The sequence below is a fragment of the Aptenodytes patagonicus genome, chromosome 5 (genome assembly GCF_965638725.1).
Source record: "Aptenodytes patagonicus chromosome 5, bAptPat1.pri.cur, whole genome shotgun sequence".
NCBI lineage: Eukaryota > Metazoa > Chordata > Aves > Sphenisciformes > Spheniscidae > Aptenodytes > Aptenodytes patagonicus.
Genome location: NC_134953.1, coordinates 67,175,811 through 67,291,760, shown reverse-complemented (window position 1 = coordinate 67,291,760; position 115,950 = coordinate 67,175,811). Strand labels below are relative to the sequence as shown.

Below are 115,950 nucleotides of genomic sequence, written 5' to 3'. Positions count from 1 at the left end.
TGCTACTTTAAGGAAATAGGATTTTGTGGGTCTTTTTTTGTAAATAAACAGGATTAGCAAAGATTTATTTTTTCTCTTCTAACAGTAATAAGGATTAGGTACCACTGGGGCCAAACGGACAGCAGTCATAAATGAATCAAAAGAAACTGTGAAATCTAATCTGTAATGCGTGATGGTGAAGGGCTCCAAGACCGAAGCAGTCAGCGGCTTCCCAGCTGTGCCACCCTGCTGCGGGACACGAGAGCTGTGCCTTGGGTGTGCTTACCACACAGAGGGGTTCAGGCTGAAGCGGGTGCTGTACAGCTGCAATGGAGGGTACTGCAGGGATGGCTGGGTGGGATGTGGGTCAGCCCTGTAGCCACAGCCCTTCGCTGCCAGGCACAGGCGTCAGTACTCGAGCGCTGTGGCAGCTCAGCAGCCAGACGGCCGGGGGTGGGAAGCATGTCAGTCGCCTGACTCGCATCAGTCTGGGCTCATGACTCAGTTTTCTTTCGGGTGATATTCATGCAAACATGCTGAAAGCAGTGGCAGTGCTGGGATCCTCGCTGCTGAACCTCTGCCTCCATCCAACGTGTTGAATGGCACCTGACCTCCAGAAAGGAAGAAGATTTTCCTCCCTGAAGTTAATATTTTTAAAGCACTTAATGTTTCCTCTCTCAATAAGTGGCTTTGGTGGAAGGGCAGTTGAGCTGTCTCTGGTGGTGATAAAATGGGATCACAACTCCAGCTGACAGCAACTTGGTATGATCATACTCAGTATCCCTCTCGTGGTTTGCAAAGGAATTAACTGGAAGGATATTTAACTAATTATTCTCCCAGATGAATATGGCCAAGCTATGCTGGTGTGTGTGGGTCTTCATCCTGCAGTCCTGGTCCCTTCAGAGCTTCACCTGAGAAGATCCAGGTGGCACTGCTGAATTTTGTTAAAGCTGTAGCTCTGCCCTTCTTATTGTGATTACAGATTTTCACCTCCGCTTTTCATTGCAGAATGGCTGAAGCTGTTAGATGAGGTCTGAGGTGTCCTTCCATCAGGAGACATTTTCTCATGTTATCTCTCCCTCATGCTGTTTTCTGCCTGCTACAAAGGTCACAAGCTCTCTTGGGGAGGACCTGATTGCTGCCTGCGAAGAGCTGGATACGAGGCCCCAGTTCCTGCAATGCATTTCTTAAAAGTTTCTGTGGGGAACTGGGGAGGGCCTGCGCTCCACAGCAAAAGGAAGGAGCCTCAAAAAAAAAAAAGGGGGGGGGGATGTAAAAGAAGGGAGATCCCACAAATCAGGGAGGTCACTGGAGAGCCACTGCGTCCACCAGGGTCTGGGTGGAATAGTGGTCCCACTGAGGTGTGGTGGTGGTTGACACCGAGGGAGCGCCGTGAGTTCATTCCATGGTGGTGACTGGAAGACAGGCTCTGTTTGATGATTTTTAAATTTTTTTGGGGCTGTTTTTTTGGCCTAATCCTGTAGAGTCCCTGAGGAAGATGTTTGACACCCTCCCCTCTCCTTGCTCGTACTGGCGGGACTCAGCATCCTGCAGAGATGGCAAGGGAAATCACACGATTGTTCCCCATGGTGATTATCCTGTGATCTCTCAGGGCTGTATAAATGGGAGCTGATTACAGCTAGAAAAGGAGTAAATTGTGTAATTAGAAAGGGGGAAGAGGGGAGAACTTAACCTCTGCCTGAAGGTGCCAGTTTGGAGAGAAGAGTGGAAAAGAGAGCGCCCAGCAGCCTCTGCGCTGAGACCCACAGCACAGGAAAGGGCCATCGCTGACCTTGTCCCTGGCTCCTCCTGTCGCCTCGGGCAAGCCCTTCAGTCTTCCCCTCTGGAGAAAGAAGGAAATATTTCTTTTTGCTCTATCTCTTAGCCAGTTTCTTTGGGAAGAAAGGGGATCTCCCCCGTGCACACCCATCTTGCCCCAGGCTCACAGCGTAGTTGGCTTGTGAGTAGGTTAGCCGTGCTCAGGCGTTAGCATCATCCCCAGTTTCGCTCTGGGACTTGTCACAAACGGTTAGAAGAGAAAAGCTGTTGCAGGATGGAGTCCTCAGCGGTTCTGTGTTGGGTGTAATAAGACTAAGATCTTTCTTGTTGCTCTTCATGGAGCAGGAAGGAGCGTTTTGCCTCCCCTTACCCTTCCTCTTACTATTGACCCAGCCTGGCCTGGGCCAGAAAATGTGTCTGTTCCCATCGCAGGCAAAAAGCACGCAGCAGAATTGCTCTCGAAGCCATAGTGAGGGAGACTATTAATATGAATATTATTCATGCCAGGAAAAATAGCCAATTACCTTCCTATAGAACCACTCTCTGCCCAGTGAGCCGGTAACTGCAACATTTAACATTCGTCACTGAGCTCTGAAAGCACTTCAGGAATAAAATACTGACAAATGAATTTGGACTTAAAAGAAAAAGACAGGAAAAAGTAAAGTTAAGGTACTAGATATTCAGGAGGTATAAATGGCTGCAGGGAATCTATGCCCGCTTACATCTCACGTCCTAAAGATGCAAGAATTTGGCTTTGTCTTATATCAACTCTATTTTATGGTCCACGTTTTAAAGGTGCATAAATGTATTAACATAGAAGTTTAGTAAACTGAATAGAAAAATAGTATGTAGCTTGAGGCGGGGATACTGCCAAAGAGGCTTCTTGTGTTTCTTGATGTTTAAGAAGGTCAGTGGTGCAACTGCAAATGACTGAAGTGTTTTTGCATTTAATTTATTTCCCAAGTTTACCAGTGAAACAACCAGCAAAGGGGAAATCCATCCTTCCCCTTCTCCTTTCCCTCCTTGGAGGAGGAAGGAAAGACAAAGTTCTTTTAAGAGCTGCAGTGCCTTGTATATTGAATTGTTTGCTTCGCTGGACTGCACTGCAGGCCACATTCACTCCCTGCAGGCCACATTCACTCCCTGCCTGTCCCCGGGTGCTCCACGGACAGCATCAGGAGATTTGATGAGTTTCTCAAGATCTATTAATGCTGTCAGCTGCTGAGGCCTCCGAGAACCCACTGGCTCCGGAGGACATGCTCCGAGTCCTGCAAGAGGCACATCTTGTATCACAGGCTGTGTGGGAATCTCATCTTGAGGGTGCCTTCCCTGCCCACCCATGGAGGAGTTAACTGCATGGATCAGGGGACTTGGCTTAGTTCATGGAGTTGTTTGGGGTTTCCCCTGTATAGCCAGAAGGAGAATTTAGCTGGGTGTCTCCAAAATGCTATGGTTTTACAATTTGTAAAACGTCTGTCCTTTAAATTGCTTGGTGAGCGCCAGTCCTCATTTATCACGTCAGCTGCGATCCATGGAACAGCCTTGCTCTTTCCTGAGGACTAGCCTGCCCTTCTTTTTCAAGGAAAACAAATCTATGCTCAAATTGCTGCTGCTCCGAGTTTGCTTTTCACCCTGAACCGACCCAAACGCCCTTTAGGATGTACCAAAGGGAGAGGACTGTCTTTTTGTTCTGTGAGTGCACAAACTGACGCTGGTCCATAATCAAGGCTTTAGGGTCAGCCATACTCTGAACCGGCAAGTATGTAAAGTGACATCAAATTGTGCAGAAGTGTCAGTCCATTTTGAAGCACGATCGTAAAAGGAAGGCACCTCCCTCTCCACAACCCTCTGTCCTCGGTGTGAGGGGTGACCCGCCCGCTTTTGTCACAACACCCAGTAATTACGTTCCTGCTAGCAGGAGGAGTCGCTACAGCCACGGGGCTCTGCCCTCAGACGCGGCGCCTAACTTGCTTCGTTTTAAAGCTCAAGCCCTCGTCCTCGCACCTTGGTGGGGAGACGGCACCTATCTTCCTGCCAGCGCCGGATCCCCGGTACCGCGAGAGCATGAGCAGGGTCAGAGGGCCCCTGCCCCGTTACCGGGGAGCTGCAGGGAGGTCCCTGCCTGCGGCCCGGCGGGGGGGCTCCAGCAGCCGGGGCGGGCGGCCCCGGTGTTGGCCCCGTCCCTCCTCTCCCCGCTGCTCTGTGCCCCGTGAGCAGGCCGCTGCCGGCCTGCCTGCCCGCCCGCCCGTCAGTCAGTCCGTCAGTCCGTCAGTCAGTCAGTCAGTCAGTCGGTCGGCCGGTCGGTCCGTGCCCCCTCTCCTCTCTCCTCCCTCAGCGGAGCCCCGAGCGGGTCGATGCGGCTCGGCCCTCGCTCGGCCGTGCCTGTTGCCTTGGCGGCGGGGCGGGACGGGGCCCGCCCACCACCTTTCCCGCCTCCGGCCCGCCGCGCGCGAATCGCTCCGCGCGCGGGACGTTACCGTTCCCTCTCCTCCCCTTCCCCGTGAGGCGATGGTGAGTGCGGGGTGGGCGGGGGGCGCCGCGCCGCGCCGCGCCGCGGGGCTGCGCGGTCCCCCCGCCCCCTCAGGTTGTATGGTGTGCCTTTCTTCCAGAGGAGGAGCCTGGCCCCCAGCCAGCTGGCCAAGAGGAAGGCGGGCGACGAGGAGGAGGAGGAGGAGGAGGACCGGCATCCCCCGACGGTGAGTGAGGGGCCCCGGGGCATGGCGGCCTCGGTACGGAGGGGAGAACGCCCGCGCCCCTCGGCGTCGAGGCTGGCCTCGCCTAGGCGGGCTTGGGGCGGGCGTCCCACCGGGTCGAGCCCGTCCCTCGCCGCGCTGGGGAGGGGGAACGGCTTGTGCGCCCCTGGCTGAAGAGACGTGCTGGGGCGGGGGGGCGGGAAGCGGAGCCTCTCCAGCCATGGGCAGAGGGATGTGGGGTGCGGTGGCCGGGGACCCGCTGCTGCCCAGGTCTGTCCCTGGTGCCTGATCGGGGTCTGTTATCGCCCCTGTCTTCTGGGGATTGCGGATCAGGCCCCAGGTTCACGCCGTTTTCGTCTGTTTGGGGAAAACTTGTCTCTGGGCATGTAGCTGGTAGAAGAACATCGTTGTGTATAGATGATGCTTTGTAGTTATGGAAAAAAACTATCACTGGGAGAGCTTCCAAGTGTTTTGTGAGAGGGCTGGTAACTATGAATAAGTAGATGTTTAAGACAAAACAGAATGTTATGATGCTATGCTCTATGTCATACAGGTCAAAGAGTCTCATCTAGTGCTTTCTATGTCAAATCCCTTTTTCTGTGCCAGCAGGTGGTTAAAACCATGCCTCAATCTGAAGAGAACTGTTAAAACAGGAAACAGATCAATGACTTATTTATCTTCATGCCTCACTAAGTGAAATTTAGATTTCGGTGTGAGGCCTTTCACCTGTGTAACAACAGATGCCGTGGGAACCTCTGGGGACTTTCATGTAGTTTGTTCTGTGCTATTGACTGTTCCTTTTTTTCCCTTCTGCTTTTTTCGGGGAGGAGGGAGCACAAATCTTAGTACAGACCAGCCTGCTCTTTTACAGATTGAAAGGTGGTAGCTATTTTTGTAATTAGGAGAATGTTTTAGCCCTAATGCAGGTTAAACTGTAGACCATGGTGACCTTGGTGGTGTTGCCGGCTCTGTCCTTTGGCAGTGGGGGTGAGTAATGATTGTGTCTGTTCGGAGATACTCAGCTGGCTGGGTGGATTGTCTGTGTGGTTAGGTGCTTACTGAGTGTGACAGCATTGCATCTATCTTCTGGTCTCACCAGCTGCCCCTGAGTTGTTTTTTCTTGATTCTGTTTTTCAGACTCGTAAGAGACAGAAGCCTGTCAGTGAGATGGAGAGCGGAGAATGTTACAGGTCGCCTTTCTGGAAACCCTTGGCTCAGCTGACCAATAGGCCTCACTGCCTGGATAGCAGTCAACATGTAAGTGGGTGTTACTGCTAGTACACCGTAGCAGGTGGATTGCGTATGCAGCTCATTCATCAAGGGAGTCCAAATGCTTCCATGGACCCATTTAATCAGAGGTGTTATGGAAGTGCCACACATACATAGAGTCTTTAGGATGCACCTCTTGCTAGCTGCAACCATTAAATGTTGAAGGGGGTGTGGTGGGGGTACTTTCTATAATGGAAATCCTGAATAAGAGAGTTTGGTGGGGTCTAGGTGAAGGACAGTGCCCAGGGACATGGGTAGCTTTCCATACAGGCGGCTCAAGTGCTGTCTGCTTGCCTGGTTCTCTCTGGACTTCCACTGCTGGAGACTGGGTGCTGGACTGGCTGGGTGCTTGCTGGTCCGGCATGGATGTTTCTACAACGGTAACCCAGCTCCTTTAGAGGAAATGAATTGCCTGACTGAGTTACCAAGGCAGGGGGAAGCAATAGCATTTAAAGAAGTGAATAATGCTAGTGGATTTGAGAAGATGGGAGTTATGAAAAATCAATTTCATGCATTAGAAAACCCAAAGGAAAACAGTTTTGAAAAGCAGAGTTGGCAGGGGGAATTGTGCTGGTTTGTTACTTTCTTCCTTTTGGATATTCTTGAAAACAGTTGGAGTTGAAGCTTGAATAGAGGGACTCTCAGCACTTGGCAAAATTGAGTTCTCAAAAAATGTCCTGGGTTTGCCTTCTTGAGCAATCTCTGATTTCAGACTTTTTAAGTGTGTTTTCTTTCTGAATTCCTAGGAGGCTTTTATCCGCAGCATTTTGTCCAAACCCTTCAAAGTCCCCATTCCAAATTATAAAGGTAAGATGAAGAGGTTTAAGGATCATCTGTGTTGGCTGACTCGGGTAAAACAGATGATGCTTGGGCCTGTCAAATATATCTGTGAGGATTATTATTTTTTGCACCGATGCCTATGTTCCAGAAATCCTGACTTAACTTTGGAAAAAAAAACCAAACCTGGCACATTAGCAAAGTCTTCATATTTCTTACTAGTGTTTAGTTTGGATAATCCTACATTTCAGAATTGGATTTTGTATTCTTACTGCTATGTATTTGATGTAGTGCCAGAAGATTTTACACCATATCACAAATACAAAAGCAAGATGAATTCCAAGCGATGAAGGTTTACCATCTAAATAATACCCTGATGATACTAACAGACAGAAGGCTGGAGGTGAAAAAGATAATATGTGCCAGCTTTCTTTCTACTTGGCTTGGTGTGTTGAGTCTCAAGGTGATCTTCAAAGCAAGGCAGTTTTGAAATTCAAAGCCTCAGCTGGTTTGAATCAGTGAAACACAAGATCTCAGAAACAAATGGGCCTGTTCTTGTCCCCTTCTTCCCCTTCACCCTCCAGCCGAAAAATTCAAATGGAGATCAATGTTTCGCTCAAACTTTAGTTATAAAAGTAGTCTGTAAGCAGACACTGACTATGAAATGACAAGCCCCAAAAGAGTTTGACAAAGTTAGCTTGTGGGAAAGCAGATTTGTCAGGAGGCTGAAACAACTGTAACTGGGGAAGCTGCTTTCTGTCGCTGTTATCTTCCTCTCTTAATTGGATGATGAGGCTGTTTCATGTGCTCTTTTCTTGGCGTGCCGTGCACGGTTGCCTCAGCTTGTGATACGCTCTCATTTCGCAAGGAGCTTTAGCAAGCAGCGGGCAAATTGACCCTGCTTGAATCTTTCCCAAGCAAAATCAATCCTGGGAGCAGAGTTGCCTACATTTTGATGGGAAAAGGGATTTCTATGCATGTTCTTTTTGTGTTCATCTCCATTCCAAAACTGTGACATCAAAATATAATACTAGAAAAAGGGACTCATGCTTGGTTTCTGCTTTTCACAGAAATTGGCTTCAAGGCCAAACATCTACTATTGCTCAGCAGAAAGAAAATAATACCCTAGAGTAGGTAATGGCAGTATGGCGCTAACTATGATACTGTAAAACTTCATCACTGTTAAAGATCAATTCCTGACCTTGCATTAAAGCTACAACTCTGGCTAAGTCTGGGTTAGGTGATCCAAAAAGAGGATTTGACCCAGTATATACTATGTGTGTGGGAATGTATTTACTGAGCTGCTGAGGCATACATTCTGGAACCCTGCTTGTCTTTCAAAGAACTAGAACAACAACCTTTGGGTACTAGGAGTAGCTGTGATGCCCAGAGATAGCTGAGGGAGACATTGTGCCTGTTTATGGTTGGATGCCAGTGGCACAGATCTGGGACGAAGCCGTCGGTCACCTTGCAAGAGAGCTTATACTGTTGTGTGTCAGCATATATGGCATCTGCTGCACCCAGTCGTACCCATTTTGGTGCACCCAATGTGGTGGGCAGTGCCATTGCTCCATCGTTGCCTCTGTTCCTTCATTCTATTCTTTCCTGCTGCAGAGCTACCCACTGTGTGCTGGCAGAGTGCTGCCAAACAACTGCCCTGCGTAGGTTTGCTGTTTGCACCAGTTGTGCCTGCATCTCCACTTCAGCACCCAATTAATTCACTGTTCCTAAACGTAATCAGTCTTCTGCAAGGCTCTGCTTTCTTTCAGGAAGAAGTTGTTCTTTGAGTTGTGCCTTTGTTTGCTTTCAGGGCCACTGGGCTTGCGCGCGCTGGGTATCAAACGGGCAGGGCTGAGGAGTCCTCTCCATGACCCTTTTGAGGAAGGAGCTCTGATTCTATACGAGCCCCCGCTGCTGAGTGCCCACGACCAGCTGAAAATAGACAAGTGAGTCATCACCTGGCACAAATGCTTCAGCTCTGACCTCCTTGTAGGTGTAGATTTGTGTGCTTTCTTCCCAAATGTGTCTGAACTGGGGTCTGAACATCAAGGGAAGTTTGGTTCCAAGTATTCTGCCTCTGAATTGGTTCAGATATGGTAACAATCAAAGAAGGAATGTACCCATGCCAGATTGTTTGTGTTCTTCCACAGGCTGTGTCATGCAGGGAATGAGGATGCACATGTGGAGAAGCTGCTTAGAAAAATCTTACGGCTTAGTTGTTAGTCAGGAAACAACAACATCTAGGGACAAGCAAAGGGAGATGACTGACAGTCAAACGTTAGGCTGCCTAATGGTTTTTATTTTTAAGTAGTTCCTTCTGTGCTGTTGTTATGACTTAAAAGGCCTGTCAGCTGGATCTTCATGGACAGAGGAAGGGGTTCCTCTCTCCAGTAATGCAGTTACAATATTGTTATTGAAACAAGGAAAATAATAATGACACTTAAACTGTGTCTCTGAACCACATTCTGCCCTTGTTCTAACCACAGCCCAAATACATGGTTTCACTGATGTTTTAGGTTGTAGATCAGGCCCCTGTGACTTCATTCTCAAAACTGAATTACTCCATTTCTCACTTTCTTGTTGGCAGTTGCTTCCCTCATGCCACTGGGGAGTCCTCAGTATAGCAGTGAGATTTTAAAAAAACTAAACATATGCTGTGCCGAGTTCATTAATCACACTGTCTTCTTCCTTGACTGCCTCCTGCAGGGACAAAGCACCTGTCCATGTTGTGGTGGATCCTGTCCTCAGCCGTGTTTTACGGCCCCATCAGAGAGAAGTAAGTTTTCCATCGGGACCTGAGGGTATGGCTGGAGGACTTGGTGCATTTCAAAAAGCTGTAGTTCCTCTGCTGCAATTGTAACCCACCAACTGTGAGGTCTACATAGACCTCGCAGACTAACAGTCTGTGACAGTCTAACAGACTCTAGCCTGTTGCAATTGCAAAGTGAAACACTTGTTTTAACCATCTTCTTAGAGGCCTGAATGCTGCAAATACTCTCTGTCCTGTGTTAAGCGAGAGGACATGCTGGGAGTATTACAACAGTCCTGTTTGCCCTTAAAAATGTGGAAATTTTCTGCTTTCTTGTGGGTAAGAAGTTTCTCTTCTCTTGCCTCTGGTCTAGCGGGTCAGAGCACTCCCAGCCTAAACATGATGCTGCCTAATGCACAGGTGTGTTCTCTGTGGGGTTGTAGGTCAGGTCAGCTGATAGTGGAAACTGGGGAGTTCCTGTGACCATCGTGCACTGGTTGCACAGGTCTAGGAAGGCGTGTTGGCTGACTTTTGTGTCACCAATGATACCTTAGGAAAAGACCAGATTCTGCAGGGAGATGGAATCTTGCAGAATCAGGGCTGAAAGTCCAGCCTTTACTTATCTTGAAGTCTGGAGATGTAGCTCTGCTGAGTGCAACGCGGTGTGGAAGGTGATGGGATATGGTTGCAATAAATTATGTTGCAGCCCAATCTTGAGTTGGCACGGCAGACTGTCCACCACTGTGTTTTGCTGGGCAGCAGAATTAATTGGATCCGCAGTCTGAGCCAGGAAACACTGAAGCTCTTCTTTCTGGTACCATGGTTCCCAACACAGTGTGGAGTAGATTCCTACTTCATTGCACTTTATTCAGAGGCTACCCTTTGTAGGTGTGAGCTGTCCATGACCTACATAGACTTGGAATTCGCCAGTGGAGAGTGCTGAAAAACATTTTGTATCATAAATATGGGCAACATCACAATATTGAAGCAGCGTGTACTAATCTCCAAATAGCTAATGTAGGTATCTGGACAGTTTGAAGTTCATCACAGATGCAGTATATTATCGTTTAAGCCTAGAGGCAGCACAGATGGAAGCTGTGATTGCTGATCTTGCAGGCTAAGCAGGTCAAGCTGGATGTGTCCCTGCATGGGAGATCTTCAGATGGCTCTGAGAGTGCTGTAGGCTGCTCCTAGCTTGTACTTTTATCTCAGAGTTGGTATTGAACCTGTGACCCAGTGTAATGCTCGTCTCTGGCTACATAGCTGGAGGCACTCTGTTTTTGGGTAAGATACTGCCTGCTGGTGCTTTTGTCAAGTAACGATAGTTATGTTAGTGCCCTAGGCACACTGTCTGTTTTTTGACAGCTAGATATCTCTGATAAAGCAGTCTCTGTTCTAGTCTGACTAATAAGTCTTTGCCTGCTAAGATTCCTGCGCTGCTTTATTCAGGTGATGCTCCCAGACTTGTACAGCTTCGCTCCGTCTTTGTCATGTCTTTTGCCCAGTTGCTGGGAGGTTATCCAACTGGATCCCCAGTCAAATGCACTCTTTTAGTCAGTAATGTATTTCATAATTGTTCAACTGGCTTAAATAAACTTCATTAACCTGTTGTTAAGGGCCTAAGAAAGAAAGAAAAGGACTTGGAGGACCTTCACTTGCACCTTCATCTTCCAGTCCTAAATAGTGGAGCACAGAGGGGTGAATCCGTCCAGGTGTGTTTAGGTTGTGTCCCTCACTCCCTGCTCTGTTGACACAATGCAGGGAGCTTGTACGTTCTCAGCACAATGACCTGGTTTTCTCTGATTCTCTCATCACATGATAGAGGAACATTTTGCAGAGGCTGTCTCTTTTTTTTCCCTTTTATCTGTCTTTGGTGATATGTCAGAGCCTAATGCAGGGCTGAGCTCTTCTCCCACCATATGACGTGGGCTATAACCTCAGCCCTGTGTCTTCTCTGAAACTAAATCTGCTTTTGACCTTGAGTCCCCAGGTGAGTCATTGCGCTTCTAGGCAGAAGCGATGAGGGCTGCTGAGGGTATTCTGGGAGTTAATCAGGCAGCAGAAACAATTCTGCTCACTCTGTGATTCTGTGTTTTTAAAACTACCTAATTGGGTGTTGTTAAGATGATTAACCTGTTTGCAGTGATTGATGCAGGTTAGCTGATGGCCTGGGCCTATCTACTGCAGCCAAGGGTAGAAATTTCTGGGAGTTTATCTCAGGAAGCTAGTTATAATTGTACAGTTAAAATGTAGTAAGATTTTGTGCATGTTATGAGGTACGTTTTGGCACCAGTAATGTTGTTCCAAACCAGATGTGCCTGCATTTTTCCTGAGTCTCGGGTGATTTCACTCTGTCTCATTAGAACACTGCATGTCCCCAGGGATGCGCTACACAGATTTGCTGTTTGTTGTAGGATCAGTCCTGTGCGTTGTGGTAATGAAGCTGTAATGAAGCTGTCATTCTGCTGGTGTCCCCATCCTGCTCTGAGAGAACAATTTTTTGGCAGGGAGTGAAATTCCTCTGGGACTGTGTGACAAGCCGGCGGATCCCTGGGAGTCATGGCTGTATCATGGCAGACGAAATGGGGCTGGGCAAAACCCTGCAGTGCATCACACTCATGTGGACGCTTCTCCGGCAAAGTCCAGACTGCAAGCCTGAAATTGAGAAAGCCATGGTGGTGTCTCCCTCCAGCCTGGTGAGAAACTGGTACAATGAAGTAGAGAAATGGCTGGGGGGAAGGATCCAGCCGTTGGCCATTGATGGAGGCTCCAAAGAAGAGATTGACCGTAAATTAGGTACAGAAATGTTTGCAAACGGTGCGGTTGGCTGGCTTAGGTCAAAATCTTGCATTGGAAGAAGCCTACAGCAGCTCATGTGAACATCTCTGAGCTGTCATTAGAGCTCAGGAGACTGATGAAAGTCTCTCCACTAACATATTTAGATCAGGCCTTTGCTTGTTTGGTAATAGTTGATCTTTTGGAATAATTCAAGTCCAGTCATGTGCTTAAGTTAGGGCAGTCCCAGTGCCTCTTCTTTGCTCCAGCCAGAAGCCAGGAAAGGAGTGGGCAGAGGTGGGAGGGGGATGGAAATGGGGACAGTTGTGGGCAAGGGAGCATGGGTATATGTGGGTGGAAGGGATGCTACAGAGTAAATGCAACAGACAGGTTTTCCTAGATTTTTAAGGCAAAAGTTTTGACTACAGAGCTTGAACCCTTTTCTATTAGTTTTCCTCATCCCTTTTTATTTCCTTTTCCCCCTTTCCCTCCACAGTTGGCTTTATGAACCAGCGTGGCCTGCGAGTGCCTTCACCCATCCTGATCATCTCCTACGAGACCTTCCGACTCCACGCCGAGGCATTACAGAAGGGCAGTGTTGGGCTGGTCATATGTGATGAGGTACAGGGGAACCTTTAAAGAGAATCTGTTCCTGATGTTTTCTTGACATCTGGGCAAAACTGGCTCAGCTTTCTTAAAAGCAGGGAGGGCAGCGGGAAACAAGGTTTAGCTGTGGACAGCATGCATTCTGGTGTTTGAGAGGCGCTGGGTAACCGGATCATCCATACTGGCTGAGCCTGAACAAGAGAGGGTGTTTTCAGGAGCTGAGATATGAAGAAAATCCAGGTGGTGGTAACTCTGGCCACTTCATAGGTCCCTGGCAGGGTGGGGGCATCTACTAGGGTCCTCTCGATGTGAAATATGTAGCAGAAAGGAGGTCCACAGCCTGCCTCTGACTCTGAAAGAGGCCTTAATCTGTTGGGATGGTAGTGCCCTGGCTCACTGATCTGGTTTTCAGTTGTTTGTGTCTGTCTTTGCTAAAGTGAGAAGTGCTTTCTGTTTGGCTTGGCCTCATGTTCTGCCCAGTAATTTTTAACTTGGCTCTGTTTTGAGCAAGAGGTTGGACTGGGGACTCCTGAGGTCTCTCCCAACGTAAATGATTCTGTGATTCAGCATGCTCTTGTGTGTAGGGTTGGCTGCTGTCAGCCATTTTATCTGGCCATCTTATTCAGTGCTTGTGCGGGAGTTTGAAGGGCACTCCCATGGCAGGACCCTCTTCCCCTCTCTGTAGCCTCCTGCTTGGGGCAGAGGTAGGTGAGCTGGGTGAGGAGTTACCTCATGTGTTTCTTCTTCAAGAAGAGACAGACCTGGCTTGACTCCCTGTTCGCTGACTGCTGGATCTAGGTTTGCCAAGCCTGTGTTGTCAAGCTCTGCTTTCACATGGCTGAAATGGAGTTGTTTTGTCATTTGTTGCTCCCTATTTGTGGTTATAGGTAGTGAGAGCCAGAGATGCTCTGAAGGACAAAACAAAACAAGTGTCCTGTGCCTCCTTGAAACGATCAAGCTGCGGGCCTCAGCCACGGTTCAGGTGTCTGCCACTGCCAGTTAGAGGGGATTTGTTAAATAGCGGTGCCACCCAGTGGTTTGGTTTTGTATTTGCTAGAACAGTGCTCAGGGGAGGTTAAAAAGAGCAAGCATCCTCACAAGTGTAACTCCCACACCTCTCAGTGCCCCTGGGATGGGGCCAGCAGCTAGGGATGCTGGGAATGCAGGTCCTTGGCCTTGTGTCTTCCGTATGTTCCAAATAAATACAGTGGTGTGGTCTGGCACTTGTAAAAAGCATCTCATCACTTATGCTTTGTCCTACAGCATAGCACTCAGATGCTAATTAAGTTGCTTTTCCCAGGCATGGGAAATGGGGCCTGTATTCAGATTACCCCTGTAAGAGGTGCAGAACCTCTTTTTATTAGTGTGCAAAGGCCTGGCAGTCCTGGATATAGGTGGTCTGAATGGCTTGTGATCTTGACCTTTAGTGATGCAATGGCACTGAACTCTGGACCAGTAGTTAGTTGGCAGCTGAAAATGTCCCCATCTTTGAACAGGAAACAGTTCTTATAGTTAGACCACGTGGTGGTGGTTATTTTCATGGTAGGCCCTCTTGCCTGGGTGTGACTCAGATGTACCTAGTCTTGGAAGCTTGTAATGTCATGTTTCCTCACGTAATGGCTTCAGGTTTCCCACCAGATTCTTGCTTTTGAAAGAAGTCTGTCACAGCAGTTGAATACACGTACAACACTTAGTCCACTACCAGGAATGGGAAAAGTGGTGAGATGCCTTGTGGGAGATACAGCATGTCAGTGTTGATGAGGATCTCCAAGCTGCTTCCCATCAGGGCCACTGGATTTATCAGCTTCATTCCTTTTTTCTTTTTTCAAAGGGCCATAGACTGAAGAACTCTGAAAACCAAACATACCAGGCTCTCAACAGCTTAAATACACCTCGACGAGTCCTTATCTCAGGCACCCCCATTCAGAATGACCTGCTTGAATATTTCAGCCTGGTGCACTTCGTCAATTCAGGCATCTTAGGTAAGACATGAATGTGTGAGACATGACAGAGGGGGGAAGTTGCTGGCAAGGCCTCCCCTAGCTACCAGTGCCAGTAAAAGCAGCAACCAAGACATTAGTGAGAGGAAAGGTCATGTACAGTTTGGAGACTTATTCTCCTTCAGTTTGTATCCAGAAAGTCTAGATCAGGATCCCCTATTGTGGAAGCCGTATATCACCAGAGTTCTGTTTCAAGAAGATTGTAATTTAAAGTACACCAGTCTAACAGGTGTTTTGGAAGGGGAATTAATTATTAAGGTAAAATGAATATATAAGCCTGAGTACTACATGGCTGATCTTGTGTAGCTATACTGGTCAGCCAAAATGTCCATGTAGGCTAGGAGTTTCTCTGACGATAAGTCCTTGGAGATACTGCAGGAGTTCCTGGGCAGGAAGAGCCAGCTCATAATGGTACTTCCCACAACACTCCCAGGCTATAGCAAATTCAGAAACCTAAGCCAGGAATGATGTCTTTGTAGGAGGGGCTCTGTGGAGAGGAGGGTTTGACACGGCATGCTCTCTGTGTTGAGTACAGAGGCAGCCTGGGAGACAGCTTTTCCCTGCTCTCTCTCTCTCATATCCATCTGGCACAGGAGGTTGAAGTGACTGGTGCAAGGTGGAATGGTGTACCTTGTGGCAGAGTTAGGCAACAAAGCCTGAATTCCTGGCGGTCTGCTGTCCCGCTTTCAGATAATCTGAGAGAAAGCTGAGTGTGGTGTCTAGCATTTGCAGTTAAGACTGCTCTTGTTTTTTAAGGCAAGGGAGGCCTGTGAATATGGGGTTAACTTCATCTGAGATAGAAAGAAAAGAGTCTGGAGGAGGGATACTGATTACTGTGAGTCTTCAGGATCAAATGCCTTCTACGATTGCTGGTAGCAGACTGAAATATTCTGCCTCTGGCTCCTATGCTCTACTTACGTCTGCGAGCTCTGTTATAATTTTAAAAGTAAAGTAGTCTTTACATCCTCTCCTGCATCACTGGGTTAGGAGCAGGTCTACTGCTTTCCAGTGTGGAGCGGCTTGTCTTTGTCAAGAGAGGTCATTTTTTCCGTCAAGGAATGAAAATAAACCAATCTGTAAATCATTTCCTTGTTGCTGTAACTTGTCACCCATGTTTCTCTCGGATTGTTTGGCATCCAGTCCAAGAGGCTTCTCATTAATTCTAGTGCACGCACAGCTCTAGTTAAACACCACTCATTAGATTCTTAGTCTTACAAGCAGCATTTGGGCTGTATCTTTTTCTGTTCAGCTGTTCTGCCCACAGGATTTCTCAAGGAAAGGATGGGAGGGGGTGGTAGATGTTCTACATCTGCTTTTTCCATGTGCTTCAATTTTGGGTAGTTATTACAGGGAGCTGATGTGATTTCCCCTGCCCCCTTGACCTGTACTTTAGGCAAGACTAGTCTCCCTGTACTTCCAGTTTGTTCTTTCTGAGATGAGGTTAATACTGTAACTACTGCCAGCAAAGCTGCATGCATGCAGTAGTCATTTTTCTCACTTTCAGCCTGTGACCAGTAATAAGCAACTGATTACAGATAACTTTGGAACAGGCACACGTAATGCCTGTGCTGTTGTTTGCAAGGACAAAATCTGGCAGTAAAAGTATAGCTGGAATGTGAGCAAAAACATACATGCCTGACTGGACTCACGTTTAACTAAAATTGTATGACCTTTGGCAGTGCATTGTTGGAGTACAAAATGATTTTCCGTTGTACAGATTTGCCTGCCTTGTTTGAATCTTTCCTGGCTAGAAAGGAAAACAAATCATACCGACGGGGCGAGAGTTTGTTTTACCTGATGGGCCCCATGCTTGTGGTATGATAACTGGGCTTGTGGGGTACTGATCAAAGGTTATTTGGTAGTAGTTGTCACCTTTTCACTTCTGTTTTGTACAGGGACTGCACAGGAATTTAAAAGACATTTTGAAATTCCCATCTTGAAAGGCAGAGATGCAGATGCAAGTGAAGCTGAGCGACACAAAGGAGAAGAGAGGCTTAAAGAGCTGATCAGCATTGTGAACAGGTGTGAACTTCATCCCTCTTCTCTTTGCAGAGCTTTTGCATAAACCCTTGCTGTGTGCTGGTGTCTCTCCAAATTACAGTTGTAGCTGTAATGAATTCTCTTGCCAGTTAGGTCTATTCAGCAAGTGATTGTGCAAGTATTTATTGCCTAAGAAATCTACATAGCATGTAGGTTTAGTCTGAAAAATAGCACATTGAAATGGCACAGTTAGCTGCAGTCACCCCCAAGCAAATGCACTCAGATACTGAATCATGATTTGACTCTTATGTTTCTGTTTTCTCCTGGGATCTGAACAGTCAGGTAGCATCCTTTTATTTGTGTTAACATAACTACAGTGTAGACTGGGTCAGACTTGGGATCCATCCAGCCCAGATGTATAGTGGCAGACAGAAGGAGTATAAGGAATGTCGCTCAGTTTTGCTGTTGATTGCGCAAGTCACAGAAGAGTCCAGCTCACACTTTCATAGGTGTGCTGGCTCTGTAGGGCTAATGGGATTAGACTATTAGGGTCAGAGATATGACTTTTGATCCCCAAGAAGCACCTCTGTGATGTAAAATGCTGTCTTATTTCTCTTTGGTTGATTTTTGGTATTTGTTTAAACTTGGTTTCTTTTCTATTCATGAATACAACCAGTTTATCCACATCTGCTGTCAATCACTTCCTTCTATAAGAACTCTTACTAGAGACTCTTTTGAATTCTCAGCATTGCTGGTGTCTTCATTTCTTTTTTTTTTTCAATCTGAACTTTTGCAACCATCACTAATACAATCCTGCAGTTCATAGTTATGGTAAATTGCATTTCACACTGAGTACAGCCTCTCTATAAAGACAGCCCTGACCTTGTCTCGGGTCAGCTTGCAGAAGCCTAGGGAAAGGAAAGGTTGGGAGGAGAAGAGCTTATTCCTTCTTGAAGTGCAGTTATTTCTTTTTATAGTTGATGGAAAATGGGTGTAAAAGTGTGTTCAGGAACGCTTGTGCCTGGCTGTGTTGAGGTCTGTGTCCTTTCCTTTATTGTGCAACAGTCGTGATACACAAATAGGGAAGATAAAGCACGTAAGTAGTAACAGATGAATCAGTTGAATTTTGTAGGAATTACAAATGAGACAGTGATGTGAAGATAATGTGGAATCATAGGTCTAAGGCTGGAAGAGGCCTGGGGGAGGCGTCTAATCCATCTTGCTGTCCCAAGGTAGAAGGTGTTAGACCTAAACTGTCCCTTACTTTTAACCCCCACCCAGCACTGAAAACCTTACAAATTCCCCAGGACACCTTTTCCAGGGCGTCACTGTCTTCGCAGTTAGAAAATGCTCTTAGTGTGTAATGTAAATCTTTAAGCCTGTTACTTTTCATCCTACTGCTTATGGGTTTGGAGACCAGATTATTCCTTTCTTTAACAGCCTTTGACAGATTTTGGGGCTGTCATGTATCCCTGCTGTCTTTCTTCTATAGGTTTCATAACATCATATTTTTTATTTTTCCTGGCAGAACTGGGTTTCTGCACCTCTTTCTTATTCTGGTTACTCAGTTCAGCAATTTTTCTAGTCCATCCCATCTTTTCTGAAGTGTGGTAGAACCACTCCATGGGGCATTTCTAGAGCCCCAAAGGCTATGCCCTTTGCTGAAATCTTGGGCCAGACAATGAACCCATCTTGGCTGAGGATGGCTTCTAAGTTATTACGTGGGAAGCTGCCTGCTTGTACTTTGGGTTATGTCCATGGTGTGTGGTGGTTAAATCCTGTCCTTGTTTGCTGTCCGTGCCACTGATGTGTTGTAGCTCAAGTTGAGAATGCCGTTGGTAGTCTGAGGAAGAGATGGAGTTTCTCTCGTAAGGGACTGGGCTCTGTTAGGTGGAATTATGCCTGATCCCTCCAAATCTTATGAACCAAATCCGGAAGCCTCACAAAGACAGTGGGTTATATTGGGCTCTGTAGCATGGGCTGATGGAGTCTCTCAGTGTGGCTTAGTGTGGATGGTGGGTGTCTGGCCTTTGCCTTGTGTTGGACTGTCACAGACTTTTGGAGATTAGATATCAAAGGGACTTTGTGTTGAGCTCGTGAGGAATAATACTGATAAAACAGAGTTTTGATGTCATCCAAGCATCTGATCTTCATTTCCCTCCCTGCAGGTGTTTAATCCGAAGAACTTCAGACATCCTCTCCAAATACCTGCCGGTGAAGATTGAGCAGGTGGTCTGCTGCAGGTACCAAAAAGCTTGTACTGTACCTAGGAAAAGGGAGGGGGAAAAGGGAGGAGCAACAGGAAGGACTAAAAAGTTGCAAAAATCCCTTCAACGCTTATGGTGACTGCTTCCCTCTAAAAAAGAGATTGTAGCCGTTGGCACTATGTTGTTTTTTCCTCCTGAAGCAGGGATTGACAACCCACAGCTGGTGGTTCTGCCAGCCAGCTGGTGTGCTCTGGGCAGCCGTGTACAGCAGAGCCCTGGGCCGTGCAGAGTATCTGCAAGCTTCTCTTCCAGCTCTGGGCTGAGATATCAATGCTCTACCATCACCCTTGGAGGCGGTTCTAGGCTGTCTGTGCTGTAGCTAAAAAATTGAGCACTGGAGCTAAAAGGAACATGCCGTGTGGATGGAGGAGGAAGGATGGGGTTGGTTTGGGGGCAGGCTGGGACTGCAGAGCTCTTGTTCTGTTTCAGACTGACACCTCTGCAGGCTGAGCTGTATAAGAACTTCCTGAAGCAAGCCAAGCCAGCGGAGGAGCTGAAGGAGGGCAAAATCAGTGTGTCATCTCTCTCTTCCATCACTTCCCTGAAGAAGCTCTGCAATCGTGAGTTGTTCCAGTCATGTAATGGGTTCGGTTTTTGCACTGTTGGTGGGGTTTTTTTTTGGTCTCCCTTGTGCACTCCACAGTCTGAGCTCTGTTTGTTCTCCAGACCCTGCTCTTATCCATGATAAGTGTGTGGAAGAGGAAGAAGGTTTTACGGGAGCCCTGGACTTGTTCCCTGCTGGGTACAGCACCAAATCTGTGGAGCCCCAGCTTTCAGGTACTGTGGAACTCCACAGTACAAATGTGCTGCCTAACACGGGCAACCATGAGACTGTATTTAGCATCTTATCAAGTGCCTCTCCAAGGTCTGGAATTTGGGAACTTCTGCTCTAGCTTTCTTCTTTCTTTTTTATCCAGGAAAGATGCTGGTTTTGGACTACATCCTTGCTGTTACAAAAAGCACCAGTAATGACAAGGTAGTTTTAGTGTCTAACTACACTCAGACACTGGACCTATTTGAAAAGCTCTGCAGGAACAGAAGGTTTGTCTTTGGGCTTCATTTGTTTAATTCTGCGAGACTGTACTTGCAGCCTACACTGTAAAAGAAACTGGCTATTTTTTAAGTTTCTGTCAGCAGGAACTTGTGATCTGTCTTTTACCTCAATGTTCCTGAATCGGAACTAATGTGACTTGTGCTTTGGCTACTAGGGTCACTCAGCAGAAAAGCTCTGGCCCTCTGCAAAAGCTCCTAAAGCCTAGGCCCTTGTTACAAGGCTGTTTGTGAATGATTTTTCTCTTTCGAGTAGGATGCTCTAAAGGTCACAGCAGTCTGTCTGATTGTGGTAAATGCTGTATATTCTAGGTATTTATATGTCCGGCTGGATGGCACCATGTCCATTAAAAAGAGAGCAAAGATTGTGGAGCGATTCAACAGCCCATCAGTAAGTAGAACCTGCCAGATGTAAGCAGCTCTCCTGCCAGTTCTGAATGCTGTGAGTAAAAGTATGGCTGCCTCTGTAGTTTAATCCAAGCCTGCCTTTTTCCACAGAGCCCTGAGTTTATCTTCATGTTAAGCAGCAAAGCAGGTGGCTGCGGTTTGAATTTGATCGGGGCTAACAGACTGGTTATGTTTGACCCAGACTGGAATCCAGCTAATGATGAGCAGGCCATGGCTCGTGTGTGGCGGGATGGCCAGAAGAAGACATGCTACATCTATCGACTGCTTTCAGTGAGTCTTATTCCTCTCACCTCCTCAACATGGAGTTCTTGGTGCCAGCCCAGACTGCAGCTGCCGTGATTGGGACCAGAAGGGGAAGAAGTCTTTTGTGTTGGTGACCAGAATTGATTGGAACTTAATTGCTTCCTACCCTTAGATGTGTTGCCGGGGAAAACCATGAAGGTTCAAGCTGGAGGGTCATTACTGCCGGCCTTGGTTTCTAATGGTGACTGGCTTCTGAGAAATAGAAACAACTGTGGCTTTCCAGATAAGATGCTCCTTTGAAGTCATTTAGGCATCTGACTTCTTTAATTTCGTGGGGTGTCTGATGCCGAAGTTGCTGTTTTTCAGTCTGGCTGCAGTCTGTTTTGGTTGGGTGTACATGTGCTTAATAAACAGCAAGTGTATTTCCAGAATTACAGCAGCTTTTGGAATGGGGCTGCCAGTTAGCAGGTAGAGTAGTGCTCTGTAAAGGAAAAGCACAAAGGAGACTAGTCTTTTCAGGCTGCTGAAACACTTTGTCCAGCAGTGCCAGTAGTGATTACTGCTCAGAAATGTCCCCTCTCTGCCCTTGTTCACCTTCACCTCTTATTACTTCAGACTGTGGGGGTTTTTTTTGGTTTGGGTTGGTTTTTTTGTTGTTTTGGGGTTTTTTTGTAAGCTTGTGTTCCTTGATCAATTATTATTTTACTTTGACAAAACAGATGTTCTTTGCCCATCTCTTCCTTATAGTGTTCCACTCTCTCTGACCTGGCTGCACCTGGAAGCAGGGAACTCCTTTGCTTTTAGAAATAGGAAACCGGTCTGCAAATCATGACTAATCACCCCCCTCCTTTGTATTACATTTGTTTGCAAAACAGTCATTTTGCTCTTAGATTTTTTGCCTTAAAAATGTAGCATACTGGGCTTTTTGCACATCTATTCTAGAAGTAGTCATCTCCCTCTAGACAGCGGGTGTGATTGATCTGTGTGTGGGTGAACCAGCAAATACTGCTGATGCTCGTGTCACCCAGGGCTAGCCCTTGTTGCTGTTTTTTGGGGGAGGTTGTGTTTGGTGTTGTGTGGTTTGTTTTTGTGTGGGTGTTGTTTTTGGTTTGGTTTTTTTTTTTTTTTTTTGTCAGGGAATGGCTGTAACTGCTCAGCTCCTTTCCCTTCCTTCCTGTCAGCACGAGCTGGTGCAGTGTGTGAGCTCCAGCCACAAATGGCAGCTCCACCTCTTCCTCTTCTGTATCTCCATTGGATCCGCTCCTGTAGCCACGGTGAACGGCAAAAGAAGCAGAGTTGGGTTAGATCAGCAACAAAATAGGACATGGTTGGAGTGCAGCTAGTAAAACTTGCCTGTCCTCTGTACTGGTCTGGCAAGGCACTAAATGGTCCTGACAGCTTACTGCTGTTTGATCTGTGACACTTTCCCAACATAGTGCTCCTTTAACACTAGTGTCCCAACTGTGCTTCATCTCTGACTCTCTCTCCTGTAGACAGGGACCATAGAGGAGAAGATATTCCAACGCCAGACCCACAAGAAGGCCCTCAGCAGCTGTGTGGTGGATGAAGAGCAGGATGTAGAAAGGCACTTCTCACTCGGGGAGCTGAAGGAGCTCTTCACATTGAATGAGAATACCACTAGTGACACCCATGACAAGTGAGTATACTGAATGACTAATGGATGGGGTCAGCAAAAAAAACCCTCCACAGTTTGGCCTACTGATTCAGGGGTTCCTCAGGCAGCAGGAAGAAGCTCAGAGAGAGGGGGCCTCAAGTGTCTCTGCTTCTGAAGCTGTTAACTACCTGGAGATGAGCACTTCCTTGTTGTCCTCCCTTTTTGTTGTCTTAGAAAAGCTGTGCTGGCTAGACAAGTGAGCAAACTATCTTGTTGCTGCCTGTGTTTGGAGGCTGTGAAATAATGCAGCTAATGAAAAGAGAGAAATTGGTCAGAGCTGTTCAAATTGGTGGATCCCAACTTGGTCCTTCCTTGCCGCTCTCCTGGTGGTTTGTGATCTTGAAATGCTGAGCTGCTTCCACTGCCAGGGCTGCTCCATCTGCTAAGAATTCACGAGGCCAACCCAAGTGCTGTTCTGGGGACTAAAAGAATCCTTTTCTCCATTGTCTGCCCTTCTCCCCCATCCCTGAGACCTGTGGTATTGTAGCCACCAGAAAGAGGACAGGGAGTGCAAGAAAATGCTTCACTGTGAAGGTTAAGACTCTTAGTTCAGGCAAGAAGTGAAGGGGATTAGTTTTAAGCTGACTCAAAGCTTAGCTCTATGTAGGTATCTTGTCTGCATGGCAACAAGCTTTGCTGGCAGGGCTGCTCCTGCTCTTTGTCTCCTTATGTGGCAGCTCAGTAGGGCATCTCCAAAACAGCCTGAGCACAACCTGGTGGCCATGGTGGGAGCCAGGCTGGAGCAGTTTGCAGCATGGTGTGCACTCTTGAACTTGGGAAGCCTGACGCAGTGCTAAGAATGTGTTAGCAGTAGGGGTGTTCACTCGAGATCTGCTCTAAGCAACATTCCTCACCTTTCAGGGGAAACTCCTGAACTTCCTCTGGGTCCTGCTGGACCATTCCCACATGGCTAAATGTGGAGGGGGAGTGCCTCCAGAAACACAACCCCAGGGTTTCCAAAATGCGAGTCACTTCTTATCTGTCGCACATGCCAGAAGGTGGTTGTGTGTTTAAATGAAACGTGGTAGTAATTAATCCTGTCTGAAAATCCAGTTGCCAGTGTTGCAGGTGAAGGGGAGTTAATCCAAATGTTACTGGGCTGCATTTTTTTTTTTTAAACAACCCACATGCTAAAGAAGTGGAGGAACCTTGCACTGACCTTGCGCTGGCTCTGTTCCAGGATCAAGTGTCGTCGCTGTGTGAACGGCCACCAGGTACGGCCCCCTCCTGAAGGGTCCGACTGTACCTCTGACCTCTCCCAGTGGAACCACTGTGCTGATAAGCGGGGGCTGCAGGACTCTGTGCTGAAGGCTGCATGGGATGCTGCTGTCACCTTCACTTTTCATCATCACTCCCATGAGGAGCAGCGAGGGATTCCCTAACAGGATACTGTCCCCTGTGGGGGCAAGGGCAGGCTGCTGTGGCAGTCCACCCCACTTTAATCTCTTTCAAGGAAAGGGGCAGTAGGTAGCAGTACCTGCTGGACTGTTGTGTGGCTGCGGAATAGCAGAACAGTGTAGTTTCCGAGAGGCTGGAAGGCCCTTGGCATTGTTCAGTCTACAGCAACAGCAAGGAGTCCATGTCTTTTTCTCTGCTGTTATATTGTGTGCCTGAAAAACAGCCCTTTGGGAACTGGGAGTCACTAGACCTTGTGCGCTTAATCAGGTTCAGCACTGGTCCTCATGCTGTTGGTGTCTGTGCCTTCTACTCAGCCAAGTTTTGTCTTCAGGTTTAAGTTAAGCGTGTAGTTTTATAGCACTTGATGTGCAGTCATGTTTTTTTCCTTGACAGCTAGGACTTACAGCTGCTGATCAGAAACTTGCAGGATCCATTTCTGTTGTGAAATGTGAACCTTGCTGATTACTCGGGAACAAGAGGTTTTGTACAAGAGAAAAAAATTTCAGCTTGTATGTTGAACGTCTGGCCTGAAAGATCATGCAGGCAGTAGGAAATCAGGCTCTATTAAGGTAATTCCATTTCTAAAACCACTTGCTTTGTTATGGGCAGGATCCCCTGATCTAGCAGAGTGTTTTAATTAGATCACATTACAAGCCAGTAATAAAATTCACACTTTGGTACATTATGGGTCTTAAGTTATATTTTTATTATAAAAACATTACAAAAGAACAAACTATTCAAAACCTCTGTAAAATGACTGCAGACATTGGAGAGGGGCAACACAATTGCAAATAAACAGCAGGCTACTTGGTACCTAAAGAAATTTTTTTTTTTTATAAAGTAAAATTTTCCAAATGTAAAAGGTCAAGACTGGGGGCTTTTTTAGCTTGTTTTCTACTCCCTATAAGTGGAGGGAGGAGTTCTTATTTCACAGATCACAGAATGGTTGAAGTTGGAAGGGACTTCAAGGTCATATTGTCCAGTGCCCCTCCTCAAAAGCAAGGTCGCCTAGAGCTGGTTGCCAAGGACCACAACCAGATGGCTTTGAGTCTCTCCAACGATGGAGATAGATAGTTATTGATGAGGCATTGGCTGAAACAACATGAAATTTGTAACAACACCCAGTGAAATAAATAACTGCTTGTCCAGAGATCTGCAGGAAGTCACAGAAGCTCATTTGGTATCTGTCCCGCTTACCATCTTCTCAGTTTGAATATTTTAAGAGTTAGATCACCTGGGAATACAGCTGTTGACCCACACGGTCTTGTGTGTCACTTCACTGTGGTACCCCTTCTTCAATGAATAGAAAAGTGACAAGAACAACTGTATACTGCTTGAACCAGGGGAAGAAAACCCCACCTGTGCTGTGAAATAAATCTTATTGGGCAGGGACTGAACGGCTTAGTTCCAGTTGATCTGTTTTCTCCTGCTCCTGCGTCCATCACATGACACTGATGTAGTCAGCAAAGGCCTGAGAGGAGTCCCACGAGTCGTTGACCACACTACACACAGCTTTGAGACGCCGAAGCGCTTCTTGAGCTGTTTCAGCATCCTGGTCCAGCCAATTTTGGAAGAGGCGGAGGTGCGTGAATTGAATCTGTCCCCCTCTCTGCTGGATGTGGCCTTCCAGCTTCTTTGTGAACTCCAGGAGCCCATCAGGTTTGATGCAATTTGAGCTTTCCAGGGAAAGGACAAAAAAAAAAAGTCATTAAGAGTCTAGGCTATAATTTGAGTAGTTTAAATTACTGTTCCTTCTAGTAACTGCCAGTGCAGATACTTGAGGACGTTTCAATGCAAAGTACAACTTTCTTCAGCAATACAAAGTGACATTAGTTTTGATGAAAACAGAACTGAAGCACAGTAATATGAAGGGCTGGAAGCTTTTTAAAACTAAGGTGGTAAACGCTAACAAGTTGAACTCATTATCCTGGCCTCCTTACTACTGACTTAAGTAGACCTAGCTGTGGCCTTAAAATGTTGCTGGACTCGAGCTGCTGGAGTGCCAGGAGCACTTCAGTCTCGTAGCAGCTGTCAACTGCCTGGACCAAGGGGCCTGGCCCAACTTACAGGTCCCAGTGCAAGCCTCAGCAGTAAGTGATCATTTATCTCTTCCTTCTAAGAAAAGCTGGAGAGCATGTGTCAGGTCCTGGTGTTTCTAGGAGATTAAAAGGTCATTTCCCCTGCATAAATGTATAAATAAATATGAAGTTGCATGCTGGACTTAATCTTGTGAGAGGCATAGTAACAATCAGGATTCAAGGCTGCTGAAGGAGTGGCCATGGTTAAATAAATTGTCAAGCCTGTGTGCTCTCAGCAACCTGAGCCATTAGGATGTAAAGAAGGGGGGGGAAAAATCAAAACAGTCATTAGTATCGCAGAAATGCCACCCTCCGTGTGCTTCGTGAAGGTTACTGCCTATCTTTATGGCCATTCAGGCTCAAGAAGAGAGCAGCAGTTCAGGTTGAAGACCGAAGATGATGAAAGGAATGCAGAGGCATTCACAGGATCTGACAGGGGCAATGACAGCATTCTCTCCCTATTCAGGGGCAGTGGGAACAGAGCTATTCATGCTGATGCCTAAGAATAAATGTATAGGGACGTTAGTTCTAACCTACAGCACAGGAAGGGCTTGCAGCAGCCTCCCAAAGGAGCAGCAAACCAAAGCTGCTCTTAAGATGGAGCTTGACTCATTTATAAAAGGGAGAGTGAGATGCCTCAGAGATGCTGGAGGTGCCCGAGGTTGTATGTGCCCCAAGCTTTTCTTGAGCACACATTCCCTTGAGGAAGAAACAAAACCATGCTCAGGCTTCTCCTGCTGTCTGAGCCCAGTTCAGCTCTGGCCCTCCCAAAACAAGAAATTCAGTGTGTTTAGAGCAGCAGAATACCTGACATCCAGCTGGCAAAGAGAAGAGGAGGAATCTTCAGAGAAAATGTCTGCAAGGGCAACCAGCCTGTGATTCCCTAAGAGCGGAGAAATGTGGGTGTTAGATGCAAACTGGGAACTGTCTTAAATATTTAAATGGCTACAGGGCTGGGATAACAGTAGTGCAGAAAGGAGGTTGTAAGCGTGTGCACGCAGCACAAAGGGCTCATCTCTGCACCCTCAGTTTGTCCCTCCTCAGTGGCCTAAAGTGAGTTCACCCCCCTGAGCACAGTGTTCAAGGCAATGGAAACACTTGTTGATTAGGGCAGTTTATTTCACTAGAAAAGTCCTGGGTTTGTTTGAGAAGTCAACATGCAGCTTTGTTTTTCAAATGGCCAAAAGCACAGGGTTAAACACAAACCTTAGAAATTAACTGTATTTCAGGGGATCCCAAGCTTTCCTGTTTCATTTCATTAGAAGAACAGAAAACAATGTTCTGGATTTCTCAAACATTTCTACTTGGCCTGTGATCCAAAAAGCCTATCATTTCTGTAAATTCAGTTCCACTTCTTTGACACAAACCTTTCCTTTACTTGTTCCCATCCCTCCAGTAGCTGCCGACAGCTTTTAAGGCACAAAAAGCCCAAACTTCGGCAAAACCTGTGCCTCTGAATGAGAGGCAGTGCATCTGCTGCTGGATCTGTTCCCGTTAGACTCTGAAGCAGGTCTGGAGTCCTGCTGATACTTGCTTTTGCTGCAGAGAAAAACAACTGTAATGCCCGCACAGCACCTGGGCTCTTGGTAACTGCTGAACGCAACTGAAATTCTGACTTTAAAAAGTGAACTCAGTGCTCCTTATTTTGTGAACTAAATCCATTCTGTTCGTGCATGTGTTAAGTTCAGCACTGAGGTCACCAGCTAGCAATGGTCCTAACTCCAACCCTGAAGTTACCTCCAAGAGAGCTGGTCTAATGTCAAGGCCCCATAGCAACATTCTCTGTACGCACCAAGGCGATTCCCAGGCAGTTTGAGGCTCTTCAAAGATGAATTTCTTTTCACTGTATTGATTATTTCTGACAAAAACTCAGTAGTAGAGCTTTCAAACAGCCGGCAGAAGGAAAACGTGATTTCTATGGAAGAATGGATTGACAGTACATGTTAGTACTCCCTGCACGCTTCCACAGTTACATCCTGCAGGCAGCTCCAGCCCCTAATCCGTATGCAGTAACAAAGCTTCCCCAGCAGTGGACTGCATACAACAGCACCACCGCTCTGTCACAGGAAGAAAGCAGAGATCACACCCGGGGAAGTGGCTTTGACAGCTGACCCACTGAAAGGCTGATGTGCTCTGCAGGTTAAAAATCTTTGTTTTATAGACAAGACTATGAACTCTTCTCTGCAGCATAGGCAAGCTTTGCAGCTGCTCCTCTCTCTGAAGAGAGCCAGACGCGTTCCCACTCTGCCAACAGCTACAGATCCGCTCCAGGGACAGTGACGTTTGGCTAAACCTTACACATCCGAAGATCACCTCTTAAACGTCAGCCCGCCAAAAGCAGCCACCTGCAGTGTCTTTCCAAGCAACAGCACCCTGGAGTTTGCTGTACCTTGCAGGACGGGATCCTGAAGCAAAAGCAGAACTTCTTTCTGGTGCTCAGCCAGGTTCACATCATGAAAGCTCAGTTTCTTCAAGTTTGGATTACACTCTAAAAGCAAAACAAGTTCTCAGGTAAAGTACTGTACGTCCTTGGGATAAAAAGACCCTGACTCAGCTACTAGCTAATGCCCAGAAACTGAGTTGGACTGTGGATAATTCATGCTGGATTGTGGGTAATTAAAAAGGAACCATCCTGCTGTGCAGGATCATTCACATGCTCAGCACAGAAAGTGGGATGGCTGACACCCATTTCCTTTTCTCAGGAGACTTCAAGGATGTCCACACTGAAGAAATGGACCCACCTAAGTGGGTCCACCTTCATGCTAAAGGATGGAAGATCACAGCAAGGAAGCTACTCCGTGTGTCACAGTGATACCTACAGGTTAGCAGAGTACCTTTGAGCACCTCCAAAAGGAGCCCAAGCTCCTGAGAACAGGGCAGCGTGGCGCTGTCAAGGGACAACTGCTGGAGGGACTTCGATGCTTTGAGCACTGGCAGCAGGAACGCGGTGTGCAGAGGTTCCCTGGGGAATCGGATCTCTAGCTGCTCCAGGCAGCTCTCTAAGGGAAGAAAAACAAACAACAATGAAAGAGCTTGGTCTGGAGGGCCCGTCTTCAACATAGCTAGGTCCTAGAGCGAGCAAGCAGTCCGCGTGCCTGACATGACCATTGTTTAGGTTGGTAGAAAGTGCCTATGCGACGCGCTCTGCCTCACAGAGCTCTATGGCAACTCAGACCTATGGTAGGGTAAATCACTTAAGGCTCATTTCAGGACTGCTGCCAGACCACAGGGCCACCAATTTCTGCTGCGTTCTGGCAGTGAAACAGTGCTTGAGAAAAGGTCACCCTTTATGCACAAACTAGTCAGCGTCTTCCCAGAGCACAGCTCTTCACTGACTCCACTCCATACTCGCTCAGGCTTTGCTTACTGCTTTTCTGGTCATTCAAGGGCTAATAAGGGTGATGAGAGACCTGTGAGCTGAGAACACGCTGCTATAGCTCCCAGACTATAATCCAGAGGCTTGGGCACGGCTTTGCCATCGCCTGTGGTATTGCGATGATCAAGAGATGCTTTCCCTCTGCTTAAGGGTCCACCTAAGGCTTAGAGCCTCACAGTCAATAGGATGGACAAAGCAGAAGCTCCCAACCAGTTTACCGATCTGGTGGGATACGCTCCCCGTGGGCTGTGTGGACAGTCACTGCTAGCAGGTTATGACTGGCCCTGTACAAAGCTGATGTTGCAGCAGGTTGGCATACAGTAATAAAATGCTTTGTCCGAGTCTCGGGCTCCACAGAGCACGTCACAGACTGGAAATGACAAACTGCAACGCCATCTAAATCAGAAAGGTGAGGCTGTAATTGCTTAATTACACACCACTGTAACAGTGTAGAGTTCAAATCTGCGTGCCCAGCTTTTACAGCTCTATCTCCCTGCCACATCCTGGTCATCACTCAGAATGATGATTCCTACCTGGGATTTCTACCTCACTGCAGCTTGGATTCCCCTCTGGCCTGTTCCCCTCCAGCTGGTTTTTGAGGTCGAAGCTGACTGAGAGTGTGTGGAGCTGGGGAAAGGCGCTCAGGATGCAGCGAACAAGCTCCATGCAAGGCATGTGGGAGAAGACGTCGCTCACGCGCACCACGCGGAGGTGGCAGTCCGAGTGGCGGGAGAGGGCCCGGAGCCCAGAGAGGATGCAGAAGATGTCGGCACCCAGGCCTGGAACAGCATTTGTACAGAAAGGTGTTAGCTGTGCCTGTACAGGCACCAACGCACACGCAGCTGCAGCTGCACCAACGGCCAAGCAACCTAAGTCAAAAGCTAAACTCACAGACTGCTTTGTCCACAAGTTCTTAAGCTAGACTGTGTATACGGGAGATGGAGATCTGGCTCTTCCCTTCACCCTCTCTGGATGGCATTTAAGCACACGGCCAAGGGCTGTTCTGGTGCAGAAGGGCCCCATTCTCTCCCTCAAAAAAGTCCTCACACTCATTAACCATCTCTACCGATGCCATTCTCAAGATCAGGTACCAATACTCTTACAACGCCCATTCCAGTAACAATAACATCAGGGTAAACCCGAGCAATAAGTCAGACCATTAGGCCAAGGCTGGAAGGAAGCAACCTGTTCACACCACTAACCGTTGTAAGACAGAACCAAGTTTTCTAAAGACACCCAGGAGCTCAGCAGGTTGCTCAGAGTCCGACATGTCTCCCCAGTCAAAGGAATGGAGAACAATTCCAGCGTGGACACGCTTCGGAAGCGGTGAGCAGCTTTCAGAGAAAAGATCCCAGCAGATCCTCCTCTTTTCTTACAGCCAGCATGGCCAGTGCATGGAGATCCTGGGGAGGAAGTAGACCAGTTCTCAGCGTTTTCTCCCTCTGTGGCGCTGTTTTTGTCGAGTAACCTTGAATTATCCTCTCTAGCAACAGTAAAAACAAAATCATACAGGTCTTCTGGGTCAGCATATGGTCCCCTGCTTCGTCTGAGGCAGCGACGTTTCTTCCCCACTGCAGATTTCAGCCGTCTGCGTGTCTTTCGAAGAACGGGGTGACAGGACAGCTGGTCTGAGATGCAACGAGGAGAAGATCCTCCCTGAATGCTGGTGTCGTCACAGGGCACTTCGCTGCTTGCCTCCTCACACACTTGGTTTTGCAGAGGAGGACTTCTCGGTCTGGAGAGGACAGAGTTCAGGCGAGCGTCAGCCTCGTATCCATTCACCTCCACATCAGCCTCCTTCGGGGCCCTGGGGGATTCCTTCTGGTTCTCATCATCGCTCCACTCCCTCTCATCGTAACGGCCCCTCTCTGCTCGCTCTTGTGCTGACTCCTGGCTTTGGGCTTTGTCCTCCTCTCTGCAAAGGCCACATGGGCTGCTGTGATACACGAGGGCATTTCCCGAGCGCCAAAACCCAGCGCTCATGCTCAAAATGAGAACAAGAAGAACCGTGTCGGGAACAGGCCAGGAATACATGGACACCTGGCTGACAGAGCCATGGTGAATCAGCCGGTGAAGAAGTAAAACCAGCGAACGCCTGATGGACTGGTCGGAGGAGAGGAGGTGCTGGAACTTCAGGATCCGCAGGGAGCCAGCCAGGTTTTCAAGCACTTTCTGGTTGTGCTCAGCAGTGAGCTCCACCGCGCCCTGCAGCATGTTGCAGAGGGTAAGCTGGGAAACGTGCGGGGAGCTGTGGAGCAGCGGCGAAAAGTGATGGTCGTTGAGACGCCAGTCAGAGGAAACATCCAGGACACCGTGAAGAACGTTTGAGAAGAACGTTTCAAGGAACTTCTTCCTCCAGCAGGTTATATTCTGCAGTTAAACAACAGGGCCGTATTAACAAAAAGTCAGCCACAGTTTTTCTTGTTCTTTTTAAGTTAAATTATTGCTATCAGCTAACCTGGTAAATGTGGTGTCCAAAAAAACCTACTGCTAGCACAACTGAGACTACCTTTCCAGTTCTCAACATCCTTCCTCAGTGTATTTGTTGAAAAACCGAGCTATTCCCACCGCGCTCTCTTCATCCTGCTTCTGGCCTAATTTAAACATACTCAGTGGTTTGAAGCCAAGCCATGCTTTTGCCTACTAAAAACCACATCGTCAGGAATTTTCTTCCCGAGCGTCTATTTATAGGCTGTGATAAAGTTGTCTGTTAACGATTCTTCTGCGATGCTGAATCAATGGAGCTGCTTCAGTTTTCCTATGTAAAACCATCCTTCCAAACTCACTGTCTTCTCTAAGTATTTTTCTAGTGCTTTCTAAGACATCAGCACATTTTTTTGCCAGCGTAAGTGTAAGCACGATATAAGATCTGTTTTTATCCTCTGTTTCCCTAAGAATTACATCTCTAAAGACAGGATTTATTCCTTTGGCAAACTCGCTGTTGTGAGATGAAGGGCATGGCTGTACACTGCAGTTCCTTTTATGAACCCTGTTTCCCAAAATGATTGTAATACCAGGTCATGCCTTGGTCCTGAGCTCTATGAATGCTTATAAACAAGCGCCATCAATCGCTCGGAGGTGGCCAGGAGCACCGGCAGGCTTCAAAACGAAACCTTGCGGAAGATGTCGGAAACGGGGTGCCTGCGTCATGCCCCTTCTCCCACCGGCAGCGTCCCCTCACCTCCGAGTTGGGCGGCCTGGTTTTCATCACATCGTCCCACAGCTTGCGCCAGATGGGCTGCGTCGAGAGGCCTGGGGGGAAAAAAATAACCAACCGGGCGCTTTCACCCCTTCTCCCCGTCTGAGTGCCCTGCCCCGGAGCTCGCAGGGGCGCTGGGCAGACAAGGGGCAGCGCTGGGGGGCACAGACCCAGACCCCTGCAGCAAAAGGACGGTGCTTTGCGGCGGGGGGAAGAGCACCGCCTTTTAAGGGACGCGAGTCAAAAATGGCAGGTTTTGTTGGTCCTCATAAGGAGCAAAGTTACAGCGGGGCCCCCACCACTGCGTGAACCCTGCCCGGGTATGGGACGGGGCTCAAGGCTTTGGGCGCAGGGGGTGTCCAAGCCCCGATGGCAGGGACTGTGCTCCGGGGGTGTCCCCCGCCCTCACAGAGGGGTTCACCCCTCCGGCCCGGGGCTCCCGTTTCCAGCCTGGAGGGGTTCGTCCCTCCAGCGCGGGTTCCTCTCTCCAGCTGGGGGTCCCTCCGGTGTGGGGCTCACCTCTCCAGGTCGGGGGGCATCCCCCCAGTGTGGTGGTGGTGGGGGTTTGTCCACCCCACCGGTTTTGGGGGGCTCGTCCCTCCCGCTCGGGGGTACCCCCAAGGGTTTGTCGCCGTCCCCGCCGGCGTCACCTGCTCTCCGCGCGGCGCCCTCGGCCCGCTCGAGGCGGAATACGGTGAGAAGCGGCAGGAGCCCCCGCAGGAGGTGCCCGGGCAGCGCTGCGGAGAGCCAGAGGGAGACGGCGGCTGGGTGCGGGCAGGCCGCAGGGCCCGCGCCCCGCCGCCCCGCGCCGCCCGCGCCTTACCCCAGACGTCCCGCTCCAGGGCCCCCATGCTGCGGCTCACCGCCGCCGCGCTCAGCGCGAACAGGCTGCGCGGCCCCTCCGCCGCCATCGCCCGGCTCAGCGCCGCCGCGCCGCCGCCATCTTGGAAAGGCACACCCCCACCCTCCCGCCCGCCGCCGCCGCCGCCGCCGCCGCCGCCGCCATCTTGGGAGGAGGAGGGAGCGGGCGGCCATGTTGGGGAGGTCGCGTCGAGTGGCGTCCCCTTCCCACGCGGGGCCGGACAGGCCGGCAGCGGCAGCCAGGCCGAGCCGGCTCCAAAGTTGCGATCCCCAGGAAGAAGGGCAAAAAGAAGGGCGGGAAAGGCGCGGTAGCCATCGTGAGGCAGTCACGGGTGCAGCCGCCGGCGGCTGCCATGTTTGGAAGGGAAGCGCCCAGGCCTGAAGCACCACCCTCTGGGGGGCGGTCCCCGCGCCCTGCGGGCGCGCTTCCGCTTCCGGGGCGGGCCGCGGCACTTCCGGCGGGTGACCCTGGCGAGTCCTTCTGGGCGGTGGGAGCGGAGCGATGGGGCTGCGCGACACCGTCGTTCACGCCGGGGAGCCCGAGGTGAGCGGGGCCGGGCCGGGCCGGGCCGGGCCGGGCCGGCGGGGCCGCGCCGAGGCGCCGCGGGCAGTCGGACGGTCGGTAACGGCCGTGCTTTCTTTTTTTTTTCCCCCCCAGGAGGAGGAGGAGGAGGAGGAGGAAGAGCTGGTGGTAAGACGCGGGGGGGCCTGGGCCTCCCCTGCCCGGGGAGCTGGCAGGCCTCGGCGGCGGCGGCGGCGGCGGGGGGGGAGAGAACCGTAGCCTCTGCGGCGACTCGTTGCTCCCAGGGGAAGAGGCCCGGTGCCTTTCAGCACTGACAGACGGACTCGTAGGGGCTCGGGCCCCCGCCGCCGCTTCGTGCTGCCATCCAGCGCTTAGCGGGGAGGCAGCTTGAATCCGGGCTTCGGCGTGGATACGTGGCTCCCTGTTAAAGCGAGGGCCTCGGGGGAAAACGGCGTTTCGGGGTCTCCCTGTTCTCACGGCAGCCCCGTGTCTGCAGGATCCTCTGACCACGGTCCGTGAGCACTGCGAGCAGACGGAGAAATGCGTGAAGGCGCGGGAGCGGCTGGAGCTGTGCGACGCGCGGGTGTCCTCCAGGTCCCAGACAGAAGAGCAATGCACAGAGGAGCTTTTTGACTTCCTGCATGCCAGGGACCACTGCGTAAGTGCAGCACCCGTGGGTGCAACGTCCCTGCTGGTGCTGGGAGCAGAGCTGCCTTTAGCCACGCTTCTGAGAGCGCAGGCGATTCAAGCGTGAGACGTGGTAGCTGTTCAGTCACAGTAAGCTCTGAAGAACTGTGAGCCTCGGTGCTTTTTCTTGTTAAATGTTTGGTTCCTCCTTGTTACAACAGTTCCAGCTGGGATTCGGTAGATTATTAAACAATTAAATGAGTCAAACACGTTGTTTCTGCCCTGCAAATGACACTTTGCTATTTCAGGGTTGTATTTGCCATTTTAAAGTTAAACCTTTTTAACCTGAGGTGAAACTCTGTAAGAAATCTCAGCTTGCTACTTTTGTTGAATGACTTGTTGCAAAACAATGAGAAGAGCAGAGGGCTGTGGGGCCGTGTGTGTTAGTGGCCCAGAAAACCAAGAGGTGGGTGGTAACACCCTGCTGATTTCCAGCCCTAAACTGTGAGTTACCGAATGCTTTGTCTCTTTCCAGGTTGCTCACAAACTCTTTAAGAACCTGAAGTGAAGGCAGGTGTGACTGTCCATCTGCTTCCACAGCCCGTGTCGGCAGTTCCTGGATTCACGGTACTGCTTCCCGCCCGTTCATTCCCATGCCAAGTACGAACGAAACGGCTTCCCGGCAGCGACCGAGCGTCAGCGTGTCACTGCGTCTGTTCTCGCGGAAGATGCGCAGCTACGCAAAAACCATGTTGATGTTCTGTAATTTTCCATAGTAAACTTTCAGAGTTCCCATGGAAATAGCCCCCGTTTATTTCCTAGTTCTTGTGCTTCTGACTTGTACTGGGTTAAAATGAAATTAGTGGGGGTCAGAGCCTGGTTTGGGGGGGGGAGACACTTCCTCACTTGTGGGAATGTCCTTTTTGGGCAGCCATGACGCGCAGCGGCCGGAGCGCGATCCCACAGGTAAGAAATTTATCTGTTGGAACCACAGAGGTGTTTCCAAGCACCGCAAGATCAATATTGTTCACACAGTAAGTTCTGACTAAGTTAAACTAAAAGGAGTGACCCTTTTTCTAGGAAAGGAAACCTCTAGGAGAGGTTTTCCCCTTTTTCTTTGGGGGAAAACTGTCAGTTGTCTGTCAGCTACTGTCACCTACTGCTGCCAGCGGCTGGAAGAGCCTCCCAGCCGCGGTTGGCTTCACCTTCTTGCCCAGAGAGACTGACCATATGGCTGCAGACAGGCACAGTGGTGGTTCCACTTGCCCAAACCCCGAGCAGAGCATGAACGGTCACCGGGGGGAGCTAAAGCCTTTCTGTGTGGGTCACCAGCCCCTTCTGCTGACCTGGAGGCTGTCCTGCGGAAGGGTCAAGTTCACGCTCTGCCTGTTTTTCTTCCGAGTAGGATGTTTAGTAGCAGGAAAACCGATGTTTCACAGGGCAGCAAATCCTTTCTCAGCTATTCTTCAAGGTGAAAAAAACCCCCACCTTTTAAATTTGGCCGTTCTTTATCAGCGTAGGGGTCTGTAATCCTTTTGCTGGTGGATTTCAAGTTTAATCCCTAGTGGACTGAAATGGAGCTTAATTAGGGTAAGTGTAGCACGTTAATATTGGGAGTTTTGGGGGGTTTGTAGCACAGGGTCTGGAAAGAAGGTGCAGGGCTGGGGGCGCGGTCCAGCCGCCTGTTTCTCCTGCCGCAAAGCCCCTTTTGGCGCTGGATCCTTTTCGGCAGCCGATGCCCAGACCCGGCTCCTCCCCGCCTTGCAGCGGCTCCTCAGCCCCCGCACCCGGGAACCCGCGCGGGGGTGATTCGCTCGGAGGGGGGCGGTGCGGGGCCCGGAGGGGGCCCGGCCGGCGGCGGAGCGGTCCCGGTTCCGGTTCCGGTCCCGCCCGGAAGGCGCCGCGGCGGAGCGGGGGCGATGGCGGCGCTGGGCGGCCGCGGGCGGACGGCGGCGGCGGCGGCGCTGCTGCGGCGGGGGCCGCCGCCGCCGGGGCTGGGACCGGGGCCGCGCCGGTACCGGTACAAGGAGAAGTGGGTGAGCGGGGCCGGAGCGGGTTCCCGCGCTGCCGCCGCCCGTCCCCGCCGCGGGGGCTGCCCTGCCCTCCCCTCCCGCACCCCCTTTCCCCCCTTGTACTGCGTTGTACCCCCGCTTTTCTCCCCGCTAGCCCTTCTGCGCCCCGTTGCACCCCCTTTCTCCCCCCACAGCCCATCTTACCTTCTTTCGATCGTTTCCCTGCTGCCCCCTGTCTTGTCTCCTCTTGCCTCCGCTGCACCCCTTCCTATCTCCCGTCTCCCCCATCCCGCCTTCCTTATGCCTCTTCTGTCCCTGTTCCACGCCTCGTTGCACCCTTTGCACCCCCTCTACCTCCCCATTTTACCCCGGTTACATTGCTATTGCACCCCTCTCATCTCCTCATTTCACCCCCTTGCACCTCTCGCTGCGCCCTATAGCACCCCCTCACCCATTGCACCCCCATTACACCACTCTGTACACAGCCGTTCCCCAACTTGCGTGCCCACCCCATGTCCCCAGCCCCATTCAGCCATTCCCGGTCCTGAACCCTCCCCAGGGGACCACCAGCCCATGGGTGTCGGAGGCGCAGTCACGTTCTGGGGCTGCAGAAAGGCCCCAGGGACTTTTGGCAGCACAGAACCCGGCACTGGATTCTCCTGGAAAAACGTTGAGGCTGGGGGGGGCACTGGGATGTCGAGATACTTTGTCTTTTGACATCTCCAATATTTTTTCCCCCAAGGCTGCCACGGCCCCCCGCATCCCACCCACGCGGCTGGCCCTGCACCACTTCGATGTGAACTACAGCCTGCAGCTGAAGGACCTGTGGCCCTCTGTCCGCGCCGGCCTGCTCTGCGAGCAGAAGTACGGTGCCCTCCTCAACAACTTCTCTCCTGTCGACCATGTTGCCTGGGAGCTGGAGCTGCAGAATGCCACTGATTTTGTTTCTGAAGCCCCCAAAAAGGCACAGCGATCGCAGCGGGGTGCAGCTGCGGAGGAAGTGGGTAGAGGGGAAAGCAGGTTCCAGGAGGGGTCTGGCGAGGGCAGGACAGTGATGCAGGCAGAGACGATGACGCAGAGAGAGATGTCACCACCGCTTCGTGCCTCCATCAGCTCCAACATCAAGTGTTACACCTTCCCCAGGGGTGACATCACGCGCTTTCGCCCTGCACGGTGAGACATCCCCTAGGACAGACCCCCGGCTGTCATTGCCAGCCTCGGGGGCTGCACGTGTGTGAGCAGCCGCCGCTTCTGTACGTCCCCATCCTCACTTCCAGCTGCTGTTTTCTTTTCCCCTTGCACCTTTGCTTTTTTTACGCAAACTGGTGATTTCCAGGCCGGACACGCTGGGGCTCCTCGACTATTATCTCATGGACGCAGCATCTCTCCTGCCCGTCCTGGCGCTCAATGTGCAGCCGGATGACTTTGTCCTCGACCTCTGTGCGGCTCCGGGTGGCAAGACTCTGGCTCTGCTGCAGACTGGGGTTTGTGGTAAGTGGAGGTGGGTGTCCCATGTCCCTGTGCTTAAAACAGGGCTGCACGAGTGTGCTGTCCCCATTAATGTCTGACCGTTAATCATTTCTGGTTATAAGAGTTGGGAATCGGTTGTCTTTTTGCAAGAGTGACATTCCCAGTGTGCCTGTTCTGTTCTCTCAGGGCATCTGGCAGCCAACGACGTCTCCATTTCCCGGACAAAGAGGCTGTACCAGATTCTCCATAGCTACGTTCCCAAAGAAATCAGGGAAACTGTGAGTGTCACGTCCTGCGACGGAAGGGACTGGGAGCAGCTGGAAGGTGGCACTTTCCATAAGGTAGGTGATTGGGAGCCGGTGAAGATAAACCCATCTAGTTCACTTTCCTCCTGTTTCAGAGGAAGACAGCAGCTTATCCTACAGTATAATTGTATAGTTTTCCATAATCTTAAATGCAGAGAAAGAGAGAAGACTAAGCCACATATGGAGTAATATTTCCTCCTGCTATACCCTTCCTGCAGGATCCGGTGCATATGGGCATTTGGAGTTGCACCTTTATTTACCTGTGTAATACCCCTTAAAATCCTGTTCTAATCCATCACCTGGAAGGGGTTAAATGTGAAGATCAGATAATTCTTGTTTCTCAGCCGTGTCCAGCCACGGCAGCTGGGTTTGTTACACCAGGAGGCGTCACTGCAGGAGCTCTGGCCGTGCATGGTTGCAGCCGTAGGCGCTGCAATAACGCCTACCAGGAAGACACACGGAGTAGAAACGTTAAATGAGGACACGTGTGAGAGCGTGATGTTATCCACCATTTCTGTGTCTATTTACACATTCCCAAAATGCAAAAGCAGCCAGACAAGTTACAGTTCAGTGTGGGTGCAGACCTGCGCTCGGGCAGGACCAGTTAGACAAGGTACTGAGGAGTAGAGGGGTTGGGCAAGGGCCAGGTTGCACTAGGAGACTCGCTGAGCTTGACCTGGGCCCAGGACTGATGCAGGACCTCTGCTGCTGCAGGTGCTGGTGGATGTGCCTTGCACGACAGATAGGCACTCTGTCATGGAGGACGACAACAACATCTTCCACAGAAGACGAACCAAGGAGCGTCAGATGTTGCCCATGCTGCAGCTGCAGCTGCTGATGTGAGTGAGCTCGATGCTGTGTTTTGACACTATTTGCATTACGGTAGCAGCTCTCCATGGCCAGCGCTGAAACCTCTTCTTACTTTATGTGTCCCTGACTGGGAAATGTGGAAACCATGTGTAGTTTTCTGGAATGGCAATAGCTGAACACATCAAATCACAGTAAGTGTAAGAAGCTGCAAATGTTCTCAGTCAGATCAAATGTCCTTCCTGTCCCCAGCAGTAGCTAAAGGAGGTAGGGAGGAGGTTCTAAGGAACAGGATGGGTATAGTGTTGTCCTGTGTGATGATCTCCCGGGTCCTGGCGGTCAGCCCTGGAGGATTCCCGAGTGTCCACATCTCCTGGCACATGGGAGGACATGGGGGCGCTTTGTCACCCCATTTCGCTGGGAAGGCTGGATGGGCTGACTGTGAGCTGGGGCAATAAGGAAACAGATTAGAGTCCCATGGCAGCGCTTGAACTGCGAGAGCCTCTTCCCCTGTATATGCTCTTATCCCATTCCCTTGGGGGTGAGTGCAGGATTATTCCTTCCAGCTGCTCTCCAGTAGCATCTCTCCATATTAAGTACTTTACCAGTCTAAGCATCTATTTGACCCATACTGCCCTGGTCTAAAACAGTCCTCAAGTTGCAGTGACACAGTGAGACTGCTGCACCTCTGGAGTTCAAGGAGATTTGTCTCTCACCTCCTACGAGTTACATGGTAGCTTCCCGATTTTGGTGGGTGGGAATGCTGGTGTCCCACACAGTCCTCTTCTTCCCGTGACGGTGTGTGTGTTCATCTTGCCTGCAGGGCTGGGATCCTCGCTACCAAGCCGGGAGGAGAGGTGGTGTATTCTACGTGCTCCCTCTCCCCGCTGCAGAATGAGTATGTGATCGAGAGAGCGGTAGAAATTGCAGAAACCCAGTTTAACATCAGTATCCACGTTGAGGACTTGAGCTACTTTCGGATGCTCTTCCAGGACACGTTTTCCTTCTTCTCGGGTTGCCGGCTGGGGGAGCTTGTTCTGCCTCACCTCACAGCCAACTTTGGACCTATGTATTTCTGCAAATTACGTCGGATGTAGAAGGGGCAACAGACTATGTCTGCCGGCTATCAGGAAATAGCCCAAAATTTCCAGGGAAAGCAAAACTGCTTTATATTTATTTTTCTTTTTAAAATGTCCCAAAGGAAGTCTGCTTTTTTAATGCAGACGTAGAGAATAAATGAGAAAGACCTGCTGTGGAGTCTCCTGAATATTTATCTGTTTGAGACTGAGGTGTTTAATCTAGGAAAGAGAGAGGTCTTATCAGAGGGAGTGATTTATCCATCCGTCTCGGAACGGGGTAAATAGCCCTATGTGGATGCTGCTCTCTCCCTCCTGTCTGACTGTTTTGATCCTACATGAGCAGGTTTGGGTTAACAAAAACCACCTGGGGATCTCAGCCTTTCTGTCCCAGATCTCACCATCTGCATAATCGAGTTGCATCTGTCTCTGCTTATCTCCTACCTTCAGAAAGAGCAGCCTGAGGTCCCGAAATAAGAGGTACTTAAGGATGCCCCTGCTGTGAGGTTAGAAATGTGCTTGGGATGCTCGAGATCTGGTGGTGGAAAGAGCTTCGTGCTGTGGAAAGGCCAGTGACTGTTGCCATCCCTCACGGACAGGAAAGCTGTGGTTGAGAGGGAAGGTGTGAATGCTCCCATGCTAGATGCCATTTAATGTCCAGTGGGAAGGTGTTTGTATGATTTTGAGTAATAACTGTGCATTCATATAATCATAGTCATCAGCGAAGGATTACTGGAGTTTATGATAAGAATTGCTTAATAGCGACATTTTTATTTTTGTGAGCAAAATACAGCGATGGGGAGGGTAGACATGGCTGTATTCCTTACAGGGCAGCCCATAGTTGTTACTCCAGTGCCAGCAAGAAAATACTATTGAGCTTTTGTAATCCTTTTCTCTCAGCATCGCCCTGCTTCTGCAAGAGGCAGCATAGATGAAAATGAGGGTGAACCCCCATCCATGTCCATCCTTCCAGGAAGGTGCAGTTCATAGGTTTATCATCATTTGAACCCAGCTTAAGCCAGTCCTGCCCTCTGCATGGCATCTTGGTTCCTTACAGGATCCGTGCTTATTGGCAAGGAGGGGGGTTGGGAAATGGCTTTTCCTTTCTCCTTCCCTCCTCACTGTAATCTCTGCACTGCCGATTGCAAAAGAGAAGTCATGCAGCGCTGTCCCTTTCGCCTCGCCTCTGGCCCTGTGGGTGTGGGACCGTGGAGGCTATGCCGCTCTCTTCTCACGACTGAGGGTCTCCACCTCCTTCATCAACCGGAGGCACAGCTCCTCCCGCCATGGCAAGGCTACGCACTGCACAGCCACGGGCAGCCCCACGGCTCCTGCCACAGCCTGCAGCGGGGGCACAAGTGGTGAGGGGTTACATGGGGGGCTCAGACCTCCAGCAGCTTTTGGAAACTTGGTTTAGGCACATGGCTCGTCCCAGAGAGCGGGGAGGTTGGAGGCTGAGCCCTGCCACACAAGCAGCGTTAGCATGTTGGGGCACATTCTCGTGATAGAAATGGTTGCCAAATCTTGGGCAGCGTGTTTAAGGCACCCCCACCCCCCAGCCAGCTCTGCTTTGAGCTGTCTTGCAGCCAGATCCCTTTTACTTCAGCATCCCCATTCCTGATCCATGCTCCGCTGACAGCCTGGGCCTGGTGAAGGCGTCACGGAGCAGGAGGAAAGTGCAGTGCAGTGCTGTGGGCTGTGGCTGTCACAAGGACCTACTCAAAGAAGCCTTGCCGCATGGCTCCTTTCTGGTTTCAGCCTATAATCCAGCCTGGGGGTGCTCTTCCAGTTCCCCCAAAGCTTAGTGACATGTTTTTTGGGGCTTGGGAGAAAGGGGATTTGCAAGGGGTATATAAAGAAGAGGTGATTTTTTTTTGCACTGTGCCTGTATTGATGGAGACATTTAGGAGCCCCTGATTTCAGTGAAACTATGACTTGAACATCCATCAGCAGTCTCTGCTCCACCACTTCCCATGTTGCATACCTGTTTCAGCGTCCGGTCCCAGGGGTCATCACACCATCCTTGGTAAAGCTTTAGGTCTTTCTCATCCGCTTCTGTCACCGTGCTGACAGGTACAACCCCAGCGGGGAAGTTCAAGACATTGTACAGCATCGTGGAGGAGATGGCAGCTAAGAGAAGCAGAAGAGAGAATGCAGGTAGTCACGGCCTCCTGTCTTCCTTCAAACTTACACATTACATGTTCACTGAAGCCCCTGAGAACCAGCCGCTGCTGGGAGGAGAGGTTGCACAGGGCTGGTCATCTGCAGGTCCAAGTTCTACTGCAAGAAACAACTGCCATCAGATCACTTCATCCATGTGTCTGTCTCCATCTGCTCAGATAGCTCTATGGTAATTATTTTTCCTTCCTAATGCCCATAAAATGCTTAGGTGGGCGGTGAAGCTCCATGGTAATGGACGTTTCTGTCCGGTGTCAACCACTGCGGCCCTCTGCCCTCCTGGGAAGGTCCCAGACTCACTTACTGAGGAGTTTCCCGGGGTATCCCGTGGTGAAGGCAGGCCCCAGGACAGGGCACAGCACAACGTCCAGCCGGAGTTCCCTCCACCGGGCAATGAACTCGGTGCGGTATGCCTTGGGGAGGAGAGGGGAGATGACATGGAGGCCGCATCCATGCCTGGAGCATCTTGGCTTCTCCAAGTTATGCACCAGGCTCTGGCATGGCCAAGGAGGCAGCAGCAGGCAGTGGTGCTCGAGGGAAGAGGCAGGGGAGCGCGTAAGTGTCTGTCTCCACAGCACCTGGCCAGACTGTGGCCAGGAATTGGAAAGGTCCCTCTTTAGCCATTCCCCACTCCCAGGACAGCCTTCATTGTGCTGGGACCATCAAATGTGGGCATTTGAGCATCAACCAATAAAGTCATGGCTGGGTTGACCCAAAAGCCCATCTACCCCATTCCTGTCTCTCTTTTGTGCCTTTCCCTCCATCTTGTCTCCTCCCCAGCACTCCCCTGCACAACCCCTTTCCTAACTGATGACCCTCCCGACCTGGCACTTGCCATAAAGCCTCAGCTTGTAGCATGATGCCAGAGAGAAAAGTCCTCAAAACATACCTCTATTTGATGGTGATGATTCCACATCTCCTTCACTGATCTGCAAGTGGAAATTGTAGCAACATTTTTAAGGTTTAAGAGGAGGAGGAATTGCTTAAACAATCCTCCAGGTTGATAAGCCCTGGTGATTTTAGTGATTACTTTAGACAAATTCTGAAAGATGTGTTGTTTTAAGTTTCCTTTGGCATTTGGCCAAGCAATTAAGCAACAAATGTCTGGAAGTGGTAGAGAGAAGGTTTCTCTTGTGAGCCTGGGTCTAGTACTGATCTCTGCCACAGGCTTCCTGTATGACCTTATCCATCCAAGTCCCTCAATCCTTTCAGGATAACACTAGGGGCAGTGCAAGACTGGGGAGATGTGTTCCTAAAGGCTGAAGCCATGTCCAGGGTGGAGGGACAGCCCCTGCAGAGAGCAGGTCAGAGCCTGTTGTGAATCCAGTCCCCCCACCATGGACACTTAGAGGAGCAGGTACCGTTCATTTTCATGGACATCCCTGGGGACGATGCCATCTTACCTCATTCCACCCAAGGCGCTCAGATAGTCAGCCAGGCGGGGAAACTGGAAAGGCAAGAGGTTCCTGTTAGGGACAAGACATGGGGGTGCAGTAACTTGTGCCATCCCGGGAAACCCCCGGTCCCGTCCTGCCTCCGTCCCTGGGGATGCTGCACTGAGGGTGAATGATGATGATTAAAAATGCTCCTCATGGTTCTGATTTAACTTTGCTTCCACCTTCTGGTTGTTGGTTCCCAATTTGTTTCTTACAGCCCAATATTTCCTGCTCACAGAGGAATGCACTGACTTGAACCAAGTTGCCTTTCATTATTTTTGTTAAATCAAACATTTTTTAGCTTGGTATCTCACAGAAACAAGACCTCTACAAGCACTTTGATTGCCTCCCACTCACTGCTACCTTTTTGATCCTGTCAGCTGAGAACAGCCCAACTGGACAGAGAGGCAGGAAAATGGAGGATGGAGGAGAGAAGCCCTACAAATGATGCTCACCTGGTGAAAGGGCTATAGTGAGGACCAGCCCTTATTAATCACCAGGAGTCCCCATGAAGATGTGATCTTTGGGAGGCCTCCAACACAGGGATAGAGCTTCGAACTTGAGTCCCCTGGTGCAGTAATCCCAACACAGGAACCTGTAGGAAACTGGGCACCACTAGGTCTAGCATTTGAAGAACCACTTGCTGTGGGCTCTGCATTAGTCTTTTACAGCTCTTGGCTAGTCCTTCTCTCATTTCCCTTTGCACTGGATAAATCCCAGCAAGGGTCTAGAAAAGACCTTCCAAAGTGATAGCATGTGCCTGGGCCTGAAATCCCAGTGTTTCTATTTAAAAAGAATAGAATGCCTCTCAGTACCATCACGCTTTCAAGCATCTCAAGCCCTTGCTGACACCACTCTGCTTTGAGCCTGAGGCCAGGGACTTACCAGAGGTTTAAGAATCAGAGCCAGCAGCTTCTTCCCCAGACTCGGGATCTTGCAGCAATTCACCTGTGACTTCAAGCTTGGATCTACAATATCTCCTGTGCTGAGAGATGACAAGAGGAGGGGATCATGCCAGAGAAGCTGTTTGCCCTTTCTCAGAAACCTGAGTATCTCCTGTTTGGGGTGGGAGAAGTGGTCTCGTTTTGCCTGTGTGTTGTGCTCATGGGCGTGGGGATGGAGGTGTTTTACAGCACTGCTGCCAGAAGGCTCCTACTTACAACACGTCCAACCAAGCACGGCCTCCATCAGCAAAAAAGGTCTTCAAAAACAGTTCAGTCATGACATAGTGGATCCGAGGTGGAGAAAAGGGCACCAGCTGCACCAAAACACAAGATTATGTGGCAGCCTAGGGATGTGAATAATTTCCAAGGTCTGACTGTGGATATACTTCAAAGGCAGAGCAGCATCTCCCTGGGCTCCACACACCAACGGAGGCCCCGGTTCAATGCTTTACAAGCCCAGGCACCTCCCCGTGGGTTTATTCCTCCCTAACGGCCCTTTGGCTCAGCTCTGAGATCTCTCCAGAGCTTTTTTCTCCTCCATCCTGCTCCAGGCAGTGACTGGCAGAGCCAGAAACTGCACCAGTTTCCCACCCGTCCCAGCAGAATTGACACCTGCTCAGACATGGACTCACTTTGCTATGAAGAGCACCACTAGCATGTTTCCACAGGGAGAGAAAGGTGTTTCCCATCCCATGTCTCACAGTCCTTTTCCCTCAGTGGTCCAGGAAGGACAGAAGTCTCCATGGACATTGGGAAGGAAGAGGAAAAACACCTCTCAGAGCCCTGCTGGGGAACAGCAGACCTAGAAAATGCCGGGGCAACCTTCCAGAGTCAAATGCAGCACTTTATGGATGCTATCGTCTGGTGTGGACCACAGCCACTAGATCGGAGATGGATTCGTTATACCCCTGGCCCCTTGGAGGTACAAGCTCGCTAATTGCTAGTGCTGTTTCCCCATGAGATGCACTGCTACCCCGGGTAGGCGTGTGCCTGCATTGTGTTACATGGCTGTAGTAACTTAATCCTGTACCTCTGGTAGGTCATTTATCCCACTACTGGGCTTGGGGGCTATGTCTGGTCTCTGAAGGGTGATTTCAGCAGCGAGGAGCAAAGCTGGGGACACCTTGGGGAGAAGAGCGTGGGGTGGTTGTGCTCACCTGGTGCCCGGCTGCCTGCAGAGCCCCCCTGGTTTCCCACACCACCCGCCGCATGCAAGGGGGCAGTGGGAAGTAGCCGTCTGTGTCGTAGTACCCGACCCGCAGGGGAGCAGAGCTGGAGTACACCTGGAGCAAAGAGCCACCAGTTAAGCGTTTCCAACCCTGCTGGGGGTAGGACCGCCCCCATGCTGAAGCCCACTGCAGAAGGGGATAAAAGCTCCAGATGTTAGGGAGTAACTAATTTTCTGGTGTGCTGCTTATACGTCTACCCTCGCCTTTTTCTCCAGCCTCCTCTTCATCCCTCCCTTCAAATAGAGCACAGCCACTCAAGACCAGTAGATTCAACCATTGCTACAAAGGATGGAGGTGGAAAAACTGAAATTCTTCTGCTGCAGAGAGAAAGGAAATGTCCTCAGTCAAGAGATTTGCTGCAGGAGTTTCCAATCCTGTCTCATCTTCCCCTAAAAATCTCCAGCTTTTTGTTCCGGGTGTTGCCTTCCTCCCCATGCTTTTCTGGTGTCTCTCAATCTGATAAAACACACGCCAACTGAGAAGGCAGAAAGGACAACTACTTATTAGCCTGTTTTTTTCTAATAATTATGAACTGTGCTCTCAAAAAGAGCTAACAAGTTACTGGAAACCAGTACTGTAAAGATAACTGGACCCTTAAAGAATGCATACATTGAGTGTGCAGCACCCTCAAAAGAACTGGGGCTTGCTGACTTAAGGACTCACCTCCTCATCGAAGGGGATGGGGGGCACGGTGGGGTCCAGCTGGAACATATCCTGGCAGAGCAGCGCCTTCATGCACAGGGCCAGGCTGTCCACGTCCCTCGCCATCGGCCCCAGCGTGCAAGGAACTGGAGTCGGACGAGAGCAAACGTGCACATTAAGCAAATGGGTGTGCCAAACACTGGTCCACCCCTCTGCACGGCCACGTTGGCTGCAAGGGATGGTCAGGCAATGAGGTGGGATGTTTCAGATGGACTCCGGACAGATCTTGGTTGTCTCCTCAGGCCTGGAGGAGGACATAAGACTGTTCACAGAGAAAAGCAATTAAAAATTCATGTACCTGCCAGGATCCCACTGACTGGGCTACTCACTCCGGACAGGCTGTGGGAAAAGAAAGAGAAGTATATTGTCATTTCAGTAATGGTGAGATAGTCCCAAAACGTTTGAATAGCATAGTGGGGTCTTCAGTTCAGGACCCGAACCAGAAAGAAATTATTAAAAGTATTTGATTTGAGTCATGTGAAACAGAAAATTTTAGTCAAAATGAAAAAAAAAAAAACCCTAAACCCCAACAAATCTTAGTTTTGGTTTAACCAAAAATGCTCCATTTTGGCATTATTTAACCATTTTAGCCCCCTTTTCCTTTTAACTCCAGGCCAGACTTACAATGAGACATGGCCATTTCCCCACAAAACTTAACAACGTTGCCTCTTGGGAGAGGTTTTGAGCAAAGCAAGCCAGCCTTAAGAAACTGTCCTCTCTTTTCTCGCCAAGTACTCACTGAGTACCTTGCCCCTTCTGCTGAGTTTGACAATTAGCAGGCTCCTTGCAGGGTGGGAAGGGCAGACCCCAGAACCTACCTGAGCCTTTCGGCCGTGGGTTTGAGCCCGCACAGCCCGCAGAAGCTGGATGGCAGGCGGATGCTGCCACCGATGTCTGAGCCGATGCCCAGGATGGAGCCTCCCCCTGCGATCAGAGCTCCCTCCCCTCCTGAGGAGCCCCCGGGGCTCTTCTGGTGGTTGAAGGGGTTCAAGGTCTGGCCGAAGATGGGATTGCTGCAGTCATAGCTGGGGAGAAGAAAACCAGCAAGCGGGCTGTCAGGAACAGCCTAATGCCTTAAGTTTGTAGGCTCTACCTTGCAGTGAGCTTATGTGGCATAGCCAACCCCATCCTTCCATCCTGTAAATCCGTCGGGACATGGCTTATTCCCATAAGCCTCCGCTCTCCCTCCCAAGCACAAGTGCACTTGATTTCTCTTATATCATGGTAGGCTTTTTTCCTCTTAATCTTATCTGAAAGCTATTTTCAGTTGAACTGAGATTGTTGGCAGGTGATGGAAGGGGGACTCGTCCAGGCAACACCTCAGGAGACAGGAAGGAGCCTGTCCCAGGACCTACAGGCTGGGTTTTAGCTTCAGAAGCACAAGCAGAGGAAAGATTTCTAATGATGTATGTTACTTGAAGAGGGATTGCGGCACGTTGGTCATTGCAAATGGGATGGCCCCCTGTCTCTTCAAAACCTTGACTAGGACGCTGTCTTCCTGCACCAGAGTGCCCAGGCGTTGCACAAGCCCACAGGTCGACAGATGCCCCTGCAGAGAGAAGTGACAACAGACACAATCAGCGCAGTTCCCCTGCAATTTTGGAAGGACGATCTGGTGTCCCCTTTGCGGGGGGGTGGGCGGGTGTGTACTAACCAACTCCCTTGCAAGCCCTTGCATGAAGGGCCAAGGACTCCCTCTCCTTTCATCCTTGGCAGAGGGCTGCCAAGCACTTACAGGGTTAAGGCTTCTCCTGAAGCTGTTCTTGCTCTTTTCCATGCTATTTCTCTCCTCTGACCCAGATGCAACTCCATAGGTGCACTAGCTCAGGATCAAACCCAGTGTCCTGCTGTCCAAGTGAAGCCACCAGTGGATGTTCAGGGAGGGAATATACATCCCAGGCAAACACAGTGTGATCCTTTTCCAATTAGTCTTGATGTTTGGGGCTTGCTTTGGGCTTAGAGCCCTCTTAACTGTGTTGGTAAGTCAACATGGAGGAGACTGCCTAACAAATTCAGCTCAGGAGTGTGTGGTCAGTCCTCATCAGGGCTTGTCTGTGAGGGGGTCCCTGGTGTGTCTCATGCACAGGCTCTTTGCTAAGGGGCTCAGTGGCCAGGCTACAGCACAACAGGGATTCGAGGTTAACGGTTCCTGCTACTAATGACTTTCTAGAAGCTGAGCCATGTTCTTATCCCTGATACTGCAAACCTCTGAGTAGAAGTCTGAGTTATGGCCCAAACGACCATGTAGCCTAGCCTGTGCTGTCTCATGTATCAGAGAAGAAATCATTTGGGTGTATAACTATTCACCCCTTGTTTTTTTGCTGATGAAGGCTTCTAACTGCCAGGGTTGCAGCTGCAATGAGATGTGGGGCCACAGGCTCAGACTCAGACAGGCTTCCTGTGGTGTAAGCAGGGAGGGATCGGGCCCCTTCCCCATTCTGTGTCCCACCACTTCACCACCCAGCCCAGCTCACGATGGGACGCTTCACGGGCACAAAGGGAAGCACCTTGTGGCCAATGTGATCCTTGATGCTGACAGGGATGCCATAAAGCAACCCTTTCTCCCTTTGCTGTTGTATTTCCTGGAGCTGCTCCTCACACTCTGGGATAAAATGTCGCAAGCAGTTTGTCTGCTGGGTCACTTCCAGGGCCTTTGCCGGACATGTGGAGGAATAGGTGTTAGTTAAGAACAGCATTGTTACACAGCTGCATTCAGTAGCTACCTGGATCTTCAAAACAAGGGCTAGTGGCTTGGCATGAATGGTAACCCCCTCCCCAGAGCATCCCAGCTCAAGCCATCTCAAAGGACTGTCCAGCGATGGGTCTGACCCAGGAGACAGAGAGACCCCTCCCTTTTCATATCTTTCTCCTGATATCTGCTATATTAAAGACTCGTCATAAGACTCCAACAAGTCTTCTCAGCCACCAGCCCACACACCATGGCATGGAGAACATAAGTGATTTGCCCATCACACTGTGGACAGGCACTCACCTTCTCTAAGTAGGTGTAGAGGACAGTCTTAGGGGACAGAGACCCTTCCTGCAGTCTCCCAGTGAGTTCCAGCAGGGGCAGGGACAGGATGGTGTCCTTCTGGACACTGGAGACCTGCAAGGGGAAGATGAAGGGGATGCCAGGACAGCAGCTCCAGTTACCCTTTGGCTCAGAGGGGATAAGTCTCAAGTTTTGCCAATGTTATCAACAGAGCTTGCTGGAAAGGCAGACCCTGCATGTGAGGGTTCAGACCTTGAGCTGCTGAGTATTTCATCATGAGTTTGGATGTCATGAACGTGGCGCAAACACAGGAGCTCAGCTGTCTCTGAAGGTGTAGAAGAGCTTCATCCATCCACTGCAGCAGAGGACAATGCAATGCCTCACATCAGAGCCTTCCTCCTGGCACTGGGGGGCTTACCCACTGACCAAGAGGTAATCTCAGCTGAGCAAACACCAGCCTGGGCAGAAGGTACCAAAGTCCTTGAACACAGGTCTCAGGCTGGCCCTTCATCCCTCAGAATGGGTACAGGCAGTGTGGGTCAGCCTGGTCTGAGGACAAACATCTAATAGCTGAAGTCCAGCAAACTGCAAAGAAATCAGTAGGGACTCACAGGTGGGTAAGGTCTATTCAGGTGAACTGGCAGTTCTCAATGCCACCAGCATTTTTTAAGGTTTTATATCACACTTATAGATATATGTATTTAAGAAAAAAGGTTGTAAAGATATGTACCACTTGTAGCTGGTATGCTTTATCTCCAGGTACGTTACCTGTGTAAACATGAGCTGATTTAACCAGTACCTACTCAGAAGCGAATGGAGCAGGAAGGAAAGGTGGTTAGAAATCAGTGTTGCAGTAGGAATTCAGGGCCACTGGTGCCTGCCTCATTCATCCCCATGTTGTGTCCCGGTTGCTCCCAGGGGATGCTGAATGCCCTGTGCTTCATTAGTGTTAAGTTAGGCCAAGCATCTTCTGGGCAGCCTGCTGGGCTGGGAGGTCTCACTTGCTGGGAACCCTAGTGAAAACTCTTTTGAAGACTCTCCAAGAGCCATCCAGAAGCCAGGTTTGAGAGACAAAGACATAGGGGTGTGGACAGATGTGTAAACTTAGAGTTAGGAAGAGGAAAAAGCTTTCTTGCTTCTACCCATAGAGGCAAGAGACATTTCTAGATCCCAAAAGAACTGGGTTTTGGATCAATGAAGGTCCAGTGCTTCACCACCTGTGTTGTCCAAAACCTCTTCCCAGTGAGTAATTCACATCTCCCTGGCTATAGACTCCCACAGCATCTCATCCAGCTTGAGGAGAGCAGTGATCTCCCTTCCTCCCAAGGCAGCCTTTCCTCTTGTTGAGGGCTACTGGCACATCTCCCCTGGGCTCCTCGTTATAAAAGCTACGGAGGCATGAACTGGAAGGAGGAGCTGAAGAACAACATCAGCAGACACACTGGTGGGACTCAGACCCCCCAGAAGGACAGGTTACCTGCTCCCTGAACTGCTGGACAGCCTTTGCCATTTTCTTCACACCCTCATCCCGGGTGCTCCGAGCCTCTTCCATTTTCTTCTGGATCTGCCTTTTGCCCAGCCATTTCCAGACCACCACAGCTGCCGCCGAGCCACAGAGCAGGGCGAGGGCAGCAGAAGGATCCACCTCCTTCTCTGGCAGGAGCTGTCTCAGCTGTTGCTGGACCATAACGTGGCTTTCTGGTCTCTGGGGATGGAGTGAGAAAGAAAAGCAAGGCAGGAGCAGGAGACCTTCCCTGCCTCCCCAGGCCTGTCCCTCCTCCCAGCACCACTGCCTCGGGTCAGCAAATAGTTTGTAAGTCCAAAGCTGACCTCTGCAAAGCTGCCTTCAGTGGAGCGTGCAGTGGAGAATGATTGACCAGGAAATGGAAAAGGTGAAGTTTGGCCAGTGAACCTTGGGGTGTCAGGTTTATAGGGGCTTTCTGGACTGCGGGAAGTTCTCCACTGGGGAGGAAGGGCTGTGGGATCTGCTGAACAAAAGAAGCAAGGAAATAGCTGCTCTCCTATTTCCTGTGTAGCCTGAGAGGACAATGGGAGAAGGGGAAAAAACAGCTTGAAATCACAAGACTTCCCTGCACAGGGACTGGGAATGGTATGACGAGAGGATGCACAGCTGTGGGGTACCCACTCGCTCACCAAATCCCTTAGCCTATGCTGCTCCCATGGTGGCCAGAGGCTGTTTCAGGAGGCCTGTGGGGTAGGGCTCAGCACTGCCATGATGTCTGCATGCACCAGAAGGAGAGGCTGTTCCACCCCATGACAGAGCTCGCTGATACTGCCTTAGGAGTGGAAAATCCCACAGGGTTGCAGGCCAGAAGCAAACTATTTCCAACAGACATTGGGACAGCTAGCGTCTGAGGTCTTTCCAGCACAGATGCCTCTCACTACAAGCACACAAGAACCATGCACTGAGCTGAAGGCAACAACCCAGCCAACATCAGCCCCAAAACAAATGCTATGGTCTGTCGGTGATCTTCTCTGCTGGTTTTGGATGGTGGGTCCTCCTACAGGTCCCACCTTGAAAAAGGTTTTTGGGCAGCTAGATTGCACATTACAAAATTTTGCAGGGTTACACTTGATGGCCAGAGGCCCAGAGCCTGATCCTGCTCCAACAGAATGTGGAACTGGATATGGAAAGGAAGGTGAAGAGCCTTCTCCCATTAGGGCTGGGTAGTCCTCTAATGCTTGATTTTTCATTCATTGTCATGTCCATTCTTAGCAGTTATAAGAGTTCACTGTTGTTTTCTGAAACAGTTTGTGTCAGCAGGGAATGTTCTTCTCTTTGTTCTTAACTGGGGAAATTTATGAAGGACTGAATAAAATTGGCTTTGGCGTCCTCTAAGAAACAGTCTGGAGCTGACAGCAGTTAGCTACGTGGTAACAAATTAAGCTGGCCTTTTACTGTGTTCCCTTTCAGTGGCACCCTTGCTCAGAGGATGCCTCCTCAGCTAAGGCACTGCTGGTTTTACGAGAGCAGCGGCACGGGGACAGGCCTGCAGCCCATCCAGCTCCTGCTCCTGCCCCATGGTGCCGGCTGCAGCAGGTGCCTCCGGAAGGCGCATGTGAACAGGGTCAGCACGCAGCAATACCCAGCCCTCTCCCAGCCTGCGGGAATCCGTGCAAGGGCTTCCCGAGGCAGAGGTGGGCTCTTTGCCTATGTGACAGCAACATAACCTCTATGATGGGCTGAGCAGATGTGGGAGGTTTTTTACCCTGTGCTGGGAAGTGTCAGGGCATTGGCTTCCCCCACCCGCTTGCGCACTAGGACCTGTGCTCCGATCCTGCCCTTTAGATGCTCGGCAAATGTTTAACGGAAACAGAGCCATCTGTGTCCGGACTGACTGCCCTTTGAAAAAGGGCAGATTGTATCAGCAGACGCAGCTGCATTTCCAGGTGGCCGGATGCTGCTGAGGAAGCCCCTTTCCCTATCAATGTGCGAGCATCTCCACCTCCTTCATGAACCGGAGGTATGGCTCCTCCTGCCACTGCAAGGCCACACACAGCATGGCCACGGGCAGCCCCCATGGCTCCTACCACAGCCTGCAGCAGGGACACAGGCAGTGGGGAGTGACTGGAGGGAGTGAAGGTTGAATCCGCCCTCAGGACTGGGATGGTTTCAAAATCCAAGCCTGTTTTGCACCCTCCAAGTAGATCTGCTGAGGCACTCCAAGAGCCATATGAAATTAAAATAGTCCCTGCCACAGAGGGGAGCAGCTGCACGGAGGTGGATGGGCTGGGTCACAGTGGGTGGCTTTATGTGGACCCACATCTAGGCAAAAGGGAGCAAGGGGTGCTTGAGAGAAAAGTCTGCTGAGAAAGAGACCACTGTCCCCAGGGGGAAACCGAGGCAGGAAAGCAAAGGGATGTCCCAAGTCAAATCTCAAGTCCATAGCAGAGGAGACAGACCTGCCTGACTCATGGGTCAGTGTTCACTCCTCCACATTGCACTGGTGCGCACTAAACAGCCAAGGCCAAGTGCAACAATTTTGCAATGTTTTTCTCACCTGAATTGATCCAGATCCAAGGTCAAACTTACCAGTGGAGTTAAGATGAAAGCCAAGACCCTTTTCACAAGAAGAGTCAGCCCGTAGCAGCTGGTCTGGGATTTCATTGTGGCATCCATGACATCTCCTTCATTTTGGACCACCACAGAAAACAGGCAGTCAGACCAACTCAGACAGCCCACTCCTGTCCCCAGCAAGAGCTGCACCATCTTTGCTTGCAAAAGCAAAACTGCTCTGACTTACTGCCATCACACTCCATCCAACACCTTCAGCTCTCAAGCAGGCTGGGTTTTGACAGAAATTTTCTATAACTAAACTGTCTTCCCTCTAAATTGGTAATAATTATTTTTAAGTCAGCTTTGACTCCATTTTGATTAAAATGACAAAGAATAAATCCTGACAATTGTATCTCATGTTCATGTTTTTGGAACCAAACACTCTGATGCACTTTTTCAAAACAATTTACAAAATGAGGTCTGTTAACTACACTGTTCTGAAAGAATTTTAAAGACATTTCACAAAATGCTGAAATCACAGTAAAATGGGCTGGTCCCCTCTGGAGAAGTTGTTCCAGTTGGCTCAGAGGGCTGAATAAATGTTTTCTGGGAACTTTCCAGTTTCTGACTCATTTCAGCCTGGAATACCTATTGGAAGCATGAGACTTTCCTCAATTCCAGTCCAACTCCACCAACACTCACAGAACATAACAGCTGCTAAGAAACTTGCCACTACTTAATCTGCACCTTTTCAACAACCAAGAACATCAGTTGAGAGGTGAGGGTTTGCTTCTATCAACCTTTTTTCGCGTTGCTCAGCCAGGACCCTGTTGGCTCTCCCTGAATAAACTGCAATAGGATGGGGAGAGAAACCTCCCATACCAACCCTCACACCTCTGACAGCAGGGGCTGCTTTCTCTCCTGACCGTCCCTACATCTTTCCCGCTTTTGTGGGTATTGCACTATCTTCCTTGGGCCTTTCCATAGCCAAGTGGGTTGTATGGATCCTACTTACAACTTCTCCAGCAAGGCAGAGACACCATCAGCAAAGATGCTGCAGAGAGCTGTTAGTTCTTCACCAGAAGTCCAGGAGCATTCCTATTTCTTCCATCATGCCTGGTGTCTTGCACACATCTGTCCCCACCGAGTGACAGCAGAGACTTCAGCACCCTGATGGTGAAGGACTGAGATGTTCCCAGCTGCTCCATGTCTGGGCACAAAGCTTACAGCAGAAGTTGGGCTTTTTACTGGTCTCACCATGGGCAAACAGGGCAGGAGGGAAGCCAGGTGATTTGAGTGCAAAGTAGAGAACAGTAAGGGGGGGGGGGGGGGGGGAGAAGAAAGAAAAAAAAAAAAAGAAAAGAGCAGATTGAGACCATGCTTGGAGAGATGAGGATTTGTGCAGCTAACAGCTGTTTCAGAGTGAAAGGTGTACCAAACCTAATTCCTGCATTTTTGTGTTTCAAGGGTGAGCCTTGCTATGTCAAGGTGTTTCATTTCACCTATTTTTTAAATATTTGCTTTTAGCTACTTCAACTACCTCCTCCCTTGAAACTTGTTTGAAATGAATGTCTGGGATCCTGGGGACATTCATGTCTCTAATGCCCTCTGCCACTTTCTGTTACACCAGAGAGCTCTGTTTGCTTCGGATACTGTAAGAGGCCGACTGAGCTGTCCTAACAACTCATGTTCTGCTGATATCAGTTCTTCTAGAGAGTTTTATTTGCTCCTGATGTTGTGACTATACAAAGTCTAACCTGCAAACTAAAGAAAAAACCCTGCAAAACAAAGTAAAACCAAATAAAAAAGCTGGATTGTCTGATGACTCAACCTTTCAACCTTGCTCAGTTACTTATCTGGCCACAGAATGAAATATGGGTTGAGGAGAGCAGATTAAAATTCTTATTAAAATCAGGAGGAAGAAGGAAAGATCAAACCAAAGACCGCAGCCAGGATATTGTGCTGGAGATGAGAGAAACTAGTAGAAACAAAGCCCTTTTGGCCCAAGCAGCATTTCTACCTAATTCTCTGAGAGAGACCAAAGCCTGGACTTTGGTCAGCACCAGGCAGCTGGACAAGCACTCTGCAAACACACAGTGCAGGTCTGCAAGGGCTGCACAGCCTGAGCCAACAGCTTACGGTGAAGGAGCCACGGAAGGGTTCGAAACACAGCGGCACTGTGCTGGTGGGTGTGGGAAGGAGCTGACATCACCTCTCCAGCCTGGAGGAGGTCTGGAGGGAGAACTCTCCTGCAAACCTAAAGTTATGCCCTACTAAATGCCTCTCCCTCCTTGAGTTTCGGTGCCTGAGTTCACCAAACTGCTCTCACCATCACCCTCTCCACCTCCCCCCCCCATTTATGCAGCAATGCCAACTGACATCATGGGCAACCTTCTTGAGAAGGACCCTGAATTTTACTCAGGAAGGTGCTTTGCTCTCTGCCAAGCTGAGGCACTTACCTGCTCTTTAAATTCCTGAACAGACCCCTACATCTGGTCCAAACCTGTATCTTGTTTCCCCCATGGCTCATCCATCTTCTTCTGCACATCTCTCCACCTCATCCACTTCAGTGTCAGGAGAGCTTTGGCTAAGCTGCAGACCAGGGCTGAGAGCACCCATGGACTCTGCTTCAGTATCTGCTGGATCATAGCGAGAACTTCCCTTTTGGTGCTGGGTCCTGGGAGTTAATGCTGCAGGATCCTGAGATCTAATGACTGGCTGGTGGCAGGAGAGGGGAGAGTGGGAGGAACAGTAAATCCCTTCCAGAGCCACCCACAAAGAGCAGCTAGAATGCAGAGTGCAAGTGTGCGTGGAGAAATTCCTTTTAGAAATAGGACCCTTTCACTTCATTCAGCCTTGCAAAGATATGGAGGGATACACGAGGAAAGGACAGTGTCCTTGCAAAACAAGGTCTGTGCATGTTCACATCTAGCCAGGAATGCTACCTGGGCAGGTTACCTGTTTAATGGTCAGGTCCCATCTTCCCTATGAGAGGACAGCTAAAAATCCTTTGCTCCTTGGCCTGAGATAGTCACGGTCATTTGACAGAATCCCATCAGGCTGGAGCTCTGTGGCTGGTGCCACCCAGCAGCAGTCCTGCAGAGGCAGGGCATCTTCTGGGAGCAGGGCTGTGCCATGGAGCTTCTCCCTGCTCTGTGCTGAACAGAGGATGGTGAGTCAGGCGGAGGAGCCAGGACTCACTGTGTGACTCAGACCTGCTTGTGACCATGCGAGGTTGCTGAATGACTGCGGCATCCCTGTGCGGCCCCAGGGAGGCAGATAAATAACCAGAGCGGTGTCACCCCTTGGCCCTGTGGCTCTCTCCTCCTGTGGGGGAAATACTGCCTCCAGCCCCTGTGCCTGGAGAGATATGCAGGCTTGGAGAAGGCATGGATCATCACTAACATTGATGCCTTGTTTCAAGGCACACTTGCTTATTCAAAGCATTTCGGTCTCCTCCATCACTCCCACCTTCCCTTCCAGCCTCTTCTTCCACCTTGAGAGTGAAGGACAGGTCAAGAAACAGTACACAATTGTCACAGTGAGGTTGGAAGCACCAAACAGTGCAAATGGTCTACACGTAGTCACAGAAATGCTTAAACTCAGTTTTCCCCTCAAGTGCTTATAGGCAATAAAAAATCCCCAACCTTCTTTTCCCATTGCTTAACTGGAAGAAACAATGAGGAACAGGAGTGAAGGCAGACCAGTTACCATTTCTCACAGCTTATGCCTAAACAAAGAAAATTAAGCTTTTCACTACCCACTGCACAATTAAACTGCAGAGCCCACTGTCACCAGATGGTGTGGAGATCAAGGGAGTAAATGAGTTCAGGAAGGGGCCCAAAAAGTTCATGAAGGAGAGCTTTCTTGGCAGCTATTAAAAATGATGGGTTGACTGCAAGTCTTTGCCAAAAAGTCTCTTAGCCAACCAATGGCACAGCCAGAGAGGGAATCCTGCACTTACCAGGTTATACTCTCCCACAAACATCTGCTCCTGCCTGCTGTTGGGAGTAAAATGTTGGGGTAAACAGCTCTTCGGTCTCATATCATGAAACAGGTGTTGTTACACTATAGTTGTTGGACTCCTTTGGTCCACCATTAACTCTCGTTCCTTTCTTTTGTTTTTTTTACTCAATTTAACTCTAACGAAGAAGGACAATTTGGACAGAGATGAGATTTTTGCTGACTATTTTTAAACAGCATTTATTGCCAGTTTATTGAAACGGTGGTTCAGAGTCTGCAGGTTGCTATCTACTTTGCTTTGTGCATCAGGTGGAAGGTGGCTGGAGTGAAGGGCAGGGAATGAAAAGACATCATAGTGAAGGTAGGTTCCCAGAAATCACACATTTCTCTTCGTGCCGTGGGCAAGTGTCTCCACCTCCTTCATGAAGCGAAGGCACAGCTCCTCCTGCCACGGCAGAGCCACGCATTGGACGGCCACTGGCAGCCCCATGGCTCCTTCCACAGCCTGCAAAAATTAAGCATGGTGCTGAGTCAGAGCACCAGAGCACCTGGGGAGGCACAAGTTGGAATGCTGTCTTTTGACATTGTAGGAAGAGAAGGCAAAGGAAGACATGCAAGGGGACAGTTGTCAGGCTGATGTGCACCAGCCTAGCTGCACCACATGCAGGGTAATAACATGATGTATGCAAACTGCATTAGTAAACAAGCTCCCACTCTCATCAGGAGATGTAGACAAGCCTTGGGACAATGTGCCAGAGGTGTCACCGTGCCAGTCACAACCTTCTGCTAAGACCTAAGCTCTTTCCCCACTGACCTCTTTCAGCCTTTTATCCCAAGGGTCTCCGTAGTGCCCTCGGTAATGCTTCAGCTCTTCTTCGTCAGCTCTTGTGACCGTGCTGACCGGCACCACCCCAGCAGGGAAGTTTAAGACATTGTATAAATTGGTATAGGAGGTCGCAGCTGGAAAAGATCACACAGAACATGCAAAATGGCAAAATTTAATGTGCTGGGCCAGCAATGACTTTTGGATGATAATTTGGGTTGCAGGAATTGTAGACTGGAGTTGCTGGACCTGAAGAGACCATGAAAATGTGCTGCTTTCAAAGGGACTTTTGATGGAGAGGTTTGAGGGCCACATGGCTGCTGAGAACAGAAAGACACCCATGCCTTCACCTGTCATTAGGTGGAGGTTAGATCTGCTCTGGAAGAGACAGATAGGAGTATTTGATCTGATTCAGGGTCTGCATCTATGTGTCCCATACCCCAGGGAGAAATCCCAGCTCTCTTTTCAAGATAATCCAGATGTCCAGCTCTGTAACACCATCTTGGGGATTTTGGATCCCAAAGGGCCATTGCTAGAGAGATGGAGGACCCTGACTGTTTGCTGGAAGCTATAAAAAAATTGCCTTTTTTGGCAAGTCACAAGCAACAAGCCTTTCTGCTGTTTGCAAAGTCTTGGGAAATGTAAGATGGCCACATCCAGAAGAGCCTGGCCTTGTACTAAGGTCTACCAGCCCTCTGACAACTATCCTTACAGCCACTCTTGGCTGCAAGAGTAGCTCTTGGGCTTTCTACAGGACAGACAATGCAGGGGAAACTCACCCATGAATGACTGGGACAGATGTGCCACTAATTGCTGCCCCATAATAATCCAAACACCTGCAGCTCCAATGAAGTGGGGGCATGAGAAGACCCGCCCAGAGGGGACCTCTCCTTTGCTTTCTTCCCCAGAGGGAAGACCAAGCACCGCACATGGTTTAGGGAATGTCCAAGAGACCAAAATATCTTGCTCTTGCTCCAGCTCTGCCCACAAACACCACCATGGATACATCCAGAGACACCTCAATGGAGATTACCAAATAGCTTCCCAGCGTAGCCATGATTAAAGGCTGGCCCCAGCACAGGACAAAGAATCACATCCAGCCTTAGCTTCCTCCATTTAGCAATGAATTCAGTGCGGTAAACCTAGAAGGAAAGACAGAGGAGATGACAAACAACGTCTGTTAGACAGCAGTGGCAGATCAATGCCTACAGTATAAGAAAAGGAGGAAAAAATCTTTCCTGGATACAACTGAAAAATCAAATGAAATCTGAGCTGTGCTTTGAAAGAGCCAATGGACTTTGTTCTTCCACCCTTAGGTTTCCTGTCAGAGTACCATGTGCTGCCCAGACCTAGACATTAATGCTAGGTGGGCATTTCAGAGTTGATTTATTCGAGTATTAACCCAATCCTTCCTATGAACAGTTTTGTCTTTGAATTTTATTGAATGGAGGTCAACAATCATAGAATCATAGAATCATAGAATAGTTTGGGTTGGAAGGGACCTCTAAACGTCATCTAGTCCAACCCCCCTGCCGTGGGCAGGGACATCTTCAACTAGATCAGGTTGCTCAGAGCCCTGTCCAACCTGACCTTGAATGTTGCCAGGGATGGGGCATCCACCACTTCTCTGGGCAACCTGTGCCAGTGTTTCACCACCCTCAGCGTAAAAAATGTCTTCCTTATATCTAGTCTAAATCTACCCCCCTTTAGTTTAAAGCCATTCCCCCTTGTCCTGTCGCAACAGGCCCTGCTAAAAAGTTTGCCGTCATCTTTTTTATAAGCCCCCTTTAAGCATTGATAGGCTGCAATAAGGTCTCCCCAAAGCCTTCTCTTCTCTAGGCTGAACAACCCCAACTCTCTCAGCCTTTCTTCACAGGAGAGGTGTTCCATCCCCCTGATCATTTTCGTGGCCCTCCTCTGGACTCGCTCCAAGAGGTCTGTGTCTTTCTTATGCCGAGGGCTCCAGAGCTGGACGCAGTACTCCAGGTGGGGTCTGACCGGAGCAGAGTAGAGGGGCAGAATCCCCTCCCTCGACCTGCTGGCCACGCTTCTTTTGATGCAGCCCAGGATACAATTGGCCTTCTGGGCTGTGAGCGCACATTGCTGGCTCATGTCCAGCTTTTCACCCACCAGTACCCCCAAGTCCTCCTCGGCAGGGCTGCTCTCAATCCCTTCATCCCCCAGCCTGTATTGATACCGGGGGTTGCCCCGACCCAGGTGCAGGACCTTGCGCTTGGCCTTGTTAAACCTCATGAGGTTCACACAGGCCCACTTCTCCAGCTTGTCCAGGTCCCTCTGGATGGCATCCTGTCCCTCTGGTGTGTCGACCACACCACTCAGCTTGGTGTCATCTGCAAACTTGCTGAGGGTGCACTCGATCCCACTGTCCATGTCATTGATGAAGATATTAAACAGTACCGGTCTCAATACGGACCCCTGCGGGATGCCATTCATCACCAGTCTCCATCTGGACATTGAGCCGTTGACCACTACCCTCTGGATGCAACCATCTAACCAATTCCTCACCCACCGGACAGTCCACCCATCAAATCTATACCTCTCCAGTTTAGAGAGAAGGATGTTGTGGGGGACTGTGTCAAAGGCCTTATAGAGGTCCAGATAGATGACATCTGTAGCCCTTCCCGTGTCCACTGATGTAGTCACTCCATCATAGAAGGCCACTAGGTTAGTCAGGCAGGACTTGCCCTTGGTGAAGCCGTGCTGCCTGTCTCAAATCACCTCCCTGTCCTACCTGTGCCTTAGCATAGCTTCCAGGAGGATCTGTTCCATGATCTTCCCAGGCACAGAGGTGAGACTGACTGGCCTGTAGTTCCCCGGGTCTTCCTTTTTTCCCTTTTTAAAAATGGGGGTTATGTTTCCCCTTTTCCAGTCAGTGGGAACTTCACCAGGCTGCCACGACTTCTCAAATACGATGGATAGTGGCTTAGCAACTTCATCCGCCAGTTCCTTCAGGACCCACAGACGGATCTCATCAGGTCCCATGGACTTGTGCACTTTCAGGTGCCTTAGATGATCTCGAACCTGATGTTCTCCCACAGTGGGTGGCTCTTCATTCTCCCAGTCCCTGCCTTTGCCTTCTGCTGCTTGGGCGGTGTGGCTCGAGCACTTGCCGGTGAAGACTGAGGCAAAAAAGTCATTGAGTACCTCCGCCTTCTCCATATCCCGGGTAACCAGGTCTCCCGTTTCGTTCCGGAGAGGGCCCACATTTTCCCTCATCTTCCTTTTATCTCCGACGTACCTATAGAATCTTTTCTTGTTGCCCTTGACGTCCCTGGCCAGATTTAATTCTATCGGGGCTTTAGCTTTCCTAACCTGATCCCTGGCTGCTCGGACAATGTCTCTGTATTCCTCCCAGACTGCCTGTCCTTGCTTCCACCCTCTGTAGGCTTCCTTTTTGTGTTTGAGTTTGTCCAGGAGCTCCTTGTTCATCCATGCAGGCCTCCTGGCGTTCTTGCCTGACTTCCTCTTTGTTGGGATGCATTGCTCCTGAGCTTGAAGGAGGTGATCCTTGAATATTGCCCAGCTTTCTTGGGCCCCTCTTCCCTTCAGGGCTTTATCCCATGGCACTCTACCAAGCAGATCCCTGAAGAGGCCAAAGTCTGCTCTCCTGAAGTCCAGGGTAGTGAGCTTGCTGTGCGCCCTCCTCGGTGCCCTAAGGATCTTGAACTCCACCATTTCGTGGTCACTGCAGCCCAGGCTGCCCTTGAGCTTCACATTCCCCACCAGCCCCTCCTTGTTGGTGAGAACAAGGTCCAGCATAGCACCTCTCCTCATTGGCTCCTCTACCACTTGGAGAAGGAAATTATCATCGATGCATTCCAGGAACCTCAGTTTGAAGAATTATGTCTAGCTGACTAAAAAGTGAAATTTCCTAAAAGCTTTGGTTATTTTGGTAGAAGAATCTAGAAGACCTGAATTTAAAATATTTTCACAAAACCTTCTTTCATTCTGCACCAGGATACAGGTAAGAAAAAGAAGTAGCAAGAGACAGCTAGGCAAGCCCGATGTCTTCACCCCACAATGCAGGAGGCACAGCTTCAGGCTTGTACTGTAGATCCAAGAGAGATCTAGATTTGTAGTCTGGTTTACCACAGCTTTGCTGAACATCAGGCAATGAATGAATCCATCCTCAAAGAGCTGTTCTACTTTGTCTTAGTAAATAGACATGGATGGACCACAGTATGACTACTTCTGCAGCCATATTCTGGTTACAGGGACACATTTGTCCCATGGTCCAGCCCCTGTTCTGCACAACTCTCACTCCAGGTTTTCTGCACAAGGGTCTTCCACATCTCTCGCAAAAGCCCCAGCTACGAGGCTATTTTTCTGTCTGACCTCAATTTCCATCTGCAGTCTGAGATCCTTCCTGCTGAAAGTTCAACAAATGAGATGGGTTTCCAGGAAATACAGTCAATGTAGCTAACGTGATTTTTTTTTCTGAGAGAAAAGCTGGTCGCTAGCCAAACGTTTTGAGTCAGCTCTTGTTTGCAGTAGATGCAAAAATGTGAATATGGTTTCATGAAGAAAAACAATTCAAAATACCTCTGAGGCCAACAAATCTTTTTAAGAGTTTTCTTTTTGGTTGGTTTTTTTTTTGCGGGGGGAGAAGAATCTGTTTTCACCTAAAAAAAAACCCCAAACCCATTTCCTTCCAAAGATTCCCATCAGCTCAGTGACCAGGCAGGTTTGTAGTTTTTAGCTCTGCCCTATGATCTGTCAGACCTGCTGCAAGTGAGCATGCGCGACCATTGAGTGACTGGCACTGATGGAGGCTGCATGGTGCAGGCTGGGGACATGTTTCTTCTCGGGGAGGATTGCGAGGGTGTCCCAGGGAACACAGATCCTGCCTTGTGGGAGGACACCAAAACAGCTCAGCTTCTTCAGCCTTGCAAAACACCAGCTGAACGGGGATACAATTGCTCTCTATAAATAGATCAAGGATGAGGGAGGCAGTGGAAAACACCAGAGAGGAGAGGTGCTATTTAAGCTCAAGGACAGGAATAAAATGAGAATAAACTGGAAATGAATAAACAGCACAGGAAATACGAAGGTTTCCAACCATCAGAGCAGGGAGGAGAGGAGCCGGCCAATAAAAACAAATGCAAGCATAAAACTCAACTGGTTTTAAAGAGGAATCTGATCAGTTTGTGGGCAGCACTGGACTCAGTTGTCCAGGAGAACGCTTCCTCTCCTTATCCCAAATGAGTTCATACGAAATCCACCTAAGCCAAAGAGTTCATAACTACAATTTTTGACTCCTAAGGTCTCTGCTTGATAGTTCAAGCATGGTCTTAGCTTGTGACAATAGCACCTAATGTCTGAAATGAAGGATTTGCACCAAGAGACAGAAAGAAGAAAAAATGAAGCCTCATCTTTAATGGCTGTTCTTATGCTATTTCTGCTTAGAAAATGCAGGGCAAAGGATAATCTTTCTTCCCTATCCTCCAGTAAGTAGAGGCCTCCATATGAACATCTATTGCCTTGAGATCTTATCACTCCTTGCAAAGCTTGACTTTCAAAGAAAAGCCTAGCTGCTTTATTTCCACATGATCCATTTACAACCCCGAATCCATCACAGAGCTCAAACCAATTGCTTAAAAACTTTAGGGATCTCTCACTATATTTAGTAAGGAAAAAGAAAAAAAATAATTAAAAAAATCACATTACCGCCACTGCTCCATGCTGATCCCAGAGGTTTTTGGCAGACCTGGAAAGTGGCAGAATTAATCAGCTTTGGGACTGTGGCAACAGAAAACAATTAACAAAATACACAGACAGCCCATTGTTACAGAAACCGCATGACCCCCTTCTGGGAACAAGCTATAGAATCACCCAGCTGATTCCACTGGGTTCACATGTGCGTACAGGTACATCAAAAGAGCTTATGTTAAAAGCATGCCACCATGTCTAGGTGCTCTGGCACCTAGACAAAGACCATGGCAGTCTTCTAAATTCACTTGCTCCCAGTTTCGTGTGTCTCTGTCTCTCTTGGAGGGGCAGGTACTTCACACCACACTGCACCCGCATGCAGAGACCTCTGCATTAACTTGGCACGTGATGCTCTAGGTACCAGAATCCACCTGATGGGGAAAGTAGCCCGTATCTCTCCATGCTGATCTCCATGGAGACATCCTAGCCCTGCCATGGTAAGGATCCTTGAGCTCTTAAAATAATCTCTGGCTGCATAGCCCTGGATAACACTGTGCTAAGCCCAGGTGGTGCTGAGGCAGCACATATTCATCCGGCTCAGCCTGTGCTGCACAGCCCCATGACAGGGCTTTGCACAGCAAGCTGGCATCTACCTGCATGAACTGGCAGACACATCCATGCGCAACCCCTTTCTCTAGAGCTACTTCAGTGCGTCTTACCCCACTCCACAGAGTGCGCTGAGATCCCGAGCAATTCGTGGGTACTTTTGGAGGGAAGAGAAAAACTTGGGATTAGTCAACAACAATGCAGCTGAAATAGCTGGCTACCATGCGATTGCATTTTGGGCACACTTCTTGTCCTAGCAGAAGTGGCTCTGAAGAACAGGTATGGTTTCCAGTGAAGTCATTTTACTCCCACATTAATTTATACATTTAATCACAACAACCCATGCCAATAAGGCTCTAGACCACACTGCTAGCCCTGGAGAGCATCTTCTGGATGTGGAGATGCTGTTTAGAGCCTTGCTATTGCTATCCATTCTTTTGGAGCCCATTGCTGGATGAGCTGTATGGCTCATGGGTTCCTGAGAACGGATCATATTTTGACCTCTCCATGCAAAACTCCCACAAAAGGCTGTCAGACCCACTTGATAAGTTCAGCCTGGGTTTAGGGACTAAGTGTATTTAAGTGTATTTCACTATGAAGCCCATCAGGCACTTAACATGAAGCAGCAAAGCACTCCCAGAGGGGAGCAGCCTAGCTCCCTGCACGCAGAAACTTCCGCACCCTGCAGATTTCCTGTAACACAGACAAGACACATCCACACACTTACTATGGGTTTCAAAATGATAGCCAAGATCCTTTTCACCAGAACAGGAAGCCTGTAAGTATTGAACTGGGATTTCAGGTTGGGATCCACAATGTCTCCTTTGCTGGAAGGGCAGAGAGTGAACAAGTCAGGACAAGCCGCCTGTGCTAGAGCTACAGCAACAGCAGCGCTGTTTCCACAGCAGGGTTTCTCTTAGAGGGGAGTTGCTAGGAGACAAAAATCTGCCTGTTTCAATCCAAAACACTGAACAAGAGATGCTCATGTGGGGTTTAGATGCTCAGGTGTAAATGCTCACTGCAAAAGTTGTAGAGAAATAAGTACTTTACTGCCTATGTTGTCAATGCCATAAAGGCTCTGGAGTGCTTTGCAGCGGTGGGGCCACATACAACCCTGGGCATGTTTCACCTTGAAGTAAGCAAGCGGCTGGGTGGGTGTTTGGCCAATAGCCAGGGCTAACCCACCACAACTCCATAGGAAGTTAATGTGTGATGTTTCCCATGTGCCATGGACTAATCACATACATAATACCAGTTGCCACAGCACTGCTGACACATGGTATCTTATTACCCTACTGTGTTTTCCATGCGTGTGAACTGCTCTTGTGAACTAGCTGCTGCTCATGCTAAATTCATCCTTCCAGAAATTGCTCCTCTGCTGCTCATTATTCAGTTTACACCCACAAGAATATAAACACTCTGGATGCAACCACTGGCTATACAGTGCCAAGTTTCATGGCCCACACTGAAATGGGGGTTTTACTCACAAGCAGTCCACCAGGTGAGCAGCACCATCTGAGAAAATCCCTCTGGTGAACAGCTCGTCTACCACGTAGTCAATCTTGGGTGGTGCAAAGGGAACAAGCTGCAAGAAAACCATTCCCATTCAAGAGGCAACAAAAAGGAATGATTCCTAGAGCCCTCTGTGAACCTCCCTGCCTCACTAGTGAAGTGAGTAGGAAGTGGTAGGAAGCTTAGGCCCTCCTTGCTGCTGTAGGACAGCAAGACCCCATTTTCAAAGGGACTTGGGTTAGCAGCATCTGCCCACTGTCCTTTCCCGTCTCCAAGGCATTAACACACATTGTGATCTGGTACAGGCTCCACTCCTCCACACATTAGAGAAGAAATTTTAAAGGCTTCAAAACAGCAAGTATTTTTAATTAATTTGCATCATTGGAACAGCTCCCATATAGAAATCCCCATTGGTGGAACCACAGAATAATTTAGGTTAGAAGAGGTCCCTGTGGGGTCAACTGCTCCAACCCCCTTCCAACTTACCCACCAAAAAACCTGTAAACTGCGTTTAACAGCTGAGGGATTGTGGAAACTGTTGTGAGTTTGATATTTATGGGAACACCAAACATGATGGAAAAGCCAGTGCTTTAAAAAAGGGGTGACTTGGAGATATCTGAAGGTGATTCTCTTGTCCACTAGGCCAGGAATATAAGCAAGATTGCTTTGGTTTGGGAAACAAACTGTTGCATTTGCCTTCCTCTTCATGATCCTTGCAGCAGGGAGGGATGGTCCCTGTTTTATGGGCAGCAAAAATGGAGATGGAAAGTGGCTTGTCCAAACTCTGTAAGGAGCAGGATAACAACTCCAGGCAACCACAGGCATGAAAACCCACCGTATGCCCTGCATCCTGGAGGAGCTTTCTTGTCTGCTGGATGGCCCGTTTCATGCTGGGCGAGGGCTGGAAATAGCCATCTCCTTCATAATACCCAATCCGAAGTGGCTTTGAACTGGTGTACACCTGTGAGAAGAGGAGCCATCACTTGCACACATGAGACATACAAGATTGGACCATTCCCAGGGCTCAGGGAGGCAGCAACTGAGGTCTCCTCGGTTGGAGGAATGATGGGAGCAATAGGGCTGGTGGAAAGCAGTGTTGTCCAGAACATAGGTCTGCAACCGTGGTCCTTGGTATGGTCTTTCTGACACCATCTCCTGCCATATGAACATGTCCCAGCTTTGAGATAGCAGGTGTGATAGCACCTGTACAGACCACATGCCTGGGATGCCTGGCTATGGACAGAGTTCAGGGGGCCTGTTCCTCTAGGGTAAATGACTGGTCTGTATTGTCTGGGTGTCAGGGACAACTGAAAGATCCTAGGATCCTAGGACCTGAGCCAGAAAGACACAATCAGATGGTAGAAGCAGAGAGCTAATGGCAAAGGGAAATGATTTCTTACATCAGTGACTGTTAAATCAGGCTCTCTAATTAAAGGTGTGAGGGGTGAATTCCTCTGATCAGTAGAAATCAGCACCTTTAGGGATTGGGCCAGAATGGAGCCAACAAGCTTGTTTTGGACATTGCTGGGAAGTGAAGGGGTCAGCATCTGGCAAGTCTCATCAGGGCAAGCCAGGAGGGGCCTGCCAACCCTGCTGCGTGGCTGCTTCTTGTGGTTGCTCATGCTGGGTGTCCTCTGATCAGGACACTTGCTTCCCTGGGTCCTTCACTATCTTGAGACATGAAACCGGATAGGAATCTCCCGAGATCTCACTTTGTTGCTAGGCAAATGGAGACATGGGATTGCCTCTGAGCCTCACCTCCTCATCAAAGGGGATGGGGGGCACGGTGGGGTCCAGCCGGAACATCTCCTCGCAGAGCAGTGCCTTCATGCAGAGGGCCAGGCTGTCCACATCTCTCGCCATCGGCCCCATCATCCCTGTCACTGCAAGCACAAAGGTCCTATTATTGTAGGCAGATGGGCTGGTGCTGTCTCATAGTTACTAGTAGGGGGCCAGCATAGAAGAGTTTCAGTCAGGCCAGGGAAGAGGAATGGGGAACGAGTGTAATGCGCAAGAAGGGAGCCAGGAGGTCCAGCAGGGACAATCCATAAGTCTCAGAGCAGAGGCAACCTACTGAGGCTGACCTTCTGGGCCAGGCTTCTGCAGACACAAGGCCCGCTCAAGAGGAGCGAGGACTGCAGCCTTCCTGCCAACAGCAATACTGCCTGGCAGCAGCTGAAGCCAGCAGATTCTCCTGGAAGCATCTCCAGCGAAATATCCCAGGCCTTTGGGATGCACATCTCACATTTCTCACTACTACGCATTGCATTGCCTGAATGGGTATTGCTTCAATTCTGCTCAGATTCAGCTAACACCTACCACCACCCAGAATAGAATAAACGATGCAAAAAGGTAATAGCGCAAGGCAGGCCCTGGTCTAATAGATCACTGGTTTTGACTGGCCTTGAGACACATAATTGAGCAAGCACATTTGCTGGCATTTCAGCAGTAGGAGGAGATGTAAGAAGCAAAGTTTTGACAGTAGTAACACGTCATCTGGATGGACTTACCTGATTTCATTCCTATGATAGGAGAAACCACACCCAGTTTGCTAGGAACATAACGGGAGAAGCGGATTAGCAGCAGCTGTTGCTGTAAGGCAGGTCACCATGCCAAGTTGCAGACTTCCCATTTGCCCCCAGTCAACATCTAGGAGGCCAAAAGGTCCTGCAAAGACTTGACACTTTCTAGGCTAGGAAGACTTCCATAGTCTGTAAGCTGCTAGGGGCTAGAGGCTGTTTTTATCATCTCCTTTCCCTGGTGCATCTAATTCCTCATCTGTGAACAAACCACCTCTGATAAATAGAAAACTCTCACAAGCAAAGCAAGGTCTGGAAAACATCTGAAAAGGAGATGACCCTGTCGTATTTGGTTTCAGCTTCCTGGCCAGGGCTATTAAAAATTGAACAAGTCTTTGCTGTGTTAACAGATGGACGTCATCATGTGTCATTAATAGAGCCCTTAGCCCTAGCTGACACAAGGAAACAGGCAGGTTAGGGTGCTAACTTAAACCTGGAGGAAACCACGGACACTATGGCGAAGTTTGATGTACTGTGGGGGACACTTTGCTGTCTCCACAGTGGGTGGAAGAAGAGGATAGATGTTGGGATGTACCTGATCCTGTTGCCTGTGGGTTTGAGCCCGCACAGCCCGCAGAAGCTGGATGGCAGGCGGATGCTGCCAGCTACATCTGACCCAATGCCCAGGATGGAGCCTCCCCCTGCGATCAGAGCTCCCTCCCCTCCCGAGGAGCCCCCAGGGCTCTTCTGGTGGTTGAGAGGGTTCAGCGTCTGGCCGAAGATGAGGTTGCTGCAGTCATAGCTGGGGAGAATAAGATCAGCGGGTGAGTGAGGTACTTCTGTCTCTGCAAACCATAAATACAGGGCACGGAGCATCTGTGCAGGGATGAGTGTGGAATTAATCCCAGTAGGTAGAATCAGCATGAAGTAGATTTGTTGGGACAGATGAATTTAAGAAGAAAGAGGCATCAAATAAAGAGAAATAATTTCAGATTGAAATGAGGAGGCAATTAACTCAACGTGCATGCGGGCCCACCCTCTCTCAGATAGCAAGGGTCACATGTCACAATGTTTTCATGAAGGTGAACATGCGATTACTTTATCATCGTCTGTGGGATGTTGGTTTTCACGAAGGGGATTGCCCCCTGGCTCTTTAGAACCTGGACGATGACGCTGTCTTCTTCCTTCACTTGGCCCAGAAACTTCACCATCCCTCCAGAGGAGACGTGGCCCTTGGGGATGGGAAGCAAAGCTCTTTAGGTACAAGGAAAGATGCTGTTTGGAGCTGTGACAATAACAGACATAAGTCCTGATGCCTCCTGTGACAAAGTTCCCACCTAACTTTTCTCACAGGCAGAACAGGACCTGACTACCCCAGGGACAACCAGATCAGAGGAGGTTAGAAATTTCTGCAGAAAACAAAATTTTCATCAGAAGAAAGGCACGTTTGCTGGTCCCACAATATTAGGTCCAGAACACCCTTGTCTGAGGGAACTCTTAGCCAGTCCTGATGAGGATGGGACATCCTGGCCTGTTCCCAGCCCCAGGCCAAGAGGTAGGCAAATGAGAAATGTACCTTGCAGTTAATGTGGTCCTTGATGCTGACGGGAATGCCATAGAGCAGCCCCTTCTCCTTCTGCTTCTTCAGTTTCTGGAGCTGATCCTCACAGCCATGAATGAAGTCTATCACGCAGTTCACCTCCCGAGTCACCTCCAAAGCCTCTCCAGAACAGAGAAGAGTAGCAAGACATATGAATGGATGGAAGGAAGGAAACAGTATTTAAATTGAGTTTTCAAGCTGAAAATTCAACCTCCTCAAACCTCCAGCATTCGTTATTCAGACCTTACCTATAAACTTTAGATGTTTCTTGCTGGGATAACTTTCTGCCCTAGATCTCTGTCCTACCTATTTGCCCATAAGCCACCCTTCAGACATCACAGTATTGGCAAACTGTAATCCCCAGCATTGCCGGTTCTCTCAGCAAATGAGCTGTTATTTTGATTTGAAAGCCCCCACTGCAGAAAAGCCCCACAGCATCTCTCCCATGCTGGAGGTATCACTCACTTTGCCCATGTAGGAGTAGAGGACACTTTCTGGGGACAGGGACCCCTCCTTTAGCTTTTCCACCAGCTCCACCATTGTCAGTGAGAGGACATGTGCAGTCTGGGTGCTTGGATTCTGCAAAGGGTAGGAAATTGGGTGCAGAGGGAAGGAAACGACAGAAAAGGCTGATGTTGAGGCTGCAAATACCAATTCTAACATCTGCCCGGCAATGACCTTGAATGGAGAATTTTAGGAGACGTTCCCTGTTGAAGTGCAGACCTCCCACGTAGCACCGCATGTGCTGGAGTGGGGAATTTGCTGAGTCTTAGTTCATAAAAACAGAACCAAAACAGGCAGAAAACTGCTTCTTGACTGGAGAGTTGCATGAACCTGTAAGAGAGGTTTGACCTGTCTCTGTTTACTCTCCTGCAGGCCTTCACCCCCCTTCTAACTCACAGACAATGTGTTGAATAGCAGTTCAACCAGCTAAAGTTTTACAAAATTTATCATTAACATGGGAAAAGAAGTGTGTGGGCTGCTTGCAACCTCGCCCCTAAGAAAAGAATAGCAGTACTTATTTATTATGGGTTTAAGACAAATCCCAAATCCAAGGACCTGACCTCCTAAAAGTCCAGGTGCTTCTTTACCTGGGCATGGGCAGGAGGAAATGGCTTTTGGTCATCCATGTGTGGATGTTGGAGGGATGTGAAGCCCTCCCTGTACTTTGAGGATGGTGGGGCAGACAGGTCCCTATGGAGAGGCAGGGGTAAGGAGGATGGGAGAGGAAAGGCTTGACAGTAGGGACGGATGAGGAGAAAAGGGCATAGGGAGGTCTGGGGTGGTGATCTGATTCAGAGGGTCCCAAACTCCAATCCATCTTTCATCCTCAGGATTCCCTCAACAGGTCTGTATTAAGAAATATTTCCTTTACGCTGTCTTTACGGGAGGTTTTTTTGTGACACTGGAGGGTGGTGACCCTCAAAAAATTGGTCATGATCCAAAACGTGCACATGCCCTAACCACCATTCAAAGAGGGATTGATCAGCACTCCCCCATTTCTTTGGTTACCCAAAATACAATCCCTTCCTCCCACACACGCTTTCCCCCAAATTACCTCTTGCTTAAACCTGTGAGCTGCCTTCTCCATTCGCTCCAGGGCCAGATCCCGTGTCCTCCTCGCCTCCTCCATCTTCTGCTGGATCTGCCTACGTGCCAGCCATTTCAGTAGCACAACAGCTGCAGCTGAACTGCAGAGCAGGGCCGAGAGGGTGCGAGGGTCTCCCCATGATGGATCTAGGACCTGCCACAGTCGCTCTTGGGTCATGATTTCTCTCCCAGTCCTTTCTGTTCTGATCCAGCTACGGACACCCAGGTCTCCCACCTTCTCCTAAGCAGGGCTGATGAATGCAGACTATGCAATCGCCTGCTGTGCAAGATCAGCTCTGAAGCAGAGTTGCATTAACAAAGTCCAGGAATGGACTTTTTAGACCATGGACTTTGAAAGGGTCTGCCTGCTGGAGAAGCGTTGTGGGTTGGGCTGCACAGCAGTGTGCTCAGCTCACGCTGGGTTTGGAGCGGGGTTGTCCCCCAAGGCTGCGTCTGCCCAAGCCACTGGCTGCTGCTGTACCTGGCTACACACAGGGGACAGAGCTGATTAACAAAGCTGAATGTCTGCAAAACCCAGGTCTGGGCTATCCCTACTACACCCACATCTAATAATTAATTAGCACTTAAGCCCATTAACTAGAGGTGCTCAGCCATCATCTCTGTCCCTCAGGAAGCAGCATGTGCAGCCTTTTGAGCCTGGGACAACGTAGCTCTGTTTGTCCTGGGGAACCTGGTGCAGGGGGTGAAATTGCACCTATTGGAGAAGAGGGAGCTCAGGAGAGCCAAGAGTATGAAGGTGCAAGCAGGACACAGTGACTCGGGAAAGGCAGTGTGGAAGGACCTATCTGAAGATGCCTTCAAGGGGTATGACTGCTCTGTGTAATTTTCAAGCCAAGCCCCTTTGAAAAACATTTTGGCAAGCCAGATCAGGGGGTGAGCACTTTTGGGAAATCCTCTCTGATGGACCCAGTATCCTATCTGCTCTCCAGTTTCTAAGCCACCTTCCAGACAGCACAAGGCAAAGGAGCTGGACTATGCAGCCTTGCCAGCCCCGGGAGCTGCCCCTTGCCACAGGTGCTCCCACCCATGGGACTGTCCCCAAGAGTACAGAAAGGAGGGACTGAAAAAATCAAACTGCTCTCAAACCTCGAGGGTCTGCAAGCCTACAGGGAAGGAACAGGAGACGTCTCTGAAAATTCATTGTCAAGATGCAAGGCAGCGTTGCCATATCTGGAGAGATGCTGGCTCTGCTCCACAAAGTAGGGTAGCAGAGCTTGTAAGGAGGCTGCATCCAAGGTAATCATTGCTCTCTGGTGGAGATGTCTTGTTTGGGGACTGAAAGCCAGTGATCGTGCTGCTATCATGTTACCTTGCCTGTTACAGACACATCCCATGGGATTATTCCTGCGGCAGCAGGGAGGGAGCTCGGGGAAGCAGCAAGACCTCATAGAGAAATTGGTTGCTGACTGGAAAGGCAAGGAGGATCCTCCCTGTTTGGCCAGGACGGAGAGCAAAAAGAGCCAAACAACTCAATGTGGATGTCACCAACCTCTCCCCACTGACTGTGGGGATGTGGTCTTCATTGCCCCATCCCAGCCTTAAGCTTCAGTGCTGCCATTCACACTGACCTCCCTCTGTCCAGGCTGGGCTGGGAGCAGTCTGCAGCTGGCCCTTTTTGGCAACCTCAAGTCCCCAGAGCCACACAGCAGCTTTGGCCCTGCCCGGTGCACTGTCCCATGGCAGTGGGCATGGCTCAGGGGAGGTTTTTGCTCAGGGCTTCCAGTTTACTGGTTCAGGTCCACTGGTGTCTCCGTTGTTTGGACTCCTGCACCCTGCCCACCTCCGTGCCAGGGAGGGAGCGGTTAAACTAACAGAGTGATGCAGTGCTTGGCTCTCTGGGAGCATGGGCGCAGGCGGCATTGCCTCTCCTAGGACAAGCTCCTCCAGGCTTGAATTTTAAAATGCAAAGAGATAAACCCCATCCAGCATTTTCCGTGCGGGCAGGAAGCACCTGCACTGGTGAAAAACCCCACCCAAGCTCTTCTGAGGCTTGGCTTTACATAGCATTCAGTCCTGGGATGCCTGGAGCTCCCCCCCTCCTTTTTTCAAAGCCTGCTGATAAAGAATCAGAGTCCCGGGGGCTGCTTTCTCCTAGGCTGGGATAAACCTCTCTGCTCAGCCCTTAAAAAGATCCCATGCTTTTGCATGATTCTGGCTTAAACAACAATAATACATTTAAAAAACCAAACATAAATCCTGCCAGAGCTTTGCTACAATCTGCTTGTGACATTGTTGCATTGGGAAAACGCTTTTGCATTGTGGTATCCCTCTCTGGAGCACCCTTGAAAACCTGCCGGAGCAGCCGGCGCTGCCAATCCCGGTGTCAGCGGCTGCCAGTGGCTGGAAAACCCCACTGGAAAACCTGGCATGGCCCCCTCCACCAAACGGGAGGAGAGGGTGTGCAGGGCAGGCTGCCCAGCTGGCCGTCCGACCCTGGCATGCTGCTTTATACATGCAATACCGCGAGCTGGAGCACTTTGTACCTCTGCTGTGGGGAAAGCAGGAGTAGGTCTCTGAAGGAGATGGGAGTTAATGATCACTCCAAATTTCCCCTCTGTGGTGCGCAGGCTGCCAGCAGCCCTGCACTGTGGGAAGCAGTCCAGCTCCCTCCCTGCTTGCCAAAGCCTGCAGGGAGGCTCAGCTTTGACCTTGGATTGCTGGTCTGCAGTGGGGAAAACACTGGATTTCATCCTTAGGGAGCTAGAGAATGGAGGGGAAAATCCCTTTTCCTACAGCACTCCAAGTAGCACTCTGAATGTCTCAGACAAAACCAGTCCCCGTGCCTCAGTTACCCCATTTGTAAGAGAAAGATCATGTTCTTACACTTCCCTGGGGGTGTTGAGAGGGTTCTTAAAATCCACCCCAAACCCACACACAAACACAGACCTGAAATAACAGATTTTCTGGTAATAAAAAATACTGTATTAGGACAATGACTGGAAGTGCTCCACCACTGTGGAGCTTGCCTTGCTTTCCCCTTGCACCCCAAAGCCAGTAGCCAGCCCAGCCATCACTGCATCCTCGTGGAGGGGAACATGAGTCCTGCGGGTGAGTCAGACCAAAGGATGACCTGCGCTGACGTTAGCTGGGATCCTGCTCCGGGCGAGCGCACGGGACTCAGACGAGCCTGTTTTTCTTCAGGATGAGGGTCTCCACCTCCTTCATGAACCGGAGGCACAGCTCCTCCTGCCATGGCAAGGCCACGCACTGCACAGCCACTGGCAGCCCCACACTGCCACGAAAAGCCTGTGGCACAAACAGAGGGGGAGAGGGCAGGGGGGTGTCCAGGGGAAGGGATGGGGATGCTTGCGCCCCTGGGGAACCTGGCGCCACTCACCTTTGCCAGGGTCCGGTCCCACCAGTCCCGAAAGTATCCCTGGTAGCCCTTCAGCTCCTCCTCATCCTTGTCTGTCACCATCGTGACAGGGACCACGCCGGCAGGGAAGTCCAAGGCATTGTAGAGCATGGTGTAGCTGACTGCCACTGGGGGAGAGGGGGAGCTCGCAGCGCCAGCCCACCACAGGGAAAGCCTTCGCCCCCCTCCGCGTACGTGAGCTTCCAGCTAATGGGGTGCTTGCACTGGGAACTCAAGGGCTGCGGGATGGAAACCTGCCCCTTGGCTCCCACATGCACCGGGGGGGTTATCCAGGGCGTATCGCACGGGCTGGGGCTGCAGCTGCAGCAGAGGCTCTTCCCACTGCTGGCCAGTGCCTTGGGGATGTGAGGGGAGGAGGAGGAACGCTTCTCATTGATACTGGTGGAGTGCTGCAGCAGGGGCATGCTGGAGGCAAAGGTCCCCCATCAGCAGTCCTACCTGAGAGCTTCCCAGGGTAGCCGATGCCGAGAGCCGGGCCCAGCATGGGACAAAGCATGACATCCAGATTCAGCTTTTTCCACTGGGCGATGAACTGGTAGCAAAACTCCTGAGGAGGAAAAGCACTGGTGGGTGGATGTACTGTCCCATGGCTACTGGCTGAGGCTCTCCTTGGGTGCCCAGCCGGGCTCCTGGCCCTTCCCCAGGAGCAGCCATCAGGCTACATCAGGCCTGATCCTGCTAAAATCCAGCAACCCTTTGCTGCTTGGCCAACAGCCCTCCCAGCATACAAAGCACCCTCCCTCCTGCTAAAACTGGAGGTGGGGAAAGATTGAGTGTGGGGGCACATGGCAAACTGGGACATGGGCATGGGTCTTGAGGAAACCAGAATGGAAATAAAAGCAAGTCTGCTGCAGCTGATGGCCCAATGTTTTCAAGTGTAGGAGTAAAAACTTCAGGTCTGATTCGGGATCATGAACGTGTCTATGTGTCATCCTAATCTTTAGATGTGCTGAGAACTTGCACATTCAAGTGAGATCTGTCAAGGAGTGATGTATGTTCTTACCTCACATCACCAGTGACTTGATCATCTCCTAACCTTGGTGCGTACTGAATCTGCCTCTTCCCAAAAAGAAATAAAACAAAAACTATCTAACCCCAAATTGCAATACTTTACCTCAATTTCATGATGAAGACTCCAGACTTCATCCACTGTGCTGAAAAAAGAAACAAAACCAATGAAAGGCATCAAGAGGTGCTGCAAAGAGCAGCTTTAGGGGCAGGGAAGAGCATCAAAAAGCAGATGGGCATGGGTCAGCTCTGCTCCTGGAGCTGCAGCCAAGGGAAGAGAGGACTTTGGCAAGGTCCTGACTTTCCTCTGAAGGGCTGGGGGTCTTATTTCTGCTTCTGCCCACGATGGAGGGCTGAAGACTAAAGGCAGATTGGTGCAGTGCTGCTTTAGCCTGACAAGTGTCCAGCCCTGTTATTGCCGCTGTGCTGAGGAGGTGGAAGCCCAGGCACATCATTTCTCAAAAGCCAGGCTGCGTGAGGCGGACTGATCCTTTGACATGGGGACAGACGTACAGCCTTGGAGGCACAGCACAAAATACACCCTCTCTGCTATGGGATTTGAGTCCTTTCTCACCACTAACTGTCCAACACTGACACTGCAGCAAGGAAGAGCAAGCCTCCTTCCCTGTGCATTTACCTTCCTTCTGTCTTATGGGGTCCCCACCTCATGGCATGACGGATGCATTAACCAGTGCTGAAGCCGACACTGTATTTCATTCCCAGAAGCTTCATCCAGTTCCTAAGCAAGAGGCTGTGAGGCCCCATCCTCATTCCCATCCTCAGTACTAGAACAGTTTGCCAAACCCTGCAGGGTTATGGTGTTGACATAAACTGCTCTCAGTTTGCTCCACCCTTGTGTTTTCTGCCTTGTATTTTCTCAGATGCATGCAGTTGGGGCAGTATCCCTAACGTAACGAACACTGCTGCTCTCCAAAAGAGAAACCCAAATCTTCACACATTGGCTCAGGCTCAGATTTACTCACTTTGCTCTCATACTTCTTACGATATCTGAAAATCGAGGCACCTGAGAAGTAGAAAGTAAAAAAAAGAAAATAATTTCCATTAATCCCAGCCCTGTCCTCTGAGACAGCTCTGTCACAAATACAAACTGTTGACTCAGTGCTCAGGCAGGACTCGTGGATTTTCCCCAAAGTGGGCAGAGGACGAACAGAAGTAGCACCACTCCAGTTTGGAGATGTGTCTAAGCACAGCCAGGAAGCAACGCCTAGAGACTTCTCTATGATAAAGCCTTACTGCAATGGGAGACAAGTTATTCACCACCTATTGCTTAACTCCATCTATGCTAGAAAGGAATGGACCTTACGAAGGGTTTGGCAATCCAGGAGAGGACACTTTTTAGCCAGTTTGGTGACTTTGCCAACCAGAAGAACAGCCCCATGCTGCTTTTCTCCAGCTCCCCTTTGCTGAAAGAGAAAAGGGTGTTTAGCTGAGCAGTGTTAGGAAGCAATCACAGTAATCAGCTTTCACAAGGCCAACCCCTCTGAACAGCGTATCTAAGTGACAAAAAGAGGTTTGCTCCATTCCTCTGGGCTCCTCTGATTCTCACAGTATTTATAGGATATCAGCACCCAGTTTCCTTTCATCTGTCAAGGCTGGTAACATTCCCAAACAGACCCAAGGTTCAGCTGAATTGCTTAACGGTAAGCTCCCCAGTAAATCCCAGTGCTTATCAGCCACTATCTACATCCAGTAGATCTGCTGCCTGTATCTGGACGCTAACCAGACCCTAGGGAGGATTTCATAGAAAGGCACCGATCACACCAAACCGTTCCAGACTATACTTACAACGTCTTGAGAAAGGAGGTGACCCCATCTGCAAACATTCCCCTGACGCAGAAGTTAAAGATCACATAGTCCACATTCGTGAGTTCGAAGGGCACCAGCTGGAAGGACAACAGAAGAGGAGTCAGTGGCAGAAGCACAAGCAAGCTGTGTGGGAGAAGCCATTGAGGGCTTGCAATGGGCCAAGCTGGGCTGAGGTTTTCCTGACAAGCCCTCAGGAAAGCCTCTAGCATTTGAGGCCACCAGGTCCTCCCCATCCCATCCATCCTTCTCTGAAAAAACAGTTTTCCCTTTGAGCAACAACTGATGAGTCAAAAGATACAGGGTGGGCTTGGCCCCCTGATGTCCAAGCAGCCCCAAGGCGCAAAGGTCCCTCCAAAACTGGCAGTGGGTGACAGAGGGCATGAGTCTGTGCTCCCCAATTCACTCCTGATCCTTGTGCAAGGGTAAGGGGGAGACGTGCAGCCACAACCATGCCTCATGCACAGGAGATGACTTGCTGAAGTGGCAGAGAAGAGGAAGGAGACAACCTCTGCTCAGCACCCCAGAAACCTGAGACCGTATAAATAGGTCTGGGTCAATATGAGACTGCTTGGCTATAAAAGATCTGCCATTTGCAACTGCCCTTTTATTTTCTCCTTAAGTCCTTGTTTCCAGATACAAAAACAGGAGGTGGCTTTCCATGCAACACGCAATAGATCTGTGGAACTGCCTGCCAAAGGATACGATGCAGAAGAGGTGAAATTGGCTTGAAAATAGACTAAACAAGTACTTCGACAACAGCTCGTCACAGCCACTGAAGAGAGGCGGTCCGTCAGGCTCAGGACACACACTGAGCTGGCAGTAATCATACACCACCAGGACTGTAAGCTCCCTAGGGGAACTGCCTCAGGACCCAGGTTGTACAGCACCTAGCACAATGTGGATCTCGGCCAGGGTGTGAGTAAATGCACCCACACTACAGACAAGTCATACAGCAGTGTAACTACTCCCCAGCATGTGTTATGGATCAGGGTGGGCTCCCTTTTGTGTTCACCAGCACCTAAAGAGCACTGAGATCCTGCTGAGAGGAGAAATCAAGTTGCAGCATAAAGAATTTCTCTTTTCCAGAAGCAGCTATCTACTTTATTAAAAGCTGTAGGAAGCTGAGTGGATTCCATGCCCTCCTTCCCTGCCAAATTTGCTTGATGTTCACACATGGGTCCCAAAGACATGGCAGGAAGGAAGAATAGATGCAGCATGACTGTTGGGTCCATGCAACATCCTACCGTGTGGCCAGCATCCTCCAACAGCTGCTTTGTCTCTCGAACAGCACGTCTCATGGCAGGGCTTGGCATGGTGAAGAAATCGGTTTCATAGTAGCCTATGCGGAGGGGCTGTGTGCTGGAATACACCTGCAGAACAAGGGAGAACACCAGCTGGAAAGATGTCAGTGGCATCAGGAGCCAACAGTATACCCATGCTGCAGGGCGAGTCTGGAAAGCAGCACTTCTCTTGCCCATGTGCCCACCCGCAGCATGTGGCAGGTTGGAACGGGTCCTGGAGGGCTCCCATGAGCCACTGGTGTTTTCAGCCTGAGCGATGGCAGCTCTTCTTAGAGACCTTTGCCCCCTTTGAGGTCCTTTACCTCTTCATTGAAGGGAAGGGGGGGCACTGTGCTGTCCAGGTTGAACATGTCCTCACATAGGAGCGCCCGCATGCCCAGCGCCAGGCTCTCCACGTCTTTTGCCATCGGCCCCACTGCTGCGACCACTGGAAAAGACCAGAAGAGAGTATTCATGGTTGGGGGTCTTTCAAGGGCATGTCCTGCAAAAGCAGGACCTCTTGGCATCGTTTTGACTTAGTCTAGTGTTGGCAACAGTTCCTCTTTGAGAATTGGGTTGCGGATGCCTACAGGTGCCTTTCCACCAACAGACCCATGGTTATGGACCCAGAGTTGTTATCCATCAATATGTGCCCTCACATCTCCATTTCATGATTTACAAAATTAAACAAAAAGCTTTGTTGATCACGACACAAGGACAACATAAGACACCCCCTTTGACAGCTAATTCCACCTCCCATGAAGCACTGGCAGACAATGAAGCAACCTGGGGGTTACAGGGTGTGTTGTGGTTTATGTGTTACGCAGACTGCTCCTCTCGGCTCATGCATATTCCAGTTTCTCAGGAATCATGGTATGGGGGTGGCTCTCTGAAAGAGTCCCTGAAAGGGAACCTGCTTCCCTCTGTGAACATGTTGGAGAAGGTCCCCCATAACCAGCTGAGTGTCCTTCTCACCCCTGCCCTACTGCCCTCCCTGGGGACAACCATCAATTCCTACCTGCCTTCTGCCCAAGGACACCAGAAATGATTCCTTTTTTACTGCAAAGAAAAGAGACACATAAAATACAGCAGCTGAGTAGTTTTCACAGAAGGGAAAGGCTTTAAGCAGTAGCAAGTGGTTAATGAAAACACTGCCCTCCCTTTGCAAATGCAGAGGCTGGCAGAAGGAAGGGCCAAGGGGAAGCCCAAGAGAGACCCAACCTAGGCCAGAATGATTTACATCAGTCAGGAACAACCACCCCCTTAGCATGCAGATGAGAGGTTTCCCTGTCTCCATTCTGGGGGAACCAATGCTTCCCTCCATACAGGCCCCAGAAAATGTCTGGGCAGGACGGAGAAGTGAGCCCTTCCCAGTTCCTCCCAGGTTTCCCCTTGCCCACAGGAGCATCCCAGCACAGCAGTCGGTAGGGTGGGTCTCACCCAGAGACATCACTGCGTTACTCGCAGTACCTGAGTCTGTTCCCGGTGGGTTTGAGTGCACAGATCCCACAGAAGGCAGCGGGAAAACGCAGGCTCCCTCCTACATCTGTACCAAAGCCCAGGATTGACCCACCTCCTCCTACAAGTGCCCCTTCTCCACCAGAGGAGCCTCCAGGGCTTCTGGTGTAGAGTAGAGGGTTGAACGTCTGACCAAAGATTAAGTTCTTGCAGTCATAGCTAGAGAGAGAGAGAGAGAGATTGCAAATGAGAGGAATGTAGATATCTGCTGATGTGGACCCCGGTCACTACAAAAAGACCTTCAAAAGGTAACTGCATATTCACTAGTTGTTACATCGACATTACTTAGTCTGAGGGAGCTTCCCAAAGCTCCTGTGAAAACCACCAGCCTTTTCACGGCGGTCCCAGGGCCTGGATTTACTGCCAGCTAATTTCAGTGTTGTCAAGCCTTCCCCAGACAGACCCTCTGGCAGCACAAATACATCAAACCTCCTGGAAAGGCTCCCTGTTCAGGCGTTCCCGAGGGCCAGCGGACATCCAAAGCAGCCCACCTGGAGCAGGTCCAGGCCCCCCCACCCTGGGGGGGCATTGCTGAGCCCCTGCTTGGGAACAAGCCAAATGCCAGCTGCAGTGATATTTGAACATCGGACTCCCCCAAGAACCAGTGCAAAATCTGATAATCCCTGGGACAACCTCTTTGTGTGGCTTTTTTTAAACGCGGTCAATCATTGCTGTGTCGCCTTAAGGAAGGCATTTCATATGGTTGGGCAATAGTTATCCATGGAGGAGCCTTGCCAGAGTTCCCTTGGCAGGTCACATGGACACTAGCAGGGTGGCTGTCCAGCAGAGCACACCCGACCTCACCCCATATCAATGACATCAAGAGTGGTCTTGCCAGATACAGCAGGAGGTTTGGGGGCAGGACAGTTTAAGGTCATTAGCTTAACTAGCTAACTAGCTTCCCCTTCCACGAATACGTGTTTGCACTGCGTAGCTAACAGGACCACCTTTGAGGGGTTAATTTAAAAAAAAAAAAAAAAAAAGAAAAGTTATTTAAAAACACCCAGCACAAGAAAGAAGGGCAGCGATTTCTCTCCTCTTCTCCTCTTTTGCTTCTTTATTTCATTTGGAACTAGAGTTAATTTTCATCCTTAGTGTAAATGTGTTTACTTTTTTAAGTAAAACTTAAAGACACTAAGGATAGGGACTGGTTGTTATTTAAGAAGAAGTGGGAAATTAAAATTAGACTTGATAGAAACCCTCGCCTGAGATGAGGGAGGGAGGACTGCTGCTGTGCCGAGGGAAGGGAGCGCTCACCTACCTGATGAGGGACTGGGGAACGTTGGTTTTGACAAATGGAATTGCCCCCTGTCTCCTGAGCACCTGCACCACCACGCTGTCCTCTGCCGCGGGTTTATTGAGGTTTTTTATAAACCCTAACGTGGAATCATGGCCCTGGGAACACAGGACAATGAGGTTTCCAAATGGAGGATTGCAATTCCCCCTGCCCCATATTTTTATCTATATATATAAGCACACACATGCACCTCCACAACCCATCCATCATGCACATGTTGCATAGTATATTCGTAGTAAATCTGAGCAGCTCTCTGTTGGCTCGTATGGGAGATGGGCAGCAAACCCCATCACCTGCCAGGGCAGGACATCCCACATCAGCTATGACAAAGTCCAGCCAGATGCTGAGGTCAAACCTCCCCCTGCCAGCAAGCTTCAAACCACAGGGATCTCAGGATAGACGCGGTATCGTGCTGGTGGTACCTGGCAGTTGATGGAGTCTTTGATGCTGACAGGCACCCCATAGAGCAAACCCAGCTTCCCTGTCATCTTCGCTTTCTGGAGCTGAGTCTCGCTTTCCTGCAGATACTCTGTGATGCAGTTGGTTTCTGTGGCGATTTGGAGGGCCTTGGGGAAAGCAGGCAAAGCCCGCAGGTGAGACACAGCCCGCAGCGCTGCACAACAGCCTTCTGTATTGCAAAGGATGCCTGCCTCTTCCCCATATTCCACCTCCCCATCTGGGCAGTCAGTATCAGGGCAGCCCTTTCTGTTCCTTTTCAAGACATTTTCATGCCAAACTCCAAAATGTTGTCTGGACACAGGGGGGCCATAGCACCAGCTGGTGCGTGATGAAGAGAGGCACTCAGCCCAGCAGAACACCAAAGGCTATTCTCTTGATTGAGCTTCTGGGGTGGCATAAAATGATAACCCCAAAGTGGGAACCCAGGAGGTGATCAGGGCATTGTGGCAAAAGAAGAGAATGAAAGTGGACACCGAGTCTTCGAGGTTTACCAACCCATTTGGAGATGGAGGGGAGACAACAGCAGCACTCTGCAATTTCCCTACAGCTACACCTGCCCTGGGAAGGTATGGGCTTTCCAGCTTGCTGCTCCCTTTTGCTCCAAACCAAGCTGAGAACCATGACAGCCAGATGCCCAGCTCTCCCCTCACTCACAGAAAAGCACAGAAGGGCCCAGCACTACCCAGCGAGCAGTGACAGCTCAGCATTTGAACCAGGTTTGAACCAGCGTTTGACCCTTGTGCTGGGCTTCTCCCAAAAAAAGCCATCCCCACTGTGGGCAAGAGGCTGCCCCGCTGCCCTTGCTCCTCACCTTGCCCACGTAGGCATAGAAGACGTGTTCCGGAGGGAGGGAGCCATCCCGGAGTTTCTTGGAGAGCTCCGGCAAAGGCAGAGAGAGGATGGAGGTCATGTTGACAGAAGGATGCTACGGGAAAGGTTGAACAGGCAATGATACACCTCTACCTCAGCTGGTGGGCTCCTCCTCTCCTGTTGGTGCCCACTGTAACCCATCCAAAAAATATCTGCCATTTAGTGGCCAAATCCAGTATCTGCCTCAAGACCGCAATCCTGCTCCTACCTGATGTGAGCATGGTGTGAAACCTGCAGGGCCAGTAGTAACCCAGGCTTTCTAAAGCCTTGTCTTCCTGGCCAGACCGGTCTCACCAAGCACCTGCTGTTTAAGAGAAAGCCTTTTGCACAGCCTTGTTCAGACAGGTCTTGGCCAGGCCTGGGGGAACTGCTCAGTGCAATGTTCTCTGCTGAATTACAGTGGGAATTGGTAGCATGGTTATAGACATTGTTCCAGCAAGAAACAAAATCGGACCTCGTGCCAGCTCTTCTCCTGGCATCACCAAGATATCCTACAGGGAAGTGCACAAACCAGGGAGCCCCTCGGCTGACAGCAGACAGGTAATTTTTGGGTCAGCAGAGATTTCCTCGCCACCTACTAAATGCCATGAAAAAAGCATCAAACCTCATCCCCCAAGCCGGACTCTGAACCCGAGCGAGTCCACTCCAGCCGCAGGTCGGGCAGTCAGACGGGATCGCAGGGGGCACGGCGTGGTCGAGCCGGATTTCTGGGCACCGCGCCTCGGCACCGGTGGCATCGCATCCCGTCCCTGCGGGCAGCGTCCTCGGGCTGCGCGGCTGCACTTTGCCCTCTGCTGATAACACACTGCCTCTCGCCTTTTCCGACCGCCTCCTCGGCAGCCAGGCTGAGCCTCCTACCACGGCGGAAGAGGCCGGGAAGCTTTCAGACGAGGGGCAGGGATTTTCCTCTCCTCGCTGCCGGTTACCGTTTGCTGGCGCCTGCGCCGCTGCCCGTTATCCCCCGCTGCACCGGCTGCCCCGGGAAGCATTTCTTCCCCGTCCCCGCTACAGAGGGGAGCGCTGCATTGCTGGGTGTGTGTGTGTATGCACACATAGATTTAGAAAGGCATAAAATAAAACTAAATCCCCGTAGCTCCATATTAGGAGCCGAGATGCCGCCTCGCAGCCGGGCCAGCTCTGCGAGAGCAGCCCAGCAGCTGCCCCTTGCAAGGAGGCACCCCCCTGCCCGCAGGAAGGGCTGCACGACCGCTATCCCCGGGGGTACGCTAAGGGGAAGGGACCAGGGTGAGGAGCCATCGCCGGGCGGGCGGAGGCGGCTTTGCCCATCCGCATCCTCTCCCCCCCCCCCCCCCCCGGGGGTGGAGGGGAGAAGCGCGTCTTATTGCACCCACCTGCTCCCGAAAGCGCCGCACAGCCATCTCCATCTGCACCAAGCTCCGCTCCTGCCTCTGCCGAGCCTCCTTCACCTTCCTCCAGAGCCCCCTTCGCCGCCGCCATCGCAGCAGCAGCAGCAGGCTGGCGGCCGAGCAGCAGAGCAGGGCGGGCAGGGGGACCCGCATGGTGGGGCTGGCCGGCCGGGCGCCCCGCTCCTCCCGCTCCCGGCGCCTCCCCGCTCCCGGCCGGGTCTAAGGGCGCTCGCTCGCCGATGGGGAGGTGGGGAAGAGGGAGGCAAAACCTGGGGAGGATTCCCGGGCGGGAGAGGGTTGGACTCGCTGGAAAAAGATTTAACCGGTTTGCTGGTTTGCAAGCAGCAGCACGGGTAGGGAGGAGGAGATTTGGGAGCAGGAAAAGCTCCTGGATGAAAACTCACCCCTCTCTGTGCTGGGTGGTCTCTCTCTGATAAGGTTTATTTATTTTGCCGTTTGCCAAGTGAGGCTTTGATCTCCCTGTAATTTTTCAGCATCTCTGGGGATAGTCTTGGCTAGGAGCATCAAAGAAGCAGGGGGGGAGTCCCAAAGATACCCACCTCCTTTATGTTTCCTGAAGCCGAGCAGCTGCGTGGGAAAAAGGAACAATAAATGTCCCGGCCTGTGCCCAGTGGAGTCCACTTCATCACTGGCAGAGCATGGGTGTACCTGTGCTTTGCCAAGTGCTGCAGCTTCCAACGTAGAAATCTGGCATCCCTGCTCAGCCAAAGGAGTGCTTGCTATGCCCTTGCACTCAGTTTTAAGGGAAACTCCAAAATAATTTCTTTGTCACCAGTCCCACATAGGGTCTGTCCTTAAAAAACCTTCACCGCTTGCAAAAGTTCATAAGCAAATATTTCAGGCTCTCCAGTTTAGACACTGCCCATAGGATTGTGGAAAACCTGTTGGGAAGGATTTGGGATGTCTTCTCTCTCCCCCTGCCTCCCAGCAGGATAAGCTGTGCCTAAGCCACCCCTGGGCAGATGCTGAGCTAGAAAATGTGATGGAGAGTTACATGCCCCCAGACCTGATTTTCCTGGCGTTATTGCTCAGGCTACTAGCTTTACTTCAAACTTCAGGCCATCAGGGCTACTTTAGCAGCACCTGAGTGGCTTGCACCAGAGCCTGGCTCCCCCAGAGGGAAACACTGTGCTGTACGTACACAGCATCCTGGGGGTCTTTGCTGAAGGGTGTTGAAGCCTTGGAAATATCCAGCCCTCACTGAACTTGTGGCCTATGGCTTCTTGCTCTGTATCTGAGGATGAGCAGCTCCCTGTTATCTGGGTCAAGGAAATTACATGCAAGAACAGTCTTTTTGCCCCACTGTTTTTTTTTTCTTTTCCTCTTTTTTCTTCGCCCCCCCCCCCCCCCCCCCTTCAGACTGTGGGGCTCAGAGGATTATACAGTAATGCGAGCTTCCAAGGGCACTGCAGTCCCATGTGTGCAGACTACTCGGGGCACAAGAAACTGCAAGGGGAGTGGGGTTGGTAGGGATGCCTTTGCAGTGAGCCAAGAGGATGGAATCAGCTCAAGGCTGGTAAGAGCAGATGCTGTGAGCCCTATCTCCTCCTTCCTTCTTTCTCATGCTGGAGGCTTCACGCTCTCCTCAGCTGCACTGATGCACAATGCCAAAATAGGGCTGTTTCCCTGCAGGCTGTAAAACCAGGTGCACCTGAAGTCTTTTAACAAGAGAACAAGAAAGGTGGTGAACTTTAGAGGAACAGAAGTTAAAAACTAGTTCTGCTGGAAGACAAAATTACTTCTCCAACCCTCTTCCCCCTAGTTTAAACCCTGCTTAAAATATCTCATGCAGGAACAATTTTCAACTTCTGCAGTTCAGCTTGTCAAAGGGAAGAAAACAAAACACGAGCTTTATGCCTGGAGCACCTGTGCCTCCAGGAGCTGCTGCCAGAGACCCCCCTTCTCCCCTCTCCTGGGTAAGTGTATGGGGATGAATAAATGGGGTTGATGCATCAGGCAGGACAGTGGCAAGGCTTGAATCTCTGCTGGGGCTGGCCAGCTCCAGGGCATGGGAAACCCCAAAATGCAGCAGGTCTCTGCTGTGACCCAGCTGCCAGCAGAGATGCGACAGGGCAGAGGACAGGGGGGCTCCAGCATAGGCAGGTGGTGGCTGGGGACACCCTGTGCAGGAAGATGGGCCTGGGACTGCCTAAGAGAGGTAAAATAGGTCTGGCCTTGCTCCCCATGGGCCGGGGTGAGGGGCCAACTGCTGGCTTGTGGGGCGAGTGATGCCCTGATGTCCCATTGGGACACTGGTGTGTCCTTGCCAGATGAGCAAGTGGAGCTTTTCTGCTGTTATGTCCATAGGGCTGCCCATACGCTGCAGCAAAGGGATCTTGGGGTGCTGGAAATGAGGATGGATCCTGCCCCTGCACCTCCTCCACTGCCTGGCAGGGCTGGAGCCTGCAGCTAAGGGAGGACGAAAGGATCAGCTGGATCCGTGAAGGCTTACTTCCCCATTGCCCACACCCCTCTGTGTGTCCACAGAGCTTCAACTGGGTGGGTACCACCACACCCCAGAGATGCTGTAACCCTGTGGTTACCAAAGGAGGGGCAGAAAGGCGTCATCTTCTTCCAGCTGTGACACATCACACATGATCAGCTGGACCGGCTCAGGCTGAAGGACCAGCTAGCCCCCATTCCTCTGACACCAGAGCAGATGCCAAGAGCGCGGCAAACACACAGCAATGTTTTCCTTAACGCTGTCCCCTGGCATCCAGAGAGCTGTGGCTTCTCAAGCCAGGGGTTAGGTTTCCGTGACTAATAGCTGTGTACTCGTACACATATTTCTGGTGTAAAGCAATCTGGTTCTGGCACTCACAGTGTCCTGCAGCAGGGAGATCCACAGTTTATCCACATGCTACAGGGAAACGACATCTCCTGTTTGCCGCCCTTGGCTATTTCATTTGCTTTCCCTTATTTCAGAAGAGGCAATAAGCAATTGTTTGCTGTTCACCTGCGAATTTATACACTTCTGTTCTTCCATTTCACCCTACTGCTTTTAGACTGTTTCCCAGAGGTTAACAACCTGCTCCTGCCACCAGCTACCAGTCACCCCCCTCCCAGGATCCGGCCCTCTGGAAGAAGATCCAAGCTCCATTTACAGCAGCAAGAGGTCCCTCTTGCTTCATTTCTCTTGTCCTTGCAGGTTCCTGGCTCTACAGTGGGATTAGTCAACATGATCTGCAAGAAGGTGAGGCAGCTCCTCTTAGAGCTGGGGTTTAACCCCTGCTCTGTTTCCATCCTGGTGTGCAGCTCCACAGCAGCCCTCCTGCTGCTCACCTGGGCCGTGAAGGAGCTGATGAAGAGAAAGTTTGTCCAAGCTAAGCACCATGTAGGGACTCTGGAGGAGGTTGTCCAGCAGCTCAGGCAAGAGGTAGTGTCATGTGGGAGTGATTCCTTTTGGCCCTGCAAGAAAATTGCATGTTTCAGCCAAGTTGTTCACTTGGTGACACCTTTGTTGTTCCCTTTGTAGTCACCTCTGCCTGTAGAAGATGCTTGTTCTCCTCACTGATTGTGCTCCAGAGCTCTGCCAGTCGAAGGGCTGGTTGCTCTGTAGTCTGCTTCAAGCTGGAGTATCTGAGTTACTGTAAGCAAATTGAGCGTGTAGTTTGTGCCAGCTTTGTGGACTCTGCTCTAAAGCAGATTAGGGAGTGCTCATGTATTTTCTTCGCCAGCAGAATGGAGGAGGAGCTGACCTGGAAGAGGACCATGACTTGTATGTGCAACTGGCACTTGTGCAAGCTCTTTTTGCACCTTGTGCACCTGGCAGCTATTGCATGGTAGCTTGATGGAGAGTAAGGAAAAGTTGAAGAGGTCACAGCAGTGGGGTCCCCAGGATGGGGAGGACCCTTTGGGAGATCCCTAAGATTGCTGAAGACACCTTAAGCAAATAGTGCACCTTGCAAGCACTGGGATCAGACTCTGAAAACCTCCTCTCTACACAAATGGGGGTGTGGGGACTCATTTCTAGTAGTGCCTGTGTTACAGCAACCTGAGTCCAAACAGCTTTACATTTCATGTGAACATTAAAAAACAAGGAGAAAAGAAAAAAGAGAAAGAAAATGTAAGTGGCTAAAATTACTCCTGTAGTTGTTTTACACAGCTGAATGAAGATAATTGTATTGGCAATTGTGAGTGATTACAGTATTATCTGCCATCAAAAAAGTTTGGGTTTTTTTTTAGCGCTAAAGGAATTAATGATACATAAAACTGTGCTTAGATTGAGTGCATTCATCAGCAGAAATGCCTCGTGCTGGCACTGCTACACTGTAATTACTCCAGCCGCTCAGAGAAAGAGAGCAGGAGATAGGGGGCTATTGTGGATACTGCCAAAGATTTACACACATTTACATGCTGAGCAGCTCTGGTGCTCGGGCAGGTGGGGAGCAGAGCCAGGGCAGCAAAGCTGGTGAGGGGGGGACAAGTTTGGCGCCTTCTTTTTCTTTATTGTGTGTTACAGAGCAAAGAATAGGGGGTCATCTCTGCATTTAAAACTTTACAGGGTGAAGCCAGCATGGAGAAGGTGGTTAAATGCTCCTCAGAATAGCAAGGCATGAGCCCAGGCTTTATAGGATGCTGCCTCATGGTGTGTTAAATTGACAAAACCATTCCTGGGGGCACAGGCAGTGATTGCCCAGCCCTGGGAGACTGATGGTGGTGGTGGTAACAGCAGAGGTGGTGTCCTCAAGGGACATCTGCTGTGCCCTGCACTTCAAGTGAGCCCATTGTGCTGCTGCATCGGTGGTGCTGGGACACTGGGTACACCTCAGTGGGGACAGGGTGAGGAAATCTAGAAGAAATGCTCCCTGGCTTGCTCCATACTTTGTGGCCCTTCAGCAAGGAGACATGATATTGGGAGGGATGTTTACAGACTGGGGCAGCCCAGGAAAAGCTGTTGCAGAGGTTGTGAGCAATTTGTGCAGAGCAGCAGGATGCTTCCCATGATGCAAAGAATTTGGAGGGGCTTTTAAAAGAAGGGCGGTGGGTTGCAGCCCCTTTATGGAGCCTACAGTCCCTCTCCAGCGACGGACCCATGCTACCCTCGAGCAGGGAATCTTAAAACCTTCCGTGATCTTCATCTTCTTGTGCACAGCTGCCCTCTGAGCTGTATCTTGAGCTAAATTAATAAAGAAAGAGGAGTACAGACCCTTTCCAGCCCATGAGGGAACACACCGGGCAAGGCACAGTGTACATCTCTCGTTGCTCCAAGAAGACATCGCTGCTGGATGCGTTTGGCCTTTCAGATATGAGCCACCAGAGAGCAGGATTGAGCTGCTGTCCTGGCAGAAATCTCATGCTCGGAGGCTTTTGCGCCCTAAACCCCTGCACTGTACTCTGAACTTGCAAGGAGTGCTGAACGAAGCAGAAAGCCCTTTTCTGGCTCTTTGGGTGATGGGACAGCCCGAGCTTTTGTGGGGAGCAGTGCTTTGATTTCAGACGGTTTTAAGTGCTCTTATAAAATGATGGGAGTTTTGCTGTTGGTCCATCTGGGCCAGGTTGGTTTTGCTAAGGAAGACATCCCCACAGGGCTTGATCCTGCAAACTGTCAGTGCTCAGAGATCTGCGGCTCTGCTGCCACCAGGATTTGTTGCAGTGTCCGGGACTGTGCCTCGAATCTGGCAGGCTGTCGGCACTTTCGAATGAGCAGGGGCATCTCTACTTTCTCTGATTGCATATTACAGAAAGGGGGAAACAATATTATTTGTGTTTGAAGCCCCACAGGCCAAGTTTTGAGGCTAACAGCCCCAAGTTTAATCCTGACAGTCTTCCCCCGAAGCAATGTTATTCCATAGTTTGGGGTCAAGATTTAAGTGGGGTCCTGAGTCGTAGCAGGGTCCTGAGCCCTCATCCATCTCTGAGTGCAACTGGGCTGAATCCAGACCTCCTTGGCCACTGGATCTGTGGTTTTTCTTACCTGGAAAAAAGCACACAAACCCTGAATTTTCTTTTTTTTCTGAGAGCCCTGCTTTCTGAACAAGCCAGGAGAGGGAGACAGCCAGCCAGTTACTGCACAGCCCAGATTTCCAGCTCTCCCTGTGTGCCGTGGGATGGGAGCAAAACCACTTAAATATACACGTTGATTTTCCCAGAGGGAAGGTTTGATCTGTGCAGGCCCCCGGGTGACCTGCAATTTACATTTACACAAGCAGGGTGGGCATCAGGCAGGAGGGGAAACCGAGGCACAGAGCAGGCCTGTGCCTTGGTGGAGCTGGTTGGTGGCATCCTTCTTCTCGAGGACCTCCTGGGTCCTGTTGCAGGTTGTGATTGCTCTGCGTTGGTTGGTGTAAACCTCCCTGTGCTCTGGGTCTGGGGTGAGCCCACCAGGTGGGCTATGGGGGGCCACTTTAGCATCACCTCAGATGTCACCCCTATAGGGACACACAACTCACGCGATGCTGATGTGCCTCCCACGCTGTCCATGCCGAGTGTCTGTTCAGTGTCTTGCACAACTGCAGCCAGTCCCTGGTTCAGACCCCCCCATGGAGAAGTGGTCGGGACCCCCACCTGTGGGCAAGCTGTTTTTGGTGAGCTCACCCCAGCACGAACATGCACAGGCAGTGGCAGAGGGGCCATCACTAACTCCTGCCATGTCATCTTCCCGGAGTGATCAGAAAGCTGCAAAGCATCGCGGCCCGTGCTCACAGCAAACAAATCGATGGATCGATTGGCCCCTCCAGCCACCCCTCTTTTCCTTCCCCCTCTCATCTTTCCCGGGCCAGCACTACCAAAGGACTGGTGAGATCACCCCTGTGTTGAAAAGAAATAAATAACCAGATAAAAATGCTGACGTGGAGAAGTCAATCAGCTTTGTGTGGCCTTGTAATATCTCATTTTATCCGCGCCACGCTTTATTAAATTCTCATAAACCTGTCAATGAGGACAGATACCATTTCAGTTTACCCCATTAGTTCTACACAATGACATCGGGGGAGAGGAAGACAGGGAGGTGGGGGGGAGGCACTCGGCGCGGAGAAAAGAGGAATGAATTTAACGAAAGAAAAAAAAGAGAAACCCAGAGCCAAACTCAGCTTCGTGACAATAATGTAATAACATTGGCGCCTAGGGAAAGTAATTGAATTAAGTGGCTTTTGTTAATGGTTTTAAGATTTAGAAATGTAAATAATAGTTAGGACTCTTTAATGGGACTCTGGTTTTAGGTAACTGCAGCCCTGAGAATAAGAACTGCTTTGCTATTTAATATGATGTCAGATAGTTTTGTTACTCCTCCGGTTTCATGCCTGCAAAGCATATTTTGCAGTTTTAAAGCCGGGTGTGTTTATCATCTTTCCTTTCTAACTTCAGACGGAGCTTAATTCGGGAGCATTTGCATGAACCCTTCTTAGCCAGTCCCTATCACTTATTTGCACCACCAGGAATAAAGTATTATTTCTCCCGAGCTGCTTTGGAGAACTTCTTGACTGCAGGGTTACTCTGCTCCGGAGCCTCCCATCTATTTACATGTTCATTAAAGGCAGGCGGCAGCGGGTGCTCTCTGCGGCAGGGTCGGACTCGGCTCCTGGGAGTAACACCGTTGGGAGCAGTGATGTTACACCAGGCTTAGGCCAGTGGGGATGGAGAATCCAGCCGACAGGTAGGATGAGCCGGGCGATTTAGAAATGACTTTCATGGGAACTCGTTCTGCTTAAAATATTATTGGATTTTCATTTAGGAACCTATCAAAGTGCAAGAATAAAGTCTGAGCTGCCTAACCCACATAGGTCTAAACAAACAGCCTTCCCTTCTGCTCTGGGATCTGACGGCTCGCGGATTGGAAAGGGTCCTTCATTAAGACACGGGCTGAGTCTCAGGGAAACCCACTGTGCCAGGCAGAATAGGGGGCTTTGCACTTATTCAGGCTGAAAATCTTCCACTTTGCAGAATGAAGGCACTCCCCAGACTGTGCCACAAGGATGCTGCCTTCCCCACTTGTCCCCTTAACTCTGCCCGCTGCTGCGTGGGCAGTGGCCGCACGGGGACCTGCAGCTCCACTCCTGCTGTGCAGAGAGGCAAAAGCTCTCCAATGGCTTTTCCTCCAGTCCCACAGCAAATGAGCCGCTCTGCATACACCGGGTCACTCTAACACGTCCTCGGGGGAGCTGCCTTCTGGTTTGCTTCACCCGTAACCTGCAGTGATCTCTGCTATTGATGGCTTCAGCTTTGCTTCTGTAGCTGGAGAGCCTGCCTCATGGCTACAAGCTGTGTTTCCCATCCAGCGGGATCTCAGGACCTACACAGCCTCAAAAACCTTCCTCCATCACCCTCATAAGTCTTCTCCCATCACCTTCATAAGCCTTCCTCCATTGCCTTCATAGGCTTGGCTGGAAAGAGAGCCTAAAAGCCCCAAGCCCAAGCCAAACCTGACCCAGTTCACATGGGCAAAGGAGAGAGTTGTCAGATTGTAAATGCAAAAATAAAGGGTTCAAGTTACACATTTCCCCCGGGGGTTTCTTAAGTAGGCTGTTTGCAAAAAAAAAAAAAAGAAATAGTTCAGTTCCTTCTGGAGAATTTGAGAAGAGGTTTCTCACTGCTGTCCATTTGTCATATTGCTGTACTTTAAGTGAAGCTGGGGTAAAACAGAGCGGTTTGTTTCTTCCCTTATGGAAAAATAAAATAAGAACGAGAATAATATTGCAATCAAAACAATAAATCCTTCACTATTCTCCCTGCATTAGAAAAGAAAAACCCTATTAATGATCAAATTTTTAAAAACAGCCCCTGACTTAGCAGTTTCCCTCTGACAGGTCCCTTTCTTCTGACCATGCTGCCATGGCAGAGCAGAGGCAGCTGCAGGCTGGGCTCCTGCCCTGGGCTCTCCTGCGGGTGCTGTGGCCTCATGCGGGGTGCTGAGTCCCAGGACAGCCCCTTTCCTGGGGAGGCTGTAATGCAAACGGGATTGGTGGCTTTCCCTCCTCTGCAAACAAGAGGGGGCCAGATGCTTGGAAATTTGGGGGCTTGGTGTTTTCTGTGCTTCACCGTTTCCCAGCAGAGGTGGGCTGCAGGCTCAGCGCCTGCCTTTCCTCCTGGGATCCCTCTGGGATGCTGCTGTGTCCTCAAGCAGGACTACAGGACTTTTCTCCCTGAGCCAGAATCCTGCTATCCTGCATCCTCCCAGGGAACAAGTGACCTGTGTTGGGGGAGAAGAGCCGGGGACCTGGGAGAGGGCTCATGACCGCCTCTGCCTCCAGCAATGCGAGGGGCCACTCTGACTCCCTGCTTGGAGGGACGGGACAGCTACCGCTGTAGTTTGTGGCTCTGCTTTGCAAGTCAGGGTGCTCAGAAATGCAGCAGGAGAGCAGCTGGAAAGAGATTTACACAGCCCTATAGACAGGGAAGGACTATTTAATGCTTGGAAAGCCATTAAATAATTTGCCATGATAAGACCCAGGCAATGCTGTTTTCTGCAGATAAAAAACAGGTTATTTTTCATTAGCTGCAAAAAGGCTGTTGGTGGCGGCGAAACTTGCCACCGGGTCCGTAGCTTGACACAACAGGAGCAGATACGAGCAATATCCTAAAAATAATTGAAATCCACTGAGGGCTGTGTTGAACTGCTTTTTTTTAAGTGCATCAGGTGAAGCAACAAAGGGATGGGACAACCCTGATTCAGGAAACGGTGCCGATGGATGGGGAGGTGCATATGCATTGAATGGGAGACGTGAGCATGCCGGAGCTGCTCCCAATCTGCCGAAACTGCCTGTGGATGGAAGCCTGGCCCTGGATGCAGCATTTTGTCCAATCAAGACTAAATTGCAGGTTTTTTGGTGGGACTGTCCTGGGACTGTCTTCACTGACAAGATCCCTGCTCAGCCAGGAGCCTGTAAGAAGCAGATGAGAGAAGAACAGCCCTGTGAGCCAATGAAATCAGACTCCAGATGATTTACATGGAGCATGAGGGGCACCAGAAGGGCAGCCAGCCCAGAAAATGAGATTATAAACTATCATCCCCTGTTACACGCTGGGATGTGGCTACGGGGTGGCCCTCTGGCATCATTCGGGGAGGCAGCCGTGGTCTAGTGGTGAAAGCAGAAGGCTTTTGTCTCCTCAGATTGGAAAATCCCCCATTCTGAGGAGTGTCTGAGAATACATTCGATTTCTGCCTTCCCTCCTGCAGCCCTTTCCTGAGCTGCGTGCAGTGCCTGACGTCTTTAGAGGCCGCAGGAACATCCTAACTGGTCACTGAAGCATCTTGCTGTCCCTGTGGCATAGTCTGGAGACGATTGTGAAGTCAATGTGGGAGTGGCAGTCTGGTGGACTGAGATGGCGGAAGAGAAGAAGCCCTTCTGCCAGTTGGCCAGGCCCTACGGAGTGTAGCACCCCAAGTGGACCCGCTCCTGCAGTCGAGCTAGCAGCTCTGGGGCTGCTGGTACCTGCAGGGCATCACTCTGAAGTAGTTTAAACATAGCCTCTTTTGGGGAAAGGAGAGGAGAAAAGAACCTGGAAAGGGGATACAGGAGCCCTAATGTGGATGCACCAAGCTGCTTAAACTGACTTAGGGTTCAAGCAAGGCCAGTGTTGCATCTGAGCCAAGAAAATGCAAAATAACTCATCTGCTCACGTAAGTGTGAAACCTGCTGGTAGAGGCTTGGGTGTTTAATGTTCACCTCTGTGACATGAACCGATAGGAGGGGCACTAAAAGGAGTCCTCAGAGCCCAGTGTTTAATCTGCACTGGCATGGAGGTGGTTAATAAGATAATCTCTGGGCTCTCTAACACAAAGAGAAAGTGAGTTTTCTGATCCATAAAGGATCAGTCTGCAGGAAGCCCCATCAGACTCCTCAGCATGAAATTACACCACAGCAGGGGGGTACAGTCCTGCTACTGTACAACATTAAAGAGATGAATTAGGACTTGACATTCATGTGCTTAATATGCCTATTCCTGGCATTATCCCACAAGGACCAGTCACTGCCAAGGACTTACGGTCACTGGGTCTAGGAAGGTATTTAGGGTTGCTCATTTGCTTGCTTCCAGAGCCGGGCTATCTGGCTTCCCCATCTAATCTCTCGGCATTAGGAGCAGGGGGGAGCACAGCCTGGCTCTTCTATCTCACAGCAATCTGGTCCAGTGAATAAACACCGGGTGCACCCCTGTTGCTCGAATAAATCACAGTGATCCTCTGGACTGGTGAGTGTCGAACGAGGGAAAAAACACGATGCACATAAAATCATGACTTGGTTCTCAAGAGGCTGAGAAAGGGGGAAAGAGTGAACCCTGAAAGTATGACTCTCGAATAGTTGCTGCTAACAAAAAAAAAAATATTTACTGGAAAGGAAAGCCTCAGCAGATCTATATTAGAAATTATTCTAACTGGGTTAGCCTCCCCAGTGTTAAACTGGTTGGAGATGTGCCTTGGACAAGTGTGGGCACTCTGAGCTACTTTACTGAACGGGTTTTGCCAAGGAGCCAGAGCCTTTCCAAGCCCCAGGTCTGGGCTGTGTGAAAATTCCCACCTGTTTGAACTCCGAGCCAGGGCAGACTGCTTTTGGTTTGCTTTTTATCCATGAAATATTTTGTTGAGAACAAAATTTTAGGGGGAGGGGGAGAATCTACTCCAAATTCTGGAAGAAATAAAAAGGAAAATATTGGCTACGAGGCCAAATAGTTCTGGTTTTGAGCTGATCATTTTCCAAGAGAAAATCCAATTTTTTTTTCAGAAACTAGCTGTCCTGCAGGAAATTCCTGATTTCACGGGTGTGCCGCACTTCTGGCAAGAGCACTTGTGATCAAACTGATTGAAAAGCGATTTAATTGGAACTGTTTTAAGAATGAACTAAAATTTGACAAGGTTAATGGGGGGAAGCATGGACAGGCCCAGGAGAAATAAATGAGAAGCAGAGTCCTCCCAGAAGCTGATTTTACAATGGTCTGGTGTGGAGGAAGGGCAAGAGCCTCCCTGGCATGAGGACATGCTTGAGGCTGTGATCACATTGTGTGGCACGTGGGTGCTTTGCAGCCCACAAATCCTGCTCATCCGACTCTGCTCTTCAACCATTTTCCTTGGGGAAAGGGGAGAGGGAATACGGTGGGATCCTGGGACTCATCCAGACATGGAGGTGGTGCTCAGCCTGAATGTACTGAGCACGAACATGCGGGATCAGTCCTGAGCCTGGCCATACAAAAGCATCTCTTGTGCTGGGCACGGTGGATGCCCAAATTCATAACCCATTTCTACTGCACTTTGAATACGGACACATTCTTGCTAGCCCTGCTTGAGAAGAGATAGCAGAGAGGTCACTAGGCAAATTCATGGGAAAAAGATGAATTGGGACTCTAAAACACAAAGCTGCGGTATCAATATGGGGACACCATGCCCCTTTTCTGGTTTCTCCTGCTCTCTGTTAAGCTCATGGTAATCCATGGGGGTGGAGATGAGGATTTCTACGGGCTATTTTTTTCCTTAGGCACAGACTTTGTGGGAATATTTTTCTACTTAAACGTAACTCAGAGCTAACATTGTCGTGGGTGAAATCAAATAACAATTTATACCCAGATATCTTTACTCTTTTCCGTGTGATGGAAGTTTTGGTGCTGGGCTCATACATCCTGACATCAAGCCAGGCATGGAGGTGCTTCTTGGGCATATAGAGCAGTCTCTGGTGAATGCAGTTGCCATCAGATAAGTAACAAATGGAGTTAATGGTTGAGGTGGCTGAATACCCCATCTCTATGGATAGGATGTGCTCCCCTCAGTTGTTTTGTCTGCGTAGAGGCACCATCTAGGCGAGTGATTTGTGGTCACTACCCCATCTCCCAAATCTTCAACAAACTAGTCCTCAAGTCCAAATAAACACTTTCAGGATGAAACAAGAAAGGAACCTTGGATGCTGAAAACTGCCCAACGTTTTGGCTGTCCTGTTGTCCAGACAAGGCAGACACAAAGTGTTCCCAAACCCATTCTGTTGATTTAAAATAAATCCCAAGAAAAACATCCCTAAGTAAACTGATGTGTGGAGGCTGATGGAGCACTTCGCACCTGAATGATAAATCCCCATTCTCCAGGAGAGTGACAACATTTTTTTTAGTGTGCTTGGCTTTTGTCTCCTATGAAATTAGAAGTTTCCCGCTGAGGGTCAGGTTTCATGTCTGGGTCACAGTTTCTACAGAAAGGAATTTTCATTATGGTCTTGGAAACACTTAAGCCTCCCTGTGCAACTGATCTAGCTGAGCTTTTCATAACCAGCAGGACCATGGATGCCATCAGCAATCAGGGGTGAAATCTCAAGCAACCCGAGAAGGAGGTATGAGCCTTAGGATGAGACAGGATCTCATAGCGAGATTAACATGGACTGTGAAGGTAATTAACCACAGCAACTGTTTGCTGAAGGTGAGGTGGAGGGTACGTCCTTGTTGGCAGACTTTAGACCAGAGGATGGATTCGCTGTTTCAAGAGGGAGTTAATTCACCCAAGTCCTTTGGCTTGTGATATGCAGGGTGACAGGCTAGATTATGAAGCTGAAACAGAGGTTTGAGGACCAGTCTAGCAATAGCTGAGTCCACAGGCCACACAAAGTGTGAGAAGTAAATAACCATTCCCAACATATCAAATGACATGGGAAAGGGAGTGTATCCCGAAGAGGTATGAGACCTAGGAACTTCTCACAGTGCATAAAACCCTGGATTACTCCGATCAGCAAAATTCAAAGAATATATTCCTAAGCCTGGGGCTTGCCCTGTTTTCTGAGGACATAGTGAAGGGACTAGTTCCTGCTCTATAACAGCCCTTTATGTAGTTAAAGCAGGCATATATATGAAACTCCCTTTGCTTTTCTCTCTCCAGGTTACACAACATCAATAGTCTTAATTTTTCTTTATGGCTGCTGTTTTCCAGTTATTCTCAATTTTTCTCTGGACTTTCTCCAGCTAATAGGCATCTTTCTTGAAGTGGTGCTCAAAACCAGACATGTTTTTCCATCTCAGGTCTAACCAGAGACGAGTAGAGAGAAGGTGCATCCCCATGTCCTATCGGCTCTATCAGGCTTGTCCATGGTTGTAAAAGTACCTCATGGGTATCGTATGGCTTAAATCAAGCAGTTACACCAAAAATCTTTTGACAGCAGTTGTGTAGGCTGAAAATGGCACACTCTTTTGTGATTTTCCCTCTTGTTGAATGTGATGAAAAGGTGGAATGTGTCTCCTCCCCCCACACAGCTTTCTCTGCATAGGCGAGATGCCAAAACCACAAAATGAGTTAAAAGAAAGCAAAATAACTGTTGTAAGGTGGACCTCTTCATCAGTGTGCTATATTCAAAGGTTTTCTGCATTGAATAAAACAAGTTTTGACATAAAACTGCAAGAGAAAAGAGCTGTTAAGACTACCATAGCTTATACCCTGATAACAGGTGATGATCCATTGCAATCCAGGAGGGCTCTTGAGGTTGGGAGTAAATCTGACAAGCTGAGATTCTAGAGCATCAATGAACGTACAAGGATATTCAGCCTCCTTTGACAAACAGGAAAACCAGAACCAAGAATGTGAAGCCTTTTCTCCAAACCATTTGTAATGGGGCAGTGAAGACAACAGCAGCGAGACAGGCATCTTTGACTTGCTCAAGGTCAAGGCTGCCCTGTTTCTTAACTGAAAGTTAATCCTTTAGCGTGGGTGGTGGGAGCTCTATTTTTAGGTCTCTCTATTCTTTTATAGCTGATCAAATTTTTACCTCCTGGAAGCTGCTACACAGTCTCACAGTGCTCTTCTTGCAACAGCTTTTTTTCAGAATAAAACTGCTTTTTAAACATTTGGCAACTGAGGAGCATGCTTGGGTGGTGCTGGGGCATCTCTGGGCTCTTCAGACCCACATCCTGCCTGGAGCAAGGCTGTTGCCAACACCAGGTCAGGCTGGCCATGGCTGTGTTTACCCAAGTTTTGAAATCGTTCAAGGATGGAGATCACCCGCCTCTGGTGTCCTGCCCCAGGGCTGTACCACCGTCACCGTCAGGAATTCCTAATGTTCAGTCCAAACCTCCCAAGCTGCAAGTGGTGGCTTTTGTCCTTTGTCATACCATCATCTTATAGAAGAAAAGTTTGGCTCCATCGTCTTTGTGCCCTTCTTGGAGCAGCTGTCAGCTGCAGCTGCTAAAAAGGGCTAGGAAGAAAATGCTGATGGAGCTAGTGTGAATGCAACTGTGAACCAGAGCCAGCATGAAAGAAGGTGATCCTGGGAGAGTTAGTAAGGGGATGCTTTTGCAGTGCTGGGGATAACTTAGTTCTCCCAATTATCTGCACTCTTTTTAATTAACTAAATTTTCTGTGCCTTGTTGCAAGGCAAGTTCCTCTTGAATCACAGTATTTAGAGCAATAATTTAGGTTGGAAGGGGTCTTTGGAAGACCTCTGGTCCATACCTCACCTTGATCATGCTAGACAGCATCTGAAGTTGGGGTTGGTAGGAGCTTATCCTTCTTCATCAACTGTACAGTAAGCAGAAAGTAGGTCCCTGGTTTGTAGAGGACTGAAGTGAGACAGGATGGAGAGACTGGCATTGTCCTCAGAGTCCCACCTTTTCCTTAACCACGGAGGCGTAGCACATGGTGCTGTTTTAATTCCACAGCAGAGGAGGCTCAGAGCTGTGTGACAAATATGAATGCTTCTCATGGGCTCAGATGGAGGCTCATTCCATGCAGGAGTTGGTAACCTATGTTGGGAAGCTTGTCGGGGCGGGCCATGGGACTTACACGTCTCTGAGTGCTGAAGGCTCCTGCTTCTGATGGGAATTACTGGGAGCTCCCAAGTTATGTTCACTCATTTCATTTCTACAGCAGACTTCTTGCGTGCTGCTGGGCAAGTCCTTTGGTGTCCCCCTGTTTCTGCTTCCTACTAGGAAAATGTATTCTCCTTCTCCCACCTCCATCTTCTCCATTTAGGTGATGCACCTCTCGGAGGAAAGAGTTATTTTTACACACGATGGCTATGTACAGTGCTTTGCACCATCAGGCTCTCATCCTCCCGAGGAAGAAAAAGCCTCAAGCAGGATAAAAAATAAATGCTAAAAATAGCACGCTGCTGAGCAGGTTTGTGGGGCCGCTCTGCGGAGAGCCAGCGAGGCAGCCCTTAGGAATGCAACCAGAAAAGGACGCAGGGCAAGAGGAGAGGCAACCCTTTCCACCGGCCCCCACCTGCCCCTCTTTCCTCTACTGTGTGAACCTACTGTAGATTTCTTGAATTTCCCTTTGATGTTTATCTCCCCCCAGTAATTCTATTTGGGGGATTTGCTAAAGCAGCGGTTAGAAGAATACAGCCTGGAATAGGGCGGCCGAAGGGCGAAAGAATGTTAGAAACAGGATTAAGATCATATTCTACAAGCGGTTGTCAGCCGCTGAATAGGGCTAAAGTTTCTTATCGGGCCGGGGTGCCAGAATGCCTTTGGATTCTTCTCCCCTCTTTCCCTCCCCTCCGCACAGGGCTTTCAGCATGGCGGGGAAAGCATAATCATCGCCCTGAATGGGGAGGTGGGCTCTTGCAAGCTTCGCCCCATGGCGCAGAGGCTGGGAGAGGGGGTCAGGGGATTGCTGCGGGTGTCGTGGGCAGGCAGCCCGGCTGCTTGGGAAAAATAAAAAAAAAAAGGCAATGGTGGTTAATGCTGAAATGGCTGGAGGGTTTTAAGGTGCAAACCTCTATATTAGGGGGAGACTATTCTCTTTTGAAAGTCCCAAGCTCAGTTTCTTAATTTCTATTTTTTTTTCCCATGGGTTTTCATGGCTTTCACTGGGCATTCTTGTTGTTATTGTTTTTTCTTTTTCTCCTTCTTCTTTTAGGTGGGATTGGCATCCTGGTGGGAACTTAATTGGAAATATTTGGGGCTTGCTTCTGAATGTTCCAGATGAAAGGAAACAGAAGTTCCAGAAAAGCAGAAGAATTTGGAAATAAGTAGGGGGAAAAAAAAAGTGTATTTTGAAAACCAACAGAGGCAAAAGTACTTCTGAAAGAGAAGAAATTTTGGAAACTTTTGAAGCTACTTTTGTATAAAACAAAAATACAAACACACTGAGCTTGCCTGGGCAATGGAATCAAGTAGTACTAAATTCCCCTGGGAAATAGTCATGTGCTCATTTCAGAAAGTTAAAGGCATACAGGCTTTTGATGTTTCCACCTGTAAGATGCTTGTGTCTTTTTTACAGGTTAGGACCCTATAATAGAGAAGATTTTGAAGGGGCCAGTGTCCTCACCTTTCCCAACCTGTGACACAACAGATGGATCCATGTGTATGTTCCAGTAGAAAAGAAGTGTTTCTGGTAAGATATTCAGATTCATTTAGGGAAATCTGGGTTTCGTTTGACTAATGTATTTAGACTATGCGGGCATCGAATGTTTTTCACTTGTTCTGCACAAAGCAAACAGAAACCTTACCATCATTTCTGGTTTGTTTTGGAAAAGGAAGTCTTGCAGGTAATATAATTTCTGGGCTGATCAAAATAGCTGGGGAAAGGAACAAATTAGCTTTCTGGATCATGACTACAGGTAGCTATTCTATAATGAGGGTTTGCATTGTTCTGTAGCCCTTGCCTGTTTTGAAGTATCGGAAAAACTTTGTCAAGAGACCTGTTGACTAACAAGTGCTCAGCAGAAGCAATAGAAATCCAGCAAGAGAAAGTTTCCCCAGAGTTTGCAATATTTGGAGAGTGAGGGGGGTGAAAGCCAAAGGTGTTAAGCCCCAGCTCCTGGAGCCCTGTGAACATAAAAGCATCTCTGCTTTTAAATGAGTTTCTCCCTTGTGGTTTACAGAAATTTGACAGCCGAATACTGAAGTCAAGGAGTCCTTTATCTACATGACAAAATCTCATTCATTATTTTAGGGACTCGAGAGTAACTTTCTTGATGCTCATGGTTGGCAACACTGTGAAAATTTAGTGAAACAGGGAGTGAATGACATTACCATGTCCAAAAGCAATGAGGTTCAGGAAAGTTAAATAGCCCACACAAAATGATGTAAAATAAATTAGATTTTTTTTAATTCCTCCGTTTTTCATAGTCCTTAACAAATAATGCTTTCAAGTCAAACTATGAGGCTACATTCTGTAGTTCTTATTGATTTCAGTTGGAACTTTGCCTAAATAAAATGTGCCCGCTTTTTTTTTTGACTCTTTAAATCCATCATTCCTTGCTATTACTCCTAGACTTTGTCACGTCACTCCCCGCTACGATCAGCCCTTGTTGCATAAGGGCAATCTACTTGCATGCCATAAGAGCTCCTTCCCCAAGGAGCTGACAAACTGCTGTATTTTCACACTTAAAACTCATACTTCCAATAATCCTCAGTCATTTAAAGTACCAGAATATGAACAATCACTCCTTGTTCAAGATGAGCGCAAGGAGATGGGGTTATGGGAGCAGAAGGGAGCGTCACGAGGGCTGTTTGGGCAAAAGATGCTCTGTGGTCAACGTCCACCTGTATCATTCACATATTCCTTCTTCCATTCTGCTCCTGGGTCAGTGTTTTTTACATAACTCAAGGGTTTATACAAATGAAAACATGATGAATAGATTATGCCACTTAAAGGCAGTGTTATTAGCTTCCCTCACAGCTGAGGAACTCAGAGCACCTTCAAAGCCATGTCAAGAAATTGCAGTAACTCCATTGAGGTGAGTCAGGGTACGGGAACCACCTTAGTGCTCTTTCCCCAGCAAACTGCTCCCCAAGAACGTGCCCGAGACCAGCGAGCCTGCTCTTTCCCTCCATTTTGCATTTGCCTGTGGTTGTACCAGCTTTTCCTGAACACCCACTGCCGAGTGTAACTGGGAGATGTTGGCGGCAGCTCTCCGAGGAATTTTCCAGGAGAGCAATACAACTTTTGGAAGCCAACTGAATGCAAAGCAGGACTAGATCTGGCTCCTTAATACTCATAATTGCAATGTTGCAGCAACGCCTCCACCTTGTGCAAGGGCAGCTTCATGTTTCACTTTCAATCATTTATCAGCAGTCCTGGCTAACCGAGGAGGTCCCAGTTGACTGGAGGTTAGCAAATGTGACACCCGTCTACAGGAAGGGCTGGAAGGAGGATCCGGGGAACTACAGGCCTGTCAGTCTGACCTTGGTGCCAGGGAAGGTTATGGAGCAGATCATCTTGAGTGCCATCACGTGGCATGTATAGGACAACCAGGTGATCAGGCTCAGTCAGCATGGGTTTATGAAAGGCAGGTCCTGCTTGACTAACCTGATCTCCTTCTATGACAAGGTGACCCACTTAGTGCATGAGGGAAAGGCTGTGGATGTTGTCTACCTAGGCTTTAGTAAAGCCTTTGGCACCGTTTCCCCCAGCATTTTCCTGGAGAAACTGGCTGCTCATGGCTTGGACAGGCGCACTCTTCGCTGGGTCAAAAACTGGCTGGATGGCCGGGCCCAAAGAGTTGTGGTGAATGGAGTTAAATCCAGTTGGAGGCCGGTCACAAGTGGTGTTCCCCAGGGCTCAGTTTTGGGGCCAGTTCTGTTTAATATCTTTATCAGTGATCTGGATGAGGGGATCGAGTGCACCCTCAGTAAGGTTGCAGAAGACACCAAGTTGGGCAGGAGTGTTGATCTGCTCGAGGGTAGGAAGGCTCCGCAGAGGGATCTGGACAGGCTGGATCGATGGGCCGAGGCCAACTGTATGAGGTTCAACAAGGCCAAGTGCTGGGTCCTCCACTTGGGTCACAACAACCCCATGCAACACTACAGGCTTGGGGAAGGGCAGCTGGAAAGCTGCCTGTTGGAAAAGGACCTGGGGGTGTTGGTCGACAGCCGGCTGAACATGAGCCGGCAGTGTGCCCAGGCGGCCAAGAAGGCCAATGGCATCCTGGCCTGTATGAGAAATAGTGTGGCCAGCAGGAGTAGGGAAGTGATCGTGCCCCTGTACTCGGCACTGGTGAGGCCACACCTTGAATACTGGGTTCAGTTCTGGGCCCCGCACTACAAGAAAGACATTGAGGTGCTGGAGTGTGTCCAAAGAAGGGCGACGAAGCTGGAGAAGGGTCTAGAGCACCAGTCTTATGAGGAGCTGCTGAGGGCACTGGGGTTGTTTAGCCTGGAGAAAAGGAGGCTGAGGGGAGGCCTCATCGCTCTCTACAACTACCTGAAAGGAGGTTGTAGCGAGGTGGGTGTTGGTCTCTTCTCCCAAGTAACAAGCGATAGGACAAGAGGAAATGGCCTCAAGTAGCGCTGGGGAGGATTAGTTTGGATATTAGGAAAACTGTCTTCGCCGAAAGGGTTGTCAAGCATTGGAAGAGGCTGCCCAGGGCAGTGGTTGAGTCACCATCCCTGGAGGTGTTTAAAAGAGGTGTAGATGTGGTGCTTAGGGACATGGTTTAGTGGTGGACTTGGCAGTGCTAGGTTAACGGTTGGACTTGATGATCTTAAAGGTCTTTTCCAACCTAAACGATTCTGTGATTCTATGATTCTATGTCCTGTCCCACCCTGCGACTCAAACAGATAAAGCAATATCAAGTATTTATTCTAAAACATCTAATAATATATATAATCTGTTTGGCCCTTTTCATCTCCTTTCTTTTTTTAACCAAGGTTGAGACATCATAAAACAAGGGATGGTACCTTTGAAAGAGGAGAAACCTTTTCAAGAATCACTTGAGATGAGATGGGCTGTTACCCCAAATCCATAAAAGAGAAGATCAGTGAGAAATTTCCTTCTACCGCATAAATTTATGATGCAACTGTCTGCCATTAGCTCCTGGTTGGTTTGGCACTGCCAATATGGTGCAAAGCACTCTTCATTGCATCACTCAAAGTAACCTCAAGACTTGTCCAAGTAGAAACCCAAATATTGAATTTCTTTCCCCATGGTGCTGGCCTGTGCCATGGCTATCCTGGCTGAGGCTGATGAGCTCGGTGATGGCTACCAGTGGCAGCAAACAGCTCGCCGGCACTGGGTGACAGTCAGGGTGTCAGCTGGGAGCCTGCGAGGGGGACAGGCGACTCTAAACACATGCTTAAACACGGCGCTATTTGCCCAATAATCAGTAACATCGAGAGGGTGACATTAAACAAAATAATAAATTGCGTGCTGGCCTTCAAATTGGATCCCTTTTTTATTTGATTTTGCTAGGATTTATTCCATTTGACAAACCATGCTGTTTAGAATACAATAGTGGCATAATCACAGCCCGGGGCCCTCATTCTTCAAGATAATGGGATACTTATTCATCTGAGGCAGGTACAAGTCTGTCCTTGGCTTTCGTTTTACAAGATTACTTGTATTTCTGTCTCGTTTGCAATAGGTGATATCTGTCAGAAAGCAATTTTCACCCAATTTGGGGTTCTTAATATTTTGTCTGTAAACTCCTTTGTTGTTGATTTTTCCTTCCCCCCACCGCTTGACATGCATTTGGCAAGCAACCTGCAGACAAGCTGTCTTTTTTTTTCCCCTTTTAAACAAATAAATAAATAAATAGCATCCCCCGCCCTGTTTACATAGCTTGACGATTTATTAGTTAAGCGTGACAGCACAGGAATTTTTCAATGTACAAGACGTCCTGGCTAGTGTGTGTTCTACTTCATCCTCAAGAAAAAGACAGACGCGCTCACTTTTGTTCGGTCTGACAGTCTGAAAGTTCAGCAGATAGGAGCCCCTCATCCCCCCAGAGACGTGCCAAAAAGCAGTGTTTTAAAGGCCAACTGGAGGGGCTGAGCTGAGGTCCCGATTCAGGCTCCGAGGGCTTGACGTCAACATTTTTTTCAAGTAAAGGTGAATGAAAAGCAGGTTATTTTTTTTGGCAGGAGCACAGTGATTTTTTCAGGTATTGTTGGGAAATGAAAAGAAAGAAAAAATTGGTCTACTAGCAAGGTTCTGCTTAGTGCTAAAAAGAAACATTTGTTTTTTTCAGTTAAAAATGAAGTGAAATGGGGAAAAATATGTGATAATCTGTTTGGACCTAAAAAGTATTTAGATAAAATTCTAGCTGTTTGGGATTTCAACCCTTCCAGATTCCCTACATGAAAAGCTCTTCTTGTTTCCCTGCTTTCCCATTTCCCCTTGCTTACCCCTGCAGCCCCCTGTGCTGCTTTTCGGTACCCCAGGTTAATTTGTCCTTAAATTTCAATTCTGGAAATGCAACAGTTCCATCTCAGTTGATGCTTTTCTTTTCTTTCCCCCCTTCCCCCTCATCCTTGCTGAAAGCTGCAGGAACGTGGGCAGATGTGAAGGCCCCCTCCCAGCCCCGACTCTTGTGCTGAGACCTGATGGAGCCGTGACACATTCCTGCAGGTAACATAGCCCTGCAAACGTCCTGGGAGGTGGAGGGACTTAGAAATGCAGGTGGAAGCAAAGCAAACAAACAAAATTGGGGAAATGGGGCTGAAATCAAAAGCACATCTCTCGTCTCTCTTTGTTTAAGCCAGTTAGAGGAGCTCTGTGCAAAAAGGAATTACTTTGAGGCAACTCAGACACCTTTCTTTTCTCTGTGGGTGTCTCTGAAGGCAAAACTAATTCACTTCTTCTGCTCCATCAGGTCTCCCCTCCATTGTTCCCCACTAATGTAATTTTTTTTTGTCTTACTTCAGAAACATTCCTGCCTGAGTAATCGTCTCCAGCACGGAGAGCGAAGAGAGGAAATTAAGACGTTGTTGAGGGTTTGAGAGATATCTCATGTTTCAGAGTGGATCAGAAGGCCTTTTTTTTTCCTTTAAGGTGCCTGTTACGGGGAGGTGAGGCAAACATGTTGGATGGCTTAGCTGCAGGGAGAGGGCTGGGGTGGAGTGGGGCTGGTCTTCAGGAAGCTGTGATGCTTCTCTCTTCTCTTGACACAGCAATAAATATGTCCTTAATTCCACACGTGGGTCTGTCTACAGCAGGTAATCTCTCAGGGGAAGAGTTTCATCTTTGGTGGTCTCCACAGGGCAATCACAAGAAGTTTTTACTAGATGGTTCCCAGTTCTACTTGGGGAAGGGAGGAGGCTGGACTATGGGAGGTGTCAGATGAGACTTTTTTTTGGTGACATGAAGCAAAACTGAAGCTGACACATAACTTTTGAGCAGTTTTTTTGCCTCAACAACCACAAGCTGAAGGGAGTTGAGCCGCTTCCACCAGGCGAGTGATTTATCTTGTTATAGGACAGTTCATTTTTTAACTAAAGAACAACAAGACCGTACACATGAAAATCCATCAGCAAAGGTTTTTCCAGGGTAACACAGTGGATTTCAGTTTTTCCCATGTGTTTCCCAGGGCAGCTGTGGAGACCCGCATGAAGATTTTAAGCTGGCTTCAGAACTGCTTTGTTTTTCTCTGCTCCTTTTCATGGAGTCCTTGGAGAGATGGTCTCCTGTCCCTGGCAGCCACCCTAGCCACAGCCATCAAACCACTGAGATGGGCCACTTGGCTTAACTCACAGAGCCTTTGTGGTGCTCGTAACCTATTAATTGACTCCATAAGAAAGAAATAATGGGGAAATTAGCATAAATATTGCACTTGGGATTAAACTGTGCTTCAGGTGCCTTTGCAGTAAGGGGTGGCATAAAGTTTGCTGTTGAAAAATGATAGCTCCAAAGTCAGTATGGGAATAGCAGGTGCCTCACGTGAGCTTCCTGATGGTGTTGTGACCCCATGGGCCACCCCATGGGCATCTTTTCATACGGAATAACTCCAGTCAGGTCCCATCCCCATGTGCAATACCATGTAATTTTTAGCCTCCCAATGTCCTGTGGAAAGGAGTTCCCACAGCTAATGATACACTTTGTCAAACAGGTCCTGCTTAGTTTGCTTTGCAGGTGACAGAGTGACCTCAGGTTTGTTCATTCAGCATCCCGGTTCTCCCCAGTGCAAGAGGAACAACCCCATGGTTTGGGGCTTTGCAAACTGTGGTGAGCTGTGCTGGGAACTGGACAGTCACAGCATGCGGTGGAGTGGAAAACAGTGCTGCGCAGACAGTGTCACCAACATGGAGCACTTTATATCAGTTTGTATCATTTTATCCTGGCTGTTATAAGCCCACCCAGATTTCTCAGTCATGTCCTAGAGTGGACCAGTCATTCTGTGATAAGTTTTTCCATTATGATTCCTATAAAAAACTTAAGGAGGAAGTTTGATCTCCAAGGACATGAAAAATCCTACTAACGTCATCTTTTATTGGACCTTTTGCTATGTTTATTGAAATAACCTCGCACCCCTGTTTATCAGTTTGCCCATGTGTTTTCTTGTGGATACGGTGCAATCCAACTCTCTGATATTTTGCTTTACTAATGCAGAGAGAATGTGTTTGAAAGAAAGCCAAGCTGAAGGAAATCCGTACCTTGCTGGTGGACTGGATATACTTTTTGCCTCTGTGTGTGAGTGAATTAACTTTGCTTTAGGTCCCTGCATTCCCTGCTCAGCACTTGTTGGGAAGGTGATTTGCAAAACCCTTGTTGTGGTTTAACCTCAGGCGGCAACTGAGCACCACACAGCCGCTCGCTCAGTCCCCCCCCCGCGGTGGGATGGGGGAAAGAATCGGAAGAGTAAAAGTGAGAAAACTCATGGGTTGAGATAAAAAGTTTAATAATTGAAATAGAATAATAATAATAATAACAATAATAATAATAATACACGAAGCAAGTGATGCACAATGCAATTGCTCGCCACCTGCTGACTGATGCCCAGCCAGTCCCCGAGCAGCGGCCCCCCCGGCCAGCTTTCCCCCAGTTTATGTACTGAGCATGACGTCACACGGTATGGAATGTCCCTTTGGCCAGTTTGGGTCAGCTGTCCTGGCTGTGCCCCCTCCCAGCTTCTTGTGCACCCCCAGCCTTCTCAGTCGGTAGAGCATGGGAAGCTGGAAAGTCCTTGACGAGTGTAAACACTACTTAGCAACAACTGAAACATCGGTGTGTTATCAACTTTGTTCTCATACTAAATGCAAAACACAGCACTGTACCAGCTGCTAGGAAGAAAATTAACTGTATCCCAGCCGAAACCAGGACAGTATCCACCCCTTATTCTATACCATCTACATCATGCCCAGGTCCCCCACTTTCCAATGCATTCCCATTAATCACCACCTCTTTTCCTGTTTTTGATATATATACACACAGATATCATTCCCTTAGTCTATGGGCCATCCTTCTGAAATGTTTGTTGAGTTCATTTAGTCCATGACTTTGGGCTCCATCTGTCATAATAATCTTTCAGGGCAGGAAAGATGGGGATGGTATGTGGTGTTGGATTGTTTCATGTTGAAGTCAGTTCTGGTTCCATAATCACTGTGCTTTGCTCGGTTTCATCAAAGTTCATTCTTCATTAATCTGGGTGATTCTTATTGTAATATCATTGGTATGGCATATAATATTATGTAGCAATTAACATCATCTAATTCAGATCATTAAAATCAAATCCCTTTGAGGTACACATTGGACTTCCCCATCCTTCCGCATTATCCACCAAGTGCACCCAGGTCCTTGAGCAAAAGCAATCCCATGGATGGGTTTGCCTTTGCCTGAGGCAGGAATAACCCAGGCTGTCTTCCCCAACATATTTTTTATGTGTACTACAGGGACTTTATTCCCATCTACAGTACATAAAAGTTTTGACTTGGCAGGGCCAGCTCGTTTGGCAGATCCCCTCGTGTTGACTAACCAGGTGGCCTTTGCAACCCTGCACGGTGGATGCTGCTGAAAGCTTGAAGGTCTGCGAGCATGGTCACTGTGCTGGTGGCTTCCAGGAAAAGCAAAGTTGGGAAATGGACTTGGCTTGTTCCAGTGCTGCCCTGCTCCTGGCAGAAAAACAACCCGGAGCGCAGGTTTGTGGAAAAGCAGCAGTATTAGGACTGCAAGGGCGCAATACAGACACCCTGCTCCCAGTCCTGCAACATGGAGGTGAGACTGGGACTAATCGCAGATCTTGGCTGAACTGCCCGGATGAGTCCTTGGTAAATCAGGGCTTGGAGAAAACTATTTCACTGACGTCTGTTGATTTCTGTGGAAGTCAGACAGCTAAACACCTTTCAGGCTCTGGGTCTAATCTGGGAAGCCTGGTGTAGGTAAGGTGCAGTCCTACCACTTCTGCACTTGGACACTATCCTGCCACAACAGGAATGGAAGTATTTTCTTCCATCAACTGCAAAAGGCAAAGGATCGGCTGCAGTCTGACGGCGGGGAGGCTGGGCTTCACCCCACCAGGCAGTCACACTTGCCTGGGGATGCTGGACTGACCGTACCTGGAGGTGGGAGAGACCAGAGGAACGGAGCTGAAGAATTTCCCAGGGCTGAGCAAAAAGCCAGCCTTCATCAAAAAAAAGGGCTAGAAATCATGAAGACACCAAGTAAAATGTATGCAAAAGCCTCAAGTGATACACAGACAAAAGTTGCAGGTATTTAAGTCACTTAGGCATTATTAATATTTGCTTTGTCAGAGGCGAGAGAGATTTCTCTGACATGTGCCTTGCAGCAGGTTAAAATAGAAGACCAGCATGGTTCCTTCTGGACTTGCAGCTCCTCAAAACAGAGCCAGCCCCAGTGTGTAATAGGATCTTCACTGCTATTCTGGGGCTTGAATAACATTATGGTGACTTTGCATAGATTTTTGCCCTTAATGCAAATAGGGAAATGATTTTCTAATCAGGTAAGATAAGTCTGAAACATGATAGATAGAGTTGGGCTTGTTAATGAAATACAAAGAAGTAGTCTGTAGCTCCATAAACTATTCTTAAAAATAATGCAACATTTAAAAAAATGAGTTTCTTTGGCTAACAGCGGTGTGAGAGAGCCTTGATGCAAATCTTTGTAATGAGTGCATTTCGATGAACATTTGAAAAATATATATGTATTTATTTGCATTGATCTGTTTATATGGCTTTACATATCAACTTAGTCAGGAAAAATTGAATAAAATGTCTCAGGTCTGGGAAATGAGAAGAGATTATGAAAAGCAGATTTAATATAGCACCGTTTTTTGATGTTTGTGGCACATTTCATCATATTGCCGGAGACACCCAATTACACAGCTTGCAGAGTAATCAGCAAATGGGGGATCCGGAGGAGAATATTAACTGCGGTCTTTTTTTTCTCCTTCCTCCTCCTCCTTCTTTAGCAAATATTATGTTATGCTTTATGGAAATGGATCAAAATGCCACATGTGCAGTTAATACTGAGCTCTGGAGCTCTTTCAAATCTTATTTTTCCCCTCACATTGTATTTTTCTGGAACAAACCTCCCGATAACTTTCGGACATGGCTTTTAAGGCCAAAACACCACCTTTAACTTCCTGCAAGTCTGGGTTCCAGTTTTAGCGGGTGGCTGACTTTACCTCATTGACCTTGTGCAGGGGACAAAATTGGGTCTTATTGTTAATTGCAGATAACCACGTGCGACGACGTGATCATAGCTCATCCGTTCGTTTCCCTCTTGGTGGAGGCAGGAATTGACCGAGCTATTTGGTGGCCTTGAAGGTCACAGACTCTCCTTATCCACAGGGTTTTTAATATTGAAAGCAAACCTGTAACTGCAGTGAAAAAGAAAATCTAGTGATTAATATTCCCCTTATTGTGGAAACAAGCAGCAATGGCTGCAGTCTAGGACAATTGTGGCTGGCTGATATTTTGGGTGCATGTGATCAAACGGTCCTCGAAGGCACTGATGGAACCGGGACAAAAAAATTAGAACTAAAAATACTGCAGGCAGGGGTGTTCCCAGGCTCTGCCCATATTCCCACTGTTCCTGGCTGTCTGCCTGGTTTAAGAGAAAGTCACTTTTCTTGAGACTGTCAGAAAAGTTATTAATCATTATTACAAATGCTTTTTCTTCCCAATGACTTTTTCCCTACTTTTTCCTCTACAATAATTCTACAGTTGGAAAAGAAACTAGGAAGTCATATTGGTGAGGGATGACATTCTGAAATTGAATAATTTGATTCTTTTTCAAGAGCTTCATTATCAGATGACTTCAGGAAAATCTCAATAAATTCAGAAAAATATTTTTTTTTCCCATCAGCTTCATCAGGCATCAAATTAGGCCTGTAGCCAAGATGGAAAGCCCTTGACATCGCTAGCAACTTCTTGCCCAAACAGAAGTTTCGCCATGTAGGTTATGTTCAAACTAACCCTGAGGGAGCAGCAGTGTAGAGGAACAAGCTCTGTAAAAGCATCTCTGCCATGTTCTCGAGCACAGCCCACCCCGGCTTGCTTGCCCTAGAAAAGGGAACAAGTCTCCCGTCAAAGGAACAGAACTATCTCCAAAATTGCACGAAAGCCCCAATCATTTGAGAATGGTCACATTTATCCTGCACCACTGTCTTTAAAGACAAGCTCTCTGGTCAGGTCTTTCCCATCACCTCCCCATCAGGCATGAATTTATCTCCTGGCTTGTGCTGGAAGATGACGAGAGAGCAGATCCCCTGTGCTTGCCTTGCACAAGGTGCTGCAGCAACTGTTTCAGCGTCTTGCAGCCAAAGGGGGCTTTTCACCTGCCACCCCAGACAGTGACCCCCAACAGCAAGAAGCTGATTATTCTGCACCTTCTCACGCAGACCCTTCTGTGCCGTCCCAGCCTCCCCTGGCTGACAGGCAATGGCACTTGCCACCATCGGCAGGGACGTGGTGGTGCCGTGGGGCCAGGCAGGGGAGCACGATGTGGGCACCGTTACCTGACCCACACCCCGTGTCCAGGTTTTCTGCACTAGAAGACGCCTCACAGCCCACCAGTGACACGACTCCGGTACAAAACAGGTCAGCCTGCTTGCATTGACACCCCTGCCGATCGGCTTGAGTAGTTGTTAATGAAGGATTCGCAAAATAAATTTTCCTTGATTTTTTTTTTTTATTAGCGGAGTATGAAAACAGGCAATAATTTTACAGAAAGCAGGACTGGCACAATTGGTACATAGCATCATGCTGCAGCTTTTCGGAAATGAATATAAACTCTTTTTTTTTTTCCTTCTTTTACCTACCAGAATAAATAAATAAGATACACATTTGAGTTCCTCAATAGTGAATTCTAAAGCACAAGGTCTTACACTACAGCTCAATTTTACAGCGATCTGTACAGTATATTACTTTGATTTCCTTTTTGTTCTCCTTTAAAAGCCTTTGTTCCTTTGCAAGATAGGTTTGACACACAAACACGGTTACACTTTGGAGCTAACTGTACGCCTTGGGTCAGAAGCTGGGAAAAAAATAAATTGATTGCCTCCTGGCATGAGAAAATAAACCAAAAAGTTATTTTCCATTGTGCAGACACATCTAAACTTCTCTGGTATGAGATGGCCCTGCTCAATTGCTAGAGCGGTTAGAAAAGGTTTTGGCCATTTGTGGGGCACCAGATGCACTATTTAACTTGCTGTGTGTTTAATGTGTGTCTTTCTCAGACAGCTTTTGCCAAGGGCTTTTAGCTTGGAGCTGAGACTATTAAAAAAAAAAAAGTATGTTTCTGTTAGTATGTGACAAATCTTATATTCTTTACAAATTAATTCTGGGGCTAACTTTTGTCCTTAGCTATGGCATTGCTCCACTGAAATCAGTGCAGTTATTCCACTATGGCATCACAGCAGTTCAGAGCAGTGGCTGGGTCCTACTTTTCGAGTGTTGGCATTAATGAGAGCCTTCATTAGTGAGAGGCACCCGTATACAGAAGAGGTGACACTAGCATCTCAGCTTTCGCACCTCTTCCCCAGACAGCCTGAGAAAGGAGGGGACAACACGGGCGCTGCTATCTGTGCAGCTGGGAACGAAACAATGCGTCTGCAAAGTCTATGGAAAACAGAGGACATGAATCATTACTGAGCTGTTTTGTAACACGGTGGGAAAGTCGAACACACACGTCAGAGTGGGGGATTTTTTGTTTGTTTGATCTTGCTTTGCTGGAAATTTGTTTGTTTGTTTGTTTATTGCACCAACCTTTTCTTATCCCTCTGCTATGGATTTGGACTGAGAGCAGACCTACTCAGAGAAATAGCTTTTTTTTCACTCGATAGAAAACACAGGAGATGTATTGTGTTGCTCTAGAACAGATCATAAAAAATCAGCAAGGGGCACATGGAGGGGTAAGGAGGGAGGAAAAGAAAAATCAACACAGCTTGTAAAAACCAGCAGGAAAGTTCTGTAATTGACTTTTTTCAATCTTAATTGAGTTATGTTTCATAGCTACTGTAATTAAACTAATAGAATATGTTGGATTTGAATTTGCATTTCTTTTCTACAGAGGTTTGTTTAAACCTTTACGTATGAACTCTTCAGAAGTGTCCTGAAGTTGCTCAAAATTGTCGTGTCAATGGAAGTACCACACGTGACACATGGGGACAGAAATAGCTCTAGTTCCCTCCTCTGTGTCCACCCACTTTGGTGTTTCTTCAGCAAAGATGAGCATCTCTTTGGCTGGCTGCGGTGGCAACAGAAACCTAGAGCTGGTTAAAATTCTTCACATGGTGAAATACCTAAATGAGAAATGAGATGTGGGGGGATCTGCTTGTTGATGGTTATTTTCATGTTTGGGAGCATTTTTGTGTTTCCTACACAGCAAATGATGATTTATGGTGGGGGAAATACAGGCAAACTGCTCTCTCTATTCCTTTTTCACCATCAAGGATATTTCCACTTGTTTGCCAAAAAATAAAAAAGAAGAAAAAAGGGAAAAAAGAGGTTCCCTTTCTGCCTCCCAGCATCAATACTGGATCTTTTCTCACTGGTAGTATTTAGTATTTCTCCTGCACTGTTTAAATACCTCCTTTATTTTATTAATACCTATCAGACTTCTCTTGCAGAGTAGAAGAAATTTAACTGCAAACTCTTAGCCTGAATATTGTGACCTGTTTTCTCCTGGGCCCTGATCCTGCAAGGACCGTAGCTAAAATCTTTAAAAATTCAGTAAGTAGGGTTTGGAGCCATAGCTGGTTCACCAAGGAGAGGCAACGTAAGCAAAGCCATAGGAAGGGGAAAAGACTGGCAGAGGAAATCTCCAGATACATAATCTGTTTCAAAATAGGAATTAGGGAGATTTTTTCCCCAGTCTCTCCATCACTGTTTTTAGAGGACTGGGCGTATCCTTTTCCCAGCCTCTGTGCCATGCTGTGCATTTATTTGGCATTCCTTTCACGCATTAAAAAATCAACTTGATCATCTGCATTACGAAACACAAAATGTTGCTTCTCTTTTTGCATGTGGCTGAAACTCTACCTGTGGCTGAAACTGTACCAGGGATGCCCTGCCCCGGCACCAGGTTGGCGCAGCATCCAGAGAAGATAGATAGAAGAACTGTTATG

At 49.2% G+C, this 115,950-nt stretch overlaps 7 protein-coding genes across 8 annotated transcripts; 3 read left to right on the top strand and 4 right to left on the bottom strand.

Annotated features, from left to right (window-relative positions):
• The first annotated feature begins 4,211 nt into the window (after positions 1-4,211).
• Positions 4,212-24,335, top strand: RAD54L (RAD54 like). Its single transcript, XM_076340280.1, has 18 exons — positions 4,212-4,269; positions 4,368-4,454; positions 5,589-5,708; positions 6,467-6,527; positions 8,308-8,443; positions 9,204-9,273; positions 11,754-12,042; positions 12,518-12,642; positions 14,459-14,609; positions 16,523-16,649; positions 18,776-18,850; positions 19,304-19,434; positions 19,541-19,651; positions 19,792-19,915; positions 20,237-20,315; positions 20,423-20,602; positions 22,069-22,232; positions 23,431-24,335. Exons 1-18 carry the CDS (start codon positions 4,267-4,269, stop codon positions 23,630-23,632), a joined length of 2,235 nt encoding a protein of 744 aa, XP_076196395.1. The 5' UTR covers positions 4,212-4,266; the 3' UTR covers positions 23,633-24,335.
• On the bottom strand, positions 24,331-33,478 carry LRRC41 (leucine rich repeat containing 41). The gene is given in 11 exon segments (XM_076340279.1): positions 24,331-25,324; positions 26,534-26,609; positions 27,519-27,641; positions 28,116-28,214; positions 28,561-28,725; positions 29,636-29,881; positions 30,305-31,472; positions 32,284-32,354; positions 32,952-33,038; positions 33,125-33,373; positions 33,376-33,478. Coding segments are annotated over 11 exon segments (2,622 nt in total). The 3' UTR covers positions 24,331-25,089.
• A 111-nt stretch (positions 33,479-33,589) lies between these two features.
• Positions 33,590-35,113, top strand: UQCRH (ubiquinol-cytochrome c reductase hinge protein). Its single transcript, XM_076340278.1, is given in 8 exon segments — positions 33,590-33,706; positions 33,821-33,853; positions 34,182-34,343; positions 34,848-34,877; positions 34,880-34,927; positions 34,929-35,015; positions 35,018-35,057; positions 35,060-35,113. Coding segments are annotated over 8 exon segments (471 nt in total). The 5' UTR covers positions 33,590-33,664; the 3' UTR covers positions 35,089-35,113.
• Positions 35,114-36,231: 1,118 nt separating this feature from the next.
• Positions 36,232-40,157, top strand: NSUN4 (NOP2/Sun RNA methyltransferase 4). Its single transcript, XM_076340276.1, has 6 exons — positions 36,232-36,348; positions 37,067-37,497; positions 37,661-37,815; positions 37,981-38,135; positions 38,814-38,938; positions 39,730-40,157. The coding sequence occupies exons 1-6, from the start codon at positions 36,232-36,234 to the stop codon at positions 40,001-40,003; spliced, it is 1,257 nt and encodes a 418-aa protein (XP_076196391.1). The 3' UTR covers positions 40,004-40,157.
• Positions 40,158-40,720: 563 nt separating this feature from the next.
• On the bottom strand, positions 40,721-51,150 carry LOC143161346 (vitamin D3 hydroxylase-associated protein-like). The gene is made up of 15 exons (XM_076340275.1): positions 50,941-51,150; positions 49,464-49,577; positions 48,979-49,122; positions 47,887-48,020; positions 47,290-47,496; positions 46,770-46,810; positions 46,433-46,557; positions 45,698-45,823; positions 44,757-44,854; positions 44,482-44,581; positions 43,564-43,607; positions 43,050-43,089; positions 42,465-42,573; positions 41,967-42,112; positions 40,721-41,323 (listed from the first exon to the last, which is right to left on the bottom strand). The coding sequence occupies exons 1-15, from the start codon at positions 51,148-51,150 to the stop codon at positions 41,198-41,200; spliced, it is 1,764 nt and encodes a 587-aa protein (XP_076196390.1). The 3' UTR covers positions 40,721-41,197.
• A 6,518-nt stretch (positions 51,151-57,668) lies between these two features.
• Positions 57,669-72,218, bottom strand: LOC143161345 (vitamin D3 hydroxylase-associated protein). The gene is made up of 15 exons (XM_076340274.1): positions 71,733-72,218; positions 70,640-70,753; positions 70,151-70,294; positions 69,673-69,806; positions 69,170-69,376; positions 68,566-68,606; positions 67,814-67,938; positions 66,891-67,016; positions 66,031-66,128; positions 65,271-65,370; positions 64,657-64,700; positions 63,956-63,995; positions 59,301-59,409; positions 58,259-58,404; positions 57,669-57,949 (listed from the first exon to the last, which is right to left on the bottom strand). Exons 1-15 carry the CDS (start codon positions 71,940-71,942, stop codon positions 57,821-57,823), a joined length of 1,767 nt encoding a protein of 588 aa, XP_076196389.1. The 5' UTR covers positions 71,943-72,218; the 3' UTR covers positions 57,669-57,820.
• A 2,466-nt stretch (positions 72,219-74,684) lies between these two features.
• Positions 74,685-84,999, bottom strand: LOC143161343 (fatty-acid amide hydrolase 1-like). 2 transcript variants are annotated; one of them, XM_076340273.1, is made up of 17 exons: positions 84,773-84,830; positions 84,347-84,448; positions 83,629-84,211; positions 83,362-83,475; positions 82,514-82,657; positions 82,056-82,189; positions 80,747-80,953; positions 80,295-80,335; positions 79,600-79,724; positions 79,241-79,366; positions 77,976-78,073; positions 77,494-77,593; positions 77,153-77,193; positions 76,276-76,315; positions 75,600-75,708; positions 75,123-75,268; positions 74,685-75,031 (listed from the first exon to the last, which is right to left on the bottom strand). In XM_076340273.1, exons 4-17 carry the CDS (start codon positions 83,458-83,460, stop codon positions 74,903-74,905), a joined length of 1,539 nt encoding a protein of 512 aa, XP_076196388.1. In that variant the 5' UTR covers positions 83,461-83,475; positions 83,629-84,211; positions 84,347-84,448; positions 84,773-84,830; the 3' UTR covers positions 74,685-74,902. The 2 variants fall into 2 exon arrangements, with proteins under 2 accessions (XP_076196388.1, XP_076196387.1); XM_076340272.1 differs by lacking the exons at positions 83,629-84,211; positions 84,347-84,448 and having other exon boundaries at positions 84,773-84,999.
• Positions 85,000-115,950: the final 30,951 nt, after the last annotated feature.

Coding starts and splice junctions, on each gene's coding strand:
- RAD54L (XM_076340280.1), top strand. Junction 18,851..19,303: donor GAGCAGGTGGTCTGCTGCAG/GTACCAAAAAGC, acceptor GTTCTGTTTCAG/ACTGACACCTCTGCAGGCTG. Junction 19,652..19,791: donor TGTGGAGCCCCAGCTTTCAG/GTACTGTGGAAC, acceptor TTTTTTATCCAG/GAAAGATGCTGGTTTTGGAC.
- NSUN4 (XM_076340276.1), top strand. CDS start 36,232: ATGGCGGCGCTGGGCGGCCGCGGGCGGACGGCGGCGGCGGCGGCGCTG. Junction 37,498..37,660: donor ACGCGCTTTCGCCCTGCACG/GTGAGACATCCC, acceptor GGTGATTTCCAG/GCCGGACACGCTGGGGCTCC. Junction 37,816..37,980: donor GCTGCAGACTGGGGTTTGTG/GTAAGTGGAGGT, acceptor CTGTTCTCTCAG/GGCATCTGGCAGCCAACGAC.
- LOC143161346 (XM_076340275.1), bottom strand. CDS start 51,150: ATGGTCCAGCAACAGCTGAGACAGCTCCTGCCAGAGAAGGAGGTGGAT. Junction 48,021..48,978: donor AGGATCACATTGGCCACAAG/GTGCTTCCCTTT, acceptor TTCTCTCTGCAG/GGGCATCTGTCGACCTGTGG. Junction 44,855..45,697: donor TGCAGGCAGCCGGGCACCAG/GTGAGCACAACC, acceptor GTTTTGGTGCAG/CTGGTGCCCTTTTCTCCACC.
- LOC143161345 (XM_076340274.1), bottom strand. CDS start 71,942: ATGACCCAAGAGCGACTGTGGCAGGTCCTAGATCCATCATGGGGAGAC. Junction 70,754..71,732: donor CTCACAGGTTTAAGCAAGAG/GTAATTTGGGGG, acceptor TACCCTTTGCAG/AATCCAAGCACCCAGACTGC. Junction 64,701..65,270: donor CTATCATTTTGAAACCCATA/GTAAGTGTGTGG, acceptor TCCCTCCAAAAG/TACCCACGAATTGCTCGGGA.
- LOC143161343 (XM_076340272.1), bottom strand. CDS start 84,940: ATGCGGGTCCCCCTGCCCGCCCTGCTCTGCTGCTCGGCCGCCAGCCTG. Junction 82,658..83,361: donor TCTATGCCTACGTGGGCAAG/GTGAGGAGCAAG, acceptor GCTTTCCCCAAG/GCCCTCCAAATCGCCACAGA. Junction 79,725..80,294: donor TGTCCTTGGGCAGAAGGCAG/GTAGGAATTGAT, acceptor GGTCTTTTCCAG/TGGTCGCAGCAGTGGGGCCG.